Source organism: Xiphophorus maculatus, chromosome 23 (genome assembly GCF_002775205.1).
Source record: "Xiphophorus maculatus strain JP 163 A chromosome 23, X_maculatus-5.0-male, whole genome shotgun sequence".
Classification (NCBI taxonomy): Eukaryota; Metazoa; Chordata; class Actinopteri; order Cyprinodontiformes; family Poeciliidae; genus Xiphophorus; species Xiphophorus maculatus.
In genome coordinates this window covers 10,385,963-10,507,858 of record NC_036465.1, presented here as the reverse complement: position 1 = coordinate 10,507,858, position 121,896 = coordinate 10,385,963, and the positions used below count along the sequence as shown (strand labels likewise).

The 121,896-nt window shown below is 37.4% G+C and overlaps 8 protein-coding genes across 10 annotated transcripts; 4 read left to right on the top strand and 4 right to left on the bottom strand.

Moving 5' to 3' along the window:
• The first annotated feature begins 594 nt into the window (after window positions 1–594).
• LOC102229795 (multidrug resistance-associated protein 5-like) lies at window positions 595–34,392 on the top strand. The gene is made up of 29 exons (XM_005811512.3): window positions 595–927; window positions 4,471–4,659; window positions 6,720–6,875; window positions 9,231–9,378; window positions 11,261–11,494; window positions 11,652–11,825; window positions 13,343–13,490; window positions 15,308–15,456; window positions 15,629–15,736; window positions 17,211–17,561; window positions 17,644–17,715; window positions 17,822–17,946; window positions 18,037–18,109; window positions 18,195–18,398; window positions 20,028–20,153; window positions 20,460–20,571; window positions 20,666–20,850; window positions 21,834–21,980; window positions 22,768–22,897; window positions 24,291–24,444; window positions 26,464–26,592; window positions 26,797–26,983; window positions 28,564–28,653; window positions 29,710–29,902; window positions 30,022–30,181; window positions 31,833–31,911; window positions 31,991–32,104; window positions 32,355–32,519; window positions 33,546–34,392. Exons 2-29 carry the CDS (start codon window positions 4,481–4,483, stop codon window positions 33,639–33,641), a joined length of 4,188 nt encoding a protein of 1,395 aa, XP_005811569.1. The 5' UTR covers window positions 595–927; window positions 4,471–4,480; the 3' UTR covers window positions 33,642–34,392.
• A 5,876-nt stretch (window positions 34,393–40,268) lies between these two features.
• Window positions 40,269–70,402, top strand: med12 (mediator complex subunit 12). 3 transcript variants are annotated; one of them, XM_023328401.1, is made up of 43 exons: window positions 40,269–40,439; window positions 44,342–44,446; window positions 44,535–44,726; window positions 45,965–46,124; window positions 46,244–46,419; window positions 46,582–46,692; window positions 47,381–47,653; window positions 47,763–47,909; window positions 49,020–49,119; window positions 49,212–49,348; window positions 49,580–49,711; window positions 50,409–50,535; window positions 50,739–50,968; window positions 51,034–51,093; window positions 51,178–51,351; window positions 52,433–52,577; window positions 53,250–53,368; window positions 54,237–54,380; window positions 54,484–54,647; window positions 56,339–56,470; window positions 56,596–56,820; window positions 56,896–57,040; window positions 57,124–57,244; window positions 57,927–58,037; window positions 58,122–58,235; window positions 58,680–58,816; window positions 58,985–59,164; window positions 59,398–59,469; window positions 59,570–59,733; window positions 60,805–60,966; window positions 61,056–61,257; window positions 61,853–61,962; window positions 62,046–62,181; window positions 62,451–62,600; window positions 63,225–63,584; window positions 63,672–63,843; window positions 63,939–64,099; window positions 66,447–66,524; window positions 66,621–66,838; window positions 67,941–68,121; window positions 68,261–68,488; window positions 69,384–69,465; window positions 70,134–70,402. In XM_023328401.1, the coding sequence occupies exons 1-43, from the start codon at window positions 40,338–40,340 to the stop codon at window positions 70,169–70,171; spliced, it is 6,477 nt and encodes a 2,158-aa protein (XP_023184169.1). In that variant the 5' UTR covers window positions 40,269–40,337; the 3' UTR covers window positions 70,172–70,402. The 3 variants fall into 3 exon arrangements, with proteins under 3 accessions (XP_023184169.1, XP_023184168.1, XP_005811565.1); XM_023328400.1 differs by having other exon boundaries at window positions 68,255–68,488; XM_005811508.3 differs by having other exon boundaries at window positions 40,270–40,439; window positions 63,672–63,813; window positions 68,255–68,488.
• A 1,439-nt stretch (window positions 70,403–71,841) lies between these two features.
• On the bottom strand, window positions 71,842–74,940 carry mars2 (methionyl-tRNA synthetase 2, mitochondrial). The gene is made up of 3 exons (XM_014473499.2): window positions 74,444–74,940; window positions 73,423–73,757; window positions 71,842–73,121 (listed from the first exon to the last, which is right to left on the bottom strand). The coding sequence occupies exons 1-3, from the start codon at window positions 74,718–74,720 to the stop codon at window positions 71,949–71,951; spliced, it is 1,785 nt and encodes a 594-aa protein (XP_014328985.1). The 5' UTR covers window positions 74,721–74,940; the 3' UTR covers window positions 71,842–71,948.
• A 757-nt stretch (window positions 74,941–75,697) lies between these two features.
• Window positions 75,698–80,187, top strand: LOC102230318 (magnesium transporter NIPA2-like). Its single transcript, XM_005811514.2, has 6 exons — window positions 75,698–75,776; window positions 76,022–76,154; window positions 76,885–76,941; window positions 77,192–77,282; window positions 77,936–78,096; window positions 78,848–80,187. The coding sequence occupies exons 2-6, from the start codon at window positions 76,022–76,024 to the stop codon at window positions 79,447–79,449; spliced, it is 1,044 nt and encodes a 347-aa protein (XP_005811571.1). The 5' UTR covers window positions 75,698–75,776; the 3' UTR covers window positions 79,450–80,187.
• A 605-nt stretch (window positions 80,188–80,792) lies between these two features.
• Window positions 80,793–84,627, bottom strand: timm8a (translocase of inner mitochondrial membrane 8A). Its single transcript, XM_005811509.3, has 2 exons — window positions 84,410–84,627; window positions 80,793–81,416 (listed from the first exon to the last, which is right to left on the bottom strand). The coding sequence occupies exons 1-2, from the start codon at window positions 84,518–84,520 to the stop codon at window positions 81,258–81,260; spliced, it is 270 nt and encodes an 89-aa protein (XP_005811566.1). The 5' UTR covers window positions 84,521–84,627; the 3' UTR covers window positions 80,793–81,257.
• Window positions 84,628–85,925: 1,298 nt separating this feature from the next.
• btk (Bruton tyrosine kinase) lies at window positions 85,926–98,765 on the bottom strand. The gene is made up of 18 exons (XM_023328167.1): window positions 98,661–98,765; window positions 95,142–95,300; window positions 94,940–95,044; window positions 92,364–92,445; window positions 92,081–92,212; window positions 91,926–91,987; window positions 91,662–91,849; window positions 91,334–91,396; window positions 91,112–91,166; window positions 90,947–91,026; window positions 90,517–90,644; window positions 89,007–89,078; window positions 87,764–87,935; window positions 87,444–87,663; window positions 87,224–87,288; window positions 87,014–87,132; window positions 86,471–86,628; window positions 85,926–86,382 (listed from the first exon to the last, which is right to left on the bottom strand). Exons 2-18 carry the CDS (start codon window positions 95,280–95,282, stop codon window positions 86,311–86,313), a joined length of 1,914 nt encoding a protein of 637 aa, XP_023183935.1. The 5' UTR covers window positions 95,283–95,300; window positions 98,661–98,765; the 3' UTR covers window positions 85,926–86,310.
• Window positions 98,766–100,922: 2,157 nt separating this feature from the next.
• Window positions 100,923–103,829, top strand: LOC102229533 (60S ribosomal protein L36a). The gene is made up of 5 exons (XM_005811511.2): window positions 100,923–101,010; window positions 101,562–101,667; window positions 102,770–102,837; window positions 102,928–103,050; window positions 103,749–103,829. Exons 1-5 carry the CDS (start codon window positions 101,008–101,010, stop codon window positions 103,767–103,769), a joined length of 321 nt encoding a protein of 106 aa, XP_005811568.1. The 5' UTR covers window positions 100,923–101,007; the 3' UTR covers window positions 103,770–103,829.
• A 91-nt stretch (window positions 103,830–103,920) lies between these two features.
• On the bottom strand, window positions 103,921–109,759 carry gla (galactosidase alpha). The gene is made up of 7 exons (XM_005811515.3): window positions 109,506–109,759; window positions 106,912–107,086; window positions 105,915–106,089; window positions 105,666–105,757; window positions 105,434–105,595; window positions 104,864–105,061; window positions 103,921–104,752 (listed from the first exon to the last, which is right to left on the bottom strand). Exons 1-7 carry the CDS (start codon window positions 109,664–109,666, stop codon window positions 104,459–104,461), a joined length of 1,257 nt encoding a protein of 418 aa, XP_005811572.2. The 5' UTR covers window positions 109,667–109,759; the 3' UTR covers window positions 103,921–104,458.
• Window positions 109,760–121,896: the final 12,137 nt, after the last annotated feature.

Sequence of the window (121,896 nt, the reverse complement as noted above, 5' to 3'; positions counted from 1 at the left end):
TGTATTGTTCTCCCACAGTGTTAATTTGATTTTTGAGAGCATTCATTTTTTCTGAATACAATAATTTGTAGTCAGTAGGAGTTTATTGTGTGTGGGGCGGGGGGAGGGTCTAGGGGGGTGCGCGTGGGGGTGCGCGCGCGCGTGAGTGTGTGTGGATTCAAGTGAAATCTGCAAAAATTCCCTGAACTTTGAAAGAATACTAGAAACTCTACTTGGTCTAAATCCTTCATATTCAAACAAATGCATTACAGCATTACTTCTAAAGCATTTTTCAAATTCGTTTGAATGCTTAATTTATTCAGTACTTGTAGCTTTTTTCAATATTTGTATTTAATGAGTTTTCAAAGAAAACAAAACTATAAAACCAAAGGGTTTATGCAAAGTGTTTGTCCTTTTCATGTTGTCTGCTCTTCCTACAAAGACACACAACTGCTTATTAATTCAGAGGATAGCCAATCACATCTATTGTTTTCCCTAACTACGTCAGGGAATAACCAATCAGATTCCCTGTCACGTTTTCTGCTCCGCCCATTGTTTTCCTTTCCGTTACCAAGGTGACCGCTCAGCCGAGTTACCGGTTGGCGGAGCCGCTGTTACATCAGAGTGAAGCCGGGATTTCCTTTCCCCCTGCCGGGCTGTGTGACCGCCTTACGTCGTTATGTGACGGAGGAGCAGAGCCGTGGACACCGCTGGGAGGAACAGCACGCACTATATACACGTGAGGCGGAAAGTTTGCCATGTTCAGAGCCAGTGTTTCCATCAGAGCACCGCGGCGGCTGTAAAGGGAGATGTGTCCGCACGCCGTCGGAAAAGTTTAAAAAGCTAAAAGAGAAGGCGTCATGATCATCTTCAGCTGCTTCTCTTGATTTTCAGCACGCTTTACATTTGAACTGCTACCAAAGCGACCCGCGACTGGCGGAACTAAACGTAAGTGACAACAAGAGGAAATGTACAGTACTCAAAACAACTGTTAAGCCAGTTATAATTTCTCGATATTATTCCATAAAGAGCTCATTGTTAAAGTGTTGTTGATCTCTGGAAGCCTTCTGCAGCTTTTAAGTTGGACCCTTTGACTGTCTTGGTTATACTTGATCATGACAGGACTGTAGACTCTGTTGACACGGTTTCTACACAATTTCATGTTTAAATTTCACACTCCGATACAAGTTTCTAGAGTTTTTAAGTGCATTTTGCCTGGCCCAGTGTCAATAAAATAGCTTAATATGAGTTTACTGTACATGATTCTATCAAGCTACAGGTTGGATGGATAGATGGACAAGTAGTTTTAATGAATGAAGGGGTGGATGGTCAAGCAGTTTTATTGGATGGATGGATGGATGAACAAACAAGTTATTTTAATGGATGGATGTCAAGCCATTTTAATGGATGTATAATACACCCATTAAATCAGTTTTATTGGATGGATGGATGGATGGATGGATAAAACTGTTCTGATTTATACCTGAAACGGAGAAAAAAAGGCATATATCAGATTAAGAGTGTCCTGGTTGTTTCCAGACTGTTCAGGAACTCTTTGTTCAGTGTGTACCTTTAAGGTAAACACTATAAAATACTTTTCTTTTTTTTTCTTTACTGAACACAATCCAGCCAGGACCTGACATAGAGCCTTGGAGATACCTGCTTCTTTAGCTGAGTATCTGTGTTATGTTTTCAGCCAACAGTCCTTCTAATATCACCGTTTTCCATCTAAAATGCTATTTCTGCCTGTCAAACTGTTATCAGTGTTATATTTCTCTCATGTTGTGTGGTTCTTCTGTTGAGTAAAAATACAGTGGTGTTAAACTAAAACGTCACTCAGTTGTTTTTATATAAAACTAAAAATAAGAAATTATTCCTGTTGCTAAAATCATGAATAGTGTTATTACAACTAGGATAAAGTTATACTTAACTTTTGTAAAGTTATACATAACTTTATCCTAGCAGTTATTTTAGTGTTATACAAATTTTCATGTGTTGACATGCCAAAGTTTGCAGCGACACTTGAAGAACTTTAAACTCCAGAGGTGCAATGAAAAACTTTAAGTGTTTTTGAAATCATACTCTATTCCTTAAACTAGAACATGTCACATTCTTAGTTTAAGCTACAGAAATGGAAACGGATATAGATACCCTTTAAAATTGGTCGTTTGATAAACCTTCTGTGTATATGCATAGGTACGTTGATTAAACAACGGAACAGAAATATTTTGCTTAAAGTAATGCTGGACAGAAGTTGAGTTATAAAGCAGCCAAACTTCAAAAACTTGCAAAAAGCAATATTTAATCAGAAAAAACTTTAAAAGCCTGACTGATTAAAGTCAATATATAAAGACATAAGAATTTACTTAAGATCAGATCAGATGACTAATTTAACCCAACTAACATTGATAACATGCAGAAATTCTGTACAAAATTCTTTAGTGTTTTTCCCGTCCATTTTTCAATGTTTTGTTGACACACTGTTCACAAAACAATTTAGCTAGTACAGTGTGTCAGAAACCTGTACTGGTTTCTGACCAAACTTGACTAACAGGTAAGATAATCTTTTAGATTATTTGCTCTGTTTAAAACACTGTTGTATTGCGCATGAACGCAAACTTTGGCTGCCTTTAGTTGCCGCCGCTCCGAGTCACAGCCATTAGAGGAACCTCACACACGATGGCTGTGGATTTGTGCTTTCCCCTAACCTCTAAAGCTTGGTTTTTGCTGCATCAACAGTGACTGTATTTCTGCATATTTCCCAACACTACTTCTGGTATCAGTTTCTGTTTTGCCCCAGCTGAGCTGTGAGTATTGAATCCCTTCACCGACTGCTTTCTCAGGACAGTATTGTGGCCCACACCAGGCCCAGCTGACCTTGTAATGGAGCTTTGCTACAGAAGGGATCAGTGACGGTGTGCAGGACGCGCTGGCACAGCTCAGACACCTGCTTCTGAGCACTCGCAGCGGCTGGCAAGCCGTCTTTAAATAGATAAGCTCTGTATGCTAGAGAGAGGTGCTGACCTGCGAGCAAGGTGGTGTTTTTTAAAAAAGACTATCTGCATCACAAAGGGTGATTCAGCAAAACACTGCTCTTCTGTAATAGCTCTTGGGGTTAAAGGAAGACAGAGCAGGTGGATTACTGTGTTTTATCTATTCCCACTGAGAGTCTGGCTGAAAATGTCAGCTTAGGAGTGATTAAAAAAAAGCGCATATCATAGCATTTCAGACCAAGATAACCTGTTGCCTGTTAGAAAACACATCAGTCTGTTAGATTTGTGCATTTCTGTGAAGATTAGTAAGTCAGCTGACAGAAATGTGGAGAACAGTGAAGCTTTCACAACTTTCAGCTCATCATATGTTAAAATGTCTAAAGGCAAAACAAATCCTTTAAAGCTGGGTTTTCATTTGGCATAGAAGCACTTTGGCATTATTGCTGCAGTATAAGCTTGCGCAATCTTATGTCAGTGATGAGATAGTTGGACCACATCATCTCAGTTTGTGTCTGTACATCCTAAAAATTCTCAAAAGATCTCTTATGGCAAGTCGGATTTGTCAGTTGTTTTTTTTTTTTTTTTTTGTCTTAAAGCATTTAAGCCGCAACTGCAGTTGTTTCAAATATTATTAATCTTCATTTTCCTCTTAATATATTTGATTTGCACCCTTATTGTAACTGTCTTCTGAAGCAAACATAACATTTTATGCTTAAAAGATGATCATAGGTTTTTCATTATTGTTATTTTTACTGAATACCTTTCAGTTTTTGTAAAGGTAATGCAAATTTGATTATGACACAGTTCTATTAAGCAAAAAATTATTGCAGCTGCACCTTAAAACAGGGGAAATAATTGTCCAAACAACCCAAAAATGATGAACACAAGTCTACAAAAATAACAAAACAGCAGCAAATGATGAACATAGTCTCTAGAAAAAACTTTTGCAAGGGTTATTTTCATGGCTGTCTCATTCTGAAATGATATTTGAGATATTTGAAATCTCCCATTTCAATCATTTGGTTATTTAAAATAGCTTTTAAATAACTTTAAAAGTCATTTAAAGTTAAAATAACTTTAATTATAAATGGAGTTCTGCACTACGTTCTTTCCTACTCGTACTGTTAAAATGTTCAGCTTTTAACCAATGATTTCCCTTTTCTATCTCCTTAGTTTTGTTTGTATCAAATAAAAAAAAAATCATCTTAAATCTCCTTTTTCATGAACACAGATGTATACTTCAGGATTGAACGACAAGTTTACACATATCAATAACTGTTTGCTCTATGGCATGCAGTGTATAAATGTTGACTTATTGAAGATTTTTAATAAAAACATGTCAGTCTACACACAAAGCTCATGCCATGATCCAGCGCAATCAGTTTTTAAAATTGACTAGCATCTTAAGTAGCAGTGGTAGTTGTTGTTTTACGTCAGTAGCTGATATAAGACACTTGATTGATTTTTTTTAATCAGTCTTCTTTTTTTAAATCTGCAGAGGCCCCGCCATGTTCCCTGATGCCCTGGATGCAGCCGGCCGGGTGGAAGGCCTTTCACTGTCCTCTCCACAGCTGCCCCACCTGGATGAGGAGGAGTACAGCGAAACATCGGCAGAGAGGGGGCCGAAGAGACGAGGCCGCTACCGCAAAAGCCTGCAGCTTTTAAAGCCCTTCAGAATAACACACAAGTCAGTCATTTATCTAATGTTTATGTCTTTTAACATAAGCTACAGAAGACTGAAACAGAAATGTACATACATGAATCATGAGCATCAATTTCACATTAATGTTGGGCTGCCAACATTCTGGCATATTTTGAACCACAAATTTGACCACCCTTCTTGGCAGAATCGCTGCAATTTATTTAAATTGTTTTGTAACCCAGCTTTGAAGCATAGTCCCCCAAATTCTCTGAATATCTGAGGTCTGGACTGTGCAAAAGCTGGGCTTACTGTTCTGCTGGAACACCGAATACCGCCTGAATTTAAGCAGTCTCACCCAAATTGTTATGCTCAGATTGAATAGAACTAGTTATAATGTCCAGAAACAATCAAAGAAACAACGATGTTCAAGTCAGTTATGAACTGAAAGATATTTGAACATCACTGTCACAGTTTCCAGTGAATAACTTCTGCATCAACGGGGACTGAAAACATAAAACCCAAGAAAGAAGTTTCAGTTAGGCCTGTCACAATTACAAGTTTTACTGGATGATAAGTTGTCCAAGAAATTATTGTGATGAACAATAGCATTGCTGTTGTGAGAGCATTTTTTAAGCAATATAATAATGATAATGGCATAAGAATGCAAGCTTGCCCTCTTAATGAATAATAAATTAGAATTTTGTAAATAATTATTTTGGACATTCTTAATATCCAAAATAATTAACAAATAAACAAAGCGACAAAAAAAAACAATAAATAAAGCACAAATAAGAATCACACACAACTGAAACATAAATGAAATGGATTATAAAGTCCCGGTAAACAAAATTGCCCTGCCAAAAAATTTTTAATTATTAGAACAGATATTATAGAGCTAATTTTAATTTGTCATGTGTTTAGGAGATGTATTGCTTATTGCAGCAGGCTTTGTTCCAGTTTAAAACTCCTTTAGCTTTCACTAATGTATAAAAACTGCCTGCATAGACAAGCCCAATACTTTCTAGAGAAGCTTTTAAGGTCAGACAAGCCCAATACTTTCTAGAGAAGCTTTTACGGTCAGACAAGCTAAAAACGGACTAATTTGTTCCTCAATAGCAAGTCCAGTGTTTGGTAAAGTCAAAGGAAAGCTTTCAAACCCTAAAAAACTCTAACAACAGTCAGCCATGCTGGTGGCAGCATCATGCTGTGGGTTTGTGGAAATGGAAGACTGTCTTTAAATTTGTCAATATTACTTTAAAGTATTAACTTTGTGGTTTAAAATTTGATATAACTGTGTTCCAACAGGACAACGAACCCCAACACACCAGCAGGCTGGATTTGGAATGCATAAAGCAGCTAACATTAAACTTTTTAAGTCTTGACCTCCAGTATAATGCTGACTGCTGGTGGCTGGAACAAAGCTTATGAAGAAATGTAGCTTTTTCATGAGATTTAAATCCCGTTTTGATTATTTTGATGATGACACTCGACAAAATGTAACGTTTGTTACTGGTTTCTCGATTTGTGACTGTATATTGTTTTCATGACTTTTTATGTTGTGATTTTATAATGTAAAGCACTTTGAACTGCCTTGTTGCTGAAATGTGCTATGCAAATAAACATAATTAATTGATTGATTAAACCAAATATTGATGGGGAAGCTGAGTGTTTAAACTTTTGATCCTGTGGATTTAAGAGAAACAAGACTAAATTCAAACATTTAATGTTGATGCTTCTCTTTATGACATTATTAAATGCATATGACATACATGGTGTGTGCACTTCACTCAGCAGTCTTCTGCTGACTGTTGGGGTGTAGCAGGAGGCCCTGATAAGGCATGGGAACTTATCCCTCGGTGACACACAGCACCATGTTTGAGCATGTCTCACCTGATAAACCCCTCCTGCCCTGCTGTTTTTCACTGCTTTCTCAGATTTCTGTGAAGAATGTGCAAATTGCTGTCCAAACACTGCAGGCAGGATTCTCCCGTTGCTGACTCTGGCCATCAAAGTCACCTCTTCTATGAGAAATAACATAGCATCTCTGTGTCAGCGCTGCACTTTTAGGGCTCTCACAAATTTCCACATCTTCTGCTCTATTCCAGGCATCAGCACCCAGTTGACAATGCCGGCCTCTTCTCTTTTATGACTCTGCAATGGCTCTCCCCGCTGGCACTGAGGGCCTACAAGCAGTCCAGCTTGTCTTTAGATGATGTGTGGGGATTGTCTTGCCACGAAGAATCAGGGGTCAACACTCAAAGGTGAGATTGTCCTCTTGAAAGCAACCAGAGGTGTAAAAAGACAGATTATTCCTGAAATACTGGAGACTTTGAGTAGGTTCAAAGATGGAACTGAAGAAATGTGAAAGTTGTTCAGTTTTCTTTTGCTATTGAAAGTATTACAAGGACTGATGCCATCTAATTTAGTTTTAGACTTTAGCCTCAATATTTGCTTTATTTCCCAAAAGACTCTAACCTACTGGGATTTTTCTATTTTGAGGGCTCATCCTGTCATCTTAGTCTGGAAAAAGGAGAAAAAGAAACATTAGCAAGAGGAAAAAAATAAGATAAAATTAACACTAGTTTGTGTCGTTCGAACACATAATATCCAAACAAAATATACAAACATTTGTCTGGACCAGAAATTGTTGAAATATAACCTTTTTAGAATTATTTTAGACAATAAAATATGAAACAAAGTATGAAGGTAAGTCTTATAAATATTTACACATCATCCTTAACGTAAAATTCTTCTGGGAAAGATGGCCACCTTTAACTCCCAACTTGAGGTGCTGTACTTTAGTTTGTTGTTGTTGCTTGTGAGATGTGCTCAGTCTGCTCCATGAGACCTAAGTGATGATCAGCCTGTCTCTGCTTTACACTGATGCAGGAACACCGTGTTGGGGTTGGGATGGAGCTTCTAAGTATAGCAGGGATTAAAGATTACAGTGAGAGTTGTTGCCTGACTTGTGTGCTTATGTCACTCCTCCACCTGAGTCTCAGTCAAACTCCCTGACTGTCACTATAATTAGCTGTCACTGACTGTCTCTGTTTGGCTGCCAAAGCACGGCTTAAGAAATAGTGATGCACAAATTTACTGAATGAACCATCAAGACTAGAAATAAGCGCATTAGAGGGCATTTAGACCCTCACTGAAAACGAAACGCCTTTTCTTCATTGCTCTTATGCCGTCACATCTCCATGGCATGACTTGGCAATAGAGAGGAGAGTGACTTTTGAGGAAGTTCTCCTGAATCTGGTGACAACTGCATGACTTGCTCTGCAGCAAGATTGTGGTTCAGAGTCTGGCGGTGCATTTCTTCTTCTTCTCTGACTATTCAAAAGAAACATTTGTGAACCTCTGCCTCTCTGCTGTGTTTGTATGCTTTATGTTATGTCCTACATAGCGGGAGGGGTTATGCAATCGTTGCAGAGATGATGGAGAATTTGGAGGGAAAAAAAGAAAGGAAACCCTGGGAGAGTTGACACTTGTTGGTGCTCGGTGAGGTGCAAACCTTTATCGTGATGTCCCGTCCAACACTTCCTTGAAAGATCAGCATTGCTTGCCATGCGGCTGGTGGCTGCTAGGAACATTTCATTCCTGCTTAAAAAGCAAACAGTCCCGCTTGCGGAGCACACATTGTAGCCCCTGTGTCCTCATTTCCATTTCAGTAGGAGTCTGCGGACGCACGAGAGCTTGTGTTGCAACACAGACGTCTTTTAACTGTTATGTTCATGTTAGGGTTTTTATTGTTCATTATTTATTACTATATGTCAAAGTCTTTACATGAAAGTAAAGTGCAAATAGTGGCCATATTATTAAGTGAAATTATATTTTGTCTTCTATTTTTTCAAAGTATTACAGTAGGTATTGATCTTTTTCCATTTAAAAGTTTTTTTTTTTCTTTCAGAAACTTTTTAGTCACTCATTTATTAAAATTGAGCTGAACTAGATTCTCAATATTTCCTCCTGCTGATGACTTTTCTGCCTATTTTCTCACACACTCATTTTAGTTAATTCAAGCTGAGTGTGTGCTGCTTTTGGCTGCTGTTTAATTGTAATTTCCTACATTCAGCGCCATTTGAATAGTAATTATCAGACATCGTGAACGTGTAGCTGGCTTAATGCTCTGTCTGTCTCTGATACGTTTTTAATAAAGTCGTTTGGGGCGTAAATTACTTTCTGCAGCTGCTCCGCTGCTGCTTTATGGACTCATTAGCCATGAAGCATTTGGCCAACAAGATATTTATCCACTTCAAGCCACATTCTGCAGCCATTGAGGTACTTTAGAGCATCTTTAACATGTTGCCTACCTTTCTTAGACTAATTACATGATGCATCATTCATGATTCTATATTGTAGGTCACCTTTTTTATTATCACCACTAGCTGCTTGTCTCTTGTGGTTTTTACATAGAATTATTGCCTGCCAGGTTGTTTATCCCCCCCGGGGGATTCTTGGCATTCTGACACACTACCTGTACATAATTTAAGACAAAAGAGCAATGTATAGAATATTCTCTTTTACTTAATATGATCTTGACCTCTGTAAAGGCCAAACTTGCATGCTTTAATATGGCAATAGCAGTGAATCTTTCTCTTTTTCTTTTATTTCAGACTCGAGTTTTTGTGGCACAGTGAGCTGAAAATGTGTGGACGAGAGGGGGCATCACTGAAAAGAGTTTTCTGGAGGTTCTGCCAAACCCGGATGCTGGTGGCGATCTTCTCTCTCCTCCTCACAATGGTGGCAGGCTTCGTTGGACCTGTGAGTACCATTCAAATACTCTTTCTACTACATTTATTTTTTATACTATTTTAAAGCAAAACAAAGCCTATGGTGGTGATGGAGAAACTCAAATTAATTTGTGGTCAGAAATGTGTAGTTCTTTTTCATGTCTCTGCTTGTTTTTTTTGGTTTTTTTGCCTATTTACCCTCAGAGAAAATATTGAATAGGTGCATATTTCTAGGCTTTCCATATCAGATATTTGAAATAACTTCACAACCTTGTTTAAAGTTCAAATTGACTTCTTATCTAAATTTTCTTGCATTGTTCCTTCTTACCCTTAGCAGTTTATTTTTATTGCTGTGGTATGTTTGCCTTGTTTAATCAGTGCTGCCAACGTTTAATAGCATTAACTGGATTTAGTCTTTGGTCAGTGACGCATTGCTTTCTAAACTGTTTGCTGCACATGTTCACACAACAGCATTGTGTGGAGGTTTTCCTGCAGTTTAAGATGTGATAAAGATATTTCACTGGTCTTGGATTTTACATGCATCACTGGCCACATTTATTTGCACCCACTTCTGAAGGTATGCAGAAAGTCTTAAAATGTAAATACATTCATGCAAAGTGTGAATACCTGACAGAGGACTTATATTATATTACTGGATATTGAAACATTTGTTTAAATGTTATATTTTCCTTTTCTTTAGTTGACCAAAGTTTCTAGAGGTTTCTAGTTCACTTCTAATCAGTAACCCAGGGCGTTCCCTGGGTTATAAATGTGATATGACACTGAGTCCAGTTCTTTTAGCCCCTGGCCACTAGGCTGATCCATATTTATATTGACATCTTTGTGAGCAGGGTAGTAAGGGTTGCAGAAAAAAAAGTTTTGACTCCTGTTAGAAAAGTGCTGCATGGTAGCATTTTGGGTGTTGCCAGTGGTTTTCATAATAGGCATTAGACACCATCTACATGCCAACCAGTTGTTTGTGTTTTTTGGACAGAGTAGGCTTTTCTGAGTGTGCCTGACAAATTTAGACTTGTGGAGTTTGTTAAGCTCTACTAGGACTTTAATTCCAGTTGTATTCTTCAATCAGGTGTAAATGGGGCTAGCTTTTTCATGGTTTTAGTGGTTTTATAGATCCATCCATCATTATTCTGCTTCTGCTGGGGTTGGGTCACAGGGAAAGTGCCTAAACAGAGAAACCCAGGCTTCCCTCTCCCCAGACACTTGGAGTAGGACCTTGTACCCGACCCGGAAAGGACACTCTATCCTTTTCTCGTTCACAACCATGGTCTTGAATTTGGAGGTGCTGATTTTAATCCAGGCCGCTTCATACAGGTATCTGCAGAAAGCAGACACCTGATTCTAAGGTTAACAAAATGGATCCTATCATCACTTGACTGCTCCTACAAACTCTAGGGGGCTGAGAGCGGGCCTGGAATCAAACCTAGCACCTCAGGGTTGAACTGTTGGGTAAAAAACACTCCAGGAAAATTAGGTGTGAAATTAAAACACACCTCATACTCACTGTTGAGCACTCTGCGGGACTTGGGAGGCTGTGGACCTATTTTACTTCCAAAACCCTAGAGAACCCTGTTACAGTGTGTCGCGGCATCATTGATGTTTTAAATGAGAAATCTAATGGAAAATAAACTGGAAATGGGTCAAAAAGTCAAATATGGGTTGCATATGGACAAAAAAAAATCAGATTCGGGTCCCATTTGGCTGTTCTGTGACTATGTAACCTAAGTGTAGCTGGTATTGAATGAACTATTTTACTTTGGAGCTACTATTTCTCATCTTATTTCCTTTTTAATAATGGAAACACTCTATCATATTTTCTAAACTATACAGTTTTTCTTTCATGTCTTTCTTTTTTCGCTGCTACATTTACCCTCCTCGTTTCTGTTCACACTTAGGCTCTGCTGGTCCGAGAACTCCTGGAATATTCCCAGAGCTCCCAGATTTCCGTGCAGTTCGGCCTGGCTCTGGTAGTCGGGATCTTCCTCATGGAGCTGATGCGCTCCTGGTCTCTGGCGCTCATGTGGGCTGTAAACTACCGCACCGCTGCGCGCCTCCGTGGGGCAGCACTTACATTTGCCTTCCAGAAGATCCTCCGCCTGCGCAACACTAAAGACATCACCCCAGGCGAGGTAGGTGGCATCTGTGGAGAGGGAATAGAGTCACATCTTGATGGTTGAGATGGTTGACCAGTCCACCAATCCTGATCATTTCCTTGCAAATCTTACAAATTAGTCACTCAGCTTAAATCAATAAACACAAGGAATTGTCTTTGCTTTCCCTGCCCAGCTGATCAACATCTGCTCCAGTGATGGCCAGCGGCTGTACGAAGCGGTGTCAGTGGGCTGCCTGCTGGCTGGAGGGCCCTTGGTGGGAATACTCGGCCTTTCTTACACTGCCTACTTCCTGGGCCCCACAGCTCTGCTGGGATCAGCCATTTTCATTGTCTTCTACCCAACTATGGTATGATTTCTTGTTGAGACTATGGAGAATGTGATGCTTTGTGTGTCAGTCATTGTGTCCATCAGAGTGTCTTACAAAAGTCTTTATGCTCCTTAAATCCTGTCATGTTTTGTGTTAAACTTCAAACTTTATGGAATACAATGGGGGTCTGTGTGATAGAGTAACAGAAAGTGGTGCACAATTGTGAGTTGGAAAAAACTTTTTTGGTTTTCAAAGCAAAACATAAATCTGACAATTGTGTTGTATTCACCTCTCCCCACAAATTACTTTACAAGTCAGTGCAACTATATGGTGGCAGCATTATGCAGTGGAGATGAAGGTTGGGATTTATTTCTATTTAGCTTTTCAAAGCTTTTAGCAGATTTTGTTCCATTATTAACCTAATTTCAATGGCATCCCTAGAAAATTGTCGCAGATGTGGTCAGACCAAGCTGGTAAAAATTGAAGGGGAAGACGGCTAAAGTAAAATTGAAAGTTTTATTTATTTATGTTGTATTTATTTATTGACTTATTGACCAGCATTTTTCCAGAGGGGTCCATGGCCCTGTCTTGCCTCCCTTTGGGTCCACCACTGCCTAATTTAGCTCCGTCCTTCTTCCCATTACCCAGCTTCCCTGTCCTTACTAAAGACAAACCACCACACGGCATGATGCTGCCAGGGGTATTTATACAAGCACTTTGCATTGCCTTGTTGCTGAAAATGTGCTTTATAAATAAAATTACTTTTTACCTTCTTCTTTTTTTTACTGACAATTGCATATAAGTAGGCTCTGTTGACTTATTAGCTGATTTATGAATGCCTTGGTTGCACTTCTTTTTCTTTAATGGCCTCAGAGTGAAGGGGGCTGGACAACAAATGCATGCAGATATTTTATACATTTTATTTGTAAAAAAGTTGAAAAACTGTCATGTAATGACGCAGACTCAAATGAAGGGCAGACAGAGATATCTCTGAGCAAATGGGATAAGTAGTTGAAAGAACACACAGAAGCAGAATATGAATACCACAATATAGCAAACCCAAAGTCTGAGAGATCTTGACAAAAACCATGTATTGCTTTCCTTACACCACTAACTTATAGATTACTTTGTATTGATCTGTCACATAAAATTCCTGTAAATTACATTTAAATGTCTGCTTGTAATTTGAGAAAATATTAAACAGTTCAAGGGGAACAAAGAGGAAATTTCAAAGAACTGAAAACAACAAACTCTACTGCTGACTAGATCTTTTTTGCAATAGTTTCTACAGACTTTTCAAGAACCCCACCAGCACTCTTAATAAAATCATAACGATGGGAACATAAATCTCCCATCACCTTTTGAGCTGTTGACGTCAAATTACTCCAATTACACCTCAGGCACAGCCAGAGACTTTGGTGTTCATGTGAAGGGCGTTTATCACTCTGGTCTCCCGGAGAGGCCCCACAGCTCAACTAATACAAGTGTGTCTGCTTTCATTTCCTCTCCTGCCACTTATTCTGTCATCATTTTTCCCCCCATTGCCGTCTGGACAGATGCTCGCGTCGAGGCTGACGGCGTATTTCCGCAGAAAGTGCGTGGCGGTCACTGACCGCCGGGTGAGGCTCATGAACGAGATTCTGGGCTGCATAAAGTTCATCAAGATGTACTGCTGGGAAGACGCGTTCTCTCAGAACGTTCACAGTGAGTGCCTGTCGACTTCCTACATGACTCAGCATTTACATGCAAGGGCCTGTTTCCTGTTTTTTTGTGCTTCTCTGAAGAATCCAGTGCTTAGTTCTTCTGTGGGTTCATGTTCACTTTATTTTTAATATCAGTTACCTGCAAATGACAGGAGATTTCTTCATCACCCCAAATCTCAGTGTCTTTCTAAGATGTTTTCTATCTCTATGTAGGTGTTAATGTTTGGAAAATCTGGATTGTCTTTTTTCACTAATGTACTTCTGGTTTTACCATAGCTCAGAGCGATTTTTGCTCGCCCAGGAGTTACCCTCTTTCTTTGATAAATGTGTTTTGCTGATTCTTTTTATTTCAGCTTTGAATTCAGGTCAACTCACAGGAAGAATGATTGAACCAGTTTTTTTAAGATATTCTCTGTCATTTGTACTTTTTTTTAAAGGGGACTATCATGAAAAAATCTCTTTTATGCATATTTTTATACTTCCATTTGGGTCTCACGGCTTCTAAAAACAGCTTGAACACATGCAGTAAACCACCCAGCCATTTTTTAGTGTCTGGAAAATTAGCCATTTCAAAAACTTCCTAATTGGTGAGTCACACTCAGCTGCTACCTAGCAACCACATCCAAGTCCTGCCTGTCACCTAACAACACAAGGGGACCTCCAGCACATTTGGTCAGCTGGTTTTATGGTTATATGTTCTGTATAATGGCTGAATGAAGACAAATGTTTTGTTGTTGATTTACCATTCAGAAACCACTTGACCAATTCTTGTTGATTGTGCAGGAGGCCCCACTTCTTCCTTCTAGAAGAAGTGGGGCAGTTGTATAAATGTGCATATGTTTGTACCCATTTTCACAGGTGAGTGTAAATTTTGAGTGGAAGGCGTGGCCAACAGCAGCTTAAAACAGCTCATTCTGAAAGGAACTCAAAGAGCAAACTAAAATCTCATTATCTAAGAATAATTTTGTACAAAAAATGTAATTAACAGCCCATAAATCTATCGTAACCTGTTCAAGGAAGCATAATAGGGCACCTTTAAGGACAAAATGAGGGAAAAATGGTTAAAATCGGAAATCGAGTTTGGTCTAAAAAAATAAAATCTGAGATTTTATTCTTAAACAATTTTGCGCAGCCTTTCTCTCCGTGTCGTGATATGTTTACAGATAAGGATCTTTTTAATCGTTCTCCAAATTAATCAAGTGGGACTCTGTTTTACTGCTGTTCTGTGATGACCTATTACAGTGATAAACAATTGGTATTCAGTTTAATTACCTATGAGCCTTACGGGTTACAGTGCCATTCCTTTCAATTAGTATCACCATTACATGGATGATCAGGGTATTTGGCCTGGGTGTGTGACTCATTCTCTGCTGCTCACACAGAAATTCATCTAAAGGGAATCCAAATGGGGAATAAGATGCTCTGGGAGGACTTGGAGGAGGGAATTTTCATATTTCACACACTGTACTGCTGGAGCCTAAGATGCTGAAGCGTTTTCTTCCTGCGTTGGTGCCCAGTGCACCCAGGTAACAAAGCAGCCAGTGTATGCATTCAGTAGATACAAACATGGAGGAGCGGGTCAGTTTTTGGGCTTCAGGCCCGGAGCGTTATCAAGCCTCAGCAGGTTTTTAAGCTCCTGCAAAAGAGAGACTCTTGTAGTCCCTCTTGGATCTGTTTTTCCATGCATGTTGTGCTGGTTAGTGACTCTAGGGGTGCTGTTGATTAAATGTTCATTGGCGGACCCTTTGGGAGCCCCTACTTTACTTAGTTTTTTTCCTGTCCTCTTAGTCATCTCTCTTTTTCATGTCTGTTCCACAGAGGTGCGATCAGAAGAGAGGAGTATACTGGAGAGAGCCGGGGTCGTCCAGAGTCTCACAGTGGGAGTGGCTCCTATAGTCGTCGTGATAGCCAGTGTGTGCACTTTCACCCTGCATATGGCCTTGGGCTATGACCTCACTGCAGCTGAGGTATTCATACCATAACTGTACATTGTCAGCTTTGCACGTGTTTTGTTTTTTAACTGTTTTCAAACAACATCTCTGTCACTGCCTAATGAATCCATTCAAATTGCTTTGTTGTGTTGGCTTCATAACTGAGAAAAACATGCTGCAAGTAACTTTTTTTTCTATTATTCATAAGGCTTTCACTGTAGTTGCTGTTTTCAACTCCATGACCTTTGCCCTGAAAGTCACACCTCTGGCTGTGAGATCCCTGTCGGAGGGGGCTGTCGCAGTCAGTAGATTTCAGGTGAGAAAGATAGAAACATCTACAGAAAATATACGATGCCTGTATGTGGGGATTTTTGTGGTAGACTAACCTTTAATCTAAATAAAATCAAGCACAACTAATGGAGCACACCAGACAGATCAGAGATAACGTGATGGAGAAGTTTAAATCAGAGTTAAGTTACAGACACAGCTCGGGTAGGAGAATCTGTTGACAGGACAGGATTCTGTTGGAGGATCATACATGATTTGATCCTCCAACAGAATGCTTACACAGCATTTTATTTAATTCCAGAAATAAAATATTCACTTAAGAATTGTGTAAGAAGTGTGGGGGACCTTTGAAGGGGTCTCTAACCTTTTCAAATCTATGTAATGCTTTTAATGTAAGCACAGTCTTGTGCCATCTTCAACATGTTTTTATCTGCATCCTATTCTGCTGAGCAAACTTTTTCTAATCAGATGGACTCTAGAAACTGAAGCGGTGTGTCTGCTCTTGCTGCGCTAACCACAGAAGCCTGTGGTTTTTGCCGATGTCTTCATTTTGTATTATATTCCTGTGTCACATTGTCATTCAGCTCCGCAGGTGGATCAGGGATTCAGTATTGGTAGGATGACTAATTTCCGATTCTCTGTCTGGACCTTACAGTTGATGTCAGAGATAGAGAACACATGGATTACTAACTACAAACCCTACAAATCAGGTCTTTATATGAGAGTGGCATTGTTAAAAGAAACCTATAAGGAGTCATATTTCCAGTTTACCACAAACATTCCCATGGTGAAACACTGAAACATGCCACCGTTTTTTCTTGACAGATTTTTATTAAAAAAAAAAGAATGTATAACCTTTGATTTGCATTACAAATATCCACTATTTTGTTAATCTGTCACATTGAAGCCCTATAAAACACACTAAAGTTGGTGAAATGAGAAAATGTTCAAACAGTGTGACCAATTTTGCAAAGCATTTTAAAATGTCGTGGTACATATAAAAATGAGGAAAGTTGTAAAAGCCTTTTTTGGGGCTGAAAATCTAAAATAAACTTAGAATGTTGATATTGTGTGAGAATCGGCAAGTGGCCTCTACCTAGAACAAATGAAAAGGTGATCCTGTTGCTACAGACCTTTCCACCTGACCCGCATACTGATGCTTTGATATCATGTTTCCCAACACACGGTGAAAGTCACATGTTGGTGAGAGAGGTTTCTTAGTGCCAGCTGGGGTTAAGTAAGCAGACATTTCTGCCAAAGATGCATCAGAGGATCCAAGCTCCTTTCTAAATTCTCTCCAAAGCATGAATTATAACGTGCTGAAGAGCTTAATGTCAGGCCAGACTGTACTTAAAAGCATTAGGCTCTGTAATGCAGTCATCAGTGCGGTGCAAGTCAATCATTATGTAACAGAAATAATGATAAATCTCATGTGAAAAATTTTTTTAAGGCAATCATAAAAGTGAAACTGTGATAAATTCTAGTTTTGTTTAACCTCACAGAGGCTCTTCATGATGGAGGACAGAGAGATGATTTTAGCCAAAACAGAGGATCCAAACAACGCAGTAGAGTTTCTGGATGCCACTCTGGCCTGGGAGAAGGCGCGGCCCCCTGTTAGAAAGTCAAATCCGCCTCCCAAGAAGCGCAGTGGGATACAGCGAGTGCTGCGCAGGGAGAAGCTCAGCCTCTACATTTCCACAGACAACAACAAGGCAAGTCAAGATGCTCCCAATGGGCAAAGTCTCCTCACAAACATGGAGCAGGAGAGCCCGCAAAGCACCATTTCCTCCACCCAGAGCATACGTCCGCCGCTGCACAAGACCCTGCACCGCATTAATCTGCGAGTCAAAACGGTAACTCTACAAATAAACCCAGGGTATTTCTAGACTTTTTCAGCAGTTCAGCAAACCCTAATCTTAAGTTTTCTAATTGAAGGGATCCCTGGTTGGAATCTGTGGAAGTGTCGGAAGTGGGAAGAGCTCACTTCTCTCAGCTTTACTTGGACAGGTTTGATTCAGTGGCTTTGTTTAACAAGCACGATAATCCCAGAAAAAGCAGAAAATTTATCATTTAGTGTTTTCTTTGCTTCTATTTTTCTGTTTTTGGGCAACAGATGACTCTGGTAGAAGGTAGAGTTGCCACAAGCGGTGGCTTCGCTTACGTTTCCCAGCATGCCTGGATCCTCAACGAATCTCTAAAGGAGAACATCTTGTTTGGAAATGAGTTTGACTCAGACAAGTAAAAATCTCATTCTGAGTTACAGTAAAACAAATCTTAAGATTAAATTTGTAGCATCTGAGGGATTTTTTGCATTTGTTTTCACTTCAGATACAATGCCGTGCTGGAAGCATGCTGTCTCCTCCCAGATCTTGCTGAGCTTCCATATGGAGATATGACTGAGGTTTGTGTATTTTCTCACTTACAGGACGCCTCGTATTTTATTCACTAAATATCACAGGGTGCTTAGTTTGATATTTCTCATGCAGATTGGAGAACAAGGTGCTAACCTGAGTGGCGGGCAGCGTCAGAGGTTGAGCCTGGCTCGTGCTCTCTACAGTGAGAGACCCGTACTCCTCCTGGATGACCCACTCAGTGCAGTCGATGCCTGCGTGGGGTCACACATCTTCAGCAGGGCTATTTGTGGGGCGGCCAAAGGGAAAACGGTTCTGTTTGTAACACACCAGCTGCAGGTCAGAACCATCTGTCAACTTCAGTGCATATTTGTGATATAGTACAGACTTTCATTACACTTAGAGAAAAGTCTGAGATCTATGTCCATATCCGCTACACAACTGATATCCAAATCTCCATTTTTAGTTATGTGATTTGCCAGAACAGTGGCAGTCTGAACCTTTATTACCTTAGCTTTTGCCAGAAGTCTCTCTTTCTGGCTGCCAAGCGATGTTTTTTTTTCTCCTCCTTCTCCTTCCTCTGGCATTTACCTAAATGATGGTGAAGGCAAAGGCTGGACTCCAGGTGCATGACTGGAGTCTGATAGGATTTGGCTCATTTTTAGTCTACCTGGTGATCATTTTCAGCAGGCATAGCAGTTGATGCTTGACTAGGACTTGAAAATCATTGAATGTATCTTATCAGAATACAAGTAAATTATTGGAGCGTGACTCAAAATTGTCTCTGTTGATCTTCGATGATGAAATTTTGCCATCTCACTCTATCCTAATCCTCTTCACAGTCCACTTCCATATGTTTTTATTGTATTCAAGGTAAAAAGTGCCATGATTCAATGCATTAAGAAGTTAAGTAAATATTTATAGATGTGGTCATTTAAATACAATTTAAAATCTGTTAATTAATTAATTAATTAATATAGGTAAATAAAATGATTAAGAATTGCATTATACAATGAATAAAACAAAGAAAATTACATATTAAAATTAGCTTTTATCATAAGTTAAATGTGTATAAAATTATTCAACTATCTTATGTTTAACTGTTCCATATTTCTGTGTTGCATCACATCATAAATTATTTTAACTTTTAGCCTCACCTTTCAAAGTCAGTGGGCTGAGCTAAGCCTGCTACAGTCTAAAGTTGTGTTGCTATGCAGGTTAAGGAACCATTTGTCTGTTTCAAAAGACTTAATGACAGTTTAAATAAAATCTGAATGGATTGTTGTTCAGAAAATATTAAATTTAGCCCAAATGAATCAAATTTTAATTAATTATTTCAGCATTTTATTAACTTTGTATTTATGTGCATATACACATTTTAAATAACTTTAGATTTTACTTTAGATTGACTTATATTTGATTATTTTACTAATGCAATTAATGTATTTCTTTTACTTTACAGCATTTATTTATTTATCATTGCTGCCAAATTCTCCAAATGTCCTCACATACATTTTGCAGCAATCCTGCAGAATAAAACTAAGCAGCATCTTTTGATGGAGTAATTTAATTAAACACATGCAGGAAGCAAAAACAATTAGTGTCAAAATAACTGATCAGTTTTGGCCTTATGTGATATCATCAGTCGTATGTGTGTGGGAAAGTTTGTTTTTTGATGGGCAGATTTTGTCTTGATTAAATATCGACTTGTAACAAAACAGCAAGAGAAATAGAAAAAAACTTACCATGACATGTTGTTCTTTTTAAGATGAATGGCATCTAAAGTCAGTGCCATTGATTTTACAGAAAAGTCTGGCCTTTGAAATGTTCTTTTATGACCCGTTTTTCCAATCATACTAAAACAACCATGAACCATTTGAATTTAAGTCTTCCTGTTTTTATGTCTGTTTTACATGTCTATAAACAACAGCTGCAACCCTTTTACCTTTTTATTTGTTTCTTTCTCAGTATCTACCCGAGTGTGATGATGTCATCCTGATGAAGGACGGGCAAATTGTTGAGCACGGCCACCATGCACAGCTAATGAGTAAAGAGCGTGACTACGCTACCTTATTCAACAGCATGCAACAGGAGGTAAGGCCAGGGCCACACGCGCGACAAAGCCTGCTCCTTTGAATAAAGGATCTTTGCCCCTCGATGCATATCAATACAGAACATTACAAGCTGAATAATGCATGAGTACAGATAGTCGGGCCCAATAGCAGAGAAATGTTAATGTATACAAGGTCTTTCATTATTTATGTTGAATCGTTTCACTGGTGAACTGCAAAAATACTGCCACTTATATCTCTGTTTAAATCCAGGATGATATTATGGCACTAAGCTGATTGTTGTTTTTTTTTCCAAATCTGAGCTGTTATTTTCATATTTGTCTTCCAGAATATTGTGAAAGAGAATTTAAAGAATAAACTGAGGAAGGAAGCTGTGAAAACAGTTGACAGCTCTGCTGAAGTTGCCAAGGTTGAGCCAAAGGTGGAAAGCAAGCGCAGAGGTGAAAGACGCCGTCTATTCCTGTTACATGTGAGGTTAAAGCTGAATGTTGATATGTATTAAATAATTCTTTTATGTTTGGTCTTTTGTTTCAGAGCATCTGATGAAGGCAGAAGAAAAAGGCTCTGGCGCAGTCGCCTGGTCGGTTTATGGAGCATACATTAAAGCTGCAGGAGGGCCACTGGTCTTTATCATCAACATCGTCTTCTTCCTTTCAACAACCGGCAGCATAGCCTTTAGCAACTGGTGGCTGAGCCACTGGATCAGGCAGGGCAGCGGGGTAAGTTAGGAGGCAATTTTTCATAAAACAAAAATTTTGTTTAATATCCTATATATGTTATAATATATTTCCTCCTCAAAAACATTCCTGGAGTGTTTTGGCTCATTCATGCATGTTTGAGTAATCCTTGAATTTTGGGACACCTTAATGCTCATACTAAGCAACATCGATTTAGTCCCCAGGGAAGCTCCCGATAATGTCACTTTTGTTTTGATTTTTAACAGCATTGATTAAAATTTATCAAGACAACAATAAATCACAATTCTTGTCATAATAACACATTTTCAAAGTAAATGATAAATTAATTGGTTAATTGATTTCACCGCATTTATCCAGGGGTATTGCAGTAGAAGGAGATGAATAAAAATGTAGCCCACACATTTTAGATTTCTCTCAGCTTTGCATTGCTATGTCACAAAAAATCACATTAAAATACATTGAAGTTTGCGTTTGTATCATAACAAATGTTTAACCAGAGATATTGACCGGTAACTCTCTTTGACAAACCAATCACACACACAGGTGTGTTTGAGAAGGGAAGCATCTAAAAATTCAGTTTAGTTGCTCTGTAGGACTGGACTTGGCCTCTGTTGGTTTTAAAGGGTGGGAATACTTTTGCAGAGGGATTGCAGACACCTCTCTTTAGCTTGCGTTTGACTCCCAGAGGAAAACTAACTACTCTGCTTCAGTGAGTTGTGGCAACAGGCTGAGAATTAATCTGAATGCGCGCGATTAAAAAAAGTAACGGCACTTCGGTAAACTTAATTAAAAACAAGCACGAACAGTTGAGAAACAGATGTGCAGCAAAGCAAGGAGTCGACGCGGAAGGCATGTGCTCTGAATAGTAAACGTCACCAGGCCGGCTGGATTTGATGTACTTTTTTGAAAGCCAAACTGTGCTTTTCTCAATTTCATTAGGGAGCAAAATGGGGAATTTTTCTTTTTTCTTTCTGTTTGTAATTTGTTGCTCCATCTGCCCTCAGAACACATCATTAATCTCTGCAAATGAAACGACGGAGAGCAACAGCATGAGGCTCAACCCCCATATTCAGTATTACTCCACTGTTTATGTTGTCTCCATGGGAGCAGCGTTATTTCTGAAGACTGTGAGGGGGTTGGTGTTTGTCAAGGTAAGCATCTTTAAATCATTCTCTTTCTTTTTAAACACTGAAGATGAACTTTAGTTGAAAATCTTCACGTTATTAGTGTTTTACGGTTTCATGCTCCTCTATAATTGTGACTTTTCATGCTCTCATGGGTGCAGCTTCATAATGGAAAGTAGCTGCAGGCCAAATCCATTTAGCATTTGTCCACTGCGGCTTTTCACAGCTTTGCGAAGGCAGTGCGTGTCTGTCTGGGATTGAATTAAAAAACAGAAATCAACAAAAGAGTTTGTGCTTATGTCAGCGCCCCCCTCGGGTTCATGTCCGCTTTTTCACGCTAACCCATTCTGACACAACATCGTGGAGGTTATTCCCCCCCACGTTAATGCGTGCCACTTGAAATTGCTAATTTTTCAAAGATGGATGATCTTTTTTTACCTCTAGCTGCGATGAGATCTTTGTGAGTGTTAAATATTCCATTAATAGAATTAATTTGTTCTTTGCTGCCACATGTAATTTTTGTCCAATCGGTGAAATGTCTTTTGCGAATTGGGTCGCAACCTTTATGTAGGCCTCCCAGAAACTCATTATAAATTGGGATTTGACAGCCAAAGGAAAACAGCCAACCAGCTCCTCACACATGCACAGCATATGGAGTGCTGGTGTTGGTAACATGTGGCTGCCGCTGGATTGAGCGACTCGATCGCTGAGTGATTTACCCCCCAACCTATGACTGCTGCCGTCTGCTTGTTCAAGTTGTTTGTTTACATGTCAGGTCTCATGTTCAAACATGACTTCTCATCTGCGTTGACAGTGCACCATGAAGGCCGCCTCTGCTCTCCATGACAAGCTGTTCCACAGGCTCCTTCTCAGCCCAATGCGGTTCTTCGACACAACGCCTTTGGGTCGCATCCTGACCCGCTTCTCCAGGGACATGGACGAGGGTGAGGCTTGATTTGCCTTGACTGAGAACCTCTCCCCCAGGAGGGATCTCAGTCAGTGAAGTCACCGTGGTTGACAAGGTGTAGTGCAGAGACGCAGTGTGATTTGGCAGAGTGTTTCCCTTGCGAGTTGCTCTCTGTTATCCACTCCACTTGTCTTTTCTTCGTGCGTCAAGTTTTTTTGCTGCATTTTTGGCTTTTGTTCAAAACCCATGTCATTCTTTCACTTTTTTATTGAAAAGATTTATATATAAGAGCATTTGAGCTTCATGTAAAATTCAGTAAAAGTGCAAAGGCAAACCTTTTAACACGGGAACTCCAAGTGTTAATAGTTCCAGATATTTTTAGTTAAAAATATCTGGAAATTCAAACTTTTTTAGTCTTAGCCAGGTTGCTTGATCGTCGCCAACAACTTTTTCACCCATATTTAAACATCAGTAGACTTAAATGTCCAGATTAAGGCACTGCAGAGCAAATGCATTTGATTAAATGGTCAACATCAGTCTGTCCACTACTGGAGTAAGCAGGACTTTTGTCAGCGTGCAAGTCTAGATTGATTGATATTTGTATTTGACCGAATGCCAAAGGAGCGAAGACATCAGCAATCTGTTGCTACCCATCAACCTGGGACAAATATGGCATTTTATTTAGAGAATGAACTGAGGCCTTCAAAGGCTGAGATGAACATTTGGTCATTTCTGAGCAAAATGAAGTGGGAAAACTAGAAGAAAACTCCAAAGTGTTCGTCTCAGACTCTGTAACCCTCAGCTGACATGTTAAATATTGAAGTTCATTCTCCAAAAAGACTGTAAAATGCCATGTTTGGCCATTATAGAACCCAACAGTTTAGGACAAACTCCTCATGTCATCAGTCAAGCACGGTGGTGGAGGGACGATTACAATGGTAGAATTAAAGTTCACTTCTCAGCACAAACAAATAATGTGGTGGCCATTTAAGAGAAAACTGCATCAATAATGTCCACATAATTTAATCAACTGAAGCAATTGTAAAAAGAAAAAATGGCAGCAAAATTAATCTACAACAATCCGATGACTACTGCCATGAAGAAAACAATAACTTTACTGAAGCAGCTTCTGTTGCTGCTTAAATTGATTCTAAATGCTTTTCAGTCAAATTAAATGAATGTATTTAGACTAAATGCCACGTTAGAACGCATAAAGTTATAAATAGCTCATATAAACACAAATCATGCATTATTTAACAGAGGAGCTTTCCTTTTCCCATGACTTAACTTTGTTAATCCTACTATATTTAGTCAAAGTGCCTCAAAACATGTTTATGACTAAGAGCCAAACTGGTCTTCAGTTGTACAGAATGCCTCTAAACATCTGGCACCACCTCTGATGTGGTTTCTTTCTCTTCTCATCTTCACAGTGGATGTGCGTCTGACCATGCAAGCTGAAATGCTGCTGCAGAACCTGACTCTGGTGCTGTTTTGCCTGGGGATGGTGGGCATGGTCTTCCCCTGGTTCTTGATCTCCATCTTACCCCTGGGTGCCTTCCTCTGTGTCATCAATCGTATCTCCAGGTCAGACTCTCATCTCTCTGGTTCTTGGAAAGGTTGTCTGGGAATTTTTCTCACTGACAGCTAAGCGTTTTTTTATTCCTCATGAAGCTTATGGCAGTGATTACACAGTGAGGGACAGAAAAACATTTAAAACCCAAACATTTTGCCATAACTGAGAGATAAATGTTTTATCTTTTACATTCCATCAACCACAAACAGTTTATTTTATTAGAATTTAATGTGGTGGACCACATAAAAGTAGTGCAGAATTGTGGAGTATTTATTTTATTTTATTTTTACAAAATAAAACTTAAAACCTGAGGCAGCTTTCCTCTTCTTAATGCTGAAAAGCATTTTCACAGCATATTGTGAGATGTGTTCAGTTTCAGCAGCTTTATTTAGTGAGACTAAATTACACTTGACTTTTTTAATAACTTTTGAAGGCAGTCTGTTGATTTTATTTTATTATGGAAATACACGTGTACAACACTGTTCAAATACAATAATTTTCCTTCCACTTCACTATTATAAGTTACTTTATTGCGATTTTATGTGTAACTAATAAATAAAGCTCTTTCATTGTTGAAAAATTTAGTAAATACTTTTGTTCCTTCTAAATGTCTTAAAAGAAATGACGTTTGGTCAGATTTAACTTCAAATGGTGAGAGAAAATGTCTGTGTGTCTTTTTATTCTGTGTATGTAAACTTCTGGCTTCAGCTGGCAAACTGAAAACAACTATAAGGCACTGCATTTTCTCTTCTTTTTACAGGTCTCATTTAATACCTGAATTTCAGTATTTCTTTAATCAGGTCTGACTCCAGCTGGCCTCTTTGGAAATCACTTTAATTAAAAACATCTAATTGATGTAAAATGCAAGAGGAATTAAATATAAGCTGTAATAAACAGCAGACTTAAGCTGATTCCCAGTGGTTAATAGAAAGTAGTGATAACCCTCGGCATCGCTGGACCATCTTACAAAGTCGCCACATCCCAGGCAGGATATAGAGGGCTGTTACATAAAAGTGGATCTCCCATTGAAATTACCCACTTTTAAAAATGCTTTATTTCTGGGATTTCTGAAGTTAAACTGCCCAGGGCATAAACAAGTTTGTGTGTGTGGCTGCCTGGAAGGGAGCAAGTGTCATGTTCTTTCCTCGTCTCCTCACAAACTTTTATGAGGAAGCCAAATGATTCATGCGAGACTTGCAGTTCCCAAACTCTCCTTTTCTGTCTTGGCAGACAGAGGTAGAACTCTACCTCTTTCAGTAAACCCCTTCTCCTCGCACTTCTGCGTCAAAAACTCTCTCGTCTACAAAGAGTGTGCCTCAGCGTTGCGTGGTGAGAAAGAACCAATCAGGAAAACAAATGCTGTGTTGTGGGGCGCATCGCGTCTCATCATAACCTGTCTACTACAGCATCATTAGAGCTTAAGCATTTTCCTCTCCTTTATCACCAATTTTCCTTCGCCTCCCTCCTCAGCTGTATTTCTGTGTTAATATGACAACGCGCCTTTTGAGGTTTTAGAAAACTTCCCAAACCAGTTCAATGGAAATGAGTCATCCATTAGTTTTTAGAGTGGTTTGACTCACCGTCGCAAAGCTTCATGTTTCATTCGGGTTTCAAGCTTCCCTCTGCGCTTTGGTTTCCATGATTCACCCTTCATATTATTTAGGGTATTTTTAACCCTTTTCACTACAAATTTTATTGTGTTTTAGTGTAGGACCTTCTTTGTCCTACACTAAAACCACAGTATAGAACCACACAGAGAAGTAAATATTTACATACACATATTTACAAAATGACTTTTTTTTCTCACTGTCTGAATTTAAACCAAACGATACCAACGGTTCTGGCGTGTTTTCGGACCTGATGATGATTGAAGTGAATTTTCATGGGAATTCAGGGAAACAAATCCAAGCGGAATAACGATTTCATGCTCCTCTGGAGTTTTAATCAGCATGATTTCAGCTACGTGCTTTACCAAAAATGATTAGTTTGTTTCAAGTTTAAATTAAAACCGCATCCTTGTCTGTTCTCAGAGTTTTCATTCGCGAGCTGAAGCGCCTGGAGAACATCAGCCAGTCCCCGTTCACCTCTCATATAACCAGCAGTCTGCAGGGACTTTCCACCATACATGCGTATGGAAGAGGGCACAGCTTCCTCAACAGGTGAAGTCAAGGCTATTTGTTCTCGACAGACGTCATTAAACTTTAAGATCACATTATCTCCCCTTGTAGTTTCTCTCTTTGCTCTTCTCCCTATAAATATATTAAACCGCATGCTAGAAGTTTTGCCCTCAGCAAGCACTGCAGTGCAGAGCCATGCTTGCTGAAATAGATTTACAATCACTGTCTTTTTTCTTTTCTCTACAGATACCAGGAGCTGCTGGACACCAACCAGGCCACCAACTACCTCTTTAGCTGCGCTATGCGCTGGCTGGCTGTTCGCCTGGACCTCATCAGCATCTCCCTTATCACTGCTGTGGCACTTCTGATTGTCTTCATGCAGAGTCAGATACCTCCAGCCTACGCAGGCCTGGCTATCTCATATGCAGTGCAGGTCAGTGAACAGATATGGAGAAATATAAGCCTCAAATGTGTCTACAGTGCCTTGCAGAAGTATCTATTAAATGACAAAATTTTAACATTTTGTCACTTTTGCAACCACAAACTTTAAATTCAGCTTTTTTTATATAAGGTTTGAAGACGGAAAATCATGAATGTTTTTTGGACATTTTACATATAAAAATTGTAAGTGTGTTGTGCATTTGTATTCACCCACTCAAGTGTAAAGTGTTGATATCCAATTCATTATAAATTGCATTCAGAAGTAACTTGGCCTCTATTTGGGATGTCTGTGCATCCCTAAAATGTCTTAATTTAAAAAAAATAAAATAAAAAATGCAATTTGGCATTAAGTTTGTTAATCTCAGGTCTGAAGTTTTGTTGTGGCAGAACTATTTAATCTAGTACATTCTATGGAGCTTGGATTTTTTTCTTGAAGGACTTTTCTGTCAGACAAAAGTTGACATTTTGTGACTCGAGGTGGTTGATGCTACCGCTAACTAGCTGCTAATATACCCATGCTAGCTATCTTTTTTCTTCTATTATGGATAAGAACAATTTATTGCCGGTTGGCTGGACGATGCTGCAGTGAATCCTCAATAGTTTTCTAAGCTTATAAATATTTTCAGCATTTTGTCAAATGGTCTTCAAAAGTCTTAAATTTGAGTTGGTGAAATCTGCAGAAAGCCTGATATTTTGCAGAAATGTCCTGCAATTATAGCTGCAGGTCTTTTTTAGGGTGTTTCTACCAGCGTTATGCATCTAGAAAATGAACATTTTAAGCATTTTTCTTTGCCAACTAGCTCAAGCTCCATTCTTTAGAAGGAGGGTGTCTCTAAACTTCAGTCTTATCGAAGATTCTTAGTTGGATTTAGGTCTGGACTTTAAACCATTCTAATACACGAGTATACTTTGATCTAAAACATCCATGGCTCTATGTTTATGGTCATTATCCTGTCGGAAAGTTACGTAAAGTCTTTTTGAAAGGTGTGGCTCTTAATTTACCGGTCGAGCTACATTTACGTTATTTGTTTTATTAGAGTCAAATGCCACTTTTAGATTGTTTTGTTTTTATCTTCATGATTGTTCCTATTGTTCCTAAACAAACTCTGAGGCCTTCACAGAACAGGCGAACAAACGTTTTTTTGTTAATGAGGTGAACTCTGAAACTGGATTTTATTCAGGGGTTTCAGAGTAAAGGGCAGCAGGACATATCATGTATTTATCATTTTTGATATTTCTTCAGCTTCACGATTATACACTGCTTTGTGGCAGTCTATGACATAAAATACCAAAATAAGACACAGAGGTTTGCTATAGGTATGAATTTCTTTATATGTGGGGGTGTGTGTGCGTGTGTGAAGGAGCTGGTTTAAGTGTGAATTTTGCAGCATTTTATCACATGTTCTAATCAACACAATCAGTGCAGATAATTGAGATCAATTAGCGAGGCTGTGAAGGAGGCATGTCAGCGAATCTCTGCTGATAATGCCTAAACAGGCAGTGCTCCAAGGTAATTGGTGTGACAGTGATAATTATTAACCTTTTAACTCTCTGTTTGTATTTCACCTCCAGCTGACCGGCCTGTTTCAGTTCACTGTGCGGCTGCTCTCCGAGACCGAAGCTCGCTTCACGTCGGTTGAAAGGATAAATCATTATATAAAGGTAAAGGAGTGTTAGTCTGTAGGATCACAGCAGGTAGGGCTGGGCGATATGGTTTAAAAATAGAATCTCTTTTTTTCATATCAGATCTGATTTCCAGTTAAAAAAAAATTTTATTTGCTTGATTTCTTTTATAGAAAACAGAAATTACAAATGACAGAAAATATTTTCAAAAAGTGGCTTTTATTTTAATCATCCTTTCTGTAAGTTCTGCTACAGAACTTACAGGGCCAATCTACAAAAACTTTTGTTTCATGACAAGAATGTAATCATAATATTAGCAGAAAAAGACGCAATTTTACCAGAAAAACAACTTAGAATCGTTTTAATTATAAATAATGCTTCTAGAGTTATCAGGATCTGTTGTTTTAAAGTCTTGCTACTGATAATAATAATAACAATGATATAATAATTTGATGCTGATATTTTAAAATATGAAATATTATCTATAAAACTTCTACCAAAGTGTATAACTAAACATTTTGCATTTTATTTTTTTATTTTCCAAGTTGGATTTCTCATAAAATTACTACTTTATTCCCAAATATTACGATCGCAATCTTGTACTATTATGACTTTAGCCTTGCAATAAAAAAAAAAAATCTTAGCCTGGCTCTAAGACTGTGTCGCAGAGCTGAGCTGAATTCAAAGTCCACATGAACTGACATGACTCTAAACTATGGGCAAAGGAGTGTATTGGTGAAAAAAATCCACATTTTCCAAAAACTATATCTTCAGAAACCAAAAACTTGATTAATCGATTAAATTGATTTATCGCCCAGCCCTGACAGCAGGTAACCAGAATGATGTAGTAGATTCATCAGGGCAGCTGCCGAGTTTTGCTCATGTTTTTGTATTGTGTGCATGTGATCTGTACACACTCCATAGCACATGACAGAGCTTGTCACGCCAACCACAACTTCTTCCCCTTTAGTGCAAAGAGGGGAAAAAGAGCTTATAGAGCAAAAATCAGTACAGATCAGTGGGGGATGGGGAGGTCCGCTCCTCTTCAGGAACTCAGTGATTCATAGCAGATACCATCGTCTCTCCTTATCTCAGAGTCTTGACAGTGAGGCGCCCAGACAGAGTCCTGAGGCAGCCGCTCCTGCCCCCTCCTGGCCTCAGCAGGGAAAGATCAGCTTCCAGGATGTGGACATGCGCTATCGGGATCATCTGCCACTGGTGCTTAAGAACCTGTCATTTACCGTTCTCCCCGAAGAGACCGTCGGCATCGTAGGCCGCACAGGATCAGGTACAGCTGACCCCTTCTCTGTTCCTCAGCCAGCAGCGTTTCCAGCTCACATTTACGTCTCTGTTTCAACATGTCCACATTTGTCGGCACAGCATCTTTTTTTGTGTGTGTGTTTGCAGGGAAGTCTTCTCTGGCTGTGGCTTTGTTCAGACTTGTGGAGCTCAGCGCAGGCTCTATAGTCATTGATGGGATCGATATTGCACAGATTGGCCTGGATGACCTGCGGAGCAAGCTGGCCATCATTCCCCAGGAGCCAGTACTCTTTATTGGGACCGTCAGGTAATCCAGTTACCATTACTTTATCACCAGTAGCTGGGACTCCTGCTCCATTCTGGGATATAAAATGAATTTTGAACAAAAATACCCTACAAAAAAACAATTACTCCTAATTAGGTCTGAAGCGATGAATCAGATTAATTGTGATGAGTCTGTTATTGAATTAATAGTCAATTAATTTAGTAATCGATTAATTCTTAACTGGCGCATACAGACTCAAACAAATGTCAGTTGCTGAAGGAACAACATCGTCAGAGCTATAATTAAACCAAAAATGTACAAAAAATATATATATTCTGGTAAAAAAGAAAAAAAAAAAACATTTGTTTTTAAGTACGTCTTACCCACAACTCCTCAGGTGGCTACAGTGTGTTATCAAATAATTGTTCAGTTCATCCAAAATGAATCTACAGATCATCCCTAAACTGTATTAATTTTAAGTCAAACAGAAAGGCAGAGCTTTTCACGTGTTGCCCATAACTTTTAATAAACTGTTATTTTCCAGGCTCATCTTTCTGCTTGGCTGCTAGTCAAATTTATCAAGCTACTTTGCTTCTCAAGCTAATGTAGCAAGCGCAAAATAGAAAGGTTTCTGACAGAAAAAGATTGAGGTGGAGGACATTACTGCAGAAAATCCTAAGAATTCAAGGCCAACTAGAAAACGAAAGCAGCGTTTATTCTAAATGAATGTAGTAATTGTTGAATATTGAATAAAAGTGAGAGAAAAACATGTTTATTTACAAATTTTGTAGCATTGTTTTCGGAGTGTCTGTGCTCCAGTACATTACATTTTAATGATTGCATCATCTCCTCAGCGTGCCATCAAGTGCTGCAGATGCCTGTTAGTCACCAGTAATTAAAGTCGGGTGTGGCAGCAGGGAAGCAACTAAAACATGCAGGACATTTTTGAGAAACTAATTTATTTATTTTTTATTTGCCTTGAAGTCAAAAGAAACAAAAATAAATGCTTGACATATTTTACTCTAAATGTAATTAAACCATTTATAAAGTATGCGTCTCACGTCCCAAGTTAATTTACTGAAATAAATTACATTTTTAAAGTTATTCTAATTTATTGAGGGGTACCTCAATATGCAGAATATAAACATAATTGATCATTTGTAATACTTGCAGAGTCTGACCTTTAAGCTGAAAACTGGTTAAAACGGCAGTGAAAGGAAAGAGAAATGCAAGAACAGAAACCTGCAGCGTGTTTGTTGGATGTTTCTGGCTGAGTAAACATTTGTAAGGGCAGGTGGGAAGAGTAAAAACAATTTCAGGTAATGGCAGACATAAGATCTGCTTGCTGCTGTTTATAGGCCTCCTAACGCTTCAGAATTTACAGCCTGTGGATAATTACACTGTAAAATGTATGTCAGCAGCAACTTGGAAAAATATTCATTAAAATTGGTGCAAAGGGAATCCAAATAAGCTGATAACCTGGGTGGAGATTCATGTCATTTAAAAATGCATTTGCAAACAGGAAGCAATAAACTTCGATCTCCTCTATATACAAAAAACAGGATCATTATTATGCGTAAACAGCTTTCTATTTACTTGCAATGTCAATTTTAGATACTGAAAGGGCTTTTGAATGAATTTGTTGCATTAACGTGACGTTTTTTCGTCTTTGTTATGATTTATCTCCCCCCAGGACCAATTTAGACCCGTGGGATCAATACTCTGACTTGCAGATCTGGGAAGCTCTTGAGAAAACCCACATTAAAGAAATGGTAAGTTATTTGATCAACAGGTTGTAGATTGCACGCAAAGCCTGTCCTCACAGTTTGGTTCCTGTGTGTCCCTCCACAGGTCTGCCAGCTGCCTCATTCCCTCTACGCGGAGGTGACGGAGAACGGGGAGAACTTCTCGGTGGGAGAACGGCAGCTCCTCTGTGTAGCCAGGGCCCTCCTGAGGAACAGCAAGGTGCTGATTGCATTGTGCTGCCATCTTTTATTTACATCCTCAACTTTTTCTCTGGATGAGCAATGATCTCCTCAGGTTCAGTTAATGAGAAAATAAGAGCCTCCTTTCATCTAGTTTTCAATGTGATACCAGTGCCACCTAGTGTTGGCCACCTTAACTGCATCATTAACTATGTAAAAGGGCACGGGCAGTGAATAACTGTTTAAAGCTGCAGTTTTCATTGTTTCTCTCGCTCTGAAACTGTTTTCAGATTCTCATTCTGGACGAGGCTACGGCGGCCATCGACACGGAGACTGATCGTCTGATCCAGGAGACGATTCGCACTGCGTTCAACAACTGCACAACTCTCATCATCGCACATCGTCTCAACACAGTGATGAGCTGCAGCAGGGTCATGGTCCTGGACAATGGCCAGGTGGGTAGAAAAGCGAAGCACATTTACAAACTGAAGCAGCGCTGTGACTTAGACCTAATAGAAAGTTGTTTCTTTTTCTGCTTGAAAACAACTTATGAAGTATTTAGAAAACATGAAATGTCCAAATGTAATTACTGGTTTGTTGAGGACATAATTTGTGGCACAAACTGGAATATATTTTTGATATTTTACTATTTCTAGATAGCGTTTAATGATTAACTAGTCAAAGTTTTCACAGAAACATAAAGATAGAAACCTTAAGAACCAATTTCGACTGTGTATTTATAAACAATTCTTTGGGAGTTTAGTCACTCTTTAAAGAGAAGCAGCAAAAATAAATGAGGCGATTAGCTGAGCTTTCCCACAACTCATGGAGTCATCTAGGCCATGCTACTGTGAAATATCTGCTACCCTGTCTGGATTTTGAGCTGTTTGCATGTCATGACAGTCATAAGACTGTCATACAAAAACAGTGTTCAGTCAGAGGCCTTTTCAAATTTGTTGCAACACTGACTGCTACCAAAGATTCTGCTACCAGAGTTGTGGATGGTGATGCCACAACATCACCATCCACAACTCTTTGATACTTGGATAAGATGAGTTACCTTTAATTTCCCCTGGGGATAAATATTAAGTACGTTTGAGTTGAATTGAATAAAATAAAACACAAAACATATTTTTTTTATATTCACAGAGTTCTTGTTGATAATACTCATATTAAAGAATAGTTCAAGCAATTAAAAGCCCCAAATTGTCAGGGATTCATGCCGATGATGTGTGCATGCAAACTTCTGTCCAGAAAATCATTATTAGAAACTGAACCATATCAACTCTCCCTCTCTGAGTCTCAAAGGAAAATTCAAATATATGTTATATACATTAAAAGAAATTCATCAAAACCAAGGAATAGTTTCAATATATTCATTTTTTTTTATTACGCTGCTTCTTACAAGGTTTCAATACCGAGTCTAGATGTAATTCTGATTCACCTATACTGATTGTGTCTTATCTGTTTCCTGCTCACAGATTCTAGAGTTCGACTCGCCGGCAGCCTTGCTCGCAAATGAAAACTCAAGATTTGGAGACATGATAGAGGCGTCAGAAAGCAGCCAAAGCAGATAAAATAAAACACTCTGAAGACGACAGCCGTGATCCTGAAAATATATGCAAATGCATCATTTACATGATACACACACACAATCATAATGTGAAGGAAAATAATGGGTTGATATCAGTTCTCTGGGTAACACTTTTTATTTGCCACATTAAAGACCCAGGGACTATATTTAAACCTTAAACTCATCAAGTATCAGTATACAGTATATATCAGTAAATTAGGATTCAGCTAACTCTGGCTGTTTGTTGCTGTCAAGGCCAAATAATTAACTCAGACAATAGCACTTTATGTTTGATGTGGTGCTTCCTCTTTCTTTGGAGGTCAGTTAATCAGTTTTAGTTTTTTTGTTCTATTACTCAAACCTCAGAGAGCAGGAATGTACCCATTAATCAAAGAAAAACGTAATATCTCATGTTTCATCCGTATGTTTTCCAAGAATGTATTAGTTTGTTAAATATTTAAGACCATGTTTCAACAAAAATCACCTGTTGTTCATTCCCATCAGGTACTGTTTGCTAAAAGTAGGAATCTTTTTTTGGTGTAATTTTAGTTTTTTTTTTAGTCTTGTGCTGTTAACACGTTCAGGTTTTATGAAGGAGTCAGCCATGTCGGCACGCTTTTTATGACTACTTTCATGTACAGTACTGTGATTTGAACTGAGCTAATGTTTCCAAATGCTGGAGTTTAAAATCTGCACCTTTTTATTGCGTTTGTTGTAATCTGGAGGGACAGTATGTAATGTTTTCACAAGACTGAGGATTTTAGATATTTGCCTTTTAGTAAAGTACGTGCTGAACAATCAAGAAAAGTGCAATAATACTTTTTCAAGATTGCCTTTATACACTTGAGATTGTAATGCTGCAATAATTTTATTAAATGTCAGATTTTTAATATAATGTTTTTTTAATAAAATGTTTACATAAATGAGTGTCCACTGTTTGTTTTTTACAGTACCTATTTATGATAATCCTGGGTGTAATTTAATGTCTGTACCAATACATTTTATAATAATATAACGTTAAAAATATCAAAAACAAGAGTTCAGTTTCTGATTTTAAATCTTCAGTTTTAAACCCCAAATTGAAAAGTTAACATTTTTCCTTTTTCGACCAACAGACTCTTCCAGAACCTTTAAATGGCTCTCAGGCCCCCAGGGAGCCTTTCAGCCTGAACACCCTGCAGAGGAATAGACGCTAGTAAAGTAATCTGCACACCAAATGCTACAATACATTTTAAAGCAATCTTTTTTAGTTAATGCATTGCTTGTTGACTTTACTCAACCATCCATTGATTTTTTTTTTTGTTCAGAGCACAAGCCTTAATCAGCACCAGCTAAGAAGAAGCTGTTAAAGAACAGCTACAACAACATACATCCTTCTCTGTTTCTCAATGTGTTGAACTAGATGCAAAATACTGTGCAGCAGAAAACTAACACTCCACATCAGCTTGAACACACCATTGAAGGAAACATGGCAGTACACTGCTCTTCAGCAGGGACAGAGACCCTGAAAACTAAAAACATGTTGGAGGTTAAAGACTTTAGGGTGGAGATTCAGCTTGTAGCAAGATGTCAACTCTGGCTTGAGGAAGGGCATTCGGCATGTGTCGAACATGTTTTCTATTTTTATTTTTTGTTAAAGAAAAAAGGAGACCATGTATCGTTTTCCGTCCCCCTCACAATTATGCACTAAAATACATCGGCTTTTGTGGTTTTATTGTGATTTTTTTTTTTTTAACCAAATGACCCTTTTTTTCAAAAATGATATGATACGGTTCTACCTGTCTGTAAGAAAAGATAAATGGGTGAAGAGCTCATATTCATCTCAAGACAAGTTCATGGTCAGACACCACCTTTTAACAAGGAAGATAACTGAAGAAATAAACAGAAACTTCACCGTTTGAGTGCCAGGGTAGAGCTAACACTAACAAGAGCAACACGATCAGAAACTTGTAGCAGTCAAGTCAAAGAGTGTAAAACTCTTATCTCCAGGGGACTCTGACAAGGATCTGCTCACACTTTGCTCAGTACTGCTAAACCAAGAAATCCACTTGTTCAGCCCCTGAGATCAACACCAGGAGTGATAACATCTGCACTGCATGACCTGTCTGACTGGAAGTCCTTTCCTGCAGCAGAAAACTTCCAACATTGTGATTCAAAAGCATTAGTGGCTTTTGAATAGGTTTAGAAAATGGCCAAAACCCAGAATTTCCTGAAACTCTTTAACCTCACAGATCATTTAATTCATTGTTTAGTGAACCACCTATTCCTGGCATTGCAAGCAAAAGCAGGAAATGTGAACACAAGTCACGTAGGGTTCATTTTACATGGTGCATTTAAAACAAATGTTGCTGAACTAACCTGTGGATATAAGAATAAAAAAGAAGCTGCCTTTATTGTCCTGCAAAGGGGAACTTCTGGTGTTACAGCATCATCAGGTATAAAGGTCTGATGATTCCATTATAGTTATTATTATTGTTTTATTGTTTTGGAAAGGATACTAGAAATAGGAAGATTACTTATGCTATGAATTAATGAATGGAAAAGGGGTATGATTATATAAGTTAAACTTCATCATACTCCTTTTCAGACTTACAGTCACCGAATAAGTGGTGTATTTACATGTATTTGAGTATGTAAATTTGATAGTAAGGTATTGTATTTACACTTAGAAACATGAAAGTCTTTATTATTATTATTATTATTATTATGTTTGTTGGTGATATGTCTGTCTGAAATAAATTATCATCATCATCAAAGGTTCACATAAAGTTTGAAACATAATATAAAAAGCAATATCAACAATATCAATAATAATAGTAATAACAATAACATACTGAAAATCCTGTCCATTTGTTAGAAATAAAAATATCGGACTTGTGATCCATTGAATGTGCAACCGAGTCAGATTACTTTTCCAACAATGTTCATATTTTGCGTATGAATTCAATATTGAAAAAAACAGATTATTTACAATTTACAATACAGTTTATTGATGCAGAAATACAGATGTACAATAATGTCAGAAATGTTATTTAAAAATTAATAAGAATAGTGTAGATGATTGTGCAAATGTCAGCATCAATGCAAAATACATATTGGTTTTGTTGGGAGCAGTGATGGTTGCAGTCTGCAGCTGCTGGGAGGAAGGATCTCCTCTAAGACTCCTTTTTGCACTTAGGATGCAGCAGCCTATCAATGAAGGATCTCTTTAGATCAGCAACAGCTTCATGCATGTTTAAGAAAGAAGATGGTGGAAAAATGTTTTTCAAGCAAATAAAAAATAATTAAAACTTTATAAAACAGGAACATTTACATGTTCCTGTTTTATCTGAATGATAAGTTTTATAATTTCCATGCCTTGAAAGGTTTGGTACCTGTGTACCTGCCTAGACCTCATGCCTAACCTCTGAGATGTTTATTCTCTCTTCTTAAAAAAAGAAGTTTTGGATCTCAGCACCAAGCAATACTTTCTGTCAGTCCTTTGCATAAAATCATAAAAAAATACATGAAACTCTGTGGTTGTATTAAAGAGGAGTCAATGGTTTTGTAAAGCACTTTATGTAGTCTGGCAGCCTCAGCACGTAAGGCTCAAAGAATAAACAAGGTGATAGGAGCCTCCGTATTGCAGGGATCAGTTATATGATAAAAATCAACACAAGCAAACAGAACCAGTGAAGCGGAAAATGTATAGGAAAGAGGTACTCTTGCTTTCCTGTGTGTGTTTAAAAGACAAAGTGCAGCACTCTGAAGCTATACTGACGACAGCAATAAAATGACATGAAAAAAGTACATTTGCCTTAGGTAAAAGTAAGTTTTCGTATTTTCTGAAACTTTACTTCTAATTTTCTGCCAAATTTTACATGCAAAAGTCTCTTCTTTGTATTTTATGAATGATACGCCTCATTTGTATCGTAAGTGAAACTGTTGCAGATGTTAAAGACATCAGGTGCAAATCAGAAACACAATGCAGTTTCCAGAGAAACTGCTGTGGTTTTACTGGGACTGTCCACAGTTTACATCTCGTTAAACAGTTCAGACTTACTCAAAGCTGAAGAGGGTGGAAACAGACCAGCGATATGAGTAGTTGTCACCAAGAACCATCAGCTGTGACCAAATAGAATTCTCTTTGGAATAACCACACTGATTTCTTCTGCTTCTCTGAATAATCTTCAAACCTTCTTGTACCCTTCAGGGAACGTTCCTTATGAAGGATTTTTTTGAGGCCAATCCTTGAACAATTCCCTCTGGGTGTTTCAGGGTTTTTAGAAATTATCTTTCAGGAACCTTGGCAAAGTTGCCTGAAGGTCCTCTAAATGTTTCACAGAACACACACAAGGGAACATTCTTTATGGCTTCTCCACAGTGCAGTAAGGGATAAACGTGGGATTTCCATTAACTGCACTGGTTATAAAAACTGGAATAACTCGCAAAAGTGTAAGTGGGCTCTCTAAAGACAACATGTTGCCGTTATAATTTTTTTTCATGTCCTACAACAGGACATGAATGGTTTACATATTTTACGCAACTGAATTTGCATTTCCTTTTCCAGTTTCCTTCTAGCAAAATTTTGTAGTTTGAGCCTCTATTAGTGTGAAAGTCAGATGACAGTCAAAGGCTTAGAGCAATCAGAAATACATTGAAGTTAAACAAAATAAAATGAAGGACAAAATGTGAACTACAAAATTAAACAACACCAAGAAATCTTAGGGAATTTAGAAATTAACTTGTTGAAGTTTTATTTCTGAAATTATCTGACAACATTTAGAAAAAACAATGTCACTGTTCAATGCATAAATGTACTGCTTTCTATGAGTATTCATTACCCGGATATCTTTTTCTTTTTACATTTTGTGAGATTACAACCACAGTTCAATACATTTGATTTAAGATTTTATCTGATAAATCGAGATAGATCAACACAAAATAGAGTGCAATTATGAAGTGAAAGGAAAACAATTCATAGTTTTCAAAAGCTTTCTGAAAATAAGGGGATTTTAGACCCCTTTATTTTGGTACTCTAAATAAAATCCAGTGGTGCCTAATTAGTAAATGGAGCCCATTTGTGTGTAATTTACATCAGTTCGGTAAAGGCTTCGAAGATTTGATTTTTAAAACAAAATCCCAATTCTTGAACATCAGAACACTAACTACTAGTTTGTCATCTGAAAATGGAAAAATTATTGCAAACCTACCAAAACATGACCAGTAAGGAAAGCATCTAAACATCCAAGAAGTCAATGGTAACTCTGGATCGCCTGCAGACATCCACAAACTGGGTGGAAGAGAATTATGAATCATGCGCTCCACAAATCACTGTGGCTTGTGACAAGCGGACTACAAATGAGACTTTTGTAGTTCCTTCCTTCAACAACAGCTTTCCTCATACTGTGTTTTTATTGATAGATTGCATAACCAATAAAGATCCTGTCAAAAGATTCTCTTCTTTCTCCTGTAGGATTGCCAAGGGCCTGTTGGCCACTTCTCTGATTACTGCGCTCAGTTTATCCCGGGAGCAATGTCTTATCTTGTTGGTTTGCAGTTAAGGTGCTCTTTGCTTTTGCAGATGATGGATTGAGAGCTGCTCCATGATGTGTTCAAAGAAGAAGCATATTGTTTTATATCTTACTCTGCTCAGGGATAAAGTGCCCACAACTCTGAGCTTTCTCTAACAAATCTATACAGTGCCTTCACAGAAGACCTACATTTAGAATAGAATTAAATGAAACACAGATGCACTTTATTTGCTAATGGGATGTTTTCTGAAGGCAAGTGAGTGCACTGGATTGGGAGAAGACTGAATGCACATTTTTGTATATTTTGAAAACCAACAATATTCTTCTTGCATTTTCTTAATTTATACATTGCTTATTGAATATTAATATTAATATTAATATTAATATTATGAAGCATTCCTAAACTTACTTGAGTAAATCTTCTGGACAGCCTAACCTCTGAGTAACTTCACTAAACAAATAACAAACTTGATTAAACCAAAAATTCACCAGAGGCAGACACAAACAGTTTACATGAATGTGGGACCTCTTGTTTGTTTAAAAATATTGTTGTTCTGTTATTTTTCTTTTGCCATTTACAGGTCAAGAAGATACAGTAAGTAGTATATTTTATCTGGTAGTACCATATCCTGTATCCATACATACTGTACTCTGTGTAGTTAGTTTAATATGTTTTATGTTTTAAAATGTTTTTTTTGTAAAGTTTTCATTCTACCTGAATCTGTTATATTGTAATTTTGATATTTACATTTTCTCTGTCTGAAGTTATCAGTAAAATGTGTTACAGTACTTGACTAGCTTTTTAAAGAAATACTTGTGTACTCTTACTTGAGTAATTTCTTGAACGACTACTGTTCTACTTTTACTTAAAAATGTGTTTAAGTAATGCTACTTTTACTTGAGTACAATTTATGTGTACTCAGCAACATTTAGTTTCCCTTTGGGATTAGTAAAATATTTTTTAATTAATCTGTATCAATTTAATGTCAGATTAATAGTCTACTCAGCTACATAAATCTGGAAAAAAGCATAACGTGAGACGCAGTTATTTGGACAGCCCACTTTTATGTGCTTTTATTTTGAAGTTTGCGTTTGAAAGCATCCCGGAAGCTCGTTTGCTTGTTGTTGCCCGGTGCTCAGGCTGCTGCTGCTGGGGAGGTGGAAAGCCCTGGCTGTGATGCCGCTGGATGATGGCTGCTTTCGGGATCTTAAGTTACGAACACCGGCCTTTAAAGCGGCCCCGCCTCGGCCCTCCAGACGTCTATCCCCAGGATCCAAAACAAAAAGAGGTAAAGACCGCTGCTTTGTGGAATATAAAAGCCCAGGATCAATGTTTTAGTGAAATAAAATGCCCTAACAGAGCAGCGGAGCTAGCTAGCAGCTGCTAGCCTGTTTAGCAGCCCTGCAGACGCTTCGGGCCTCGCAGTAACAATGAGCAGCAGCTCCTGGTTGGCAGCTTGTTAACCAGCTCTGTCCGGCTTAAGTTTGGAAAAACAAGCCGCTGCTGTCACGACCAGTCCAGCTGGGCTAGCTCCTCAGTTAACACATATGGATATAAACTGCTACATTTCTTCTGTTTGGTGGAACAAAACAGAAAACGTCGGATATTTAAATTCTGCCTGACTTGTTTGTTTGGGTTATTTAACTGGTTGCTACACAATGACGTTAGCTGAACTTGCTAATCTAATCCTTTTAAAATATTCAGAGCATGTTTAAAATAAGTGGTCAAGTTTAATTTATTCTCTGGGACGCTAAGTATCGTCTATTAATCTGACATTAAGCTGATACAATTCAACTCCAAAGTACTTTACTAATCCCAAAGGGAATTGGAAATGTTGTAACAAGAGAGTATACAGAAATTGTACTCAAGTTAAGAGTAACACTACTTCATTATATTTTACTCAGTAAAAGTAAAAAAATAATCATTAAAGACATTACTCAGAAGTAAACAAGTATTTTTAAAATATGCCTCCCACTCAAGTACTGAGTAACTGATCAGAACATCCGACTTAATACTTAATGATGGCATAAGAGAGACAAAAATACGAAGTTATTTACAGATACTGGTATTTTAAATGTCAAAATGAAATCTAATAATGTAATTACAGAATAACTGATTCGGACAGAAGGAAAAATTTTCTAAATCAACATTTTAAAATATAAAACCTACTAAATTCATCCTTACTTGTAGGTGTTGTGTGTATGTTGGAACCCATTTTTCAGTGACAGTACACTGTTAGAACTTCTTGGCCTGCAAATGGTGCAAAACGTTCAGTATAAATCTGTGTTCTAGATTTAGAACATAAAAAACATTTTATGTTCTAAATCTTTTAGAACATAAAACATTTAAACAAACAATAGCTTTTAAATTAATGTACACTGTAGGTGTGTGTCTGCCTCTGGTGTATTTTTACTTTAAACATTTTTGCTTTATTTACCAGTGGGTGGAGTGTCCAGAAATTTTACTTAAGTGGGAGAAGCGATACTATGTGACATTATTACTCAAGTAAAAGTAAAAAGTATGATTTAGTAAAATACTCCTAAGAGTATTTTTTTCCCCAAAAAAGATACTCATGTGAATTTACTACTGACTATTAATCTCTGGTTTTAACTTATATTATTTAAGGTTCTTCATAGAGTTGTTGTCAATGCTGTTGACTGTGTGAAGGAAGGATCTCCTGTAGCGGTATTGCAGTGTATTTGAAGAAGCCTCTGATTAAAGACACTTTGTTGTTGTATAACAGTCTCATGAAGAGAATACTTTATAATTTACTTGATTTCATGACGAATCCTTCTTTGAATCATAATCTCCAGAGGTTCCACAGTTGTCCACAGAACAGAACCGGCTTTCTTTATCGGGTTGCTGAGCCTTTTTAAATCCCTGGCTCTCATGCTGCTACCCAAACAGAAGAGATGACTTTCTCAACAACAGACTTGAGATATGTAGCATCCTGCTGCATACTGACATACCTGAGCTGTTCCTGGTTGTAGATGCCGTCACTCCAAGAATTCATGTGCATGTAGACTGAGAAACTTCCCTGTGTTTATGGATTTTTACTTTAACAATTTACCAACTTTCTGGTGTTTATGTGATTATTGATTTGTGGTTTTGGCAAAACGCATCTCCTTCTTGTTCGGAGTTTAAAGCCTTCCAATAATTTTTAGCATTATGTTTTGGGCAGCGGTGGTTTTTGCGGACACACATCCTTGTTCACCCTCAGAAACTGGAAAGTTGAACAAATTCATTTGTGGGTTATTGTCATATTATATTTTAATAAATGGGCCAACTACTTTTTACATAAAGAAATGTTATTATGAATAGAGTATTCCTTAATAAATGAAACCATAAATAAAAAGCATTTAAGTGCTTGTTTCAGTTTTTAGCCATCTCTCTGTCTTCGATGTGCTTAATTGCTAAAACAGTATAGGGAATTCTCTTTTTGTGTTTTTACAAACAAAATAAAAGTGTCATAAATCAAATATTGGGTATATAAAGAAATGCAGTTTAGGCTTTATCTGTATTTTAGATTTTGAACTTATGATTGAATGTAGTCCAGATATTGCAACCTTTAATAGCCCTTTAAAGTTGCAATAAAAGGGAAACTGAATCAAACAATAACTACAACAAATGATGTCCATAATTTTTCAAACCAAGCAGAGGAAAAGCTCTTCAACTATGAAGCAGAATCATCACAATTAATCATAGTTAGAGGAATTTGCACCTTGCCTAATTTTGCAAATAATATTAGTAATTCAATGTTTTGGTTTGGAGAACTTTGGTACTGTATGCTGGTCACATCTTTAAGCTGGACTGCTTTTCCCAAAGAAAAGTTTAGTGTTTTTTGTCGCCAAAAAAAACAAACGGATCTTTAAATTTCAGGGTTCGTCTGTGCATTTATTGTCAATGTTATGCCATTTATTCTGGACATTTACTTGAATCAGACAATAACCCATTTAATTGTTCCGTGTGCATCATCTTTTTGGAAAAATTTCCCTTTCCTTTTTTCACCATTAAGACTAACAAAAGGAGAACATGGAACATTTCAGTCTGAACCCATTTTTGCATTAAAATCTGGTTTCTATTCATGTAAAATTCACTTATTCAGGTCACTGTGACCTACTTCTCCATGGGATTTAACTTTCCTGTCTTCTGCCCTAATCACCCGTCTGTCTGTCCGGTGATCCCACCTGCCAGACTACAAAACCGTTTTGCGTTTTTCAATTTTAATCAAATTTCCGTGTTAACCACAGCCACTCTGAAGGGCTAGTTTGCGCTAGGGCTTAGGAGTTTACAATGAATTATTTTTAAGTAATTGATTGCATGATGAATTAAAATGAACTTGAAACATAGAAAGTAGTATTTTTGGAAAGGCAACTTTGTTTACAGAGAGATCATAATCAGTTTTATTTATGGTTTCGGTTAGAAGTGGTTTTTGTTTCTGTCTTATTTATTCTTTAGAGTTGTAATGTTTTATTTTGGATATTTAAAATATCTTACAATTCTTAAAATTTGTATAGCATTTGGAAATGGTCTCAAAACAACAATTTTATCGTTAATCGCAATAATTACTTGTACAATTTATTGTCCAGCAAAAATTGTGACAAGCCTATTCTCTCTTTCAATCTCATTGACGCAATGTATGCTTGCATTACTTTTGCTTTGCATTTTCTATTTTCACAGCAAACTGCTTTGAGTTTTCCTTGCCTCCTCTGTGGTTTTCCCTTTTACAACCTTCTCATTTTGTTAGGAGTTCCCCCAAGAGCCATGTTTTGCCGCACTCCAGTTTACCTTTTTAGAGAACATTCGTAATCCTTTCTGTTTCACCTGACAGATGTCTTGCTGCGGCTGCTTCCTGTCATTCAGTCAGGTGCAACAGCTCGTAAAGGACTGAAAGCATTCTCTGTAATCTGGAGTCTCATTTACGTGGTTTTGTGTGTGCATGGATTGGTTTTAGAAATTTTAAGTTTAGAGTGCTGCCATGTTTCTTCTTCCTCAACACTGTCTAAGACAATCACACAATGTCGTTTAGTAGTTCATTGGGTAGCTTACAAAGCCAGAATACTCATTTATTTGTTTACTACAAATGAAAGTCTTTTAAAAGTGGGTATTCCATTCTAATGTTTGGAATTTTATGCAGTTGACACACTTACACATGTTTTTACATTTTGTGAATCCGTTTCTGTGTTTCAGGATGAGTTGACTGCTCTGAATGTAAAGCAAGGCTTTAACAACCAGCCTGCCGTGTCTGGAGACGAGCATGGCAGCGCCAAAAATGTCAACTTCAACCCCTCAAAGGTGATTATGAACCAGTTCAGTCAAAATCATACACCTGACTGATTTAATGATTTGTTGTTAATGATGTCATTTCTTCACCGCTCTATAGATCAGCTCAAACTTCAGCAGCATCATCGCAGAGAAGCTGCGCTGCAACACGTTTGCAGATACGGGGAAACGTAAACCACAGGTCAACCAGAAGGACAATTTCTGGCTCGTCACAGCGAGGTCACAGAGCTCCATCAACAACTGGTTCACAGATTTAGCTGGAACTAAACCGCTCACACAGCTGGCTAAGAAGGTGAGAAGCTGAAGAAAATCTTCTTTACTAGTTTAATTTATTGGTGGTTACTGTCTTATAATAGATATTTGTAGCAAAGTTAAGCGTCTTCTTTTCTTATCCTTTGTGCATGACATTTAAAATAGCATTCTGGACAACCCTGAATGCTCCCAAGCGATTCTACTTTTAAGCTAATTAAACCCGAGTCTAAATATAGATAAAATAGTTTGACAGAGCAGGATGAGATGGAAAAGAAAAGCTAATGAAGTCTGACAGAGCAGTCTCATGGCTGCATAATTTGACCTGCTTTACAGAGTAAATTTAAAGTTTTATGTATTTGGCCTATTTGTTACATTGATATACAATTATATTTTTTTAAATCCTCCTTTTTCTTTTATCCTGTAAATCATTAAAATAACTAAAAAAAACTAACATTTCCAGTCTTTCTTTACCATCAATATTGAATTGGATGCTGAATTAGTCCTGGTGAAGCACAGCCGAGTTTCCTAAAATGTAAAATATGTAATAGATTGTAAATAAAGTCATATTACAATGGTTTGCAACTCATTCACAATTTATTACGGCAGTCACAGTTTTATACTGAACAGCTGCATCCAAATGTCTACATTTCTATTAGAAGAAAATCTTTTATTGCTACTCTGACAAAAGCTTTCCTTTAATAGGAATGGATTTCATTCAAGAAAAAATGCCTTAAACTGAGCTGGATTTTCCTTAATTTTTATATTACTGAACAAAAACAGAAATCAAAATAATGCTTTGTTTTTATTCAATTTTGTTTACAAGGCAGGTCTTTGGCCCGTTTTGTTGTATGTTCTCAAAACACAATAACAGTCATTGTTTGTCGAAAGCATCAGGTTTTATTGTTATTTTTTTATTACTTTGTGATGTCTTTTCTCACACCAGATTATCTTTTCATTATGTGTTCTCACAAATAGCCAGTAGATGTTTAGTTTTTGCTAACATGCATTGTTTTCTTTCTCTTGTCTTTGCTTCACTTGAGCTGTACAAACATGTTTCTTTGTTTGTTTATAGTACAGTACATTAAACTTTAACAATGAAGAAAACAAATAAAATGTTTTCTGATTTTCTGGTTAAACCAATCGGTTGGATAGAAAAATGATAACGCAATCTTTTGAAAGCAAGCAAAATCATTTATGGATTCAGGATTTTCTGCTTTGTAATGATAAATGTTTATTATTTTCTCTGTTGCTAATACACGTATAATGTCTCTGTTCCAGGTACCAATCTTTAGCAAAAAGGAGGAAGTTTTTGGATTTCTGGCAAAGTACTCTGTCCCTGTCATGCGTTCAGCTTGGATGATAAAGATGACATGTGCATATCATGCAGCTATAACAGAAACGAAAGTCAAGAAGAGGCATGTTATCGATCCTTGTATTGGTAAGAGACAAAATCATGTTTTGATTTTTTTTTTCTTTTTTTTCCTTTCAGTTGATTTTCGGACATTTGATCTAAAGTTTGTGGATTTGAAGAAAATGTTCTTGTTCTTGTGTTTGTAGAGTGGACCCAGATCATCACTAAATATCTGTTGGAGCAGCTTCAGAAAATCGCCGAGTTTTACCGCCAATGTCCCAGTCAGGGCTGCAGCTCCCCCCTCCCAGCCATGCCTGCAGACGTGGAGACCGCCATGAAGCAGTGGGAATACAACGAGAAACTCGCCATGTTTATGTTTCAGGTGAGCTGAAGCACTCTGTGCTATTTGTTAGCATTATTATTTATTAATAAATGAATTAAATTATTTGTAATGACTGAATTATGCTAAAGTCAACAAAAAATTTACTTCATTTACACTTACGACCTGGCAGAAAATGCTTATATATTTTGTTTTTGTGTCCAGGATGGCATGCTGGACAGGCATGAGTTCCTGACCTGGGTGCTGGAGTGTTTCGAGAAAGTTCGTCCAGGTGAAGACGAGCTTCTCAGACTTCTGCTGCCCCTCTTACTACAGGTAAAAACACCTGCAGTCGCATCCACACATGTGGGAGGCACATAGTGCCCCTTAAACCTGTTCAGATTTTTTTAATGTTTTTTTTATACTTGAGTGTATTTAATTGGTAATTTTGTACTGAACCAAATCCAAGCATTGCATGATTTTGAATTCAAACAAAAAAGATTCAAGGATTCCAAATAATGCTAAACATGTTTAGCGTACTTATTGGCTGCACTTCCAGTCTCTTGTTTGGGTTTCTACCAGCTTTGACTCATTATTTTCAGGTTTTGTCTGATTGTTGGAGAGCCATTGTGCTCTTGCTGCATATTCTCAATTATATTTAATCCTGGACTGTAACTTGGTCATCCTTGTACATGAGTATACTTTGATTTAAAGTATAAGACAAAACTAACTTACAAGTAACTTTAGCGAGATTATTTTAGGTCAGTAATTTCTTAATATTGATGATAAAGTACTAGTTCCAGTTGCAAATTATTTCTTTTGTAGCATGGCCTAAATATCTTGTTGTAAGTGAAATAATCTTCCACTGGAACTAGCACTTTTGCCTGTATGATCTGGTTTTTACCCCTGCTATAGCGCCCTCTAGGGGTCACAGCAACCCTTTGTGTTTCTTTGAAAGCTTACTGGTTTTAATGGACACTGAGTGGCCATGGCTAATGCTGCAAATCTCTCCTCTGCGCCTCAGTACTCAGGAGAATTTGTGCAGTCTGCTTATTTATCACGAAGACTGGCTTACTTCTGCACACGTCGCCTCAACCTGTTGCTAAGCGACGGCAGCCTGGGCCCCGGCGCAGGGGGTCACGCGGCACACGGCATCCTCACGCAGCAAGGCAACGCTCTGCCCACCACCCCGACCTCCCAGCCGGCAGGAGGAAACCAGGCCCAGACGCCGTTCACAGATTTCTACGTTTGCCCGCAGCACCGGCCGCTGGTTTTTGGTCTCAGCTGCTTGTTGCAGGTGCTTCATCTCACGCCTGCTATTTCACTTCAATATTATGGCAGATTTTACGTTTATTTGTTTGTTTGTAGCTACATTTTCCTTTCCACTTCTGTGTTTGTCTCTTCAGAGCATCGTTCTGTGCTGCCCCAGTGCTTTGGTGTGGCATTACTCATTAACAGACAGCAGGAATAAGACTGGATCACCTCTGGACCTGCTGCCTATCGCCCCCTCCAGCCTGCCAATGCCAGGAGGAAACACTGCCTTCACACAACAGGTACTTCCACTAGTAGTCTAGTTAACGTTTTTTGATTTTCTTTCGTATAGTCACCTTGTTTTTGTTTACAGCAGCAATTATTTATAACGATTATTTTCGTAGTCAATTATTTTGACGATTAATCGGATGAAACAGTTGGCACATTTTGCAGCTTTCTCATTTAACCTCTCATTTAACATTGGATATTTCATCCAATATTACAAATACATTGAAATATGTAAATAAGCAAATAATTCAGTTCCTTTTTTTTAAAAGTTTTTTTTGGCTCTAGTGGCCTTTATTTGAAAGTAGTCTGACAGGACGGTGGGTAATGAGAAAAGGGGGAAAACATGCGGCAAATGTCGCCAGGCCAGGAAACGAACCTGCGACCACTGCCAAGAGGACGTGGGCTGTGCTTTGCCCCTGGGCCACCACAGCACCCAATAATTCAGTTCCTTTTTAAATGGGAAAATAAATATTTTATTGCCTTATATGTAATAACATAACTGTCCTTTAGTGTACGCTTAATCATTTGTAGCAAAAACAGTCTACTAACATCAACATGCGAAAAGCTTAGACTTTTCTGCTTGAATTAAAATCAATACAGTGAAGAGCTAATCTGTTGATTACTTTTTTTGTTAAGTGGATAGCAAAAGGTTTTTAAAAGTAATTTATTTTACAAAATTATTATGAAGTGAAGCTAAACATTCCTCTTGGGTTGAACATATTTACCAACAGAGGTGTTTTTGGTTGATCTTAAATGTAAAATGTGTCTTTTTTGTACAGTTTTGACTTAATAACTTCTCTTACTGTGTTGTTCTTTCAGCAAATGGCATTTTTCTGAATCTGAATTCTCCATTTAACAATAACCTGATTATTAAATTAGATGATTATTTCAATAATCGATTAATCCAATTCCTTCATTACTAGTTTACAGCACGAATGTAAATAAATGGTTAAAACCAGCAGAAAAAACAATTTACAATGGATTGATGGATCACAGGAGAAAGAGGAATAATGCAGCATTTGAGGAAAAAATGACAACTTTTCATTCTCAACATTTCTCACAGAAAGAAATGTTCTGTATGTCTGTTCGTCTCTGGCATATTTTAATCTGCATCCACTTTGCAGGTTCGAGCAAAGCTGCGAGAAATCGAGGAGCAAGTCAAGGAACGCGGCCAGGCTGTGGAGTTCAGGTGGTCGTTTGATAAATGTCAGGAGACAACAGCAGGTAAGTCGGATGCACTCCCTTATCCTCGCAGACCTGTTTTATCTTGTCTACTTGTGAGAACAGGCTGTCAAACATTTTTGGTTTTTTTCCAGGTTTTACTATTGGTAGAGTTCTCCACACCCTGGAGGTATTGGATAACCACAGCTTTGAGAAATCAGACTTTAACAACTCCCTGGATTCGCTGTACAACAGGATATTTGGTTCCGGGCAGAGTAAAGATGGCCATGAGGTGCGAACAGATTCTCTTCATTAACATCTCATTATGCATGTAATAAAACTAGAAATCTCTTCAGAGGGGTTTAGACTAATGGGAAATATATGACCAGTATTAAAGCTCACTTCATTATTCCTGAATGAACTAAAAAGCGATTAAATGAGTTTTCCCGCTAGATCCTATGATGGAGTAACTAAGTGAAAATATTCTCATCTGTTCTTGCCTTTAACTCCCGATTGTGTCCAGATGTCGCCTGATGACGACGCCGTGGTGACCTTGCTGTGTGAATGGGCGGTGTGCTGTAAGCGCTCAGGCAGACACAGAGCCATGGTGGTCGCCAAGCTGCTGGAGAAGAGGCAGGCTGAGATAGAGGCAGAGGTATGAGGCACAGCGGCCTCCACAAAGCTAAATATGCACATCAAATAAATACAGAGCTATTCTGCAAGAAAACCTTTTATAAATCTAATGTGATGGACTGTTCAATTGGAGACCAAAATTGCAACATTTGTTACATATTCAGCTGTTGTGGTTCGCTTTCATACTGCACTGTGTCAAACGAGTCAAATCCTGGTGGTGGCGCTGCACCAAGAACGACTGAAGGAAATGACACAAAAAAGAAGCAACTGAGCACAACTTCCTTCTTCACTAAACAAAAACAAAATAAAAATGTAAATAGGATTTCTCTTTTGTCATTGGCAAAATATTATGACCCATTTCTCCTGCTGGTAGTAGGCATATGGGTTTGTTTAGGTTGAATTTAGAAATGTCACTGAAAGATCGGTTAGGGTGGTGAAAAATGCTTTACTGGGGATTTGAATCTAAATGTATAAGGGATGAAATGAGCATAACTCTTTAGTTGAAAATCTTCCCAAATTAGATAAGAAAATCATTTCTTCTAATTGCCTTGGATTTCCGAGTTTTTTGGAAGGATGACAATGACAAGGTCATTAAGTCTAAAATGGATTTAGACTTCCAATGATTTTAAAATAATTGTGAGCCCATGCAGGGAATGTGAGCACAGGGATATTTTATTCTGTTTCTGAGTCTAAAATCATGTTGCTGTGTTGTTTTGCAGAGGTGTGGGGAGTCGGAGGTGGTGGATGAGAAAGGTTCTGTGTCGTCTGGCTCACTCTCAGCCGCCACTCTCCCCGTCTTTCAAGACGTGCTGCTGCAGTTCCTTGACACGCAGGCCCCCACGCTTAGTGAGTCTCTTTTTATTCCCATTACTGTTCCGGTTGCCTCCGACTGCTTTTAGTCTACATTACATCACATTTGATCTGAAGAAATGCAATATCCTTTTTGCCTGTTTTTAAGGATTTCATAAACTGCAGAGTATTTATTCGTAATGTTTCAGCAGGGGAGAGTCAATATTAAATTATTCAAATGCTCTTCTCTCCATTTACAGCGGAGCCGGGGAACGAGAGTGAGCGAGTGGAGTTTTCCAACCTGGTCCTTCTGTTCTGTGAGCTCATCCGACACGACGTCTTCTCCCACAACATCTACATGTGTACGCTGATTTCCCGCGGCGACCTGGCGTCTGACTCCCACCTGCCGCGCCCCCGTTCCCCTTGCGACGAGCCCTCCGATGATTCAGAGCGCAAAGAGCAGGATGCTGGTAGCAGTGTCAAGATGGAGGTGAGTTACAGGCATCTGTTGTGTCAGGAAGCTGCTGATTTATCCAGACCGTGTTTGTCCTACAGGATACGGGTCTGTCCGAGTCCATGGAGACGGATCACAACTCCAGTGCAAACTTTGATGAGGTAAGTGATGTGTATTTCACCATAATCAGCAAACCTCGTTGGATGAGATTGAGTTGGGTAATTTCAGGTCCTTGTCTCCTGTAGATGTTCTCGCCTCCGATGCATTGCGAGTCCAAGGGGAGTCCGTCCCCTGAGAAACCTCCGCAGGAGCAGGATGGTAAGAGCAGCTGCAAGGACAAAGGCATGGACCCCGCCTTCCCTCAGCTGTACGAGCAACCCCGCCACATTCAGTACGCCACCCACTTCCCCATTCCACAGGTGAGGACACTCGCGGTCTGTTCTTAAAAAAAGAAAAGAAGGAAAAAGATTCCTGAACTTGATGTTAGAGACATTTCATTACAAATATGTAGCAACTTTCATTTTTATACTACTAGTGTAGTTGTTAAAATTAAAGATATTAAGCCAAAAAGTGAGCTTCCTACAACGTCTAAGAAGGAGAAATAGAATAATGGAAAATGGAACAAGAGCAACATGATTCATCTTTCTTCTTTAGATCATCTTCAAAATAAAACATCAGAATAAGCAGGTAAAATCTTTGCAAACGTTAAACTTCACAAATACCCTAGAAAACTGCGATCAAGAAACATATCAACTCTTTGAGGCATACTTGGTGTAAATTGTGTTTTTGTTAAAGTGTAAAAAGCCCAATGGGAAAGCATAAACCAGATAAATTCTGAAAATTTCCATCAGTGGGCGGAGCCAAGAAATGTGGAGGGGTGTGGCCATGTCTGAGCAGTGTGTGGTCAGGACGAGGGAAAGCATTGTAGTCAACTTAGCAACTTTGTTGCTATATTGTGTGACTTTTCAGACTCTCTAGTTAAATTTTTTCAAAAAACGAACCAGCATCTTTTTCTTTATTATTGGAAACTTTTATGATAACATGTGAAGCACCAGTTGCTTGTTTAATTCCTGAAAGCGGGGTTGTGATGTAGAAATCGACCAAGTTTGTACCGTTGTGACCAACAGGAAATATTGACTGCAGTAACCACAGTTTAACCCAAAGAGGGCAGCACTGAGAGAGATATTTCAGAATTCAAAAGGCTTGCACAAAAATTTGTGCAGAAACAAAGACAGCACCATTAAGAACCAATTTATTCAGTTTAACTCCAAATAAAGAGTTGATTTGGGATTTAGTTACTCTTTTGAAGTAGTTTTAGGCAGTGCATTTTGAAGCAGAAAAAATAATCTTACTTGTAAAACAATATAAATATAAAACATTTGTAAAGTTATCCTCTGCACCCTGCCAGCTCTGTTTTCGTTGAAAGACAATTTAATGTGCTGCTGCTGAGTTACTGATGCGTCCAGTGCGGTTGAATCTTTGTTTTGTTTATGTCTGTAGGAGGAAAGTGCCAGTCATGAATGCAACCAGCGTTTAGTCGTCCTCTACGGTGTGGGAAAACTGAGAGATGAGGCGCGACACACCATCAAGAAAATTACCAAAGACATCTTGAAGGTGCTCAACCGCAAAAGCACAGCAGAAACAGGTAACGGTGAACGCTGGGTCTGTTTGCGTTTGACGAATTTGCCAGTTTCCACTTCACTTATGTTTTTACAGCTTGCACTTCTTCTTTTAGGAATGTATTTTGGCAATATTTTATTTACTTTTCAAGGATCATATTTAATGAGAACATTAAAGCTTCGTCTTGACTCTCCTTTAACAGTGTGGATTATTTTGTTTTGCAGACTAATTTGTTTTTAAGAGAAATTGTCCAAGCAGTATATACTGAGGAAAAGCACATGTTGTATTTTAATGTTTGCAAACTGTGCAAAAATTCAAGCTAGTTTGCCACGATATTGCTCCATTTGCAATTTTCTGGCCTATTGTTCATCATCAGAGAAAGAGGGATTGTGTCTATCTTCATCCCACTTAAACTATTTTCATTCTTGGCCACATCATCTGAGGTAGAAGAGACCATTTTAAAGGCAATTTATTTTCAGAGTTAAAATGTCAGTGTTTTTTATATGAAAAGTGTGACTTTTTTTTTTTTGGTGATCTTTATTTCAGTGGGTTTCTTTCCTGTGAAACTTCAAATCAAAAACATGATGACAGACCAACCGCTTGGGTGTATTTTACAATTGGTGTGTTTTGCGGACTGAAAAAAACACCGCCGGCCTCTTTGAGCTCATCTTGTCCTTTTATTTCACTGTGAGTACAGGTGGGGAGGAAGGACAAAAGAGGAAGAGGAGTAAGCCTGAAGCATTTCCGACTGCTGAAGATATATTTTCCAAATTCCAGCACCTCTCCCACTTTGACCAGCATCAGGTCACCTCCCAGGTAGAAAAATCAGAGCTGAGTCTGTCAAAACATGCTATAAAAATTTGAAATGGAAATTTAATAGAAATACTATGAAAAACACCGAACTAATTCTGGATGTGTAAACTATTCTGTGTGACCTATGTTTTATAGATATTGACAGCAAAAGGTGGCTCCATGTTGCATTTAGGGAGGTTTAATGGAGATGCATGTTGGATTTCACAGAGCAGGAGTTTGCTAATTAAATGAATTTTGAAGGAAACTGGTGGCCAAACAGTTTATTTAGGGGTGTCTGAGTTTTCAGTCAGAGGCCTCTTCAGATTTGTTGCTCAAAGTATCACAAACCACGATGACTCTTGGATGATATGAGTTACAGCAAGATTTAATTTCCTTTGAGGATAGATAAAATACTTTAGGATTTTTAATTGAAATGGCAACAAAGCATATTTTAGTTTGTGGTTGCAACCTGACAAAATGTGGCAAAGAAAAAGGGGTATAGATAGTTTTATACATTCAGCTTGTTAAAGAGAACGCAGTGTGATTAATACAAGCCCATAAATTTTAAAAAGGTTCTGGTTGTTGATGTTAAGGTTGCAGTGATCTCAGAATTACAACATCTCTTGTTGCCAAAAGCTTCTTCTTTGCTGTTTTGGGTCTAAAATTTGGTTAGTAACCTTCTGGGTGCAGCTGAGCTGTGGCTCTTTTTTATATTGAACACATATTTTACCATTTCTGGAGGCAGATTTTCTGGTTCTTTAATCATTCAGCTTCATACTTGACAAATCAATCTCAAGATTTTTTTTTACATTTATTGTTAACTTATCAAACTGTTTTGTCAAATTATAATTCTGTTGTTAAATTATTTAATTTCTGGCTTTTTTGTGCGTAGGTGTCCAGAAACGTTCTGGAGCAGATCACCAGCTTTGCCTTAGGGATGTCCTATCACCTGCCCCTCGTCCAGCACATTCAGTTCATCTTTGACCTCATGGAGTATTCCCTCAACATCAGTGGCCTCATCGACTTTGCTATTCAGGTAACAACAACAACATTTGTAAAGGCGAATTTGATGAAATCCAGAAAAGTTCCTTTTTGTTTGTTTTGTTTTTGAAACTTTTGTGACTTCTTGGTGTTTGCAGCTTCTGAACGAGTTAAGTCTGGTGGAGGCTGAGCTGCTGCTGAAGTCGTCCAGCCTGGTGGGCAGCTACACCACCAGCCTGTGTCTCTGCATCGTAGCTGTGCTGAGGAGATACCACTCTTGTCTCATCCTCAACCCGGAGCAGACGGCTCAGGTTTTTGATGGGTGCGTCACTCACAAGTCTCAAACTTTTCCATTTATTTTTAAGACTGACTTTGATTTTATTTGGCGTTTTTAACGTTGTTTACATTCAAGTAGGAATAATGTGTTTGTACAAGGATATTAGTGAGGATTAGAGCTGCTATTAAACTTTTAAAAGTAGCTAAAAGAATGTTTAGAGTTGCAGCGGGGTACTAATAAATAATTACTCTTTTGCACAAACACATTCTGACAACTTTAATCTTTTTTTATAATGTTGGCAAGTGTAGATAATTTATTTTTCCTGCATTGCTGAAATAGAAGAACAGCCTCCTGAAAATAAGCAGAAAATAGTTTTTTCAAGTATTTTCATTAGTTAGCTTCAGAAGTGGTGGATGGTAGAAACTATTACCTTTAGAGCAGAGGTTGCACCAGACTTTTTTGATCTCATTTTGACTGACAGCTTAAAAAATATTCCATCATATTCTATTTTTATCCGTCATTTGTTAAATAAGATTGACATAGACTATTATGTTGCACTTAATTTTTATGCGGTTTAGTTCATATTCAACAACTTGACCAGAGAATCCAGATCCCGTCACACATTAATCAAGCAGGTGAACACAGCTTTTTCTCTGCAGATATAAAAACCACTGACAGAACCATGAAATGAAACAACTCCACTTAATTATGACTGCTTCACCTGTTGGAATCTCCTGGTTCGAATCTGGAGGAGAAATCTGTGCTAAAGTTTAGATGAGACCGAAGAAATCCGACCCGACCTGGACCGAGTCCATAGGCATTGCGTTTGAGCCTGATCCAACCCAACTAATTAATTTTAATTAGAGGCTCGAGCCTGAAGTAAAGCCAAAATATTATTTTAATTAAGATTTTAGTGCTTTCATTTTTCAGAGCACCGTTTGAGTAAGCGGTGCAACTTCTCCCAGATTTCATTTGACATCTTCCAGCTCCATTTTGTCGCTTGTTCTAACACAGGATAAGTCAAGTGCAAATCTTCTGGGATGATTGACTAAAAAGATTCTATCTCCGCTGCTGCTCCAGCGGAGCGAGGTGGAGCCCCATCTGCATTTAGTCGTGTAGCGCACTTCACTTGTTACAGTCTAATTAACTCATTTTTTTTTTCTTTAGCAAGGAACAATGTCTATTCCTTGAAATGGGTTTATCTTTGCAAAAGTAATGGACTTCTTTAGTGCGTTTATATAACATAAAGCTTAAAATGAAAATTATTGCTCAATGGGAATAAGTGAGGTCTTTTATTTTGCTTTCAGCACACTTTAAATGGCTGCTCTCACGTTTTATTGATGCGTATTTTACATTTTCAGTGTTTTTATCAAACTAAAATTCTGTATTCAGCGTAAGTTTGTACCATTAAATCACCCACCCAGTATTTGTTTGAGCCTAAAATTATTCACATTCTGACATTTTTAGTTTGAAAACTATATTAATTCAACCAAGACATTAGTTTCTGATAGGAAATAAGACATGAGAATGAAAAATTAACTTCAGACTTTTGTTGTTGTTAAATCTGGGCAAAATACAGAATTTACCTTTTTTAAAATTTGTTTAAATTCAGTATCTTCAATTCTACTGTAGTTACATTTCTGAGAATGTACACATGAAGTTTTGGTCAAACAACAGTGTTTCATTTATTTGGATGAAGAAGCTGTGTTGATTCCTTTCTGTAAACCTTTGACTAGGCTGCGGATCGTGGTGAAGTCAGGTGTGAACCCGGCAGACTGTTCCTCTGCGGAGCGCTGCATCCTGGCCTACTTGTACGACCTCTACACCTCCTGCAGTCACCTCAAGAACAAATTTGGAGAGATATTCAGGCAAGTCAGACAATTTCCTGTAGCCTCAGAAAAGTTGTATGTATCTTAGCGGTGGAGCGTCGTTTCAGCAGTTATTTTCTTTTCGAACCGGGTCATTTCTCAACATCCCCTTCATGCTTTTACAGCGAGTTCTGTTCCAAGGTGAAAAACTCCATCTATTGCAACATTGACCCGTCGGACTCCAACATGCTATGGGATCCTGGGTTTATGATGGAGACAATCAGCAACCCTTCAGCCAACAACAACCACTCCATGGTAGGCAAAATCCTCAACGACAGCCCGGCTAACCGCTACAGCTTCGTGTGCAACGTGCTCATGGAGGTTTGTGTGGACCACAGGGACCCGGAGAGGTGAGTGGTGATTATATTCTGCACATCCTTGTTTACTGGGATGTTTTTTTTCATCGGTTGCTTTTGTGATTTCAGGGTGAATGATATTGGGATCCTGTGTGCAGAGCTGACAGCTTATTGTCGCTCTCTGAGTGCAGAGTGGCTCGGCATTCTCAAAGCTCTTTGCTGCTCCTCGAACAACGGCAACTGCGGCTTCAACGATTTGCTTTGTAACGTTGACGTAAGTCCTGCTTACCTCTTCATGCCACTATGTATTACCTGATGCATCATCATGTCCTAAATTGTTGCTTTTTTCCCCCTCAGGTTAGTGATTTGTCCTTCCATGATTCGCTGGCGACCTTCGTGGCTATTCTGATTGCGAGGCAGTGTTTGCTCTTAGAGGACCTGGTCCGCTGTGTGGCCATCCCCTCCCTCCTTAATGCAGGTAAATACACATGCTCACTCACCATGAAAGGGTTTTTTCGCTGATTAGAGGTGTCAAAATAATTCATCAAACTTTTGGTATCGACATAATCAATACCAAAAGAAAAGATCTATTGAAATTTGAAAGGGATACATTTTTGTCAAAATCTGACCCATTCTTATTTGTCCAAATTGTGGCACTTCTTCCATCAACAGTACTGCAATAACAAAGCTGCTGGAAGTACAGCCAGAAAAAAAACATGTGACCCTTTTTAGCTGACAGGCAAACACAACAATGTTGTTCAGAGATACTTCCCCAGTCAGGCAGATGGACAGGAAGCATACCATATACTGAGCATACCTGTGCTAACGCTGTAAGCTAAGAATAAATGTATTTTGTTGTTGGCTCTGTCTTTCTGTAGTTTATCCCTTTTGTTTCCTCCCACTATAGAGAGAGGGAGCCTCGTTCAGCCATGCTGTTTTGTTGTTACATTGCTACTATGCCTTGTAAATGCCAGACTCTGTCACTTTTTGTAAATATTTTTCTTTTCACTGCTTTTACATCAACTCCAATGAATGCAACATGTTTTCTTGGAGGAGAAGGTTTGAAGTTAACAGGATAGACTTTAAGTTAGTTCATTGTGCAGCTGATCTTCCTATACTATAAAGGAAACTCAGTTTTAATGAGTCCATCTCTACCCCAGCGTGCAGCGAGCAAGACTCTGAGCCAGGAGCTCGACTCACATGCAGGATCCTGCTGCACTTGTTCAAGACGCCACAGCGTAACCCTGTCCCCCAAGATGGCGTCAAGTCAGGTACGCAACTCAAACACAAACACATTCTTGTTTTTCAGCTGCAATTATTTATTAATGGATTGGTGTGATTGTTTAACTCTGCAGACAAATCTTCTGTTGGTATCCGGTCGTCTTGTGATCGCCACCTTCTTGCTGCTTCGCAGAACAGCATCGTCGTTGGAGCGGTTTTTGCCGTTCTTAAAGCTGTTTTCATGCTGGGTAAGAATCTCTGCAGTACTACAGTTTAGTTCTGTAGCTTGGTTCTGTTCTTCCCTCCTTCTGCACCACTGTCCATCCAGACATACATCTTTGTGTGCATCCATCATTTGCCCGTCCATTCATCCATCTGTCCATCAAATCCCTTTGTTTGTTCTTCCTTCTTTGTCCATCCACTGTACAAACCATCCACCCATCCATTAATCGTCTGTCCACTGTTGAAATGCCATGACCTCACTGCCAGCTTTGTGTTTAAATAAATATATTTGTTTATTTTTATAAAACTTGCTGTAAAGTAGTGAAAACTCTGGAAGTTTGAGTCTGGATGAAAATCCTGAGATTGTGAAATTTCTTTTTTGTACCATCTTATGTTATATTTGAAGTAGATTATTAATCAGTGTTACTGCTTCTGCTGTTTAGATTTACTTGTTTTAAATGTTGCCTCAGGCGATGCAGAGCTGAGAGGTTCAGGTCTGTCGCATCCTGCCGGCCTCGACGACATATCTGACGGACGCAATGTTTCCATAGAAACAGCCAGCTTGGATGTGTACGCAAAGTACGTCCTGAAGACTATCTGCCAGCAGGTGAGAACATAAAACTATGAGCTCCCATTGGTTGAATCTGCATGAGAATGTGCAGGAAAAACTAAATCTTTAATCCTGTGAAACTTGTTAACTTTTCTTGTGTTTCCCAAATTGCTGTTTCATGTTTTTCCTTCTTTCCCGACTGCCTGGCTTGTTGTGTTCTTGCAGGAATGGGTCGGAGAACGCTGCCTGAAGTCTCTCTCTGAGGACAGCAGTGCCCTCCAGGACCCGGTGCTGGTAAACATTCAAGCCCAGCGGCTCCTGCAGCTCATCTGTTACCCTCACCGCCAGCTGGACAGCGACGATGGCGACAACCCTCAGAGGCAGCGAATCAAACGCATCCTTCAGGTACAGAAAAAAAAAGAACAAAAAATATATTAATTCTAAATCAAACCCATATGTATTTTCAATCTACGTAGTTGTTTTTACTTAAATAAATTTAGTTTGGACCATGTTTAATTGCAAAAGTGAAGTTTTGCTGCCCTCTGATGGCTAATTGTATTAATTCATGCAGTTAAAGTCCATAACTGCCTAAGTTTGAACTATGAAGAAAACTAACAATAACTCTGTCTCTTTTACAGAATATGGACCAATGGACAATGAGACAGTCGTCTCTGGAGCTGCAGCTCATGATCAAGCAGAGCACAAACAATGTAAACCCAACTTCAGAGATTCTATCTGTATTTAAAGAAAAAAAGATCTACAGTGGTTTATGATGCAAGATACAACAATATTTTCCTTTTTGTGATGTAGGAGCTTTGCTCTCTCCTGGAGAACATAGCAAAGGCAACAATTGAGGTTTTCCAGAAATCAGCGGAGATGAACTCCAGTAACCCCTCAGGAAATGGAGCTGCAGTCCAAGGAGGCTCTGCAACCAATAGCAACAGCACTACAAGCAAGATGAAACCTATTTTGAGGTGTGTCTGTTGGCTAATCGTTTTATTTTTTTACCTGCTTTTATAAAGTTTTCTAACAAATTTGTTCCAAGGATTGTGACAAAAAAAGCATTGCTGGTCTTTTAAAGGTTTCAAAATTGATTACATCTTAATTTGAGCTCTAAAAGATCTAACTGTGTCCACATTTTTCATTATAGGCATTAAATCTCCTAAATATAGAAGGGAACAACTTCTTCATTTTTTTCTTTTTTATCTGCTGGCAGCAAGCATTTATTTTGTGTGTTGTTGTTCTGAACCAGGAAGTAGATTGACCTCAGAAATTTATTGTGTAACATTCAGCCTTTTAAACAAACCCACTGAGGAAATCTCACACTGGCTTTTTTTTTTTGCGGCGCTAGTGGCTTGTATTTTTTGTACAGTAGGCAGACAGCGGCAAAGGTCGTCGGGACCGGGAGTCGAACCCGCGACGTCTGCGTCGAGGACTAAGGCCTCCAAACGTGGGGCGTGCTAACCCCCTGTGCCACCACAGCACGCCCCACACTGGCTTATTTTTGATTATTTTTAATTACTTATCACTTGAACAAGCTTGTTCACGACAGAATCTACTTCAGCAATCAGAAAATCAGCCACGGTCTCTGATCTGACAGAGAACCGACTGACCGGCTCACCAGGTCACAATAGTCACCTCACTGTTGCTAGCTTAATGACTTAATGTCATTATAGTTAGCAACAAACAATCATTAACACCAAAATTGCAATCAGTGGTCAGGCTTTTTAAATATTGGTGATAGGCCAGAAAACTACGATCATTGGATTCCTAGTTTTAATTCTTACGGTGATTAGCTGACATGTTTGTTATGTCAAACAACAAACATGTTAGTTCATTGGACTAGCTCATCGTAGTCCAATGAACTACGATCATTGGACTCCTAGTTTTAATTCTTACGGTGATTAGCTGACATGTTTGTTATGTCAAACAACAAACATGTTAGTTCATTGGACTAGCTCATCGTAGTCCAATGAACTACGATCATTGGACTCCTAGTTTTAATTCTTACGGTGATTAGCTGACATGTTTGTTATCTCCAACAGCTCATCAGAGAGGTCGGGCGTTTGGCTGGTCGCCCCGTTGATTGCCAAGCTGCCCACTTCAGTTCAGGGTCACGTCCTGAAGGCAGCCGGAGAGGAGCTGGAGAAAGGTCAGCACCTCGGCTCCTCCTCACGCAAAGAGCGAGACCGGCAGAAACAGAAAAGGTAGGTTGCAGATTTAATGTCTTTCAGCTCAGAATGCTTGTGTATATAATATTTACTGATATTTAAGCTCCATGCTTCTCCGCCTGCAGCATGTCTCTGCTGAGCCAGCAGCCCTTCCTGTCTTTGGTCCTGACCTGCTTAAAGGGACAGGATGAGCAGAGGGAAGGCCTCCTCACCTCCCTGTACAACCAGGTCCAGCAGATTGTCACCAACTGGAGGGAAGACCAGTACCAGGACGACTGCAAGGCCAAGCAGATGATGCACGAGGCACTTAAGCTACGGCTGAATCTCGTAAGCATCTTTATTTTAAATCACTTTACAAGAGCAAATGAATATGCCTACTCATGCACATATATACAAATATACCCTCAGACAAAGAAAAAAACACATACGGAGGAGAGAAAGAGGGGAAAAAAAGTAGACTGATCAACATAAAGACCAGTTTCTCTTGCCAAATGACCTTGTGTCAAGTTCTCTTTATAACACGTTGAGTTGTATATTATTTTGGACTAACAAAGTGTAAAGACAGCCCAGATTACCCAACATTTATCAATAGTGAAATACCTGATCTTCTTAAGGGTAAAGTTACAAAGTCATCTCTTTGATCCATTGTGAAATTGCACATAATGTCTCTTTCTTTCATAAGCATAAGCTTCCAAAAAAGCAAACATTAGGTAGGGATGTTAGATTGTTTGAGATAACAATTTCTTTAGGATAGATATTTAAAATGCACATTTTAGGATTCGAAAGAACCTCTTTACCAATCATCTGACTGATAACAGTTAACAGCCTTCCAAAAAGATAATGTCTGAGATAAAACACTCTTTTTTGATTGTTTTGCTCTGAACAGCGTTCATATAAGCTGTGTTTTTCCTGTTTTGATAAGGTCGGTGGCATGTTTGACACAGTGCAGCGGAGCACCCAGCAGACCACTGAGTGGGCGGTTCTGCTGCTCGATATCATCAGCAGCGGCACCGTGGACATGCAGTCCAATAAGTGAGTTCATACGATTTATTTAGCTGCACATTTTTTGCAACTTCTCAGGCTGCCTGGCTCTTACTTTGGTCTCTCTGTCCCAGTGAGCTCTTTACCACCGTGCTGGACATGCTGAGCGTGCTGATAAACGGTACACTGGCTGCTGACATGTCCAGCATCTCTCAGGGCGGCATGGAGGAGAACAAGAGGGCATACATGAACCTGGTTAAGAAGCTCAGGGTAAGACGGACACATCTGTGTCTCTTATGCAACTGGTTTTAAAGATTCTCATATTCTCCCCATATGGAGATAAATTTACCACAGGCCTAAATCAGATTGAGAAAATATTAAAATACTTTAAAAGGTTAAACCTTTTATGGCTTTTTGAAGATAACTAAAACAACAGGGTAAATAATAATAATAATAATTAGTAGAAACTGGCTAAAAAACTTGACTTAATCCCATCTAAGTGTCTGTTTTAACTTTCTGGGGGTTTTTTATTCTTGCAGAAAGAGCTCGGAGACCGGCAGTCAGAGAGTCTGGAGAAGGTTCGCCAACTGCTGCCGCTGCCGAAGCAAACCCGTGATGTCATCACCTGTGAGCCTCAGGGCTCGCTGATCGACACCAAGGGCAATAAGATCGCAGGCTTCGAGAAAGAGGTAACATGGCGTTCAGACCTGGTCTGACCCGAGTGTGGGATTCAAGGTCAGTGTTTTCTGGGTCTGGATAAATATGGAAAAGAAGAGTATCAGAAAAATATTTGTATTTTTCAGACTTTATTCCCTTTCAAATTCTCTTCATGTTGTCCTTCCTTTCTAACTCTTTCTCTTTCCCCCCCTTCTTTAAGCCAATCCTTCCTCTCTTGGGTTATTGTTTCTTTCCTTTTTTATGTTCTGAGTTTTTTTCTTCCTCTCCCTTCTTTTAGTGATTATTTCCACCTTCTGTCCTGTCTTTGCCCCATCTTCCTTCCTCTCTCTTGTGTTACCTCTCTTCTTTCTGTCATTCCTTTTGTTTGCTCATGTGTTCTTTGCTTCCTTGTGTCTTTGCTGCGATCCCCTTTTTCCCTGTATTCTTTGTCCTTCTTTCATTGTCTTATATTCTTTCTTTCTATCCTCCCTTCTTTGCATCCCATCTCCATCCCTTACAAGTGTACTTATTCTTTCTTGTTTTTCTTTATTTCTTCCCTTTTATTCTTTCTGTCTTGTGCTTTGTTTAAATCCATGTAACTGAATCTCTTAAAGGCACATTTCTTAATTATTGAAGCTATTTTCTGATTGGCTCAGGGTCTTCAAGTCTCAACCAAGCAGAAGATTTCTCCATGGGACGTGTTCGAGGGTCTGAAGCACTCTGCGCCGCTCTCCTGGGGCTGGTTCGGAACGGTGCGCGTGGACCGCAAGATCGCCAAGTTCGAAGAGCAGCAGCGCTTCCTGCTCTATCACACCCACCTGAAGCCCAAGCCGCGCAGCTACTACCTGGAGCCACTGCCCCTTCCCCCAGAAGAGGAGGAGCCTCTGACTCCCATCTCCCAGGAGCCGGAGAAGAAGATGATGGAAGTTGTGAAAGCGGATAAGAGCGTAGCTGCTGTCGCCTCGGAGTCCACCAAGAAGAAACCGAAGAAGAAGAAGAATCCAACCAAGGGAGAAGTCAGTGATCTCTGAAGCTTAAATATACTTTTAGATGATTTTGATGCTATGATTTCTAAATATAACTATTTTATTTTCCTTTGGTAGGAGTTTTTGAACCGCACACAGACCAACATGACCTACGTCCACAACGTGGCAACAGAGTCAGTGCAGACCAACCTGTATAATCGGATTCCCTACGGTCAGCAGTCCATGGGCGTTTTCCCCCAGAATCAGCCCCTGCCTCCAGGTCAGCCCACAGAATACTTTCATCCCAATCGTACGTCCCGTTCTGGCTCTCAGCAGCAATCCTCCCCCTCTGAAACCACAACACACTCAACATCCTCTGACATCCCGGCCCTTTGTTTCCTACAGGTGGTCCAGGTTTGGAGCCCCCATACAGGCCAACCCGCAACACACAGATGACCAAGATAACACGACCCAACTACCCACCCATGGACAAGATCTACCCAATTTCTTACAAGCCTCAACCCAGCATGCCTCAGAACCTGCGGCAGCAGTTAGTAGTCCGACTGGTGAGTTAGTCCTGTCAACCAGATCCATATCATTGACTTAAAGGGTTGTTACGATATTTTGTGGTACTATAGAGAAAAGTGACAGTAAGAACTATTTATTGTTTCTTTTTTGGGTAACTGTATGGTTGTGACTGCATGGCACAGTAATAACAGCCCCATAAACACAAATAATGCTCTTGAAAAACATTTCTATTTGTAATTCGTTTCTTTAGGACACCAGTTATATAAAAAAGTCTAGTCATATTTTCAAATTTATTTGTATTTATTGATACGTTTATTGAACAAACAGTGGAGAAAATGGTAAATCTAACAATCCCGTTAATATGGACAGCCATATTTTTTTTTATCATCAATTGGAATTTATCATGAGAATGAAATGTATTGTAGTAAATGTGATAAATGCCTACCAGCAACTCATTTCAGTCACATATCTATCAAGCAAAACTAGTGAAAAGAAAGAAACTTTTCTTTTTCTTTAAAAAAGTGTTAAGTGTTTTTACTGTTTGGATAGCTAATAGGGTGTTCTTACTTTATTACAAATCAAACAAAGCAAACAGTGCAATTTATTAGAAACAGACAATCAACTGTTATTTATATGTATATGTTCTACACAGGGCTAAAAGTAAAAAAAAATAGTTCATAATGATGTAGTGATAAAAATCTGACAATGTATCTGTAATAATTAATGTTGAAAAGATAATCATTGAGTTTAAATACTTCTGTAAAGTTAGAATTGGTTCATCTGTATTTTATTTTGAAGGAGAGCTCTGAGGTCGCAATGCATTATGGGTAGCAGAAGCATTAGTCAGTTGAGAAAACTTTTTTACAGAGAAAACCTGCCTATCTATGTAAAAACGTCGCCTTCTGTGTCCTGCGTCTTTATTTACGCAATCGAAATCAATGGATGTAAGTCTAATCTATGCTTTGTTTGAAATTGTATGTTTTATAAGAGCTTATTTAGAGATCGTTTTGTGAATGCGTTTGTAACAGGGATTAGCCTTATCTAAAGGATCGTTTTCTCAAGTACGCAAGAACGTACTTGAGTAACCTACAAGAACGGTTCAAAGTCCTTTCTTACCGAGTTCACAGCAGTACGCTGGTTCTCTAGTTGGAACAGGGCGTTTTTGTTGATATCAAGAAGACGAGGAGACAGTGAAGAGGATAATGGCAGGACATGGAGATGTAGAGAATCTTTGGGAGCTTTTGAGAAGCAGGATGTAAAACCTGGAACTGTAGTCTGCTCACCTGAAGGACTGCCTGAATAAAAATGCCAATCTTAGGGACGTGTATTTCTTTTTCCTCAGATCATTCTATCTAAAATGGGGGAAAAAATGAGTTTACCTCAACTCTCCAGTCTAGTAGAACAATTTCACATTGATTTCGTTGTCAGTGGGGCGCGATTTGGAAGCTATTGGAGAAAATATTATATTATTTAATGTTAAAAATGATTCAAAATATTGAATTTGGCTTAAAATGTTGATAGAGGATAGTGTATCTCATGCTGGTCTCAAGGCAAGGCATTTATTTACATGTGTTTGACAGGAGTGTTTGGTTCGGAAATTAGTTTACAGTCCCTAAGTGAACCTCCGAGCGCTTGAGGAGGGAGCAGTAGAGAACGGCTGGCCGAAATTAGCGTTCATAAATCGGATCAACCTTGCGCTAAACACCGCTTGCTCCGCGGAGCTCGAATGTCCAATATCCAACTTGAAACTAACTTCACTGCGGTCGGTGACGCAACATAAAACACCGGAATAAAGTTTGTTTTGGTCTGAGCGCCTGCGCGAGACGTAAACGCGCAGTCGTTTACGTCATGCGCAGTGACGTTGGTTCCAAAGTTCTATTGGCCAATAGTAGAGGAGCTGGACATAGAAGTATGAGGCCTGCTCATTAACATAAAGATGCACTGTAATGACTAATGTGTTGGATATACATAGTTATCACTACTCGTGTGTATACACTGGAAAATCCCTTTCTAACAGGGACGTGGATCATGTTTGATCAACAAAAATAAATGTTTAATAAAATGGGAAAAATCCCAAGTGCTCTGTCTAGAAACTAGAAAACCTGAAATAGTTTTACAAAGCAGTGATTTTATTTTAAGTATTACTACTGAATCCTGTTATAACAAGCAAGCCAAAGATATTTCACACCTGCTTTACTCTTGAATCAGTTATTAACAAGACTTAAACCACAGGAAGAGTATGGCAGAATTTTTTTTTTAAATCCTGTTTGGATCATTTTTATTCCTTGATGCTGTAACCAGCTCAGGCCTATTTTTGGGTTTTGTCAAACTCGATACATATTTTTGGACTTTTCATGTTTTAATTCATCTCATCATTTCTCTTAGCAAAATCAAAATGCAATGGGGCCGCAGATGAGGCAGATGACACCGAACCAACCATATCCTCAAATGCAACCATCACAGGTGTGTCTGATTGGGGCTTTTCTTTTTTAGTTTCCATTTGTTGGAATTATCTGCACATGCAGAGTCACAATTTGCTCTATATTTGTATGTTGTCAGGGCTATACCACTTATGCATCGCACATGGGCATGCAGCAGCATCCTTCTCAAGGTGGCGGTATAGCTCCCTCCTCCTACGTAGCCCAGAACTTCCCAGGCGCTCATCCAGGAGCCAACCCAGGTGTGGTGGAGCCACTGAGACAGATGCAGCAGAGGCCCAGCGGTTACGTTCACCAGCAGGCGCCGGGGTATCCACACAATATGCAGAACACGCCCAGGTTGGTATCACACCGCTGTATTAGAGTATCAGCAGGACCAGAATATCCAAATAACAAAAAAAAAATATTATATTGTTTCAGGCATTAAACAATTTTTTGACAATGATGGCTATCAAAAAAATCTCAATACACATCGATCTACTTCTGTAATAACTGCTAATATCAAACATTAACTCTGTTGCACCATTGTTAGCTTTATCAAACCAGGTATCAATACTTATTATTAGTAATTTATTTTTGATAAAATTAACAGAGTTTAAGTTACTTTTAAGTTAAAAAAAGACAGGACACCACTCATTGATCAGGAATCATTAGTGAAACACTAGTTCAACAGTAGTCAGTAAACAATCTATTATGATAAACACAAATAAACTTCTCTCCGATGTATGAAAATTTATGAACAAAAATGGATCAAAATGTTCAGCCAATAAACCATGTACTGGAACTATCTGGTCTATTTGGTAACTATCTGGTCCAAAGATGATGAATAATAATAAAGTGAGATGGTCAGTCTCGGAGTCAGTCTTATTTATAAAGTTTGTGAGGATGGCTTCCAGGCTTATGGCTGCAGTTCAATCAATCTGCTGTTGGAAAATGTGGCCCAACAACATTCTACAGTGGTTCTGAAGCAGAAAGAATTGCAATATCATTGCTAAAGAAGCTGGCTGCTCAAAAAAAGGTATTTTCAAGCATTTAAAAGTAAAGTTGAGTGGAAGGAAAGATATTTGGTTTAAAAAAAAGGTGCATAAGCATCAGGGATAACTATGAGATGATTGTTGGTCATTAGAGTTTGAGTCATAAGCCAATGTCTCTTTAGGATGCTTTAGGAGCTGCCACACACAGCGGTATCCATGTTGTGTGTCTTGTGCCAAGCCCCTGTTGAACCAAACATATCGGAAGCGTTTCATCTGGGCCAAAGACTGGAATATTTCTCAGTAGTCCACATTTTTTTTAATGAAAGTAAAATGTAAGGTTTTTATAGCACCATATTACATGATTTAATCTGCAAGTAAAGCTGATTATTCTTTGTATTTGGCCAGTTTTCCAGTAAAAAACATTTATCTTCATCACTACCTGTCGTCTTTCTTCTTGTGATCATCAGGTTTCCCCACCAGCCCATCCAACAGGGTTCTGTCATGCATGGCTTGGGTCCTGTGGGAGCGCAGGGGATGTATGGCCTTCGGTCCAATCAGATGCTGACAGAGCAACAACAAGCAGCACAACAGCAGCAGCAAGCAGTGCAGCAGCAACAGCATTCATTCCTCAGACAGCAAGCACTCAGAGTATGTCACCGACCTGGCTTTTATACAAGCAGTACCCTCATTCACATTTAACCTGCAGGTTTAAATGTGTACTTATGGAGTGAAAACAGTCCTTCTGACTCATGCGTCCTACTCTGGTCTGTTTTGTTTCAAGCAACAGGCTCAAGCTCAGCAACAACAGCAGCAGCAGCAACAACAACAGCAGCAGCAGCAACAACAGCAGCAGCAGCAGCAACCGCAGCAGCAGCAGCAGGTTCAGCCTCAGCAGGTTCCTCCACAGCAGCAGGTGCCTCAGCAGCAACAGCAGCAGGTGTCGGCTGTTCCCCCTCCTGGCCAGACGCAAAACCAGGGCCTGGGCATGCAGCCGCTGCCCCCCCAGCAGCCCATGGTAAGATCAGAGAGAGGGTAAAACAGTCTGGGTTTCTACCTAGTCTTTAAAAAGCTGGAGAAGTTTGGCCATTTTATGGTTTTTCACGTTTAATTTCCTGTATCTCATTTACTAAATTTGAATTTCTATAAATAAATTACCTAAACAGCATGCGTTGACTTTAAAAATGATTAAATATAAAATAAATTGGTCCATAAAGCATTCTCTGGATAATATGGAGCCCACGCTTACTGACTCCGCCAAATATGCAATCCTAAAACTGAAAGTGTTTTTTCATTTGTTTAACTTTCTCTTTGGCTTTTTCTTTATGGGATGGCAGCAGGATTAAGGATCCAACCCAACACATAAATCATGATCACCATAAATACGCCTGTCTATAGAAAAGCTACAAAAACACTCAGCTTTACTGTTAATAAAAACGTGGATTTATGTATCTATGTATTGTATCTTATGTATTTCATGATTTGATGATTTTTCAGACCATAAAATCTTTTAAAAAATTTATTATTTTTTTTATTTTTTTAAATGTTGATGCATTTTTCGTCTTTTTTTCCTATTGGGTGTTTTCATTTAGTGTGAAATCAAACTTTTATTTAATTTTATTAAAAGTAGTTCCTGTTCATGTGAGACACTTTTTTATTTGAATCTGGTGCATCCTAAAAGCAACAATTTTAGGTTTAGTCCTTAAGCTATGATAAATAATTGAAACCGTAAATGTAGACTATTGTTCTTGAATTATTTAAAATAAGTTTGATTACACAATGAGAGTTTTGGAGTCATTTTACATTTTTCCAGTGTTTTGTGTGTAATTATCCACTGTGTTCCAGCTGTGCATGCAGTATGAAATGTACAAAACAAACAGCCTGAAGGATAAACTTGTGCACATCTGTTGCAGTTTCCTCGACCGGGGATGCAGCAGACCCAACAGCAGCAGCAGACTGCAGCACTGGTCCGGCAGCTGCAGCAACAACTCTCAAGTAAGTCAAAACCTTTGTCTGACACCTTGATTGTTTTTTTATTCCTGTTTATGAAAGAGTATCAGGGGCTGTAGGAGAAAAACAGCTATATTTTTTCTTTCTTTCACAGAATAAAGTTATAAGTCAAAATTCAGTTTTGTGGTTAAAGTTTACATTTTGAGAATAAAATATACTCCAAAGCATGTTTTTATCCCAAAAGTACAAGAGTTCATTAAATCTTATTTTAAAACAGTCTTTTTGACTTCATTGTTGATACTTTTTTTTTCCTTTTTAACTATTTGGGGTCATAGTTCAAGTATTTGAACTTTTAAGATGCTAATCAGATGCACCCAGTTGCAAAAACAATACCTTGTTTCTATGGTTACGTGTCTTAAGAGTCTAAAAGTTAAAGAAAGTAGGAGCAAAAATTCTTCCAGCTGCACAGCATTCAAAACCAGAGGGAATAATTGGGCAAATATGCCGCGCCTCAACCAGAATAATGATCTGAAGTCTAGAGAAAGAGCAAAACAGAACTTGTATCACAATTACAAGTCAATATTTTTTTAGTGTCATTTCAGCAACTGTAAAAAATAAATAAATAAATAAGTAAAAAAACTCATAGTGACCCTAATCCTCCTCCATAGTTCTTGAACTTCAAACATTTAGCTAATGTTTTTCTCTCGTTTCAGATACACAGCCAGGACAAGGCACCAGTTCCTACTATTAATCATGCTCGTCTATAGTCTCGTCAAGAATAAATTCTTGTTTTTTGAACAAAGATCTGTTCTGTAAGTTAGTTAATTGAAAGAATCAGGAAGTGAAGACTGGGAAGGACCATTAAATGATCATGATGAACCAAAACCCCGGCTGCAAGATTTCAGTTGTAAAATTATGACTTTTCAGAAGAGGGAACCTGATATAACATGTTTAATGACTAAAGAGTCTATGTAAAAAAAAATACAATTAAAATAATGCTTTTTTTTATTTTATTTCAATTTGTACAATTTTCATTTCCAGTTTTGTGTATTTCTCATTAAAAAAAATCATGTCAGTTTTTATGTCTTGTACTTGTGTTGGCTGTCAAAGACCATCTTTTATTTTTTGAGGGGGGTTAATCCTAGAGGATGCACAATGACAAAGATTATTATTATTATATTGGGAAATCTTCATGCCATTTTAAAGTCTTATAAAAATCCTGAAATACATAAACAGAATTTAGGCATTTTATCTACCGAAATACAAATATAGTTAAAAGGCTTATTTATTCCAGTAATTCAATTAAGCTTGTAAAAATTCACTACACAAACAAGATACATTTAAGCGCTTACTATTAATTTAGATGATTATCATTGAAAACCCCAAAATTGTTTCTCAAAATGTTAATTTTATGACCTACGCGCTAATATAAGACTTGGAGTCCAGAGGACAGTCTTTGGAGAAAAATAACTGTCCCCCAGATAGAATGTAAGCAGCATTCTTTAGAGTGCTGTTTCCAAAATGGCTTCCACTAATGGGAAGTTTAGTAGGAAAAAGTGGGATAGAAAAAAAAAACAACCTTCCGATTGTAAAACAAATGCTTATGCTGTACAATACATGGACATTACCCAGTAGGCTATTTCTGTTTTAGAAATATTGTATTCAGATTTTCATTTGCTGTAAAGTATCAAAATTAGTAGATGCTAGAAAAAAAAAATGCATTTTCTGAAGAAAATGCAGTGTGAAAAAGCAGAATGTTTTTGGTGAAAATTGCAGAAAACCCAAATTAGGGTTTGAATTAAGGTTTGCATTATGGTTGTGTTTAGGATTAGAAGGGTTAGATTGAGAACCCTCAGAGGTAGTCGGCCAATACTTTTTTTCTGAAGACGAAGCATAACGCAACCAAACTTGAAGAGGGATTTTATAAAATCTGTAAAATATAATGCTGCAATAAACAAGTGTAGATGACGTCTGACTGCATTTTAAAGTTTGAATGGTGTTTCTAGATGAAAGTGTGTGTAACATATTAAGCTGTGAAAAAGTAATGTTTTTAGTAGGATGTTCCATTAATTTCATTGGGGCCCAGGATGATTACAAAACGCTGAATATTTTATAAACGGCAGAAGATATCAGTAATAAAAGACATAGCTGTAATGTCCTGAATGAGCAGAATATTTTCAAAGTTGAATGGTTGAAATAGGACAAAATATAAGTGGTGTAAAATGTATGGAAAATAGTGGAGGAACTCAAGATGTGAATGAACTCAGCATTCACACTAATAAGCTCTTGAGGTACATTTCACTCTGTATTTTATCTACTTTTTTGCTGTCACTAATTTTGACATTCATCTTTTACTATACCTTTTATATTGCCTAATAAATAGTTTAACGTGTAAAGCAGAAAAAGGTTCCCACAATGTTGTAGTTTAAGTCAGGATATTTTATTGTAACAGCTTGAATATATATTTTTGTGTTCCAAGGCTATTTGATATCAGCTAAAATGAAAGAACTGCATGAAACCAGTCACCACTACTGTGCAGGTTTTTTACTTTTCATTGTTTTTTGTTTATCTCCACTCTGAGTTTCCAGTCTGCTAAAAAGCAACCCACAGTTTGACCCCAATGGCCTCCCTTCAAACGAACAGTCCGTTCCGAAATATCTCCCCAAAAAGTCCAGATCTTTCCAGCTTCTCTCTTGTGATTGCACACCAAGTCTAGTAAGCAGCCTGTCGGAAATTTCCGGCACCACCGGCTGGAGGAGAGTCCCATAAACCCTCAAGCATTCGAGAGTCAAGTGGATGATTGTGTCTAACCAGCGGACATCTTTGCTGTCCCTCCTGTCCAGTTTCCAAGGTGTGTGACGCTGAATAAAACCGTTAGTCTGTCTCACACATGCGCTGATGGCTTCCAGAGCTTTATACACCTGCATGCTCTCGTAGTGCTTCTCTACCACAGTGGATAGACTTCTTACAGTTTCTACCATGTGATAATCTTCCTCCACCGCTCTGCCACGCCGGTCTCTGGGGAAGGAATGACTGCAGAAAACAGGGTAGACCTGAGCTGGGTTGAGGGCTGGAGCTGTGCAGCGGTTCAGCAGACCACCTAAAGAGTCTGCGAGCTCCGCATTGAGAAGTTTTAGCACTTTGTCGTGAGTGTAGTCGCAGTCTGTGTCTGGGACTCCCTGACGCAACAGGAAGTACCTCATGCCGTCATTTGTAAACATCTGAGAGTGCTCAAAAGGATCCACAACGTTACCCAAACTTTTCGACATCTTCCTCCCTCCTACAGTCCAGTGCGAGTGAACATGGATGACCTGCGGCAGAGGCAGCCCCACTCCTAGAAGGAAAGCAGGCCAGTAGATGGCGTGGAACTTCAGGATGTCCTTTCCTATAACGTGGTGGGCAACGTGCCACCACCGCTCGTGTTTCTCTGGGTAACCGACAACTGTGAGGTAGTTCACCAGAGCGTCCAGCCATACGTAGATGGTTTGTTCAGGATCTCCTGGGACCGGTATGCCCCACTGAAGACGGCTCCTCTGGCGGGACACGGAGAGGTCGGGAAGGTCTTCCTGCAGCCACTGCAGAACGGCCTGATGGAAGCGCTCCGGCTGGACGGCACCGGGATTTTTCACAAGCCAGTCAAGGAGGAGAGATCGAAAAGAGGATAGACGAAACATATAGTTCTCCTCTTTCATCCACTCCACCTGTAAAGCAGGAACATAATTTATGAAATCTCAGTAATGGAGTACTAGTATAGAAGACTGATTGCCAAAATTGGCAAAGAATAAATGAGGAAATAAATTAATTTAAAAAATTGGTAAAATGAGGAAATTAGTAAATAAAAAACCTAGTAAATAAATACATAAAGTTGAACAAAAGTATAAATAGATAATTCCAACATATTCCCAAATTTATTTCCAATTTAATTTCCTTACATACAATTTTATTTTCACATTTATTTATTTGTCAATTTTGGCAGCATGAGCCCTCCACATTCACATTTACCTTATGTCCACTCTCGAGTGACACTTTGACCTCCTTCCCCGATGGGTCCAGAGCATCGCTGACCTGCGATGGCATGAGGAAGCTTTCATCTTGTGTGGAGTACCAGCCCTCATAGCTTCCTTTATAGATGAGCCCTTTGTGCCAGAGCACTGACCAGAAATGCTCCACGGCCCAACGGTGTCTCTGCTCTGTGGTTCTGATGTAGTCGGTGAAGGACACGCTGCAGCTGCTGAAGAGAGTTTCGAAACGCTGAGACACTTCAGTACAGAAAGTCAGAGGATCTTTCCCTGCAGCGTCAGCCGCTTGCTGGATTTTCAGGCCGTGCTCATCTGTTCCTGTGATTTAAAAATATACGTTGGTTTTATTACATTAATCATTAAATCTACAGTGTAACAAAATATGGAGAGCTAATACTGACTATGAATAAATAAAACAGCAAATACAGGGAATCAGATTGAAAATAAAATGTGTAAATAAATAACATTTGCAAATATGTTAATTTTTTAAAAAAAATTCCTCATATTTACTTTTCCTTATTTATTTTCAATTTCCTCACATATATCTTCAGAACTGTTCTCATTTATTTTCTATTTAATTCCCTCATTTATTTGGTTTTATTCCCTCTTTATTATCAATTTCCTCTAATTTATCCAATATTTTATTTTTATTTCCTTATTTTAAATTTAATTTTCAATTTTAGCAGGGTCAGTCCTCTATATAAAACATGTCACCATACGGTTTGTCTTATGTGTCAAATAGGCCTTTTAACTTTTTCATAAAAACTATGAAAATCAGTCGGGAGACTAATGATAACACTTTGGATGTGCTCTATGAAAAGCTGCAGATGTAATTACAGTAAAAAGTGGTTTCACGAAAAGTTTTTATATAGCATTTTTAAGATTTTTATAGATAAGTCTGAAACTCGTGTTCTTTTCAATACCCAACTATGCACCACTTTGTGCTGGTTTACCACATTCAATCTCAGTCAAATACTTGGACTTTTTGAGGATGCAGGATTTACCTGTGGCAAATCTTGACTCAAAACCCTGCAGGAGTTTCCACCTGTGTAGGCAGTCAGCAATCACGGCTGAGTAAAGGTGGCCGAGATGAGGAGCAGCGTTCACATAGAAGATCGGGGTTGTTATGTAGAAACACTTTTCTTTGCACAACTGACTGCTGCTCCTGCTGCATTTCAAAGCTGAGCTCCACAGTCTCTGGTCTGCTGATAAAACTCCTCTTTGCTGGAATCTATAAAAAGTCTTCCAGCCTCTGGTGACTGTAAGAAAAGAAAACTTCATCGTTGCATCTCAGACGACTCCAACAAGACTAGGAAACTCAAACCATGGAGTGAAGAGCTGAAAGCGGCTAAGAACAAGTAGCCCACATGGCAGATCTGACGATATTCGTGATGAAATGCTTCAGTTAAAGAAGTTTTAGTCATTTAAAAAAATCCCTTTGCATGAGTGTACTGTGCATGTGGTTAGCCTGCTGCTCAAGGTTAGCGCTTCTTCCGGTATCTGTCTTCTTCTTCTTTTCTATTATGGCGGATCTCAAGCAACTTTAAGGTGCATACCGCCACCTACTGTACACGAGTGTGTAGCAACATTACTTGACATTTTCCGGTATCTGTCAACGAAAACCCGCCATCCAATCAGAACGCTGGAAGGACTGCACCACCAATGAGATTACGGGACTCCTATTGACATTTTTTTCAATAACTTTATTGGCAAAACATAGAAAATACTTTGTAAAATAAATTTAGAAAATATCTCTGTTGTTTAGTATAAAGTTATACTATTTTATTTTTATACTTTTAAAAATGTTGTTAAACCTTTTTGTGTTAATTAGAAGTTAAGCTTGAAGTTTAGAAAATCCTAGTAAATTTTTGTTATAATATTCATATCAGCCAATATTATTTTTGTTTTTTATTTTCAAATAACGTATTTATTTGAAAATAAATAAAAATAAATGTAATTAATAATACAAATTATGATATGTAAATAAACGATTACATTAAACTGTAAATATATAACTGTATTTTAAAATAAAATATTTATTTATTTATTTTATTTATTTATTTATTTATTTATTTATTTATTTATTTATTTATTTATTTATTTATTTATTTATTTATTTATTTATTCAGTGCCAATTTTATTTATTGCGTGTGCTGCTTGCTTCGCCAGCTTGGAAATGATGCGTACCTGTGTAGGCATCATTTCCAAGCTTGTCTACTTGTCTTTTCGTTTCCAAAGCAAACACCAGGAAGTAGCGCAGTGACACCCAGCCTTTTTCGGCCAATCGGGTGCTCCACTTCCTGTTGTCACCTAAATGAGAGCAAGTCGACAATCGAGGTAAAACATTTTAATAACAGTTTCACTTTTCGCTTGGAAAATGCTGTTTTCAGCGTAATGTGGTCAGAAACAGTTTTTTGTTTCATCGCACAGCGACTTTAATTTGTTATAAAAGTTGGCTGTACTAGTCGGGGGGTGTCATTTAATCATGTGATATCCACACATGATATCTGCTGCTTGACTTTCATAGTCGTTTTTTTTTTTTTTTTATCCGATTGTAACTCACGTTTTTGGGGGTTTTACAGATGGAAGTGAACCGCTTGGACTTCTACATCGGTCTCTCTCTGGCTGTGAGCTCCAGTGTTTTTATCGGGTCAAGTTTCATCTTGAAAAAGAAAGGCCTGCTGCGATTGGCCAGCAAGGGCTCAACGCGAGCAGGTAGTGACAGTCCATGATAAAGGTCGAAGTGCTTAAAATAATTAAACAAAACCTACTGAGATACAAGTTACCTCGGAAGAGGATTATGACCACTAGTTAAAAGAAGACTTCTGACTTTAATTCTCATGTAGGAGGAGAACAAACCATCTAGGAACATGTCTGATTTAAATGATTTTTTGATGTGGCCCATTAAAGTCTAAGAATTCTAAGAAAAACAATTCAGAATTTCTGACAAAAAGTCTGATATCTGAGAGAAGGAGATTTTTTTTTGAGAGAGCTTTTGTCCAACTGTTATTGTTTCTTTTTTAATGCCCATTGGGTATTAATAATATAATAATGCTAACATACCAATTTTATTTGTTCATTCCTATACATGTATGCTTAAAGTCAGTAACCTACACAGTTTAAACAATTACAAGTATTGTACTTACTAAAGATTTCATTAACAAAAGTTTCCAACAAAATACAAGATTTCATATTTTATTTAGTAGACAACATTAATTAAGGGTAACATATATTGGTTTAAGATTTTAAGCTGTTGTTTTGATACATTTTTTACATTTTTTAAGCCACATTAGCATGTGTGAGAATATCCGCCCACTGTGGATTAGGTGTGTTCTGGTTCACCACTGCTTCTCACCTCATGATAAAAATTGCCACTAGGACTTTTTATTATTGAAATGAAGAATGTTTCAACCAGTACCATGACACTGCTGCTTTTATGTCACAGGTCAGGGGGGCTACGCTTACCTGAAAGAATGGCTGTGGTGGGCTGGGCTCATTTCAAGTAAGAGTATGATTTACTGTGGTCCAGCTATGTTTCTCCACTTTGTGTGTGTGTGTGTGTGTTGTATTGCCGATCAGCCACGAACAGAAACAATGTCATGATTGTGAAATGTTGTGGTTTTGTTTTGTTTGTTTTTTTCTTACTGGTATTCATATTCCCCTAAGTAGCACATTTACACATGTGGGTAGAAGGAATTATAATTTCTCAGAATTTAAGCTGACAATCTAATGGTGTATCTGATGTGCTGTAGTGGGAGTAGGAGAGGGCGCCAACTTCGCTGCATATGCGTTTGCACCTGCCACACTGGTAACCCCGCTCGGAGCGCTCAGCGTACTTGTCAGGTATCCATCTCTCAAAATTACTCACATTTAGGTTATGTTTTTGGTTGGTTTTATTTAGAATTATCAAGGTAAAAGGGGCTTAAAAAGATTCCTGCCACACTTTTCAGATTTGTATTGGTAGAGCAGTTCGCAAACCATAAATCATGCCCTTGCATTTTATAGTTATCTGCAACTTTATGTTGTTTGTCACTGCCATTTGTCAGTTCAAATGGCCTAACTATTTCTGATCTGAACTGATCCTGCCAAAATTGGCAATATCTATAAATTCATAAATAAATAAATAAGGAAACCAAACTGGGGAAAAAATGCAGAAATGAATAATTACAATTATTTCCAAATATGTTTATTTATTTTAATAAAATGTATGATTTTATTAAGTCATACATTTATCCTCATAAATATAAATATTTATTTCCTAATTTTTTTATTTACAGTTTTAGTTTTCCACTTATTTATTGACAGTTTTGACAGGATCGGTCCTCCATACATATGTAAAAGGAATATGAGTAGATATTTAAAAATGTACCTCCTGACCTTTACCTGAAACTGAGAAAAACTAATAGAATATTTGTTCATTGTATTTTGGATTTCATAAAAAAATGCTTTGAAATATTTGTGCAAAAGTTTCACAAACAATACCATAACTTTCCCAGTGCTGTGCTCTCGTCGTACTTTCTAAATGAGAGGCTGAATATTCACGGGAAGATTGGCTGCCTGCTTTCCATCTTGGGTTCCACAGTCATGGTGATCCATGCGCCGCAAGAAGAGGAAGTTGCCTCGCTCAGCGCCATGGCTGAGAAACTGAAGGACCCAGGTAGTCTCATGTCTTTATCTGTGACTGTGGAATTTTTTAACAACTTGTAGACTTTTTTGCAAATTTGCCTGAAATCCCCACACAGCTAAGGTGTTGTACATTTACCACAAATACCTGTTGATGCTTATATTACACAAAGCTTGTGATTTGCACTTTGATGCCATCTGGGGGCCAGTTACTACCAGTTGGGCCTAAATGTGCTACTTTCCATACTCAATAGCCAAATGTCACGATAACAAATTTTGCTGGATGATAAATCCAGAAGTTATTGCGATAAATGATATTATTGTTTTGATACCATTTTCAAGTAATATAATAGAAATGGCATAGTAATGCAAGTACATCCTCTCGAAGATCATTAAGCTTCAATTTTATAACGAACATTTAACATTGTAACTGGAAGACATTTTAAATACCCAAAATAAACAAACAAAACAACAAATAAAATGGACACTGAAATCTCTGTAAACAAAATTGTCCTTCAAAAAAGGGACCAAAGCACCAGACTGAAGACTTTTATCATGCAGTCAGGTAGAAAAACCCCCCGCAAGAAATACAATCATGCAAATAGAAATGATCAAGCCCGTTTTAATGTGTCATGTGATTGATTCAATACTTATTGCAACAGGCTTACCTAAGAATTTAGCTAAGAAAGTACCTAATTTTGGATCTGCTTGACAGCAGATATTAGCCATGAGTGGATCTTTATCTCAGGGTTTTTCTGACGTTCCCTCTGAAATGTTCCCACCAGGTTTCATCGTTTTTGCCGTGTGTGTTGTTGGAAGCAGCCTGGTCCTGATCTTTGCCGTGGCTCCTCGCTTCGGACAAAAGAATGTCCTGGTCTACATCCTGATCTGCTCTGTGATCGGCTCCCTCTCCGTCTCTTGTGTCAAGGGTCTTGGCATTGGTATCAAAGAGCTGTTTTCAGGGACGGCGGTGCTGAAGGACCCCCTGTTCTGGGCGTTGCTCGTCTGCCTGGCGATCTGCGTCAGCATTCAGATCAGCTACCTGAACAAAGCGCTCGACATCTACAACACCTCCATTGTCACGCCGATTTACTACGTCTTCTTCACCACGTCCGTCATGGCTTGCTCAGCCATCTTATTCAAGGAGTGGTTAAAAATGACTTTTGATGGTATAGTGGGGACAATCAGCGGCTTCCTCACCATCATTTTAGGGATTTTTCTCCTTCATGCCTTTAAGGACATTACGTTTAGCGTGGACTCCCTCCCTTTATACCTGAGGAAAAGCCCTTACTGGTTCGTTGGAGGCCAACAGCCTTACATGGCTCTTCCTGATGATGACTTGCAAGCAGATAATGACAGAAAGTTGTCAGCCAGAGGTGGTGACTAGAAAGGAGCCTCATGAATAAAAAAAAGCACCAGTATACTCATCCTTGCCTCGCAAACTTTTACAATTTTTTTTCAAGCAAAGCATAATACACTGGATGAGGACATTTGCTGTTTTACTGTAGCAGTTATATCTCTGTAATGGATCTCATTTGTAGCCTTCAACCCATTTACTTTGGTTCAAAACAAAATGGGACAAAATATTTTTAACATAATTTATTTTTGTTCACTGCTGTCTTTGATATTTCTGTTTTTTAAGTTAAGTGTTTGTGTTTTGCTAATGAAAGCTTCAACATACAGAAGGCAAAACATTGAACACATCACACATTTTCATAGAAAACATATTTCTGAAGATGCTATTGACATGTAATTTTCACCTTATGTTGGTAGCAACCCAAGTAATCCATACATAGAAACCAAAACAAATAAGTTATTGTGATGTGTTCAATACTTGTTTTATTCACTACATAGTTTAGTGATTTTTACTGTAATTAGAAAATTAAGACATAGTGGAGCAAATGTTTGCTCTTAGGAATATTAGTGAGCTACAGTATTACCTCAGCATTATGTTCAAAATCTAAACCAAAGAATGTAATATCATGTGCGAAGCTGTATATTTAATTTTAATGTAAAGTCTCATTAAAACAAAGAGCTTACAGTGGATGTAAGAAGTCTGCATATATCTGTTAAAATGCCAGGTTTTGTGATGTAAAAAAATAAATTATTTCACAACTCTCCCTCACATTTTCTTAATTATGTGAAGCAATGACATCAAGAAGAAAACTGGTCAGGAGCAACATTTAACAGGTTGCAGGAATTTCTGGTAATCACCACTGTTTCCCATATGATTGGGTGGAAGACAAAACCCTTTCTCAAAGACAAATATCTACAAACAAAAAGATCTCACACACTTTTACAAAATACTAATTGTTACAAAAAATTCCCAAAAAAGCATGTGAGAAAATATGTTATAGTATGATGAAACTAAAGTTGGTCCAACAAATTGGTTTGCTGCACATAATTAAAACCCACAATGAAGCATGGTGGTGGCAGCATCATTATTTGGGAGTGAAACTACCAGAAAATAAGTAGAAAGAGTTTCAAATATCAATCGGCGTTGAAACAAAACCTTCAGGCTTCAGTTAGAAAGTGGAAGATGGAAGAGGAACTTAATCTTTTAGCATAAAAAAAATAACCTAAAGACAAATCAACAAAAACTTGGCTTTACCAGATAAAGATTAGCTTTGAAATTATCTCTCTACTTATGTCACAAAAGTCAGGGAATTTAGACAGGGTGTGCAGACTTCTTACATACATTGTACAAACATTTTAAAAAGGATGCACATACTTATTTGGCATTTTGTTTATTGCATATTTACAGTCCAGTCTGTTAAGTACTGATCTCCAGTCAAGAGGTTGCAGGGTGATTTTACTGACATTGATTTTTGGTCCATGTATCTGAAAAACATCTCCTCATAATCAAACTTCACAGTCTGAACTTTCCACTTACATGAATTCAAAAAGCTGACAGTCAGCAACAAACCACCACCTCAGTATTTTTGCAACACTCATCTTCCTGTTGTCACAAAACACAACCCTAAACTTTTACCCAAGTCTGTACATGGTTTAGATGTCAGGCACTTGTTTCCAAGGTAACACTTGTTGTGGTTCTGTTTCCCAGCTGACTGGAATCTTCTTCACCTTACTGTACAGACAGCTGTACCGGGACCAAACAGCGTTGCCAGTAGGTGCAGACTGTGTTTTTTTTTGTTTTTTCCACTTTTTTTTCTATCAAATTTCCAGTTACAGTTTTTAGTCCATCGTCTCGGAGAATCCTCCCCTGCTCTTCTGAGTCTGTTCCAGTCTGTTCAGGATGAACTGGCTGGTGTCTATAAATCGCTCCACGCAGTTAACGAAACAGACTTCAGTCCTGGAATCCAGCTTGGGTCCCGGCTTATCCATGCATTTTTCCTAAAGACACACACATAAACTATTAGAAGAAACATTTTCAAGACTGATTCACGTCAAACAGACAGAGGGAAATCTTTCACCCTATTATATTCTACTACAGGAAAGCCTAGTTTAGATTAAAGCGATAGGATGCACACACACACACACACACACACACATACATTTTACACACTATTTAAGCCAGGGATCTCCCCTGTAAAGCCCTCAGTTTAAAAATAAAACTTTTGGAGATGCAAATGTTAAAAGACCAACCAGGAAAAAATAACTTGTAATCTTTGATAAGTATCTAATGTGTTGTCATTTGTACAGAATGTTTACTTTACTTCTATTTTATTTCTGTAAGAGAGAAAAAAATGAAATATTCACAAAAAGTGGAAGGATACATATTTAGAAAAAGCACAAAGGTTCCAACTTAACAAGAAAAACAGACCAAAAACATTACTGATACTTTCTAGTCTCATTCTGTTATGCTAAATTAATAAAAATCCCCCAAAAAACACTTACTATATGTATATTTGAAGATATTTTTTGAGTTTTTATTATTTTCATTCAGTGTTATTAGGAGTCATTGGGGAGAGTCATGTTTATGAATAGATTTTTATTTTTTTAAATAATTTAAGTACAAACATAAAACAGTCTAATGAGCAATAAATTGACACATGTTCAAAAGCATTTGTACCTACATTAGTTTGATAAACTGCAAAAGGTTTGGTCAGTTTTATTTTAACATATGTACTACAACAAAATTGTTAAATTACATTCCAGATGCAGATGATTACTAAAAATAAACTAAAACTCAAATATTAATACTTGTACACAGACAAATGAATGCAATAAAAAATATTTGTCCTTCACAGATATTTGATTCTATTACAATAACAAAACTATTTTAGTGTGGATAAAAACTATTTCTGGAGTTAAGACAACTTAGCTCAATATTTTAAAGCGCACAAACAGAAAAACAAAAAATGGTCCAGATGAAACTTCTTATCCCTTTCACTGCCACCCAGAGGCCTACAGGTGTAAATACAACACACCTCAGGGAGACTTGTTGCGGCCAGTCGGCATCAAATTCAGTTAATGTGAAGACTAGAGTCTGTAGTGTGTGAGGGAAACCGACTCAACCTCATTCTCAACAAACAGGTTTGAATGCTTTGAGGCGGATGTGACAGTCCAGTACGCAAACCGGTCACCTAAGCAACCGAAAACAAGTTTAGAAGTAAAATTAAAAAAACAAACTACACAACTTCATGAACACACAACACACTGAGTATAATGCTATCACTGAATAACAAACACAGTAATAAAAAAACAAAACAGAAATACTAGGATATTAAGACTGAAATACAGTAAAAAAAATAAATAAATAAAGGCCTTGTTGAAATAAACCAAGAAATTCATGTATTCTACAAAAAGACAATGTGACCTAATGTTTTTACATTAGGTCACATTGTCACATTGCAAGTTCTGAATGGAATATTTTCCACAGAACAAATTAATCAGAAACTCAATGTGTATTTGTAATCTCATTCGAACATCTGTCAAGACAGAAATATCTGTAGATTAAGAACAACATTAAAGGTCACAGCTATCTAAATGATATTCACTTGTGGGTAACATTAATTAAATTGCATCTCTTTCACTTAATAGGGGGAAGTGGAATAGAAATATAGCCTGTCTGGATACTAAGAATACAGTTTAACTCGCAGGTTTCCATGAGAACTTGACACGCCAAGTTGGCTTTAGTAGATAAATCCTGTAACCTCTAATCTCTCAGCAGGTCCAGTTGATCCCCAGTCTTTAAATGGTAAAACAAACACCAGTCTGCTGGTGTAAACACCTATCAGTCAGGACAGTGAAAGTCCCAGCTTAAGATGCTTAAGAAAAGCCAATAATGCTGTTCACCTTTCTTATCTTCTGTTTATTCCTAATACGAAGTACATGGTTTTAGATGATTTTATGGTCAGTGTCAGTGAGAAAGATTGTTAAGAGCATAAATTAAGTGGGTGTTTTTTGTCAGTTTGGGTAGATATTATTATGTATTATTATATTATTATTACAATACTAAGCGGCAATAATAAAATAACTCAATTAGGAGGTGAAAATGTGCAGCAAAACGATCAATAAAAAAGAGCAGAAACTCCATTAAAAAGCTCAAACATAAGAGACTAAATTATATCTTATAAAAGTGCTTCAAAGATCGACTCTTTATAAAAATCAAGAAAATTTTGGGAAACCCCTTTAAGAGACTGCTTACAACAGCACAGTGTCGTCAGTCCGAGGCTTCTTTAGAGACGCTGCAGCACAGCTTGCTACAGGAGATCCTTCATAACCACAGCCATCAGCCTCTAAAACAACTCTGGAACCTTGGATGATATGAGTTTCAATATTTAATTTCCCTTTGGTATTAATAAAGTATTTCTGAATTGAATTGAAGCTCAACTATTGAAACAGCGCGTGGCATTGGTTGTGAGTGACGTATATGAGTGACGCGTTTCAAATAAGCGTTTAGGTCCAGCGGCGTTTTATACTCCTTTTATTGTACCTGCAGCTTGCGTCAAAAAAATCCTATGTTGTGATTCATATGCAAAATATTTACTTGTATTATGTCAATTAAATCAAAAAGTTTTGTATTTACGCTGTTTTTCTTGTTTTTAGTCAGCCGAGTTAGCAGCCTATATTTATTTTACAGTGGGAAAATAAATATAGCCAATCTTTTTAATTAAAGTCCACGCAGCGCAGAAGGAAAGTAAATATGTGAAGATAAAACTAAGCTGAGAAGCGGCGTCTAAGTTTCCCGTATGTCTATAATGAACAATATGTTCAGCCATCAGTTTATTAGGAAACAGCATTTACTTTAGGAAATTGCATGTTTACAATAAGCACACCACGTAATCTGTCTACAGCTGCTCCAGCTGCACAAGTCCCTGTTGTAAAGAAATTGATTAAAAAAAATAAATCAATCAACATGCTGAACTGTACTCCTCTCTTACCCAGCAAACCTCAGTCATCTGATGCACCAGCTGCTGAAATCTCTGTTTCTGAGACTCGATTTCGATGAAATGTTGAAGCTGAGGGTCCGCTGAAGCTCCTTGACCGTCCATATCTTCTAAAAAACGTCGAAGTTCCGATATTTACTCTAATTATAAACGCCGGGAGGCAGTTTTTTGCTGACCTTCACGTGTGGAAATGAACAACGGGAAGCCGGAAGTCGTTCAGCCAATCACGAAGCGCGTTTTTGTAACAGAAGGTCACGTATACGTAACTTCATGAAGCCCCTCAAGTATTTTATAAAATGTACTTAAAAAACACGTTATATTATATTATATTATATTATATTATATTATATTATATTATATTATATTATATTATATTATATTATATTATATTATATTATATTTATAAAAAAAGACGTTCGGCACGTTTTAATCAGTCTTTCTTAGCCTGAAATTGCAACCACAGATGGATAGTAATTTGCTATATTTGCTTGAGTAACATTTTTTTTTAAAAGGAGTAGTTTTAATGCATTGTTTTTTTACTTTCACTTAACTCTCTCCTAACAGGGTAAAGTAGAACCCAGTGTTAATACTAACTTAATTCTGTAAGTATTAATTTCATATGTTCTATTTTGAAATAAATGGATTTAGAAAGTGTTTCCACCTTTTATTTTTTGTGATTTTGCAATTGAATTATTCATTTCTGTTAAATTTTTCATTCTAGTTTTTAAATTATTAGAATTTGCACATAAATTTATATTTTTCTGTTTGTCTGATGACATTATTTTATATTACATGAGATGTTATGATTAGTTACTCAGTAATTGGGTAGCTTTTTACAGAATATTGTTATTCTTTCTTGAGTAATTCCTTGGACAGCTACCTTTTACTTTTACTTCGGCAAAAATATTCAAAGTAATGCTGCTCTTATTGAATTACAATTTTTGGTGACTCTGTCCCCCTATCACTGTTTGTTTAATGTTTTTTGTTTTCTGCACCTATCCACTCATCCTTCTAAAAACAAGCTTTTATGAAATGTAAGGCAGCCTTGCTGCATACATCAGCCCTGTATTTCATGTATTTATATGTTTACGGTCACCTAACTTGTACTTTGCATGAATTTTTCAAAATCTAAGTCAGATAATTATTTATATCTTACAAGCTATGTTATAGATTAATATATAGAATACTGAACATATTAGTGCTGTTAAAATGGGGGGGCACTTGGTATATTTAAACTCTGTCTTTGTTTAAGAAACATAAAGTATGTATTAATTATACTATTTATTGTATAGTATTTGAATGTTTATGCTTTTTGTGGTATTTTATTAGTTTTGTTAGAGGAAAGCAATGGATGGATAAAGGAGGAATGTTTTTTTAAGATCAGTAATGCTTCCAGATATTTTTGTATGCTTTTTAAAAAAATTACCATCTGCTTTGTTTAAAAATGCTTGTGCAAATAGATTGAATATAAACTGAACATTGCTGATATTTGTATTTCATACATTTGCAAGCCCTTCTTACTTGGTGTTTATTTGTGCAACACATATTAGCTTACAAAGCTTATTTTCACATACAAAGGTGTTTGCAATGATTTCACAGAGTACAAGAAACAAAAAATATCATGTTTTAATTGAGCAACCTTCAGTATAATATATATAAAAAAAATCTAAATATGATTCATAGGACTGCATTTTTATTAATGTGATGTGAAAGCTGGTGACTAAAAGTGACATTTGCATTAAACCTATTCACATTCTAGATAAGCCTTTAAATGCTGCTCACTCCCACATTGAAGGTTTCAATTGTATTAATGATGCTTTGTCTTCAGGGACCCATGAGGAGCTATTCTCTGGGGATCAGAGAGGTTTTTTGTGCTACATAAATTATTCTCAGGTCTATTGGAGTTCATACAGCAAATCCTGGACAGTCAGTGCCAGCTCCTGAAAGGTGGGTCTCTCATCTGCTTTCTGTAAAACAAAGGTGAATATTGATTGTTAACCTTTTTCATTTCAATATTTTCTGAGGCTCAGAGTGTGAGAGGAAAAAAGAGCTTACATCAGACCAACAGCTTGTCATGATGCTGTAGATCTTCTCATTGGCCAGCTGTGGACGGAAAAGACGCAGGCCTCGGGACACCTGATCCACTATTTCCGTGTTGTTGAGGCGTTCATATGGAAGCTTCCCCAGAGTGTACACCTCCCACATTAAAACGCCTGATAAAGAACAAACAAAGAAATGTTTAAAGAGTTGAAAGAAACGATGCTTTATAAAAGTCTTGAGTCATTATCGTTTGTCACCTCTTTCCAGGCTTTCTGAATGTCCACTAAAGTTTGTTGTCTGCTTAGTACCTGACAGTATTCAGACATTTTTTGTCTGTGGTTGAAAATAACTTAATTCAGATGGAAAACTAGCATATTGGCCTCAATGTTTTATTTTTAAACACTGCACAAGATACAGTCATAACCAGACACAAAGTCCATAGATAAAGTTTTCAAAATTTATAAACAGATAATAAAGTCACCTTTAAAGTTCAAAACTACCATACTTGTAATTTTACTGGCAGTCGATATGAAGAAATAAACAGCTGCGACTTCTCACCGTAGGCCCAGATGTCAGACTTGCTGCTGAATTTGCAGTAAAGCAGTACTTCTGGAGGCGACCAGCGAACTGGGAACTTTGAGCCTGCTGAGCTTGTGTACTCATCATCCAAAACATACCTAGGGGCATGGGAAAGGATTTTTAACACCACATTGTACACTCATGTGCCTATTTTATTTTTTTCATTTTGTTACACATTAAGCGCTTTACCTTGACAGACCAAAGTCAGTCACTTTGACTGTGCCATTAGAATCTACTAGACAGTTCCTGGCAGCCTAAAGATAAAACAAACAACACATTGTGGATCAAGTATAATCATTAAACTTCTAGCCTTGTCATGTAATACCAAACCACAGGTTGTCCTGTCCCTATTTGGAATTGATTGAGATTTTTTGCTACTGTTAATTCATAGAATGTCCTTGTTGCTCACCAGGTCTCTGTGGATGTACTGCTGTACTTCAAGATAGGCCATGCCCTCTGATACGTCTTTACACATCTCAAGAAGCTGGACGGTTGTTGGGTGCTGCTTCAGGCCTTCTTTTAGGTATGTCAGGAGGCAGCCATTTGCAAGGAACTCAGTCACAATATAAATAGGTCTTTGTTTGGTGCAGACGCCGTACAGCTGCACCAAATTCTCATGGCGGAGCTTCCTTGTTTGAGCAAAATTAGGAGAAAGTTAAGTTGTTTTTTTTTCAAAGCATTTATGGGGTATAGCTTTCCTCATTTGACACATAAGTTCTGTAGCCTTACATCATGATTTTGGCTTCTTCTATGAAATCATCCTCAGACATGGAGCCCTCTTTAATCATCTTAATGGCCACATCATGCTGGCCCTGCCACTTTCCATACTTCACCACTCCAAACTGGCCATTTCCCAGCTCTTTGATGAATGTTAGATCACGAGGGTCGATCTCCCAAACACCTGAAGAAAGTAAGATGCATTTCAGTGCTTGAAACTTGCAAGCAAAAGCTAAGAAGTAAAATTAACAAGCTTTATTTTAAGCTCCCTTGAAGAGATGTGTGAAAACAATGTGTCAGATTGACCAAATATATATGACAGTAATATACTGTATATGACAGATAAAGACAGTAGCAATAACTCCATTTTAAATATTTTCATAGTTGTATCTTTTTATGTCATGACAAACTAATACTGTAATATTAAATTCCCCAACATTTTCTACCGTCAAATACATTAGCAGGTAGCTAAACTACTAAGAAACATAACTCAACAGCAAACTGAAACATCACATTTTAGTGATTACTGGGGATGCTAACAATCATATTTAAATGTTTTGATGTTACAGAGAACAGAAATAGAAGACGCAATACCTGAATGAAAAATGAATTTAAACTTATTCAAATATATTTCAGATAGCATTAGCTTTGGAGAGGGTAGCTGACAACTAAAACATTTCAGTGGTTTTTGATTTTAGCACTAATTATGTTTTCAATACGCTGCCAAAAATTACTCCATCACTGAGGGTCAATACTTTCAGTTTTTTGTGGCATCTCACCTGAGTGAAAACATTCTGGTTCCGACTTAGAAAACAATTGAATTCTCTAGTTTTTTTTGTTTTGTTTTTTGTGCTAACCAATGTTAGCAATTGGAGTATGTAACAATATATTTATCTCTGTTTTGTGTGTTCAAAAGTCTTGTCAAAAGTTTCTCATACCACATAGTGCCCCAGCGGCATCAGTCGTTTTCACACTAGAACAATTTAGGAAACTCTATTTTAAAGCTCCTAAATATGAGAGACTAAACTGTGTCTTATAAAAGTGCTTCAGAAGTGGTTATATTTATTTTTAGAGTACAGAGCAAATTTAGTTTCAACACTTTTTAATAAGAAAAATATGTGTTGTCATACCTTCAGCTTTAAAACATTAGTTAGGGGAACTGCTATGTTTTGATAGGGAACAATAAATGCCTCGCCAGTCATGCGAGATGAATTACTTGAAAGTTTGACTGATTATAGTTCAAATGTGCTCTTACCGTAACCCAGTCCTGCTGTGGATGGAGGTTGTGCCCGATTGGATACAATGTGCTTCAGCCTGCTGACCATACCTGGTGATTGGAAAAAACAAAACCACATTGGCAAGTTAAAAAGAGGTGCATATAAGTGTGCCTAAAGTCTGCTGATTTTCCTGTACAGCTTATCTTGAATCAGCATTTTTTATTTTCTGTATCTTATGACTAGGAAACCATCTCCATTATAAGACCTGAAGACAACTTTATGTTGGCCATGACCTATATAAATAAATTAAACTGATATAAAGAGAGTCTTTTTCAGCTAAAAAACATAACATCATGCTATGTATGTCAGTATCTAGTAAGAGTAATGCGCTTTAGCAAATTAAACCTGCAGCTGCACCTAGAGGGACTGTGGAACCGAGTTATAGATTATTGAGGTAAACAAATATGTTTGTATGAACATGCAGAATTGTAGGAGAGACATAATTTATGGTCATGTAAGCTTCCTGATTCTGCTGCCAAGTTCTAGTCTCAGTAATACTGACTATATTTTAGATTTATAGCAAAAATGTATAGCAAATTTAAAACTTATTTATAATTTCTGCAATGATTCTTTTACTGGTATACAACATCTTAAACTACATTAATATATAATTCTGACAAAACTGATAGTTTTCTTGTCAATTAATTTTAAGAAAAATAAATAAATTTTAGGTGTAAATAACCCATCTATTGAGATTTGGTATGAAAAAAACACAACCTCACATATCCTGTTTATCTACTTTAGACACTTGTGCCTTTTTAGGTTCAAGAGCATCCTGTCAAATAAGATCTGATGAAATAATGTCATAGTAACACATTATATGAACTTGAGCCTTTCCACAGAAGAAAAATAAAAATAAGAAATGTAATAAACTTAACAAGAATTAAATTTAGAGATGCATAAAACTACTACATGTTGGATTCTCAAGACAGATGGAAATGGGCGTCACAGTTCTCAACAAATGTTTGGAGGTAAGTGAACCAAACCAGTTCTAGAGTTCTTTCTGTCAAAACATACTGCAGAATTGGCCAATTTTCTTATTATTGACTTCATAATTGTAGGTTAGTGGGTCAAATACAAAAAAAAAATCTTGATTGTCTAATTTCTAGACAATCCTGCAAATTTTGTTTATAGATAAACCAACCAAGACCATATATGGTTGCACTTTGTTAGAGTTATGGCATTAAATGCATGCCTTGTGTTGCGTAAATGAGGAATGTCTTGTAATTCCTCCATTTGCTGTTAAAATCAAAACTGCTACCACGTTCAGATTTTTGCAGCACATTTTTAAAACTATGATTGTTTGATTGTAACGAGAAAAATCAGAACCAACAGGTAAGGCCACAAAATAAACCCTGAAATTAATCAGAAAAATCTTAATATTTCTAGTTTTTGGGGGTTTTCTTGCAACAAATATTAGGTAAGGCTATGTGCAGTTTTGTAGAAGGAGTTATTTTGGCTGTCACAGTGACCAGATGTAGTATTGACCTGCTGCGTTGTGCTGGTGATAGTTGATCAGCTCTGGGATAGTGTTGAAATGATGCTTTTCTGCCAGGTAAAACTGGCCCTGAGGAGTTGTGCAGATGTTATAATGTCTGCAGCTTCCACCTGTTTCCCTGTAGAGAAAACGAGAATATCACATGAAGTCAGGCAGGTCTTATTTATGCCTTATTTATGCAGCTAATATCTCCTCACTGTTACCCACAGTTGGGTTCAAACTGAGATGAACAAAAAAAATTGTTCTGCAGACAGATTAGCCCAAGTTTTGCATGAATAATTTACATCTCCATCCCTCTGTGGTCTGCAGTTTCCGCTTTCAGCACGCACAGTTCTTCTTTTCATAGGTTCATGCATGAGTGGAGCCAGGGGATGAACTATATAAATGGCAGTAGTGTTTTAACCCAGTGAGGTTACTTACACGCCACTTTTGGTGAGCAGAGACACAGTGTATTTCCCGGCTTTGCTTGAGTCTCGCATCAGGAATCCTCCATCTTTGTTCTGAGAAGGGAAACATTTCATAATTTTAAAACTTCTTACATTTAATATAAGGATGAACAAATAAATCAAGCAGTATTGTGTTTACCTCAGATTTTAAAAGCTGCTCTGCTTGACTCCGATTCATGTTTTTGCAGTACCAGCTGTAATAATCATAATCACTTTACTCTATTAGAAGAATGTACTATAAGCGATGGAGTTACACAATAAAGTTAAGATAATTCAAACAATTAAGATTACTCTTGAATAAAATAGAGACATGTACAATATCAAACACCAATTTGTTGGCAGAACACTTTTTTGAACTCACTCAAATCTTTCAAGCCCTTTTTCTGCTTCCACCACATAATTACTTGGTATGTAGCCTTCTTTCCTGCAGAAAAAGAGATGTCCACAAAAGTGTCAAATCATCAAAAAATATGTCTTTTGGAAGCATAATGCATTTTATTTTTAAAGTTCAAAGTATTCAGATATTCTGAGGTTGTTCCTTTTTCTTTTTACTCATCGTGGTACAAATGGTTCCTATTTCAAATTCTTATGGCCCAAAGGATGAAGACACTTAGGATTAATATATTTTTGTGTAAATCCATTACTGCACATCTGTGTTGTTTTGCTTTGCTGTGTTAAAGCTGTCTCACCCGTATTTGTCTCTAGCTTTCCACCAGTTGGCGTCGGACCTCTCCAGGATGGTGTACTCCTCGTCCTTCCTCAGTTCCAGGTCCTGGGGAGTCATTGGTACGTAATCGTACTCAGCTACTACAGTCATGCTTGCAGACTGTGCTGAAGGCTCAGGTGGTCCTGGAGGCAAAGGGCGACCAGGTTTTTCCTGAAACAATTTTAGGTTGTTGAGTAAATTCAGAACAAACTGGTCTATAATATGAATCTAAAAGAACTGGGCATACCTCTGTTGGGGTTGGGGGAAGTGGTTTTCTGGACATTCGTCGACTCGGTGAAGATTTAAAACCTGTTTAATGATGATGATCAATGATTTAAAACTTCAAAAATTCATGTTTTGATTCAACTTCAAATTCAACCCTGACAGAAGTCTTGCTCTTACCATTTTTAGCAGAACTTTCCAGAACTTTGCAGCCCATAGCTTGTTTAACTTCCTGCTGGCAGCAAAGCCACACCCCATCCACCCAGAAACAGGGATGATACTTCTGCATCAGATCTTTGTTGAAGCGGACCACTATGAGCAACATTAGCACACATGAATTCATGCACAGCACATTTACATAAAAACAGCATTTGCATGAACATCCAACTCCTCTGTCACACAAGATGTTGAGATAAGTTTATCAGATGAACACAACGTTGAAGGCTAAATCTGTTTTTCTCACATTCTTTTAGCTTCTTTATCCACAATGCTCGGATGTCGTCAGTTTTTGCGAAGATGTACAACGGCCCTTCATCATAAATGATCTGTGGAAAAAACCAGAATCAATTAAAACTACTGTTCTCAAAATCTGCTTCCAGTACCAATAGCAGAACTTTGGGATGTTTTTAACAGTACCCTGAGGAAACAGGATATTTATAATTTTGAAAGGTTTAAAAAACTGTATTGGATGTCATTGGATAAATATATCCTAGTCGCTATTTGTACTGGGTACCATTTACTTCTCACGCAATTCTAATTATCTTCCAGTGCCAAGTTCAAAAACCAGTAGTGCAACCCTTTCCAGACTGATATGTGTCATAATCTTTGTTTCTCAGCTGTTTTTTTTAGATAGGAGCATGATGTCTTGCTTTTTGACCCACTTCCTTTTGTCAGAGAGATTCCTGTTAAGTGAACAGAAATCATTCTGAATGTGACTTGTGAATTTGATGCCAGCTTTTCAAACAGGTTGTCAATCACATTTTTATTCCTAATCTAACAAGGGGAACAATTATATTTTCACGTATGATCAGGTTGGTTTGGATAACTGCTTCCCTTCATAGATGTAATTATTATTTATTCAGTTTGATAAGGTGTCATAATAAGAGTCGAGCGGTGCAACCCGGATCAGAACCAAAAGAGTGTGATATAGATTATTTACATTTGTTACATTATATGTTTGATTTGAGCATTTTTTGATATTGCGATGAAAGTCATAAAATCAATAGCTACAACGAAAGTAATTTCTAATGGCATAAGAGCATGGATATGAACTGGTTTGGTTATGGATATGAAATGGAAGTAGGAAATTGACAAAATGGTGGTGATTGGGCATGAAAGAGTGGCAAAACCTGTAGAAACACGTTTATTGAAAAAAGTGGTAAGCTAGACTGACTTAATGAGATGCATATCGACAGAAGTGGAAAGAAACATGTCATTCTTATATAGATATCACAATGTTTTATATTAAGGCAGCCATCTTAGATTTTGATGTAGGGGTGGATGAGATTTCCCATTCAGCCCTTCCAGGTCCTAGATGAAATTTTGAACTTCTATGGATTTGTCTGTACCTTTTTCCAACTTCAAAACAGGACATTTTTTCATGTGAGTAAATATAAAACAAATAGTTAAACCACATCCTTCAACCAGCCATGCAGTATCAATTACTAAGTTCTCTCTCTCTCTCTTTATTGTTGAGACATACAGGAACCTGAAAGAGTCCGAGTCCTCCTGCAATGTTTTGTTCTTCAAGTAATACCATCTTTACATACTTTCTAAAACTGTTGCACTAGGAAATAAAATAAACAATGAATAAATGTTTCGTTTTGACAGTGCCTTTCACAGACATAGTTATAAAGTACAGTGCAAAATCAGATATGCTGGAAACACCTACAAAAATTTGGTTTTGTAAGCAGAAATAAGAGACTGAAGGTAATATTTTAATGTGAATTTTGAGTTTAGCAGGTTGGCTAGATACAACTGGATATGTATTATCACATATGGCAGACTATCAAAAGAAATAGCTGCTGTTTTTTTATGACTTGGAAAAAAAAAAGAAAAGCTTTGTCTCTTCCGGCAAGTCGAATAAATGGGATTATACAATTAACAATAGTTTCAAGTTCAGTGGATTCAACAACTCATAACTAAAAGAAGCAAGATTGTGATATAGATTTTAATTTTAAGTTTAGAGTTTAATTAGTTTTAAGTACTGAACACTGGACTTTGTAGATGTATTAAAGAAATCAATTGCTTGGCTGATGTTCAAGTATATTTTAGACTAACAATCATTGTTTCTATTTTACTTAAACTTAAAAATATATATTATTATCAGCCAGCCATATTTTATTTATTTTAGGCAGTTAAAATCTGAGTGATGCCTGCTAAAAGTACAGAAAATGAAAATATTTCTGCTCCAAGTATTGGTCCTTGAGGAATCCCACAGTTTGAAGAAACTTTCACGAGTCACAATTTACCTTCTAAATTGTGATTGTAAATGTTTTTTCTTGCGAAATAGTTTTTTGAAACTTGGGACATTTTAAACATGGCATTGCAAAGTTATACACAAATTCTTACATTTTTACTTTTTTCTTAACAAATACAATTTGTCAGTTAAATCAAACTAAAAGAAGATAAGAGCAAGATAATTAGATTTTTAAATAAATTCTTTTAGAGAATCTTTCTAATTTGCTTTACTTCTCAGGTGAGTTATTAACAGGATAAACTTTTTGATTTCCCTGATGGCTCATGGTACTTTCTTACTTTCATTACTTAAAAAGTGGCACCTGGACTGCTTCTGAAAGCCCCTTGTTATCTGAAAAAGTTTCACTTCTTAAGAATGGACTTTCACAAACTCAGACACTTGCAGTTTTAGTTTGAAAAGAAAAAAACAAGTTAAAATTGTTTGTTGTGATGCATCTTGAATGCAGCTGATTATAACGTGGCAATAATTCAACAGTTTTAAGCTTGAAGAAGTTAAAAATTAAACCAAGTGAACTTTATATTTTAGTTTACTTCTGAAGAGTATGTTGAGAAAAGATCTACCTGGAATGCATACATGCGCTCCTGTGGGGCGTTGGGTTCTGGTTGGACCGTCTCCACACACTTAATCTTCTCTATGTCCACCGCCCCTTTTAAACCTTTCCGCTTCTGCTCAACAAATGGCAGAAGAAAAAAAAGAATTCAGACTTAAGGTTACCACCCAAAATAATCTTAAATGTGGCTCAGTTTGTCTCCAGGTACACACCCCTTTCTCAGAGTCAAAATCATAGTAGGCTATTTTTTCCTGGGTGAGAATGAACCACCTCTCCTTGTAGTTTAGAGGAGAGGTCTTCTTCTTCTGCTGAGATCGTTTGATGAAGATTTCTTCCATTAGACTGTCTGACATGATTCAGTTTCGCTTAATCTGCAAAGAAACAAGTGATCGATAGTTAATCATTTTATGGTAGCAGAATGGAGTGAAACAGTAACTTAACTGCAGTCTCTTTTTGTGTTGTAAGTCACACCCTTCACCACTGGGTCTTATGTTTCTAATTCAGCTGTTCCAGTTCCTTCCACTGAATGTTTGAGTGCCTACTCTCTTTTCGCAGTCATAGCAATGCTGCTATAACAGACGAGAGATTATAGATTTGCAAAGCAAGGAAGAGTCTTTCATCATAACTGCATATCAGTGACTGATTAAAAGTTGGTTTGCATAAATTCTGCATTTCGTGCAAGCAGCTCCCTTTGTTTCCAGCATTTCCCCCTTTGGCATATCTGTTTTCCTCAGCTGTGACAATATGGCAGAGATGTAAAATATGACTTACTTTTGGGAATTTGTAATCTAAACCCCCCAAAATAAATAGCCCATGGTTGCTTTAGTAATTTGATTTGCGAATCAGAAATTAGTGATGAAGATCAAACAAATAAAAAAGTGTTTGTTTGATTTTCCTTAGCTTGTGCTAGTGAACCGTATACTTCTAGTCGTGACATCAGTGCCCATTTATAACAGGGAGGAAGGTTTTGGTCTTTTTTAATTTGAAGTCATCATGATTTTAGAAATGTTCTTGTTCACCTACGTTGATTTTGTGGCAAAAACCTACGTGAAACAGCATGTTTGAGGTGCAGAGAAAGAAAGAAAGAACATTTTGTTATCAGATTTTCTCATTAGAATGCCGTAATTCAAAGCACTGTTGTCTTGCACTAAGAAGGTCCTGGGTTTTATGGTCTTTCTGCATGAAGTTTGCATATTTTCCTCATACATGCCTGGGTTTTCTTTGGATCTTCCTCCAAAAAACATGACTGTTAGGTTAATTTGCCTCTCCAAATTGCCCTTAGGTATGTGTATGAGTGTGGTTGTCTGTCCTGTTTGTCTCTGTGTTGTCTTGTGATGGACTGGACAAACAGAAAGTTGTATTTCAAATGTAAAGTAATACAAGCATTTTATAACTAATAGACACAAAAAAACTGGCCTGTTTTCTCATATTCTGCCACCATCCACCCTTCAGTTTGCACAAAGTTGAGAGTTATTGACAGAATGGGATAAACAAATAGGACAGGGGAAAAAATGCCTCCGACTGTCACGAAAAGCAATGGTTGCTAGGAAATAGATAAAACATGGGTCATTTTACACTTTTTTTATTTATATGCAATCTTTTTGATTTGTTTGCTTCTCACCCCTGGTCCTTTGTTTTCCTGTTAAGTATTTTGAATTACCCAGAGTGCAAATGGTGCTATGTAAGTAAACTTCCTTTATGTTTCTGTGTTATTTTAAACATGATAAGAAAATCATACCAAATTTAAATGTCTGCTTATCTGTTTTTCACTAGAAAAAAAAAGCAAAAACAAAATCAAATGAGCTCGTACTTCAAATTAGGAACATCAGATTCAAAGATCCAGAACTTGATCACACGAAGGTTCTCGGAGTTTGGAGAAACATGAAACGTGTTCACCTGGATTACCTCGTATAAAGTATCATAAAGCAACCTTTCTTTGACACACATTTATTGCGATGTATAATAAACAGATTAAAGATACACAGGCAAATTAACCAGGGTGTCATTTAAGTTTATGGCAGCTGTGTTGTATCTGTTTTTTGCCACCTTGCAACACAGAAACTGAAAGTTTCACCTCCAAAACCAGAAATGCTAACTTGTTAGGTTACAGGCAAGCTTCTGATTTATACTTTATAAGAAGAGCTTATAGAAATAACACTTTTATATTACAGAAAAAGTATAAAATATTGTTTAAAGTAACCTAATTTTGGGTTACTTGTTATAAAATTGTTTTTATTGTGACTCAATAATTTATCTAAATGTAATAAATGTTCTGCTAATGGCTGAGTCTGTGTGTTGTAAAGATTGCTTTGGATGAAACCGTTGCAGAACCAGAGGTGGCACCGCATCCACAGACCTCTTCTCTCTTGAAACACAGTAAGTGTCTCATGGTGGAAGGCGGTTCAACGGTGCCAGCCTCCGGTTTTCATCACACAGCTGAAAGCTCACAGTGAGTGAGTCTCTGTCAGATGTGTTTGCAGTTCAGTCTAAACCTATTTTGGGCCTGTGAGCACTTCCTTTTATCATCTGAACTGGAACAATAACTCTACAAGAGGCTTCAGTCACTCCCTGCTATCACCAGGACGGTGACATTTCTTAACGCAGCAGCGACAACACTCGTTAGCCTTGTTTGTGCCGTCATAGTCGGAGAGTGATGTTCCCCATTCTGAGAAACATTGTTTACCCATTCCTCATTCGCTACCACCATTGTTTTTTCACATCTCTTACCCTGCAGCTCAGATAATCTGATTCTGGTCCATTTGCTCTATAGCATTTTAACATTTTAAACCACAAATTATAATTTGATATACACCATTGCTACCAAAAAAGGTACTTATTTTTGTCTTTTTTAAAGAGAGTTGACTCATGGTGGCTGACACAGGCAAACTAAAGAGGGAAGTTGCATCAGGGTTACATTGAAATATGAAGGGAGAAGAAACCCAATACCCTGCAGCACTTCTACCTGACAAAACGGTAATTTGCACAATTTAAATACACGATGTGAGTCTGTAGACCTTGTCAAAGTTAATACCATACATGTTCACATTCTTTTCAAATAAAACACATTGCATTGGCAGTTTTAGCTCAATGTCTAACACGTTTTTTGTTTTTTTTTATGTGGCCACGAGGAATTAACGTGTAGGAAACAATCCTACAGGCTAATTCAAACTTATTTCAAACTTTGAAAGTTTGAAATAAATAATAATAAATGCCAGGAAACATAGCCAAAGCTTAAAACACTTTGTTAAACAGGAATGTCCCAAGATGCCCTCTTCCCTGCTGTTTCCTTACAGATAAGTACATTAGAAAAAAATTCCCAGTGAGCAAATATAGAAGAGACAAAAATGCTTTCAGCCACCAGTTTAAGCTTGAGTTGATCTGCAAAATATCTTCTTCTGGAAATGTTACTCTTGGCAAAATTGAACTTAAGTCTCTAACCACATGAAACTATCTGATCAGCTTAATCTCTTTATTCATCTTCTGATGTAGCTGTATGAACATGCATTTCACAAACATAAGATACCGAAATAATTAATCCAGAATGTGCTTCAGCAGTTTTAGTGCGAACTATTTTAAAATTTGCATATAAACGTACGAGTTTCAGGGCTAGTTAAATACACACTCAGCTGTATCTTCAGACCTCTTGAGAATACACACCTTTTCAAAGTAGAAATGGCTGAAAATACAGACTGACCTCACAGCACAGTGTTTTAATCAGTGTGGTCACTTACCCCTGCACCTGAAAACACCAAAGCATCAGACAAACACAGCGCACCTAAAAACTGTGACATGAAGCTTCTGCTTGCTCTTCATAAAATGTGTGATAGTCTGTGATGCAAGAAGTTAAAACACACCCACAGAGAGGAATCGGCTCAGCTTACTTCCTCTTTTTCTTCCTGCTCATTTTCATATCAGCCTTCTGGACAGTTTTGGTGATAAGTTTGAGGCGGGTTAAACATTATTCAGAGCCCCATATTTAGCTGCAGCGTGTAGTAGCACTTTTGGCTGACAAGTTTTCTTGTTCAGTCCGATGACAATTTGAAACTGTTTAGAGAGGAAGAAATAAAAACTTAATGATCACTTTTACTGGCGACAGAGAGTGTGGTCTTTAGGGAAACAAGCAAGCATGTTGTTTACTTGTGTTAAATTAAGAGGATGGAGCAAAACCATTTCAGTATAAGTAACAGTTTGGATGGAAAGATATTCATAAAAATTAACAACAAACTGGTTAAAGTACGGTGGCTGTAACAATTATTCACCCTCTTGGATGTTTTACTCCTTTTTATTGCTTTCACATATCAATCATATTCAACAAAATTTGTCTTATTTTGACCAAAAAAATCCTTAAATGTAAAAGTGAAAACTAATTTCTACAAATAACAATCATTAAATAAAAATATAAAATAAAAAATAATAATAATAACCCTAACCGCTTTAAAGTGCCTGACCTAATTCAGCAGGTATCCAGCCAATTGGTTGTAGTGCTCTCACCTCGAAACTATCAGAGATCAATGACTGTGTTTCAGTCATTGATCTCTGTGTATTTTAAATACATCCGTGTCTGAAAGATTCATTCACTGGTTAATCAGTATTACTGGCTACAAAATGAAGACTGAAGATCACTTCAAGCAAATTAGAGAAAAGGTTATTGAAAAGTAAAAGTCAGGAGATGGACACAAAAGAATGTTTCTAAAGCCCCAAACATCCCCAAGAGTTCAGGTAAATCTATGATAAAAAAATGGAAGCAAAATGGCATAAATATGTGTGTGTGTGTGTGTGGAGGGGAGGGGGGGGGTGCAAGAAGGAGACTATAGTGAAAGAGGACATCAGGTTACTATGATTACGCTGATGGAGTTACTGGATTCAGCAGTGGAGATGGGAGAGACTAAATCATTAGTTTACTGTCTGCACTAAAATGTAACACACAGCTTAACATAGTCATTGGGGTATCTATACGATAAATAAAGTAAGATATTTCACATATTTTGTTTTATTTTATTATTTAAATAGATAATTACAATTAACTGCTTGTGCTACTCCAAAATATATCCCCCTTTCTTAAACTTATTTGTCAACTCCCTGATTGTAAGTAAAGGTAAATGTGGTCTTATAAGGAAGCGTAGTTGAATTTACACAAGTCTCTTGTGGACAGTAGCAGACCAAATTACACATGTCTGATAAAGAGACATTAGGTAATAGGTGACTATTACTTCACATACTGCTGAGGTTAGGTAATATTCCATTTAGTCTTACCCCAGAAATCCTCTTTTAACCTCCCTGACAAAAACTTTTTATTCAACTTTTTATTCAACTTTTGGTTTTGTGACTCCCCCAGAAAAAGAAAATGTTCCTGCTTTTCTTTGGCATTAGCTATGGTTTTAATGACATGGCCTATATTTTTCTTGCTCGTGGATTTACTGTATAAAATTTGTATTGTGTTTCGTTATTGTAATTTCTTTACTCTTTGTGGACTTTTGCTGTTTTAATAACGTTTTTTAATTTTTCTTTACTACATTACTACATTTCTTTACTACCCCACATTCAACAGCTAGCTCGATCTCACAGAACTTCATAGTTGATGTCTCACAGCAATAAAGTCCTAAGTTTTAAATTATTACTTTATTTATTAAGAGAAATTACTACTAATTCCTAATACTGAGAAATACTACTGATGAACTAAACACAGCCCTTGATTATAATCATTATCATTTCAAATATGCAGCTCACTTTGAGATATACAATTGATGTCTGGACTGATCATTCAAAAGTTAGTCAAATCTAATCAATAAAATTAAATCCAATTCATTTCAGTTATCTATGTAATACCAAATTACAGCAAAATGTAATTTCAAGACACATTGCAAACAAGTCCGATTCATATACAACTACATAGAAGCTGATAGGGTCACACCGAGTCCGAATTATGATACAGAACAATGACAATAGGTAACGTTTTCGTCTTCCTGACACACCCCACCGCTAGGGGGCAGAACACGCCGCTATTCACAGCTGAGAGCTACTTCAACAACCGCTTCCGGCCTCGTCCTTCCTCTTTTTCCTCCTCATCGGGTCGCAGCCATGGTATGAAACGACTACACCAATACATTTAATAAAATCAACATCAATCCTGCTATTTAAAGCATTATGTCTTACTTTCTTTAGTTCAACTGTGGTTATAGTTCTTCGATAAATGTTATAGTGGCGGTATTAGCCTCTTTGTTTCGGTTTTATGTTGTTATATTGAGATAAATATGAATGCTAATGTTAGCAATGAAGAGCCGCTGTTAGCTTCTTCCATTTTGCTCAAATTTTTAATTTAGTATGGGTGAATATGGTGTAGCTTAAATATCCGTTCAAAACGGCATTATGTCACTTTTACAGAAACTGAACCGCACATGTTTGCGACGGTTCAATGTCCAAAAGTCACCATGCTATCAGAGCTAACAGCTAGCTTGATTAGCACAATCTATCCAACAAGGAAAGTGTGTTTTAAGGTTTTAGTTTCACGTTGTTTGCGTAGTTGTATCATTATTCGGTTATCAATTAACCTCAAGGCTAACTATGTTGCTTTTAAGGCTATAATTTGTCTCAGACTTGAAGTTACCTAATTCATGCTTTCTGTTGCCATTTAGGTGAACGTCCCGAAGACCCGCAGGACTTACTGCAAAAAGTGCAAAAAGCACCAACCCCACAAGGTGACCCAGTACAAGAAGGGAAAGGATTCCCTCTATGCACAGGGTAAATAATTTCTCCACATAGCTTTGATGCAGTACTTGTATAAAATATTCACACTCCTTGAACCTTTGCATGTTTGGTCATAAAAAAAAACAACATAAGTGTATTTTGCTGGAAGTGCATATAATAGTAAATGGATTAGCAAAAATGCAAGTCTTGTTCATTTGTATTTGACTAGTTTACTCTGATGTTTCCAAGTAAAATCAAGAACAAATTTGGTTCCCAAGTTACCATATTATTATTTTGTTTTAGTTTAAAAATTAACATGTCACTTGCTATGAACTAGTTTTGAATGAAGAGGTGTGGAAGAAAGAAAAGTCTTGCATAAGCTTCTACTCCTCTAGACTTCTTTTTAAACACAAAACAGGCAATAATCTAAGATTCCTATGTGATGATGCAGCACTAAAGTGAGTGAAAATATTCTTCATCTTGACAGCACATGTTTTTCTACTCTCCTGTGTTTCTTTTGACAGATTATTCCACAGATCTAATCCATTAACAAATTAAATGTTCTATTTTTTTATTTTTATTTTCTTTGCAAATTTGTAATTTAAGCAAAACTTGAAACTATAACAGTTCACCAAGTTGTGAAATTTAATCTAATTTAATCTCATTTTACGCTAATTTATTCTAATTATTCACTACTGTTTTGTGAACAGTAACTATGGAGCTGCAGAGATTCAAAACTGGGCCTTTATAGAAGACTTTACCTGTGGGAACTGGGAAAATTCTCTGGTCAGATAAGACCAAAACTAGGTGAACTACATGCAAACAGTCCTAGCTAAGGCTGGAAAAAACTTTGACTGGGATGGATGTTCACCTTCCTACAGAACAACAACCTAAAACAAACAACCAGATCTACAGTGAAATATTTGATAGTATCTTTGTAGATTAGAACGGTCCACAGAAAGTTATATTCAATTGAGCGTCTGTGGGAAGATTTGAAAGCAGAGCGTTTGTAGATTTACTCGAGACTGCAATTCCAGCAAAATGAGGTTCTACAAATTGAATACAATTGTGAATAAGTTTAAGATGTGTGGATACTTTTATAGATTGTTTTATATTGTAGCTGTTGTGCTTTCACTGAAGTCAAACTGTTCTGCAGGTAAGAGGAGATACGACAGAAAGCAGAGCGGGTACGGTGGGCAAACAAAGCCGATTTTCCGTAAAAAGGTAACACCAACCTTCCCTTGTAGATAAGTTTTATTTAAAGGGTTAAATACATGTTTGAAAGCTTTGACTCAACTAAAATATCTCTTTCAGGCTAAAACGACAAAGAAGATCGTATTGAGGCTTGAGTGTGTGGAGCCCAACTGCAGATCCAAGAGAATGCTGGCCATCAAGAGATGCAAGCACTTCGAGTTGGGTGGTGACAAGAAGAGAAAGGTACGAAGCAACCATCATTGACTTTTTTTTGCTAGAATTCAATATAATTCATAAGAGTTTGCCCATAACTGTTCCTCAACACAGTGTCTCTAGGGATAAGAGTATAAAGCACAAACTGCAAGAAAATGTCAGAAGTTGATGAAATATCCTAATATCATAGAACATTAAATTTGTGGTGCATTGCTCAACTTAAATATGTGAATATTTAAGAAAACAATTACTAAAGACCAGTTTGTGGAGAAACTAACACTGTTCAAGTTTTAATTACTCCACTTGGACATGCCATTTTGTTGGAGTCATAATGCTTGAATGACATATTTAACACTAATTTCTTGGTTATTGAGCATAATTTAGTTTGACTGGGTATCATAAAAACATTTATGGCATTTAAATGTGTTTACAGTGTGAATGTTGGTTAAAAAAATAATTTACAAGGCTTGAATGCTGCATTTAGCTTTCTGTCTCAAATTGCAGCGACTATCTAGTCAAAAAGTTGTTGCAGATTGCTTAAAACATTATAAAGCCTGAAAATGTCTCAAATTGTTGACTTTGTTAATGGGCGAAGTGTAATCTTATTGATGGAAGTGTGTGGGACTTAAACCCTTAGTGGATTGCATTTTCTGTAGCTATCAACCAGAAAGGAGCGTTTATCTTGAAGCATCATTTTCACCCAGATTTCTCTCCATTTCCACTTGCAGGGCCAGGTCATCCAGTTCTAAGCCGTGGTCCGTTCCTCTGGATGATATTGTCACTATTTTCAATAAATGTGTTGAAACATACTTTTATTTTGCGCTTTCTTTTCATGCATGGAGGACTATAGATGTGAAGAATTCAATTTTTGTATAAACATGTAAAAACAAAAAGTTGAAACGTTTCATAAAATCTTTTAAAATTGGTTCAGATTTCTGTATCTGGAGCTCTTCATGCAGTCTGATGCAGAAAATTAATTGGCACACCTTTGAGTATCACATTTATTCTATTTTATGAAACAGAATTTGTTAAATAGCTTTTTTTCCCCTTTTAAAAAAATTACATTACATTATGAATCAAAAACTGAGTTTAAAAGTTTACCCATAATTACTTTTAGTTTTAAAAGTTGCTGGTAGAGAATCTGCAGAAAGATTCACCATGATTTTTAACAAGTAAAGGTCATTGCAAAGCTTTGTCGGTCTCTAGACAATAAAAACAAAAAATGGCTTCAAATAACCTGTTAAGTGTAAAAACAATGAAACTGAGCTTTAAGTTGATCTGGATGCTGGAAAAGCCCTTTACCAATGCAGTGAATCACAAATGGTCATGTATTGAAATGTCCAGATTGTTTTAAAACCTGTAGAGCAAAAATCTAGAAAAAATATTTTTAGAAACTTAATGAGTGAACCTGAGATTTAGAGTAACAATTTGACGTTCTTTAGTTGGTGTTCTTCCAGTGAAGCCTGCCAAAGTCATTGATTGGTGTGACGGTCAGCAGAGCCGTTCCTGAAGGGTTTACTTTTAAGATGAGTTTGCTCTCTTTAGTCTGAACTCCCATCTCTTTGTATTGGGGGAGGATCAGAGTGACATTGCACTGGGGGTCACAGACCTTCCAGCTAGGGACGCCGCTGATGGCGAATCCCCGTGGACCACCGATCTCCTGCAGGTTGAGCACGGCGACAGCCAGGCGATTTTTAGATAGAGGTCTCTCCCACACTTCAAAATGATTCCCCTGCAAAACAAGCCACATTTATTAGCCTTCAGGAGATCATTTCGCATCTAAAACTGTTTAGAGAATGAGTAGATGAAGATGAAATCTGTTTTCTGCCACTTTCGCTCCCACCTTGGCAGAGCGGTGTCCCTGCTTGCCCAGTGGGTCCTGGCTGATTTCTATGATTCGTCTGTTCTGCAGCAGGTCCTTGGATCGAGGACAGATGTCCCGCAGATCATTAGACATGAGCAGAGGGGCGGCCATGATGGCCCATAATGCCATCTGAGACTCCTGCTGGTCATGACTCAGGCCAAAGTTCCCAATTACAAGCTGGAGGAATGGATCAGTATCATAAATATGCAAACTTGCAAAAGCACAGACAAGCTAATTCTCTGGTATAAACAAGCTCAACATTGTTGCTTTATAGGTGACTTATTATACACCCTTGAACAAACTAGGACAGGTCTATGGGTTATACAAAACAAGTACATTATATTTTTTGCACAAAATCATTCTTAGATAATGAGATTTTAGTTTGTTCACTGCTGCCTATTCTAAGCTCCTTTCAGAATGAGCTGCTTTTGTACAAAATGTGCAAAAAGTTGTTTTTGGATAACTGAAAGAAGTAGAAAAGTTCTGATATAGGAGAAACTTCCTGGTATTTGAATGTTTTGGGATCAAATTGAAAGATGTGGTGAGTACCATATCGGGGTCATTCCAGCCCCCGGGCCCAGCTGAGGGGACAATGATGTCCTGATGAGAAGCAGTCCAGTCCAGGATAGATTTGATCGAATTCCACGAGTCAAACACGTCGTTGAAGTTGCGCCAGTGGTTGCAGGTCTCACGGATAGCGGTGTAGTTTGGCTGGAGGCAGAGAAAAACTAATATGTTTAAAACCACCTTAAAAAGGAAATGAAAGATGAATCTTCCCCACCTTTTGGAAAGGCCATTCATACAAAGGCCACTCACAGGAGTACAGGATACTTCTTCCAGTTTTGTTCAAAGCTTCTGACATCTTTATGTAGCCTAAACCAGAAAATTAAACAGTAAGAGAACAGAATGACATAATAGAAACAGACACACTCTCCTTACATTTTTAGATAATGGAGTGAATGGGCATGCATGATTTGGCAACACAGCTGTTTAAATGGGCATTAATTTAAATTATGAAATTCATTCCTACCGTCTCCGAGCAAAGTCCACTTCAAGTTACAGCCATCGAATTTAAGCAGGTCCACGTCCCAGTCTGCAAACGTCTGAGCATCAGTCTCATAATAACCCAGACTGCCAGGGTATCCAGCGCAGGTTTTCTCTCCCACATCTGCATAAATACCCAACTTCAGGCCTTTAGAGTGGACCTGAAGGAGGGAAAACATAAGATGTTCAAACCAGCAGGTGGCAGTGTTGCACAGCTTAAAACTCAAAAAGCCTTCCGGTTAAATGAAGAGTGAAGGGATAGGAAAGCTGATCAGAGCCCAGTTGAAGGTAAATGGACCTAAAATTGAGACAATACTGTAAGAAAAGCACAAATTATGAGATTGAGGCAAAGATTCACTTCCCAAAGCATAACAACACTAGACATACTAAAATTAGTATTGCAAATATTTTGCTTAGGTCCCTCTTGAAAATGAGATCTAGATCTCAACAGGGTTTACCTGATTAAATAAAGGAATACAGAAATACTAAACATATGCTGAACTTAGTATTGAAAAAGTTCAGTACAGATTAACACGTATTTATGAGCTAAAATGCCCCATGCAAAGGCCAGAGCTATATCCAAACTGACATTTACTGAGAGAAATGGGCAAAAACGTCTGAAATGTGCAAAACCAAGAGAAAAATACGATGTATGACACTTGCAGTTGTACTTAAATCAAAGAATAATACTACAGAGTATTGACTCAGGAGGGACAAATACATATCCATGTCAAATCAGTCAGACCTTTATTCACAGAAAATGTTGAACTATGAAAAGATGACTTCATGTTACAAAAACTCCAATGAAAGAAACTAAAATTTATGGTAGTAGCATAAAATGTAGAAATATTCAAGACATATAAATACTTTTGCAAAGGATTGTGACATGCTTCACAATCATAGACTGGTCATTCTGCACCCCAAATCTATTAAACATCCCATTATTTTCACTTTGTGGTTTATTTATTATAGCAGTAACTCACATAGTCGGCTAACTTTTTGATGCCTCCCGGGAATCTTTTGGGGTCCGCCTGCAAGCGGCCTCGAGCGTCACGCTGGTAGGACGGCCAACAGTCGTCGATGCAAACGTACTCGTAACCGGCCTCTTTCCAGCCATCCTTCACCATCATGTCTGCCATCTGCATGTACAGACGCTCGCTGCCAAGGAAACAGGAGGAAATAGGCAGGACTGTCAGTTAGGATGCAGGTGCTGAGAGTTATTGGGATGAAAACATGCCTCACAAAATACAAAAAAACATTGTATAACAGTGTATCTGGATGCAGCCACATATGAAGTAACACAGTTATCAAGATTCAACCAAGGCACTGACATTTAGGGCCTCGCTTCCTGAATAAAAATGTGACCTGGGTGGAATACGAGGTAAGAATTAGTCGCATAGGAGGGCGCATCAGCAAATATTTATTTATATTTGAGCTAAACAAAGGAAAAATGAATAAATTTATTAAATGAAATAGAATTTTAACCGATAGTTATGACAAAAATGTAAAGAAGATAATGTGTTTGATAGATTAGATAATATAATGAATAAAATGATATATGTGAATTAAAAGTAGTAGGTTCAGATAGTTTCTATGTTCAAAATCCAGTTGAAACTCGAATATGAAAAGACCCAAATGAACATCATTGACAAAATGTATTCTGCAGCTACACGGGTCCATTACAGCAGTGTTTCCCAACCCTGGTCCTGAAGACACACTGCCGTGCATGTTTTGGATGTGTTTCCCTGCTTTTACACACCTGATTCAGATGATTACAGTTCAGTAAAAGCCTGTTAAGATCTAAAACATGCAAGCCTGTGTGCTTTAAGGGTCAGGGCTGGGAAACGCTGCATTACAGAACTGAGCAGTGAGAACTCGCAAACCTGTAGATTCATTCAAAATGAAACCAAAAAATATACATTTAATTAAACATATTCTGCCTGTAATACTGAGAGCCTGTATTTTGACTCAGGAGAGTTGATGAGATAAAGAATGGGGACATGTTTTGATGAGTTCATACATTTATAATTCATTAAATTGATTTTGGATTTAAAATGGCTACCTATATCAATGAAACACTGAGCAGAATAACGGGTTGAGCCCAGGACTCACGTGCCCTAATTGCCCCATTAGTGACTTTAGTAGCTCTATTAGTGAGATTATTTGACTACAGCTCTTAAGGCTGATACTTTCAACCATTTTCAGAACTGAAGAGGCCTTTTTGGATCAGAGGTGAAGCATCTTCAAGAAACAAGAGAAGTTATTTCTACTTTAGCACTTCCAGGAAATGACAATCCTCAACACCAGAGCACACACCTTCTGCACTTTTCTTTTTCTTCTGTATTTTACAGTTTATGAAAAAAGAAAATGTAATTGGTCAATAGCTTAGCCAGGAATAGCCTGATTGTCTTAATGAGCGGTGGGTGCTACAGTGGTGATGTAGTGATGTGATCCATCTTCAACAGGGAAGATGGATGGTGCTAAATACAGTGGAATACCTAAATAATTGTTAGATGCTGCAAAAGACTTGAGGTTCACTTTCCAGTAGAACATTTCTATGTGTTAGAATAACCTTGTCAGATGCTAGATATAACTAACTGAGAATCTGACTGGGAAACTCTTGCTGTTGGTGTTTAAAGTTGCTTTCCATCCAATCTGGCTGAGCTGTTCTGCAAAACCAAATTAGGAAAATGTTTAGTCTCTGTTTATCCAAAGCTTGCAGAGATGTATCCCAAAAGTCTTGCAACTATGATAAGCAGGTGTTGATGTGAAGTACTGACTATGTGGAGTTGAAAATAAATTAATTTCACTGTCACTTAGCAACTACACTATATTGTGTTGATTTGTCACAAAAAATACCAATAGAAATATTGAAGTTTGTGGTTGTCTAAAAGTACAAGATCAAGGAACACTTGAAAATTTTTAAGTCTTGAAATGACATTTGTTGTGAAATGGTGCTATATAAATAAACTGAAATGAATTGAATTGAAAGCAAAACCCATTCAGAAGCACATCAAGCAGAAATCAGGAAACATTTCTTTTTCAAAACCACACTGAACTGCTATCTCAGTTTAGCAACACTTGACTAAACAGTAATGCATCTACAAAGTTTTAAAAAGTTTTTACAAACCAGCATGTTGACAAGAAATTTGTTTTAAATTTACATATTTTAAATCACTACATTGCATTTTTCTCTCATAATGTGCTCTTCTAAGGCTGGCTAGGTTAACTTCTTGACATGGCTTCTAATACTTATTTTGTTCTGCTTCATAGGAGTGAAGTAAGAAATTAACCTTTATGTTACTTGCATGAGCACTTCTCTGAAATTAGTGTAATGCCATTATTAAATAGTAAGAAGGCCGAATAACTGCTTTTTATTATTTTTTTTTAAATGCCATTTTTCAGAAACTTTTAGCCTGCTCTAAGTATTTACACTTTAAATGTCAACCATCCTGTTGCTCCAATCAAACCAGTGTGGAGAAATATAACCACCATGTGGAGACTATATTAAGTTTGAATCATTCAAATTAATCTATAATCCAATTAAAGGAACAGGTTGTTGCCTCCTCTTTCCTACCTGATGCAGTTGTCGGGGTCTGTGTCACAGTCCGTGTTACACATGAACCTCTCCCAGTGCAACCAGCCCATGGTGGGTTTCAGAGCCAGTCCGTTGACCAGCGCTTCAGCTGCGGGACTCAGTAAACTCAAAAGTACGAGGAGCAACAGCATTTTGCTCATTTTCACCCACAAAGGCCCCTTTTAGCAGCGACGCTGCTGACTGGAAGGTGCTTTTGTTATTTCTCACAGCTATTTCCTGGTACGGAACGTAGTTGTCCCGCCCCCTCTTCTTGATTGATAGTCAGACGGACCAATAGGATCAAAATGCGCCTTCAGTGGGCCAATAGCGTTTCGCTAAAAATCTTCCTACAAGAAACGAGGAAGAGCTCTCTGTTAAAGTCAGGAAAGGTATGTGAGAGATCAGGTGACAGATCTTATGATTTCTATAAATAATAAAAATAACAAAAAGGACATAATCAGTTGTAAATGAGGTAAATCTGCAACAACTATCTGGGGTATTTTCAGAAACTACTCACACAATAGAAAACCACATTTAAAAAAACTTCACCTTAGGTAAGGTTGAATTAATATTATCAGATACAACTATATATGAATAAATGTACATGATTAGGTTGAATACTTGACTTTGATATGTGCTTTTTGCAGATGATGTGGTTCTGTTGGCTTTTATCACATCCTTTATCATTTATCATGATGAATTTCTTATTGTGATAAGATTTTGATTTATTGCTGTCACAACATATTCCAATTAATGATGTTTAAAAAGCCCTAAAACTCTCAGCATTGTTATTTTTACTATTCTATTTACTGTTTATTCAATAAAAGTGTGTCAGTAAATATGAAAACATGATCAAATGCAGGTACTGTGTGCATTTTAGTGATACAGATCAGACTTTGTTATGTGACTGGTGTCCTAAAGAAGCGCAGTACGAATGGCAATGTTTTTAAAGAGCAGTATTTGTGTTAGTGGCGCTATGATTGCTGTGCCATGCCATATATTTACCTAAAATATGTATAGTTTTTATAGTCACTCTTATCATTACCACAGTAATACTACAAAATTTTGCGATAGAAGTTCAAGATCATATTGCCCACACTTGACTACTTGCATACTCTTTTATTTGAGTACTTTCACAGAGAAGCAGAGTTTCATCCTTCAGGGAAGCGCCTTGTCCTCTGCTGTGTGTTTTTGCATCAAACCGGTTACTAAAGCATAAAAGTCTCAGAGTCAAACGCACCCCAGACTTACTCAGGTTGGTTTTTCTTTATAATTCCCTCTCTACTCCTCTCATTTAGCAGCTCCAGAGTTAGAGCAAAACCAAACACATTTGTTGTGTCTTACAAACTATATTTCGAAAAGGAAGAAACAGGACATTTTACTTTTAAGCAAATATATAAAACATGCATTTTTCCTGAAGGTGTGTGCTTCAACTTTGCTTTCTTAAGAGATTTTGGGAGCTCACTGCATTTCTGTCTTTTACTATTGGATAAAAGAGCCTTTATTCCTGCTATTTATTTATTTTAACTAATTTCATTAAATAAAATTTGAGACATAGTAAAAATAATAAATAAATAAATAAATAAATAAATAAATAAATAAATAAATAAATAAATAAATAACAGAACCAGATAAAAGTCTATGTGTAAAGCAAAGGACTGTAGACAATTATTAAAGGAGTCTTAATCAAAAAACAAGCTTTGTGCTACTTTGAATCTCTTTCTCTGACCTTGCACAGAACTCTGAAAAACAAAGCAGGTCTGAAGGGAAGGCAGATGGATGGACGATTCCTAGAAACCTGACAAACAGAAACCAGTTGCTGGGAATTGTAAGATCAAAGAAGTTGACTGAAATCAGGGGAGAAGTGGTTGTTGTTTTAAAAAAAAATCTCTAAAAGACCTTCGGAAGCCATTGGAGTAATTTCCCAGAACTTCTTCAAAAACCTGGTTTATTGGAAGTAAAATAATGGTCTGACTCAGAATGCTTTATGCTTTACTTTAATTGAAAATTGCTTTGATCTTGCAAAGGTTCTTTACAAATATTTGTAATGTTAAAACCAAACCCTCCACACTGTTATTGACCCCCAGCTTTGTCCATTTAGAAACGTAGATGTTTACCCAATTTAAATAACTCAAATTCTTTCAGTCTGAATGAAGAGCATCTGTGAGTAGAAGTTTTCAACTTTTGCCATTTATTCCCAAACTGAATTCAACTCTGGACCTTCAATAAACTGTTCTGTTGTAGCTCTGGCTTTATGTTTAGTTATTATCCTGCTGGAAGGTGAACTTCTGCCAAACTTTCAAGTCTTTTGTAGATTTTAACATTTACAATGACAAGCATCCCTATAGCATGATGCTACCGCCACCATGTTTCCATATGGAGGTATTTATTCAGAGTCGAGGCTTTTACTTTCCTACTTTTCCCACTCTTCCTTAAAAGCCAAATTTAATTTAATCTTCAGTGTTTGGGGTCACTCTGGTAATCCAGTGTTGTAAAACCCTATTTTATTTTGTTTTTTAGTTGGATTCACTGCATTTTTCCTGTAAGCAGTCCGCCATCACATTGCACTCAAACAAAATGACTTTTTCCTACCATCCACAAGTGTAAAAGTAGAATTTGAGTTGACACCCTGGGCGTTTATTTGTGTTTGTCTTACAGCAGGCAGCAGGACTGACTGAAAATGGTCCAATTTATCCCGCTGGTCCCCGAGGAGCCCGGCTAATAAAACTGCCTCACACACTGTTTGTAATAACATACATATTGAAGCTGCTTCGGACTGTTTAATAGCTGGCAATGCAAGGCAATAATTTTTCCTGCACTGATGTTAAAAGAATTATAGATCTGTTTCTTAATTCAGCAGTAAAATGGACACCCTGCTACTGAATGAAATGAATCCTGGACGTTTCCATTTGTGAAGTTGTCACAGATCTTCTCACGCAGAGAGAATGATGAACTTTTGTAGTTATTGCTCTACCTTGCTCTTTTTACGAGGAAAGCTGCTGACATTTTATTTGCTGATGAACTTTTTGGGGTTTTGCCACGTTCACAAACTAGCTGAAGCAAAAAAGTTGCAATGTTTTAATCAATTCTCGGTCAACTTGACAGCCTATCATTGCTAAGAGTGACTCACTGGTTGCTAAATGTAACATTTACAGCGAAACACTTGTTTTACAGGTATTCTGATGTGTTATTAGCAGTACAATATTGGCAGGTGTTGTCGTCAGGAATTTACTTTGAAATGTAGCCATTCAAAATAAAATGTTTTTACTGTTTTTTTAACAAAGATTTTAATAAGGTTTACCATATTTATGCTGGTTTATAAGTTATATAACCCTTTATTTTACAAATTACCATAAAAGTACTATATTATGCCTTTTATTTACAGCAAAAAACTGTAAAAATCTACAGAAAGTGTTATATTTTACAGGAAGTTACAGTATAAGTAACTTCCTGTACTTACCAGGAAGTTACTGTGTATTTTTAATAATGTTTATCATTAAAGATGTATTATTTTTAATAAGTTATTTTATAAATTATTTAAAAATCTTATTGTTTAATAATAAAAACCAATATACTGTTCTCTAAGGTATATTAATTTGGTTTTTTATGGTACATTCCTGGCAACCTCCGCTGCTGATATTTTATCATAATTTTAACATTTACATTGTGCTTTCTCCAATAAAAAAATGCCACTTTATTTAATTTACTCTGGTAATTTGTTATTTTTCCACAATGAGAAAAATTATGAAAAATAAAACAAAATTAACTAAAAATGTGTAGAATGAATCAATGCTTTTTCTCTTAATTATTAGAAAAATCAAATAATGAAGTAAACTAATAAGCTGAAAATTTACACCTTGCATTTGGAGGATTTCCTTTTGAATCTCTACAAGATTTTGCATGTTTTTAATAAGAAAAAAAAAAAAATAGGTGTTCTTTAAACTGATGCAAGATTACGACAGCACTTCTCAATCCCCACAGCTGGCTGTATGTAAAAGAGGGCAGTAATGAACACAAAACATGACCTTTCCTCAAAATGTCAAGGGTGCCCATTTCATCTCTAAACATTATCAGAGGTTTCACCTAGGGACAAGCCTGATACAAACAATTTGTCACATGCTGCAGTTCATATCAGAGCCGGTGAGAGAAGCCTTTGAGGCTCTAAATGTCAGATTTCAATTTGACTCTGCCCTCCTTGGCTGATGGATGGGCCAATACGGCTCATCTAAATACACTGTTTTCTTCTTGTAAAAATAAAATGCTGCCCGCTGTGGAGATAGACACCCTTGTTCTTGTTATATAAAAGAACGGGGTGCCTGTATCTTTACAGCAGTTAATTGAGATTGTTGACAGATGGGCAGCCCCTGCGCGCTGTCTTGCTTATACGGCTCCCTGGGGATTTGACACCAATCCATCATGCTCCTTTCTTCCCCACTGTCATAATTGAAGAGACTGTCATGGCTGACTTATGTGGGCATCTCTGTTATGAAGTGTAGTTGGGTGAAGTAAAAGGGAGAGCATGGTTGTTGTGTGTTTTTCTTGCCAAGAAGTTTCGTTATTGTATTGATCTATAGAGACAGGTAGCAGTGCGAGTAAATGTCATCAAAAAGTTATGCTTCCATGAATTTAATCCCCACTTCATGGCTCACGTAATCTCAGTGGGAAAATTATTTATTGTCATGTAATTAGCTGCTTAAATTGTTTATTTGAGCATCTCAGGGGGGGGACCCACATTTACTGATGCTGCCACTTTAATTAGGCCGCTGTTGGCTTGACAAATCTTCAGAGGCAATTTGAGTTGTAGAGTCCTCATTGCTCACAATAGTTTTCTACTCTAATTTTTGGTTGTGTTTTAATATCAAATGTAGGCATTGTTTTGTCTATTTTACTTACAGTTGTTTAATTTCAGACTGGGGCTTGCATGGACATCTCCAGACTTGAGAATAGAGCTTCCTAAAGGATATGGCAACTGCTAACTTCAGAGAAAACCTGACATTTTACTTAGGTGGAGATGCTATCAAACATATTTTAGCTCTAAAACAGTTTAGAAATAAAATAGATTATTTGCAGTTCCTTTTTTCATATTAATACCCTTGCCATTTTAGTGCAGGTATATAAAACAATACTTTTTGGAGAGTGTGATTTCTAATTTTCAGTATTGCCATTGTTTATATTGTAAAATTTACAATCACCAAATTAAAAGCTTGTTTGCAAACTCTTACACATCTGGCGTGCGTCTTAATGCTTCTCTATTTCTCACTCTACTTAGTTTGACAGGTGACAACCATTTTGTGAAATAATTATTACAGTGAGTATGTTCATTAGATGATGTTGCTGAGGATATTGCTTTCTTGTTGCCAATTATCAGCTACCATATTGAAAGTTTCTCCCGCAGTGAGTCACACAGGTAAAATTTCCCCTGGTTGCTTTGCTCCTTCACCACTGTTTATTTTTCTTCCTAGTTAGGTTATTTAAAAAAATAGATAAATATAAATTAATAAATGTTTAAATCTAACATAATGAGAATTTTATTGTATTTTTAATCACACCTTATATTTTGCCATAGAGGCAATTTTACTGCTATGGCATGTAGCAACTTCATCTACTAGTTATTTCTTTACATACAGCATGCTTATAAATAGATTACAGTAGACAACTTTATATTGTAAAAATGTATGTACAAAAAATTGGCCAGCCTTTCCTACCATTGAAGTTTGAGGGTGATGAAGTATTTAGCACATTGCCAGAGTTCATACTACTTTAAACCAATAGTTCAAAACAGCAGCATTCTGCAAAAAGTTAACAAAAAGTATTTATGAAAATTACAAGTCTTTTCATTCTGTTAATTTAGATACTCTGCAAAATCTCCACCCTGACTGAGACCTTTTTAAAACATTACTTGAAAAGAGTTGAATTCCAAAGTTGGGTAAATATTACCCAAATTTTCATCATATACTATACATGACTAAATATATTTTTATTCAAGATTCAGTGGCTTTTTAATTAAAGAGATTCCTTAATTATATTGTGATTAGAAGGAAAGACTCAGTGCTTTATTTGAGTCTCCAAAGTGTGCAGTAGATATTTTAATTAGCTTGGTGGTGCTTTATTCTTCTAGGAGAAAGTGTAATTAAAACTCATGCAGAGATGTAACATCTTAAAAGCACATTCACAGTAAAACACAAACACAACCTCCTTTAATTCCTAAGTTTTATTGTTAATCAAAAGATATCTATTCATCATTGCAAACCATTAGTAATCTGTCCTGTCACGTACTTTTGACTCTTATAGCCCTTGGCTATGCAGAACTTCTTCATTATGACAAATTGAGCCAAAATGATATTTTTTCTTTTTGTGTTTCAAATGAGAGTTACATAACATATTGCAACTTAAAGTCAGCTATTTTATTCTGCTAGTTTTGAGCTCAGTAAGCATTTGAAATTAACCTATTTTAATCTGAGAGTCAATGTGAACACTACATAGGGATTCAGCCCATGCTGTTTCATCCAATAGTTTCACCAATCATCCTTTAGAGCAGGGATGTCCAAAGTGTGGTCAGGGGGCCATTTGCACTCCTCTGGAGGAGTTTGTTTGTCCCCTCAGAGAAATTTTTAAAGGCAAATTAAATCTTCTTAAAAAATGTTATTTTATTTCAGGTGTTTCTTTTATTAAAAATGTTTACTTTTCATTGATTGCACAAATGTTTTAATAAATAAATTTTTCCAGTTTTAATTGAGAAAAAACATTGTGGTCCTCAAGTGCTCTCAGCTTGACAATTTTGGGACACCCCTGGCTTAGAGAAATTAAAAATAAAATCTAGAGCTGAGGTTCAGACTCTTCAGGCTGTAGTTAGCAAGTCCACTGTTAAGACAGGAGAAAGACAAACTAAACAGCTGTGTGTTGTTTGTAAGAGTTTTAAATTTGCTTCTGAAAAAACAATACCTCTGGAATAATGTGCTGTGACAAAAGGAGACAAAAAGTAGAGATATTTGGCCAAAATGCAAAACATGCGCGTCAAAAAGCCAAGTGTTGAGGAGAGATGATTATTTGGGCTTGTTCTGCAGCCACAGGAGTTGGACTCCATGCAGTCAGTGTGTCGACTCTGAGCTCAGCTGTACACCAAACCCTTAAATGTGATGCCATCTGTCCGATTGAAGCTGAGGCCAGGCCAAAACTGGGTTATTGGGACAACAATCCAAAGCACAGCAGTAAATCTATAAGAGAATGGCTGAAAAGCAAAAGGACCAGCATGCTGCAATGGACCATTCAAAGTCCAAACGTCAACAAAACTGAAATCCTTTGGCAGAGCCTTCAAAGGGCTGCACCAGGACAAATATCAGTAAAGCCCCCCTAAAAAAACCCATAAAAATGAAAAAGGAAGAAACAAAATACAGACAAAATATAGTAAATATACCCTGAACTGATGCAACAAGTAGCTTCTCATTTCTTAAACAATTATGTTGGAGGACACACCCATTGCTTGTGAAAATGGAGTTAATCTGTTACAGAAGAATGAAATTGGGATGTTGCCTCAAAGTCCAGAAAATCTTTGGCTATGTTCACACAGAAGGTCTTGATCATTTACAATTTTTTGCTGACATTCGATATTTTTTGTGCGGTCATTCATACTGCTAATTAGACTTTTGTGTCAACCGTTCACGAATGCAAAGCGACCCCCGTGCACAGGAGAACACACTGGTTACAGAAGTAGTAGTGGATGCAGCCGTCTGTGGATCAATTTTAAAGTTATTCAGTAATGGAAACTGAGAGTGTTGACACAAGATCATAATAAGACAAAACAAATCAAGAAAAAAGAAAGCCAAAACTAATAGATTGGCCTTTTGTGGACAAATGACAGCAACTTCTGTAGGAAAGTCCAAACCAGTATGGGTTTGTGATGTGATGCGCTTCAATGACACAGACGTCTTTCATAAGTTCGTAATTTTCATAATTACAATTTTCAGTCATTGTTTACATCCTGATCCTTCTTCTGGTGCAGAATTATGATGCATGTGTCAACTTAATGACACAAAGATCAGATAAAATGCGACATGACGTTTAGACTGCAAACGTTTTGAAAACTATTAGATATATCCAATTTAGTCCCACATGTAGATGTGGTACAGATCCTGTTTTTAGTGGATGAATAGATTGGAATTGGGTCATTCAGACCCAAAAACTCGGCCGTGAAAAACTCGGATATGGGTTGCATTTGCCTGCTACCTGAACATAGCCATCGAGATGAGCTGGAGAAGGATTTGTTCTGACTCTCCTACCTCTCCACAGCTAAGTGGAAACTTTCTTAGCACCACCTCAAAATCTAATGTCTACAGTTTTCCTTATCTCCACTCATGAGGGCACAGCCAATTAGTGAAATAGAAAATAAACACCTAGCATCACACTTAGGTTTTTCAGCTTCCCAAGGTGCATTTTCTTTTGAATATTTTAGATATGCTCCATAAAAGAAATCTGCGAGTAGGCAGAATTTCATCGAGTCGATTGCCATTGTGGTGCTGCTAGAGACAGTCACCAGCCCCCTGCGATCCTCTAAGCTGTAAATGTGCAGGAAAAAGGTTCATGCATGTGTGTAGACCTAATCTTTTGCTTGATATTTATTCAATTAATGATCTTTACATGTTTGTGTAAGATTAAAATATGCAAAGTCAGTGAATGCAAATGTTTGACTTTTTTCCATTTATTAATTTATAATCTGTAGTTGATTATTTAGGTTCTTAGTATTTCTACATACTATTATAAAATTATAATGTTATTCAGTTGTTTTTAAGCATTACTGTGGGAAGCATGATCATTATTTCTGTATATTTCCTTCAGTTCCCTGCAGAGATTTAGACACAGTTCTGGGGTCAAGGTTTTCTTATCATTAGACCTTGGTAATAAATTATTTACCAAATACATTATTTACTACCTCATAGCTGAAGAATTGTATCAGAATAAGCTCATTTTTTGCTGTTCAAATATATTGAGATTTTCTTTCTTTGGCGTTTTTGTTTTTTCAGAAAATCTCAAATATCTCCTGTCAATGTCAGACAATAACTAAGAATTATCTGACTTCTCTTTTGCAAATGCATGCAAAAAGGTGCACAACAATAATCTCATTGTGATTACATCTTAAACATTATTTACAATGATGTTAGAGGCAGGCACAGCAGCCGACTCAGCGCAGGCTGCTACAGTACATTTTGAGAAAATCCATTTTAATACCAAAATCAATAAATGATTCAGTCTGAAGTCCTTAAAAACTTCAAGAGTACACAACCACTGACCTTTAAGCTGTCTGGTTTGGCTGGAGCACCGAGGATCTGCCAGGACTAATCCAGACCTTAAGGAGCCTCGATGATGCTCATTTTTACAGTAATTAGATGGAGCTGACTGTTGTGTTATGCAGCTGGCGAACAAAGTGCTCTGAAAAATCCATAACTGGCAAAGAGATTATGTGCATTTCTGTCAAAATCACTGATTTGTTCAGCCTTACCTTGTATAGATCGGTGACATTCATCCTGTTTGTGTATGAAGGACTCTGGCAGAATCAGGAAAAGGTGTCTGAGCTGGACGTAGTTCTCCATGTTTGGATTAAGTTATTTAATTTAACTTAATTTAATTTAATTTGGTTGTTTAATACAAAATAGGTGATTACACATTTTCTCTATCGGTGAGTAGCTTGTTTTTTTTTTTTTAACTCTCTGATATCCAACAGATAACCATAAAGAAGGTCTCAGATGTTTATCGTTTCCAATGACAACTACCAACGATTTAGAGAATATTTCCCTTATCCAGAAGAGCAGAAAAGATGTAAATATTTTACATAATATTTAATATTTTACTGTAAGTAATGCTATTTTTATGGAACTATTTAAAAGTGCATGTGCAAAATATTCTTTACTAAATTAGAACTTGATTTAAAGTGATGCTCTTGATGTAAAGCAACAAAAAACTAATCATGTTAAACAACAACAACAACAACCAAAATTTGAATTCAGTCCTTTAATCGTTCAGTGGACTCGTCATTATAATAAATCAGGGTGGTTGGCTTTTCAGCCTAAACCCAAAACTAGCCTGACAGCTGAAAGCTCTGCTGTCAGTTTTATGTTTGAAGGAATTGTAAACAAAAATAAAACATAAAGTCTCTGGTGAAGCGCTCTTTCTGACACATTGTTGAGCTTTCTGACTACTGACTACATGTATCAGGAGCAACTTTAACCACTTACTGTCTGAATTTATTTGCAATTATTTAAGAAATATAAATTATTTGTATTTTTGCTGTAAATAAGACACTCTGATAAGTTGACACTCCAATAAGTGGTGAACTTGGGCACTATAAACAAATATAAATGTATGCATTTTCAATTGAAGTTATAAAAATTTGGTACAATTTTGACTATAAAATGGTGCCTATCTCTAGTGGTCAGTGGGCGAGAGGCGGGATACATCCTGAACAGGTCGCCAGTCCTTCACAGGACAACACAAAGACACACAGAACTGACAACCACCCATACACACATGCTTCACTGCAATTTAAATAGATCGTTTAATCTAACGGTCATGTTTTTGGGCTGTGGGAGGAAGTCGGAGCATCCAGAGAACCCACACATGCTACTTGCTGCAAAGCAACAGAGCTACCAACTTCCCCACCATGAAGCCCCCATTTAATAACAGTATTTAAAAACAGTATGACATGGCAAAGTTGAGATATGTACCAGCGCACAGAGAGTTTGATTAAATTCAGGTCAGAGGGTTGAATAAATAATCAAATATTCACACCCTAAGCTTAAGCTTTTGTTTACAAGTTTGTGCGGAAACTTGAGATTACTTCTGAAAAAATAAAAACTGCCCTCTAAAGTCTCATATTTGCTTCAGGCTCTGAGAGTTGAAAGCTGCTTTTATACTATATATATATACAGTATATATATATATATATATATATACTGTATGAGACCTTTAATCAGTAATAGATTAAAGGTCTCAAGCTTCAAACGGTTCCCACTCCGTCTCGATTCATGCTTCAAGGATGCTTAATATGAGGTAAAGATGGACTCATTTATGTGAACATGACCCGTTCAGCAAATCAATTCAGTGAGATCAATGAAAAGCTCTGACAGAAATCATCTAACATCTAATAACCTGAAATAAATTAGCATTTCTTTTGCTCTGACACATCATTGTTTTGTATTTCATTGTAGGTTTCCTTTGTGTTGATGTCTTCATGTATTTAATTAAAGTAGAAATGGATGGGAGGAGATATGCAATAATTTCAACTGAGCTGCCAAGAACAAATGTTTTCATTTTCAATGAGCTCTACTTGCATGATAAATCTTTTGGTACTCTTATAATGACTTTGTTGTTTTACTTTTGGTGTAATATGTGCAGCATGTTTTTTTTAGATTTGCTTGAGGACCTAAGAGGGATTAAGTATAGATCAATCATTTTCCTGCACAGCAGCACTAACAGCCAAAAGACGTTTTTCAGACCTCCGTCTGTGCCACTCATTGGGCTTTTATTCAGACAGAGTGACCTTTTGTTTGGCTGTTTTCTTGTCTATGAAAAAAAAACATCTGCAGGATATTTAAGATTGAAAGGGAGAGCAAAACAACAGTAGTCTGAAAACACAAAAACCTTTTGGTGGATGAAATGTGAATGAAACAACCTTTTTTTTTATCAGTTAAAGCTCTTTTTTGATGCATTGCATGAAACATATTTGCAATGGAGGAAGTATTGGTAATATCCTATTATTTAATATAAACCAGAGTAGCCCCTTCAGCCTGAGAAAAGCCAGAAGATAGCAGAATTAAATACCTTCACTTTCAGAGAAAATGTGGCTTTAGTTTCTTTGAGCTGAAATTTCTCCTAAATTTTTCATTTATTGTTAAAAAATTCAACCTGAGTCTTCTTGGAGACTCAGCTTTTGTATTACCTGAGAAATTATTCTGTAGCTGCTGGAGTTCAAAAAGTCCCAGGTTGCCATGAACCTGCAAATTGATGTCTCTGGGTGTGTTTGGAGCCCCAGAGCACATTTTTTATTCTCTTTGCTTCAGAAAGAAAAATAAATATTGTCACGCACATCATTCCGTACCAAAAGAAGAGCTTAACAATTGGCCTTTATTCAACCCTGGTCATCAAGATATTAATCAAATTAATGATAAGGAATTAAGACAGCAACAGCTGATGTCTTCTTGTTATCTCTAAAGCATCACAGGACATTTATAAATACTGTGGAACCATATACACCGTGTTCCAAATTATTATGCAAATTAGATTAAAGTGTCATAAAGATTAAATTTGTTGTGCTATTAAATTTCTAGATATTATTGTGTGTCAGGGCTCTTTGAATCACTGTAATTAATTTCAGAGAGCTGGGTTGATTAGTTTTTCTGGT

What these genes read in the sequence shown, in the direction of transcription:
- med12 (XM_023328400.1), top strand. Translation starts at nt 40,338, where the DNA reads ATGATGGCTGCTTTCGGGATCTTAAGTTACGAACACCGGCCTTTAAAG. An exon ending in GAATCAAACGCATCCTTCAG is followed by an intron (nt 59,165 to 59,397) that starts GTACAGAAAAAA and finishes TCTCTTTTACAG; the next exon opens with AATATGGACCAATGGACAAT. An exon ending in TGCCCCCCCAGCAGCCCATG is followed by an intron (nt 68,489 to 69,383) that starts GTAAGATCAGAG and finishes CATCTGTTGCAG; the next exon opens with TTTCCTCGACCGGGGATGCA.
- timm8a (XM_005811509.3), bottom strand. Translation starts at nt 84,520, where the DNA reads ATGGACGGTCAAGGAGCTTCAGCGGACCCTCAGCTTCAACATTTCATC. An exon ending in AGATGACTGAGGTTTGCTGG is followed by an intron (nt 81,417 to 84,409) that starts GTAAGAGAGGAG and finishes GTGTGTCTTTAG; the next exon opens with GAAAAATGCATGGATAAGCC.
- LOC102229795 (XM_005811512.3), top strand. Translation starts at nt 4,481, where the DNA reads ATGTTCCCTGATGCCCTGGATGCAGCCGGCCGGGTGGAAGGCCTTTCA. An exon ending in TTGTAACACACCAGCTGCAG is followed by an intron (nt 18,399 to 20,027) that starts GTCAGAACCATC and finishes TTTCTTTCTCAG; the next exon opens with TATCTACCCGAGTGTGATGA. An exon ending in CCCTCCTGAGGAACAGCAAG is followed by an intron (nt 32,105 to 32,354) that starts GTGCTGATTGCA and finishes AACTGTTTTCAG; the next exon opens with ATTCTCATTCTGGACGAGGC.
- mars2 (XM_014473499.2), bottom strand. Translation starts at nt 74,720, where the DNA reads ATGAAGTTTTCTTTTCTTACAGTCACCAGAGGCTGGAAGACTTTTTAT. An exon ending in TGAGTCAAGATTTGCCACAG is followed by an intron (nt 73,758 to 74,443) that starts GTAAATCCTGCA and finishes TTTAAATCACAG; the next exon opens with GAACAGATGAGCACGGCCTG. An exon ending in CACTCGAGAGTGGACATAAG is followed by an intron (nt 73,122 to 73,422) that starts GTAAATGTGAAT and finishes CCTGCTTTACAG; the next exon opens with GTGGAGTGGATGAAAGAGGA.
- btk (XM_023328167.1), bottom strand. Translation starts at nt 95,282, where the DNA reads ATGTCAGACAGTCTAATGGAAGAAATCTTCATCAAACGATCTCAGCAG. An exon ending in AAAGGGCTTGAAAGATTTGA is followed by an intron (nt 91,167 to 91,333) that starts GTGAGTTCAAAA and finishes TGATTATTACAG; the next exon opens with CTGGTACTGCAAAAACATGA. An exon ending in ACTGACTTTGGTCTGTCAAG is followed by an intron (nt 87,133 to 87,223) that starts GTAAAGCGCTTA and finishes CCATGCCCCTAG; the next exon opens with GTATGTTTTGGATGATGAGT.
- gla (XM_005811515.3), bottom strand. Translation starts at nt 109,666, where the DNA reads ATGAGCAAAATGCTGTTGCTCCTCGTACTTTTGAGTTTACTGAGTCCC. An exon ending in GACCCCGACAACTGCATCAG is followed by an intron (nt 107,087 to 109,505) that starts GTAGGAAAGAGG and finishes TTTCCTTGGCAG; the next exon opens with CGAGCGTCTGTACATGCAGA. An exon ending in TCAAAAAGTTAGCCGACTAT is followed by an intron (nt 106,090 to 106,911) that starts GTGAGTTACTGC and finishes TCCCTCCTTCAG; the next exon opens with GTCCACTCTAAAGGCCTGAA.
- LOC102230318 (XM_005811514.2), top strand. Translation starts at nt 76,022, where the DNA reads ATGGAAGTGAACCGCTTGGACTTCTACATCGGTCTCTCTCTGGCTGTG. An exon ending in GTGGGCTGGGCTCATTTCAA is followed by an intron (nt 76,942 to 77,191) that starts GTAAGAGTATGA and finishes GATGTGCTGTAG; the next exon opens with TGGGAGTAGGAGAGGGCGCC. An exon ending in GCGCTCAGCGTACTTGTCAG is followed by an intron (nt 77,283 to 77,935) that starts GTATCCATCTCT and finishes TAACTTTCCCAG; the next exon opens with TGCTGTGCTCTCGTCGTACT.
- LOC102229533 (XM_005811511.2), top strand. An exon ending in GGATTCCCTCTATGCACAGG is followed by an intron (nt 101,668 to 102,769) that starts GTAAATAATTTC and finishes ACTGTTCTGCAG; the next exon opens with GTAAGAGGAGATACGACAGA. An exon ending in GTGGTGACAAGAAGAGAAAG is followed by an intron (nt 103,051 to 103,748) that starts GTACGAAGCAAC and finishes TTCCACTTGCAG; the next exon opens with GGCCAGGTCATCCAGTTCTA.